This window comes from Squalius cephalus (genome assembly GCF_949319135.1).
Source record: "Squalius cephalus genome assembly, chromosome: 7".
NCBI lineage: Eukaryota > Metazoa > Chordata > Actinopteri > Cypriniformes > Leuciscidae > Squalius > Squalius cephalus.
In genome coordinates, this window is record NC_137128.1 from 22,233,533 (window position 1) to 22,361,628 (window position 128,096).

At 38.5% G+C, this 128,096-nt stretch overlaps 3 protein-coding genes across 10 annotated transcripts; 1 reads left to right on the forward strand and 2 right to left on the reverse strand.

The window, feature by feature from the left end:
• The first annotated feature begins 14,273 nt into the window (after positions 1 to 14,273).
• ptger4c (prostaglandin E receptor 4 (subtype EP4) c) lies at positions 14,274 to 20,209 on the forward strand. Its single transcript, XM_079877804.1, has 2 exons — positions 14,274 to 15,231; positions 19,576 to 20,209. Exons 1-2 carry the CDS (start codon positions 14,359 to 14,361, stop codon positions 20,167 to 20,169), a joined length of 1,467 nt encoding a protein of 488 aa, XP_079733930.1. The 5' UTR covers positions 14,274 to 14,358; the 3' UTR covers positions 20,170 to 20,209.
• A 3,670-nt stretch (positions 20,210 to 23,879) lies between these two features.
• artnb (artemin b) lies at positions 23,880 to 41,840 on the reverse strand. Of its 2 annotated transcripts, XM_079875612.1 has the most exons (4): positions 41,825 to 41,840; positions 26,712 to 26,804; positions 26,403 to 26,589; positions 23,880 to 26,300 (listed from the first exon to the last, which is right to left on the reverse strand). In XM_079875612.1, exons 2-4 carry the CDS (start codon positions 26,763 to 26,765, stop codon positions 25,828 to 25,830), a joined length of 714 nt encoding a protein of 237 aa, XP_079731738.1. In that variant the 5' UTR covers positions 26,766 to 26,804; positions 41,825 to 41,840; the 3' UTR covers positions 23,880 to 25,827. The 2 variants fall into 2 exon arrangements, with proteins under 2 accessions (XP_079731738.1, XP_079731737.1); XM_079875611.1 differs by lacking the exon at positions 41,825 to 41,840 and having other exon boundaries at positions 26,712 to 29,201.
• Positions 41,841 to 61,101: 19,261 nt separating this feature from the next.
• On the reverse strand, positions 61,102 to 118,778 carry st3gal3b (ST3 beta-galactoside alpha-2,3-sialyltransferase 3b). Of its 7 annotated transcripts, none has more exons than XM_079877081.1 (14): positions 118,517 to 118,644; positions 114,309 to 114,457; positions 109,883 to 109,957; positions 105,529 to 105,600; positions 105,123 to 105,170; positions 100,659 to 100,701; positions 97,310 to 97,402; positions 92,079 to 92,173; positions 85,835 to 85,898; positions 85,043 to 85,138; positions 84,751 to 84,937; positions 72,120 to 72,266; positions 68,148 to 68,294; positions 61,102 to 62,998 (listed from the first exon to the last, which is right to left on the reverse strand). In XM_079877081.1, the coding sequence occupies exons 2-14, from the start codon at positions 114,415 to 114,417 to the stop codon at positions 62,909 to 62,911; spliced, it is 1,266 nt and encodes a 421-aa protein (XP_079733207.1). In that variant the 5' UTR covers positions 114,418 to 114,457; positions 118,517 to 118,644; the 3' UTR covers positions 61,102 to 62,908. The 7 variants fall into 7 exon arrangements, with proteins under 7 accessions (XP_079733207.1, XP_079733209.1, XP_079733210.1 ...); XM_079877082.1 differs by having other exon boundaries at positions 61,117 to 62,998; positions 72,120 to 72,263; XM_079877083.1 differs by lacking the exon at positions 109,883 to 109,957 and having other exon boundaries at positions 118,517 to 118,716.
• Positions 118,779 to 128,096: the final 9,318 nt, after the last annotated feature.

Below are 128,096 nucleotides of genomic sequence, written 5' to 3' on the forward strand. Positions count from 1 at the left end.
CCAATGAATTATGGGCCGATTTGAGTTCTTATATTTTTAACCCACAGTTTTATACTTAAAGATTATCTTTTTATTACTAACCCCCAAATTGTCATCTCATTTTCTTAATTTTATGTGCAAAAATATTCACCCACAAGCAAAAGTTTTCCTCTTGTTGAATTTAACCCTTGTTTTATCCCTCAGGTTTATTGCAAACGAAAAATGTTTTCTTTATGTATTGTGATTAATTATTCATATATATTTAACCTTTTCAATGTGCTTTTCCCCCCTGTGTATATAATCTTACATTATGATGTAAACAAACCCACACAAACTGTTTTATTTTTAATTTTTATTATGATTGTTCATTGTTGAAAGATAGAATCATGGTATCTTTCCCTGACCTTTATGTAGGCTAACTTAAGTTCTGCAATAATAAAATAAGAGTGACAGGTGCACTAACATCAGTAACTCGACTGTGCGAAGATCTCGCCTTTGGAGAAAACTTGATTTTATTCTGGGAAAATTCAAGCATCACTCCTTAAATTAAGATTACCCCAAAATGAATTGCATTGCTAGCCCACCCCAACACTTACGCACACTTATAATGATAAATGCTGACCTATAGCCTACTTTATATAAAAAAAAGTTATACTGAAAATGATATATTTTAGTAAAAGCTAAATGTAATTTGTTTTGTCATATGACATGAATACACACTAGATAAATGCAGTGAACACATCTCAATTTTCAGTCAAGCAATGAATGAATTAATGCATTAATTAAATTATATTTTATTTACTGACATCAATAAGCATGAATAAATGAGTAAAACATTGAAAAAAAGTAACCATCACAATAAATGTGTATATATACACACACAAGTCAACAACACATGAAACAAAGCTTTATTCAAACTTGTTCGAACAATCACATATTTACAGACGGTGAAACCTACATCCAACTGCCATCTCAACACAGCGGTTCTCAATCTGCAGCTTTATTCTGATGAATCAGCTGACCACCAATCCCACCTTCACCGGTCTTTGCTGTCCATCATGTCCCTCATTGCTGCAGTCAGACTGGAATCTGATCATGGATGGGGAAAGGGACATGGTGGCTATCCTTGCCTGAGTGCACCGTCTGCCTCATCACCTCACACAGCGAGCCTGAACAGAACCCTGTGAGGCTCGTCTCAACAGCAAACACTCCTGTGAGCGAAGCATAGTAGAGCGAGCCTTTGGCATGCTGAAAACAAACTGGTGCTTTATTTTCTTTACAGCCAGAGGTGAACCGTGCCTTCGTGGCTGAGGTTGTTGCGTCCTGCGCTGTGCTTCACAATCTGAGGCAATAAGGACAGGTGGAGTGATGGAGGGTCTCATCCATGGCACCATTTCCAGGATTCAGCTCTGGGCTCCTCAACCTCAGTGCTCACACCAGTCTGCAGAGATTTCAGATCCGACAAACAATACAAAAGCAGTCATTTTAACAGCACAATGTCATTTGATTTCTGTATTAGAAGTAACAAAATTATTTTACTTTTTATTTGTATTTCAGGCCCCCCCCCCCTTTTCCACAAATACCGCTGTCATCGGGTCCTGCTCCACCACAAAAGATCTGCAGCAAATGCACAGATATCAAGAATCAGAAAAGTGCTGTAATAGCTCTGTTTGAAATTAAAATACAATAATTAAAATAAACTACAACTTAAGATTTAAATAGATTTTGTTATTCCTTTCTGTAGTATACTCGCTCAAAGCCTTTGATGGCAGCATTCCTTCATCAGCCACTCTCCACCGGATAAACACTGTCCCTGTGACATCCAGACAAGATTGTTACCTCTGTGATTTTATGTGCTCAATACTACATTTACATCTTGAGGTTGTTGCTGATGTGTTAACTCACTCTTTATCCAACATAAATGTTCCTCAATTTATCAACCGTACTAATGGACAAATAAATTACTAAACTTATGTTTAGTTACTTTATAGATTTGTTTATTTACCTTACAGTTCATTTATCTAATGTAAACCGTGTTGACAACAGTGAATTCTATATAATAGCACACATTAATAGGGAACACGTGAAAACCCCCGCGTCCCTGATCTCCGTGATGTTCGATTATGACGTGTGGCCTCCTGGGATATCCATCGATGGGTGCTTCAGAATCTGGGCAGAAGCAGTAGGTCATCCGGGAACTTCTTGCCTACTCTTAAAGGGTAACTCTTGCCAAAATTGAACCTAGGCTCTTTTTGTTAATCTACCAGAGTCAAACTTTCGTGTAAAAGCATAATTAGAATGGAAACACCACTTTTAAGATTGACCGTATTTTCGTTTTAGGTCAAAATGCCTTTTGAATGGGAGTGCATGGGCACTTATGATGGCGTCAAAATCGCTATTTTTAAAACACTAAGGAGGCTCGACACGACATAAAACTGTGCTCTAAGTATCGGGGCTCTACACATGAACTTGAGCATTGACTACATTGTTTGTGTGCACAGAGTTTACTAAAAAGATTTTGTATGACTCACTATATCAGTTAGTGTTCAGTCAATCAGTTAGTATATCAATTTTGTCAGTCAAAAGTAGTCGATCTCCGAATGCAACGTAATGAACTGACTCCATATGAGGAAATGTCATGAACTTGTAACTTCAATGAAAAGCATAACTTAGATAAATTATCTATGAATTTATATGGAAATAAGCTTTAGGAGCTTTCCATCTTTACTCTCCTCATGTTATGTTGCATTCGGAGATTGACTACTTTTGACTGACAAAATTCCAGGATGGAAAAAAATTAGGATTTGAATTTTTTTTCAAATCTTTTGCGTTCCCTCGAGAAACTTTGAATTCCCTCGCAAAGATATTTGCGTTCCCACGCAAAACCTGTTGTGAGCTCGGACAAACACTTCCTGTTTAATGTCCTGCTAGCAGTGTTTCAGAGCACCGTAATGGAGAGTTTCATAGTGTTTGAACTTGGACTAAAATATAAAGAAATGCAGTCAGTGCTTAACTCAAGGTGGAGTTATACACTCACCTAAAGGATTATTAGGAACACCTGTTCAATTTGTCATTAATGCAATTATCTAATCAACCAATCACATGGCAGTTGCTTCAATGCATCAGAATGGGAAAGAAAGGTGATTTAAGCAATTTTGAGCATGGCATGGTTGTTGGTGCCAGACGGGCCGGTCTGAGTATTTCACAATCTGCTCAGTTACTGGGATTTTCACGCACAACCATTTCTAGGGTTTACAAAGAATGGTGTGAAAAGGGAAAAACATCCAGTATGCGGCAGTCCTGTGGGCGAAAATGCCTTGTTGATGCTAGAGGTCAGAGGAGAATGGGCCGACTGATTCAAGCTGATAGAAGAGCAACTTTGACTGAAATAACCACTCGTTACAACCGAGGTATGCAGCAAAGCATTTGTGAAGCCACAACACGCACAATCTTGAGGCGGATGGGCTACAACAGCAGAAGACCCCACCAGGTACCACTCATCTCCACTACAAATAGGAAAAAGAGGCTACAATTTGCACGAGCTCACCAAAATTGGACAGTTGAAGACTGGAAAAATGTTGCCTGGTCTAATGAGTCTCGATTTCTGTTGAGACATTCAGATGGTAGAGTCAGAATTTGGCGTAAACAGAATGAGAACATGGATCCATCATGCCTTGTTACCACTGTGCAGGCTGGTGGTGGTGGTGTAATGGTGTGGGGGATGTTTTCTTGGCACACTTTAGGCGCCTTAGTGCCAATTGGGCATCGTTTAAATGCCACGGCCTACCTGAGCATTGTTTCTGACCATGTCCATCCCTTTATGACCACCATGTACCCATCCTCTGATGGCTACTTCCAGCAGGATAATGCACCATGTCACAAAGCTCGAATCATTTCAAATTGGTTTCTTGAACATGACAATGAGTTCACTGTACTAAAATGGCCCCCACAGTCACCAGATCTCAACCCAATAGAGCATCTTTGGGATGTGGTGGAACGGGAGCTTCGTGCCCTGGATGTGCATCCCACAAATCTCCATCAACTGCAAGATGCTATCCTATCAATATGGGCCAACATTTCTAAAGAACGCTTTCAGCACCTTGTTGAATCAATGCCACGTAGAATTAAGGCAATTCTGAAGGCGAAAGGGGGTCAAACACAGTATTAGTATGGTGTTCCTAATAATCCTTTAGGTGAGTGTATATACTAATGCTTAGATGATGAGTATGATAGAAAGATGCCTAAATTATGTTAGTGGAGGTGGAGAGATGACAAAACAGCTGATGCCAGAGCAAGGTGAGTGGCTGCTTATGCTCTGGTGCTTAATTGAAAGATTAGATGGGTTCACTCCTCCTGAAATTACGGTATGATCTTCACTAAATAGCATCAGATGTGCTATTGTCTATTTTGTCATTGACAATGTGAATTGAAATCATTTTGTCTCTGCACTGAGCATGTTGCACTTTTTTGGCCCCTGAATAAGAGCATTTTTGTGAGAAATCTTCTATGATTATGTGTGTGAACTTCTCCTCTAGTTGGACTCAGCTAAGTTTACAGACATTTCCTTATTTGACCCTAAAACACAACACAATGCAATCTGTAATTCAAAGTCCTGGTAAAACGCCATGTGAAAAATCAATACAGAAAATTATTTTATATTAGTACAATACATTGGATCCTTTTCTTTACTGACTGAGTGTTTATGATGTTCCTGGTTAGCATTTTATTGCCTGTCATCATCCCAGTGGTGTGTGATGTTCTTCTTGTAATGTTTGTATGAGCGAATGAGATGGGAGACAGAGAGGAAGTATCGTGTGACAGCAGAACAAGCTATCAGCCATTTCATGTCAGAGTTTGTCCTCTTTAACTGACGCAGAGTTCAAGGTGTCTGAATCAGACAAGAAATCTCATTTCATCTCTCTCTGCTGCATTATCTGGTAATTGCCCTGTTTGCTAATGTGTTGTTGTTGATTCCCAGTGAAAATGCAGGATCTCTAATTAGAAACAGACAGTGTAAATCTGAAGCACGTGTGCGTGTGTACTTAGCCTGTGGATACCAAAGAGCCACAGTGAAAGAAGAGGAAAATTGCTTAATGTGCTGAGAGGATATTAATTCAACCTGCATCCACATCCTACTGTCAATAGGAGACAAATAAAACACTGCAGTCTGATAAAAGCCCTGGTTTGTACCACCTGTCTTATTTTGAGAGCTGCGTGGTTTAATGTAGTTGGCCCGACCACACTCAATTAGCCAGCTCGTCGTTCTTTCATTCAGATGTTCACCCACTCACTCATTTAGTCTCCATCGTTTTTTTCCCCCCTTTCTTTAAGTGTCAGCTAGTAATGAATTTTATGGCATTATACCATCTTAACTCAATGAGGCACCTATTATTTGGATTACCTAGACAACAGTGATATGTGATACTTAAACTTCTATCTGCTCAAATTCTCTTAATTTAATTTATTACAATCTTATGTGTAAAGTAGTAGAGGTAATGTAATGTTCTCTAATAAAATCCCATTCACATGCATTAACACAGCTACTTCTAAAACCAGACAGAAAGCTATACGAGACAAAGAGCTTTGCCATTTAGAGTCTTTATTATTCAAAACAAGATGCATTTAGCATCTCTCGACCTATCTAGAAGAACAGATTTAGCAATGTGGCCTTAAGAATAAATGAAAATCACTCTGGGTATCTGTTATTAGTTCTGTCTTGCCAGCTGAAGAGTCACAAGATGAACAATTCCAATATCTCCCCTGACCAGATGCTAACATTACCACACACACATTCCTTAGAGAAGCAATAATGCTACAAGGAGGCTGTTAGTCACCCAAGCACCATAACATATTCATGTCTTATATGTGGCTTACAATTTTGAGAGAAGAGATTTGCTTAGTCCCTAAGAGACATGAAGCTATACAACATTAGAGATGAAGATATATGTTATGGAAAGCACCAATGCTATGTTATGAGACTATTGCAACCTAAGAAGTGCATCTGAGAAGCTCTTTCTTCCATCTGAGTAGGGATTTGCTTTTACAACGTCATGTATTAATTCCAAAACATTTATTTATTTTCTAACATAAAGATTTACCCATGAAAGTAAGTGATTAGTTTTACATCTGTTGCCTATAAGCTAATAAAGAGCAAATCATTATTAGTGAAATACAGCATGGAAAATAAATAAAAAACTGTGCAAACTCATTCATTCACTACAGGCTTGTTTGTCAGCATGTTTTAGCGGCATATCAGCATGTTTTCATGACATGTTCGCTCTGAAAGGAAAACTAGCTTCCTTTGTATTGAATGCAGTGTATTCTTTATACTACCTACTACTTTATTAAAACTTAAAGGAACACTCCACTGTTTTTTCATTTTAAACTATGTTATTCCCTTAAATAAGACGAGTTAATACATACCTCTCTCGTCTCAGTGCGTGCACTCAATCGCTCTGGCGCGCGGCGACACTTTGATAGCACTTAGCTTAGCCCAGTTCATTCATTAGGATCCAAACAGAGATGAAGTTAGAAGCGACCAAACACCTCCACGTTTTCCCTATTTAAATAGTTACACGAGTAGTTACACGACCAAGTATGGTGACACAAAATAAAACGTGGCGCTTTTCTAAGCGGGTAAAAAGGATAACTATAATGTATGGCGGAATAGCACTTGGGAGCACTTCGACTCGGCGCAGTAAAAAGTCACGCCTGAAAAATCCTCTCCCCCTCTCCCTCTCACTTCTGTCATTAGAACCAACGTGACTTTTTACTGCGCCGAGTCGAAGTGCTACCGAGTCCCAAGTGCTATTCCGCCATACATTATAGTTATCCTTTTTCAAGCATATTTCATGCAGGATGGTTGTGTAGGTGGCTTCAAAGTTTAGTTTCCCTATAGGAAAGAAGTACAGGAACTGTGTGGTTGAATGCAGGTGAGCCGAAAGCGATCAAGAGCATGAACACCTGTGACATTCTTTCCTTGCCGTTTTCAATTAAAATCTCTCCTGAGCTCCTGAAAAAAGCAAAGACTCGTGTTTCTCACCTTTGAAAGGGGCGAGACTAAGTCACAGCGGCTCCATCACACATATTTCACAACACTTGATTCAGAATCTGTGCTCTGCTGGGAAACATTAAGCATCTATCTTTCATTCTCTCGCACGCTCTCTTGTGCTCTAATGACATCTCAAAGACAAAGACAATTCACTTTAATTGTGCTTGTTGCGTCTGAACAAAGACTGGAAAATTTTGAAAGAATAAAGAGAGAAACAGCGCATGAGACTGCGTGTGAGGGTGAAAGACAGAGATGGGTGGAGGGAGATGACGGAGGAGAAAACCAAACGCTCTGATGGGTCATTAGATTACAGCATTTTTACGTGGAGGTATGATGTGATGAGCGAACGCTCCTCCTGCACGTCACACAGATAACGTCACTCTTGCTGACAGCACATCATCATTTAGATGTGAATGAAGATAGCTCTCAGTCTATCACTCCTAACACCTCTCCACATCCATTTGATTAAAAACAGGGGTTTTCAAACCGTGGTCTGGGGAATTCAGTAATTATTTTGAATTAAAAAGTTTGGAGTAATAAAGATTTTTAATGTTATTTATGCTCACCAAGGCTGTGTTTACTTGATATTTGATTTGATTTATTTCAAACAAAAAAACAGTAATATTGTGAAATATTATTACAATTAAAAATAACTGTTTTCTATTTGAATATTTGAAATTTCATTTATTCCTGTCATTTAAAGCTGAATTTTCAGCATCATTACTCCAGTCTTCAGTGTCACATGATCCTTTAGAAATCATTCAGATATGATGATTTGCCACTCAAGAAACTCTGTAATTATAAATTGTAATAATACTTCTCAATATTTTTGTTTTTACTGTATTTTATCAAATAAATACAGTCTTTCAAAAACATTTTTAAAAAATCATAACTTTTGACCAGAAGTATATATATATATATATATATAGACTGGAATTCTTTTCATACAAAACTGATTTTATACAGAATTTGGTGTCCTTCAGTCATTTTAAAATTGTCGTGTGATCTAAAGAATGAATCGATGTGTAAATGTTGTAAAGGCTGTATGTTTTATGTTTGTTTTATTACATGTTGTTTCTTGTTAAATATGTGTATTAGTAAATGGCAATTATTTATTTTATTTAAGAATTAATCTATAGCTGCATTTATATTTTAAGAAGGGATTCCTCATATTAGGGGGTCCTTGGCTTTAAAAAATGTAAAAACCCTGCTAAACTACCTCAGCAAGAACAAATGAACAGCAGAAGGTTTAATACTGCGGTCAAGGAGATGTGCGTACATAATTCAAAATTGACTTAGTTAACAGTTAATCACTAAACCAACACCTTTAAGGTACACAAAATCGAGCCATAATTTATTTAGACAAATTTAAGGCACTGACTGACCATTAGAAATTGATGCCGCAATTCATGAATGAATGGCTCGATTGGGACATTGAAGCTCTATCATGAGGGAAATACATCAACACCATTGACCACTGAGACATCAGTCAAATGTCCCCAGTGTTTGAAATGAACAAGTGTGGTACATTAGCACATCCAGTAACTGAGGTCTTCAATTAACTTTTCCAAATAAAAATGATCAAAGGGCATGAGAGACATGAGAGATAATGTGCAAAACAGGATCTCAATCCCATGTACACTATAGCATTCAATAGTTTGTGTCAGTACGTTGCTCACCGAGGCTGTATTTATTTGATCCAAAATATGGTTGAAATGGTCAAATTGTGAAATATTATTACAATTTCAAATACCTGTTTTCTATTTGAATGTATTTTAAAATGTAATTTATTCCTGTGATGGCAAAGCTGAATTTTCAGCATCATTACTCCAGTCTCTTCACTTCACAGTGCACGTATTGTGTATGTATTCACAGACACAATGCTCATATGTCACAGCTGTTATACGGCTGGAGGACTGTATTATCCAATCAGGAGCCATAAACCAGCATACTTCAAAACTAAAGTAAGTATGCACCTGTAATAAAACAATAAAATTTTACTTTGTAGATGTAGGTCTTAAATATTTACTTGCATGGGGTTCAGTCTGCATTGGAACATAGGTGTGCTATTTGCAGAAGAAAAAAATTTATATATATATGAATATATGAAATATTCAGGGTTTTATTTTATGTTATTTTCCTTTCCAGTAGAGGAAGGTAAATGCTAAACAGAAATATGTGTCATGACTCAATGTCAACATTAATTTCAACCATGCTCTGAGTGTCAAAACAACTGTAGACAGTACTGTTAACTTTAACAAAGGCATAATGCAACCAGGCTCAGCTGTGTGATATTTCTATAGCAACAGCTAATCTTGTAATTTGTTGAAACGTACTTCATTAATGTAATTGATTCTCTATTGACATTCCATTGATTGAGTGTGTAATCACCCTTTTTGTTTTTTCTCTCACGGGACATTCATCACAACAAGGGAACAACTGAAATGATTTGGAGCAATAATAATTCACTTGACATGGACGGTTTAAAGATTTAATTTAATTTTACACAAGTTACACAAAACCTGTCCTTGTATATAGTGTATAAGTCCTCTATGTGTGTGTGTGTGTGTGTACACACACACACACACACACACACACACACACACACACACACACACACACACACACACACACACACACACACACGCATATATATGTAGGCTATATTTGTACACATGTAAATGTATTATTACTCCAGTCTTCAGTGTCACATGATCCTTCAGAAAGCATTCTAATCCAGGCTAATGATTTGCTGAAACATTTATTATTATTATTATCAATGCTGAAAACAGTTGTGCTGCTTAATATTTTTGTGGAACCCAGGATAAAAAGAAAGTTTAAAAGAACAGCATTTATTTGAAATAGAAATCTTTTGTAACATTATAAATGCTGTCTGTATTGTCACTTTTGATCAATTTTGATCATTTCAGTCATTGCTGAATAATTTCTCAAAAAAATCTTACTGACCCCAAACTTTTGAACCCTAGTATATGCATATTAATATACGCATATTAGTATATCAATTTTAAAATCTTGTTAAAAAATATGTAATTTTAATCTTTTGACTGTGATGAGACTGTACTGAGATCCGGTAACAGATTACAAGTAGGCCTAAGGCAAGTTACATAAACAGAGTACCTTTTTCAAGTAGGTCTAACTAACACATTAGGCTACTTTTAAATTTACAACAAAAATCTAAGTTACTTTCTCAAATAAGTAACGCAAGTTATTTTGTTTTCCCATTTGTAGACTGACACCTCTCCTGTCCTCGTGTAGAGAGAAATTGGCAGTATAGGTGCCGAGCATCCACTATGCAAGTTCGGACACGGAAGCTCGTGAGCCCTTGCACACGTCACGAGCCCGTGTTGGCACCGGAAACACGGAGAGTCCATTGAAAACAATTGCTTTGGTGGACACACGGCCTAAATGTGAGCATGCATTCATCTAGCCTATCTGACATGCCCAAAAAACGGATTCAGTATTGCGCAAAATTAATAAAAATAGCCTAGTGAAATACTAACTAATGAAGTATTACGCAAACCTGCTTTTAAGCTTTATGTATTTAGGTTTGTTTGAGCTGCGCCCTATAATGTACACATGCATGAATTTGCTTTTCCTTCACCCTGAGGCTTTTGGTGTGAAAGAGCTATTTTATTTTATTTTGTTATTAAAATCAAACGAGCAAGCCCAGCACAGGTGAAAAAGAAGTAACACAAACATAACGTATTACTTTCCATAAAAAGTAACACAATTAGTTATACTTTTGTAAGGAGCAGCGCAATATTGTAACTCTCTACTTTTAAAACTAACTTTCCCCAACACTGCAGAAATCTAGCTATATTAAATAATGATTTTGTACTAAATGGGAAATGATCAAGGTGAAAGATTTATGCACCACTATTTGTGCTATAAATGATTCTCCACAGACATTTATAGTATGTTTGCTCATAAAATAGATATCTGTACTTACCACGCACACACCTCTACAAGAGCAGGGTATAAACGCCTCCTCTCTGTGTGTGATGTGGGCGTGTGAGTGTTGGCGTCTATGGCCAAAAGGTTATTGTATCAAGATATGAAAGGCTGAGTGAGATGTTTGCCCGGGGTGCTGGTCGCACACACACTGACTGCTGCTTGCATCAGGGCAGAATCTACTTATAAAGACAGAGACACAGCAGAGCCGTCACACGGTGGCATCCCTCTTTAACTCCCTCGTGATGATGAATTCTTTCATTACCTCTAATTAGACCTCAAGCCCTGGGTTCATGATTGCTATCCCTGTGGTAGAGGATGAGCTTTATCGAGATCCTGTGTTGAGAAAGGCTCTGCCACACTGGCTTTATATAGATTCCTGCAGATTCATAACCCTCCCCGTGCCTAAATACTCCCAAATGGATTAGGAGATGGATGCAAAGACTGTCCCAGTCCAAACACAGAGATCAATACCTCTCCCCTGCCTATATCAGCTCAGGATGTGCAGTGTGTGTGAGGGACTGTTTGCAATGAATTCGTAAAATGGCATCACATTCATTGATTATGTGAGAAGACTTTATTCAGTTGACTAACAAAACTTTTTGATATCAATGACATCTGCTTCACTATAGCATAAACCTTTAGTTTATTACAGGTGCAGTGATAAAGGATGCAATACTGGCCTTGTCAGAGACAGAGCTATACAATACATTCTTAATGACGTTTAAGACTTTCCAAGATGAGGCGAAACAAGAGAAACAGACAATAATTCTGTTTGACAAAAGGCCCCGGAGAAAACAAAAAAACAACAACATCCGTACACACACACACACACACACACACACACACACACACACACACACACACACACACACACACACACACACACACACACACACACACACACACACACACACACACACACACACACACACATATATTTATAGTAAGTTTGTCAATAACTTAGTGTGCATCATGTTGGCATGGCATGGCATCTAATGTTTTTGTTAGGTAACCTAAAATGCTTGGTAAAATCTAAATAGGTGTTGATGATGTTGTTCAAGTCCAATATTATTTATTATGATTAAATCAACCTGTCAATTTAGGAGTCTGATCAGGAACAAATGGATCATGAAAGGGATAGTTCTGCCAAAAAAAAAAAAAAGTGTAATCAGTACTCCCTCATTTCGTTCCAAACCTGTATGACAGATCACATAAGACAATATTTTATTAGACCTTAATTTTTTTAAAATAATATCTTCTTTTATGTTCTACAGCCTTGGCTTGCCTACAAGTTTGGAACAATAAAAGGGTTAGTTTCATTTTTGGATACTATTCCTGTGATTAAAGCTGAATTTTCAGCATCATTACTCCAGTCTTCAATGTCACTTGATCCTTCAGAAATTCTCAGATATGATGATTTGCCACTCAAGAAACTCTGTAATTATAAAATTATTATTATTATTATTTTCTTTTTACATTGGATCTGAACATTTCTTCTTTTCTTGATAGTCTTACCCCACAAAATATTTAGACATAGGTCATTGCCTAAGTCATTAAATGTAAAATGGTTAAATTTTCTATACATTTCTTTTTATATATATATTTATTGACAAGTAAATCTTGAATTTGATAATGATAATGTGAAGCGTTAGTTCAACCAAATGATCAACCATTACTGCATGCATCTCATGACCCTTCGGTTGGCAAGCATATAAGAACAACAAGAAAACGTACAGGGTCAACAGCCGGGAAGAAGAAAAGGACTATGCGGAAGGCATATAGGGAGGGAGGCAAAACAGAAGAAGAGGGAGAAGAGGTCAAGGACATAGGCACGTTTCCTGTGAAATAAAGGCTTCTTTTGTGGTCCATGTTCTCAATCATGGCCTATATGTAAATTAGTACTGTTGCAATTAGTGAATATATAACAGCAGTCTATGTGGGCTAAACTGTGGATCATTAATCATTGCTTTAGCTTAAAATGCATTCAATAACTACTTACAGATTACATCAATTATTTTCTAACTTCGACACAACCACCAGCAAAACTCTATACCTACAGGCCAATTTGCACATGTTTACATACTCTTTTTAAAACGGTTAAACTTAAGTTCAAATTAAACCTAACATAATGCAACACTGAATAAGGCAGCATTTTGCTACAGTTCTACAGTAATACCATATTGAAATATATTCTCTGAAAAATGAAATACTGTCAAAACAATTAGATGTAGCTGAACATCACACAGATGTTAGTCTTTCAATTTCATTACCATACAAAAGGGAACAACTCAGGAATCATTTTGTACTGCAATGTAAACATGGACCATGTAAAACATACTTTTTTTTTAAAGAAAATGTACAAAAGAAAATACTGTAAAATCAATGCAACCTGTTGTTAGTGTTTTTAGGTTGTTTAATGAGTGACAAAGAATGTTTGTTGAGTGCAAACCTTTTCCATAGTGTTCTGAAGATTGAGTTGATTTGAGACATGTATGAAGTGTTTTGATAGTTTTAGTGCATTTTGAAAGTGAAATGAACTGCTGTGCCAAGTTAAAAGTTGGTTAGTTAACTGTTTGAAAAGTAAAAAAAAAAAAAAAAACCTATAATATTTACCATACAAAAAATTTGATGCAGCCTTGTGCATCAAAACCATCAGGAAACATTGTCAGAGTCACTTTTACTATACTGACACTTACAATGACAATTGTTTACAGTGACACAAGGACTTGTCATTCTGATGGCACTGATATGTTCTGACATAAATACTTTTGAAATATGAACTAAGGATTTTGGACAAGTTACCGGCTTTTGCAGGTAATCTATTGTGTGGTGCTGTCTGTACGAATTGTTTCGAGACTGTTTAAGGATTATTCGAGAAAAGTACATGTGACTGAGAAAACTGTTAGAGGATAATTTGTCTTTTCAGTTGAACGCTCAGTTATTAAGCTATCATTCACACGAAACAAATACAGGTATGTAATCAAGTCAGCATAGTATTATTATTATTATTTTCCATTTAGAAACCACAAGCAACAGAAAAAGATATTGCTCCGCAAAGTAATGCAGTTAACATGCAAAACATCTGACACTATTCTTGCAATTCCTAACTGAATTGAGCTCGTTACAAGCTACACACCTGCGTTTACAATCAGCTATATCTGGCTGCATTGGATTGCATGTGACGCCACTCTCTATTGCTGACATCACATGGAGGGAAAGAGGAGCTGTGGGTTTCTATAAAAGCAGTGACACGTAAGGCACAGAGAGATACGAGTAAACTTAAGAGGTAAAGAGGTCTGTTCGTTATTTATTTGGTGAACTCTCGGGATGTGCAGTGGCTGCACACTGTACTTATGGAAAGTGTAGACTTTGAGTTTGTTGAGCCACTTGCACCTGTCAACATATCAGACATGAATGATTCACTGTTGAACCTGGCTTTGAATGTGTCAGAAGTTCTCGCGGCTTTCGCCAACAGCTCGTCTCCTGGTTTGCGCCTGGACTATCGCTCTCTCATCACTTCGGCCACTATGTTTGGCTTCGGAGTCCTCGGAAACCTCGTGGCGATCGTGGTGCTTTGCATCTCCAAGAAGGAACAGAAGGAGACCACCTTCTACACTCTGGTGTGCGGGATGGCCATCACGGACCTGCTGGGCACCTGTTTCACCAGTCCAGTGGTCATCGCCACATACATCGCGGGCAGGTGGCCGGGCGGAACGCTCCTGTGCCATTTCTTCTCCTTTTCCATGCTGTTCTTCGGCTCGGCTGGGATGTCTATTCTGTGCGCCATGTCAGTGGAGAGATATCTGGCCATAAACCACGCGTACTTCTACTCTCAGCATGTGGATCGGGCCATGGCTCGGTTCGCGCTGATGGCGACGTATCTGGCTAATATCGTGTTGTGCATCATGCCCAGTTTTGGTTTCGGAAAACACATGAGACACTTTCCCGGAACTTGGTGCTTCTTGGACTGGCGCGCCATGGACCCCGTCGGTGCCTCGTACACGTTTCTGTACGGAGGTTTCATGCTGCTGTTGATCGCCATCACCGTCCTGTGTAATTTCGCTGTGTGTCGTTCACTGGTCGGGATGAGTAAGATGAGTCGCATGGCGAGGGCAGATGTATCTGGCCAGCGCAGGTTCAAATTAACATCTGCGGCGGAGATCCAGATGTTCTGGCTGTTAATTTTAATGACCATCGTGTTCCTAATATGCTCCATCCCTTTAGTGGTGAGTTATTCAGTACTACTATATTATTTGTTCTTGTGTATTTCATATTATTTATGAATAAGCGCTATACCAGTGGAGCTTGTGTCTAATCCTGCCAATCATAACGCCAATCATAATCACACATAAGTGGCTCAGGCTACCTCACAACCATGACAAATCTTTCAGCATCCGTTCCAACCACAACCTCAGTCACACTTTTCTAGAAATTAACTACTGACTTAATTTGTCATCATTAGCTTATTATGGCTATTTATAGCTCAAGTGGAGTCTCAGACTCCAAGCAAGCCAAATTCAGACTTGATTTGATTATACGAGGATTAAATGAGTAGGTGAACTTGTGTTATTTGTCGCCTCTTGAAAGTGGGGGAATGACGTGAGCTATTAAATCGCTAACTTATTTTAAAAAAAAACATAATAAAAATGCAACTCTTAAAAAAAATGAATCAGGTTTAAATTAAAAATGTGTAGGTAAAAAAAAAAAAAAAACTCTTAAAAAAAAATGAACTTTAAAAATCTGTGAAGCAATTTTGTTTTAAAATATCATTGAAAAACATTTTGTTGTCATGTGACAAGGAAATTATTCAGACTCATTCATTATTGAATTAATTTCTCACCCTCATGTAATTCCAAAGACTTTCATTCATCTTTGGAACACAAATCAAGATCTTTTTGATGAAATCTGAGATTCCTGTCCCTCCATAGACAGCTTCGCAACTACACTTTGACACTTCAAAAAGTTCATAAAGAGATCGTAAAACTAATCCATATGAATTGAGCGGTTTCGTCCAAATTTTCTGAATAGACTTGATCGCTTTAGATGATGAACAGATTTATTTTAGGCTTTTATTCACGTATAAACATAATGATCAGCGAATATAAACAGAAGCTCAACCTGCTTGATGCGCGAGAACAAACCTCATTGGTTCTTGCGGAAGCTTGTGCTGCGTAACACACGATAATGAACTTCTTTGGGTCTTGCAGAATCTCAAACGTGCTGCGTAACACGAACCTCGTTAGTTCTTGCGGAAGCTCAAACGTGCTGTGTAACTCATGAGAATGAACCTCATTGGTTCTCGTACATCAAGCGAACATGCTTGAGCTTCAGTTTATCATAACTGATGTGTGCATTGATGAATGTTTATATGTGAATAAAAGCCTAAATTCACTCTCTGTATCATATAAAATGATTGTGTCTCTTCAGAAAATTTCGACTAAACCGTTCGATTCATATGGATCAGTTTTACGATCTCATGAACTTTTTGAAGCGTCAAAGTGTCAGTTACATAGCTGTCAGGGACAGAAAGCTCTCAGATTTCATTGAAATATCTTCATTTGTGTTCGAAGATGAACGAAAGTCTTACAGGTTTGGAACGACATGAGGGTGAGTAATTAATGACAGAATTTTCATTTTTGGGTGAACTAACCCTTTAAGACAGGTTTTAATGAGGTCAAATGGAATAACCTTAAGAAAAAGTCTTGGTTACTAACGTAACCTCGGTTCCCTGAGATGAGGGAACGAGTGTTGCGTAAGGCTAGCTTACGCTATGGGAAAACTCCTTTTCTCGAGAATATTGAAGCAAAATCTTTAAAACGCAGTGCAGATGCACAGCAGACACAGATAAGTGTCAACGCGGTCATTGGCTGTGCTGCGGCAACTGCACGAACCTATGGCGAGGCAGCTCAGACGCGTGAACCAATCAGGGCACTTCCCTCCCTGACACATCAGAGCCCGCCAAAATGGGTGCGGCTTTTGCCTATAAATAATGCATTTCTAGCCTAGGAACCCAGGTTTAATCGACTGAAGCGATCCCCAGATAACAACACAGTAGCACGGCGGGTTATGCAATACTCGTTCCCTCATCTCAGGGAACCGAGGTTACGTTAGTAACCGAGACATTCCCTTTCGAGAGGTCTCTCGTATTGCGTAAGGCTAGCTTATGCTATGGGAACCCCCTTCAAAACGCCATGCATGCTTAACTTCACTCCATACTATAGCCCAAAGCAGACGCTTGAGACTCATAGAAGAGTAAAGTATAAATCCTAATATAAGCCAGTCCTTTGACGAGCTTCATATAGGGAATGTATATATATGAACCTTAGTTCAGTTGGCCATAACCAGACATGTGTCTTGCCCTATGGCTTAGGGGAGATGTGTTTTACACTTTATACAGAAAGAACCCTTGCTTGCAAAGCGGGCACTTCCAAGTTATAAAATCTCATAAATGTGGACTGCGAGGCCCAGCCGGCTGCCTCACATATATCTTCAATATGTATTCCACTTGACCAAGTCCACGATGAGGCCATACCTCTTGTGGAATGAGCTCTGACGCCTAAGGGGCAATGAAGGCCCTTAGACTCATAAGCCAGCGCGATAGCGTCCACTATCCAGCGCGATAATCTCTGCTTTGTGACGGCGAGCCCTTTAGTGCGGCCGCCAAAGCATACAAAGAGCTGTTCCGACTGTCTAAATGAGGCAGAGCCCTGACAGGGCAGAGTAAATTTGCGTCTCTTTCGTCGTCTGGCGAGGAAAGAGCTGCCAGCGAAATAACCTGTGCTCTGAACGGAGTAGAAAGCACTTTAGGAACATAACCGTGCCTTGGCTTAAGGATGACTCTGGAGTCGTTTGGCCCAAACTCAAGGCAGGAAGAGCTTATTGATAGCGCTTGTAAATCGCCCACACGCTTAACTGAAGCCAGTGCTATTAAAAAAGCAGTTTTGAGCGAAAGCGGCTTCAGGTCCGTAGACTGAAGTGGCTCGAATGGGGGACCCTTCATGGCTTCCAGGACCGTGGAAAGGTCCCAGATAGGCACAGAGGGGGGTCGAGGAGGGTTTAATCTCCTTGCACCTTTAAGGAAGCGCACGATGAGGTCGTTTCTTAGTGGTTTATCGGCCACAAGAGCGTGAGATGCTGTTATGGCCACCACATACACTTTGAGCGTGAAGGGGGTGCGACCCGCGTCCAAGAGCTCTTGCAAGAAGGCAAGCATACTTGGTACTTCGCATGAGTAGGGGTCCAGGCTCTGTGCTGCGCACCAGCCAGAAATCACTACCCATTTCTGAGCGTAGAGGCACCTAGTTGAAGGTGCTCTTGCTTCAGTGATGTTTTTCAGTACCCTATCCAGGAGACACCCGGGTACCCGTTGAGGGGCCATATATGAAGGGCCCACAAGTCGGGACGGGGGTGCCAAATCATCCCGTTTGCCTGCGTGAGGAGATCTCTCCTCAACGTTATCGGCCATGGGGCTGTTTCCAGCAGTTGCGCCAACTCGGAGAACCATAACTGGGTCTTCCAGAGGGGGGCTACTAGTAGCACGGCACACTTACACTCCCTGATCCATTCGATGACCTGTGGTAGCATCGTGACCGGAGGAAATGCATACAGTGGGTGGCTCGGCCAGTCGTGGGCAAGCGCGTCCCTGCTCTTTGTAAAAAATATTTGGCAACGAGCGTTGTCTTCTGAGGCGAAGAGGTCGACCTCTGCCTCGCCGAAGATGCTCCATATCAGCTGAACCGTCTGTGGGTGAAGAGACCATTCCCCTGGGAGAACTTTGTCTCTGGAAATTTCTCTTTTAGATGAAAAGTGTGACGCAACGGAGAACATACTTGCATATAAAAGGATATGGCATGCCGGATGGCACAGCAGAACAGCGGGCTGAAGGCGGCGACAGGAAGCCGGCGTCCTCAGAACTGCGATGCAGCTGCTTGTTCCGCTGAAGGCTTTTCGACAGCGGCGAAGACTTCTATTCCGGAGATCAGCGTAGGTGAGTTCGCTGAAAGAGATAAAATCTGGGTTCCTAGGCTAGAAATGGGTTATTTATAGGCAAAAGCCGCACCCGTTTTGGCGGGCTCTGACGTGTCAGGGCGGAAAGTGCCCTGATTGGTTTACGCGTCTGAGCCGCCTCGCCATAGGTTCATGCAGTTGCCGCAGCACAGCCAATGACCGCGTTGACACTTATCTGTGTCTGCTGTGCATCTGCACTGCGTTTTAAAGATGTTGCTTCAATATTCTTGAGAAAAGGAGTTTTCCCATAGCATAAGCTAGCCTTACGCAATACGAGAGACCTCTCGAAAAGGATTTAGATATTCATGAATAAAAAAATCATGATGATTGTAAAAAGATTTTTTTTTAAATAGATATACATTTTATATGTATCATAAGTAATGATTAAGTTGTGTACAATAATGTGTATTCATGGTGCAACAAGGAAAATATTTTCGCACTTTTCACTTGTAGGATAGGCCATACTTGTATAATGTGTAAAATGGACACAATCGCCATTACTTTCAAAGAGTTTGTGATCTTTTCTCATTTTAATGGGATTGAATTTTTGTTCAATTTAACAGGTGCGCATTTTCGTCAACCAGCTGTACGATCCTGCTCACATATCATCAGGCAGAAGTCCAGACTATCGCAGTGATCTCCTGGCCATTAGATTCGCCTCCTTCAACCCTATCCTGGATCCATGGGTGTATATTCTGTGCAGGAAAAACTTATTAACCAAAGGTTGCACGCGACTCAAGCGTATTATCAGACTGAGGAAAGGGGATCATAGTCATGTTTCGGGTTGGATGGATGGTCAGCACTCCCCTCCGTCATTTGCGCAAAGCAATTGCACAAGTTACGCATCATTGCGCACAGCCATCTGTAGAAACGACGTGTGTAAACAGACCTGCACGAACACTAAATCTTATGTGGACTTAACCCTTCGCCAGGCATGGGACTTTGATACAGCCCTGGCTGACTTTCATCCTTTCAGCGTCGAGCAGAACGGTGTCATGGGTTTTGATGAAGACGAAGGAGCATCAAGCCCCAAACTCCTCACCAAGACTGTTGTGGCCCCACCAGCCGCTGAAAATTTAGAAAATAAAGCTGAAATAGTGTCCTGCACTTTCAGTACACCAAGTTCATGTGTATCGGGAAAGTGCATGAGACAATGACCTAGATGCAAATCTAGATTCAATTTGTAAAGCACTGTGAGACTTTTTCTCTTTTTTGTGTCATTTTACATTCACAAATAATTCTGTGAATTTGCTTATTTTGATTCTGAATGATCCTGATTTTAGGATTAAACCATAACACTTGTATATCTATTATAGATGACATGGATGTTAGATGACATGGATGTGTTTAATATGTGGTTATGGATATGCTGCTTCCTTCTACTGTGCTGTGCCACGTTGCATGCTGGGTTGTACTTGACTGTGACTTGTCAAACTGTGAATAATTTATTAAAGGTGCAATTTATTTTCATCACATGTAAGAGTACAACTGACCAACAAAGTCCAACAATTCAACAATCCTTAAAAGAAATGCTTCTATTGTAAAAAGCTTTCAGATAAAATTATACAAAGAATTTCATTCACAGATGATCTCAATGATACTTGAATTTTGGTGCTTAATAAATATTTTGTAACATCCAAATACTCTGATCCATCTGAATTCATGACTTAAATACAGCATTGATATTTTTGAAATGACTCATTTTAAATAATGTTGTATTTCCATAAAATGTTATAACAGAATATAATACTTGTTGTTTTAATGTTGTTTTTTTAAAAAAAAGAGGGTGTGATAATACAAGTGTACCTTTGAAGGGCTGTCAAAGAGAAATATACAGTTTGCAGCCAGATGGTGTAGTTACAGCATCCACCAGCAGGGGCGAACTAGCCCATGATGATTACACTGGTCTACAGCCAAAATGCTTCTTAAATAAATGTAGTCAAACTTTACTAATGCTGGGTCAATGAGAATGAAACCGATGCCTGAAATTATTGATTGAGTCTAGTTTTCAAGATATGCTATTGGGTAAGCATGGCCTTGGGAATGCCGGAGGATAAATGAGATCTCAATTTAAACCAGAAATCATTAAACTACATCTTTGACTGTATCTATGAGTAAATCTACGACTAGGTTAGGACAATAGGCCTACTTGCTTTTTAGGCAAAACAATGCATGAACTGAGGTTTGCACCCCTGTAATAGTGTCAAGCTCTCTCATTTGTCAGTGTTTGATTTTGCAAAGGGACACATTTCTGTTTAGCCAAAGTGAGCAGAGAGTCCTCGTACCTGTTTGAACAAAGCAGATAACTTCAAATGGAGCAAATGGAGCCCATCAATGCTTGCTGGAGAGTGACAACAGATGCTCCATTTAATGAATACAAGAGACAAGCCAATCAGTTTTAATTGTCATATTTGAATTCAGCACATCAAAATACATAATAAATAGCACATTTAATCTCTGAAGTAAATTACTTCTTAAAAGTTGTAGACCAGTGTAACCAGCCAAACCTTGACTTGTTCTCTGCATACTAATCTGGGAAAGGAGACAGTATCAAAAATGTAAACACTTCACTTGTCACCTTTTAAATTTGGGCTGCTTTGCAACGAGGTTGTGCTAACACATTTATAATAACATTTGACATTTTTGTCTGTGCCACTGTGCATTAATTGCATGTAATAGTGTGGCGTGTGAAATTACCGTGATGCCAGAGTCTCATCTACCGCAACGTTTTTGGAGGACAGTACCTCACATATTACACTGATGCTAGTCCTTCATTAACACACAAATGGAGGCCTTGGACTCAACATGTTTATTGTTTTCAGTGCTGCTGTGTGAGCAAACACATATCTTATGATCTGCCAGGATGTGAAAGACTTATTGAATGAGGCATGATGAATACTCACTGCAGAATGTCACAGCAGTCAATGGGGTAAATTTTCTATTGTGTTGTTGTCTGATAATATGAAGAGCATTGCAGTCAAACTAACAGAAAAATTTAAATAAAAATGTATTAAAATAAAAAGTTATTACAGTAATACTGATAGTTTATCAGGTAAATATGAATTGTCCACTGTGAATATTTTACTTACAAGAATAGGCATAGATGCAGACTGTATGCTACTGAAGATTGCCACCATAATGACACAAAACAACCTGCATTATCAAAACAGACATGTTTGAGAGTTGCCGTCACTGAATTATAAATGTGAGACTAAAATGCCTGGCAGATGAAAACATAGTATGTGCATAGAATCTGATCTTGTTTATATCTACCATTAAAAGCCTGTAGTGCGTGTTTGAACCGACATAACTCTGTTGAACAATTGAGCTTGGTCGTAGCTTATATTGACCAGCAGATGTCAATACCGCACAGCTTTTAAACCGCACGTTGACCAAACTAAGTTGATACAATTTTAATTGTCTGCTGAACTGACAGACAGACAGACAGACAGACAACGTAAGTTACTTACCTAAAGCTATTTATTGGCGCCTGCCACGATTTTTTAACAATATCCTGGCCACCATTTCCAAACAACGAAAGCTAATGGGCACCTTTCAAATTACAACAAATATCATCATAAAGAAGTCGTGCACCTTAATTCCGAGTCTGAGACCATTTGTGTGACAACAAAATATGAGCCTAATCCTGATTATCTTCATTCCACTGAACAGCGACCGGATCCTTGAGTCATTTAACCCGAGTCGATTCGTAAATTAATCATTCAGACAGGTTTTGTGAATGCCGAGATTTGCTGAGATTTTCAGTGGATGGCATGCTGATTTACAGTTCACACAGTTATAATATGGCATTAGAATATTTGAAATATTATGAACCACTTTAATGATGGTGTCATTGTGGACCATCAGTGGATTCATTTTCATATGGCGCACTTACAATTTCTCAATTTTGTGTCCCACGGAAGAAAGTCATAGGCCTACAGGTTTAGAACGACATGAAGGTGACTGAATGATGACAGAACTTTCATATTTTTTGGACGAACTATTCTTTTAATACAATGTAAGCTTGCCATTTGCTGATTTGTGCTTATGTGAATAATGACAATAATATTAGTTTGTTTCTCACACAAGAATCGGAATTTTATGTAGGCCTACATTTTTGAATTATGGCAGTATAGTTTATGACCCTCTTTTAGCTATACATGCTTATGTCAACATAAGCAGCTGAGACAGCAAAATATCTACAGTGCTCCAATTAAACAAGAACTATGGTTTTATAACGATTTAAAGGTAAAAAATAAATGCTTTATTCATTTTTTGCACAATCTGATCTTTCAACTACAGACCGTTGAAGAGTACTAATATATTGTGATCACAATGTTGCAAGCATCTGGTCCTAGTAGTGCAGTTATACCTTAAAAATGCAGAAGAGGCTCCAATCTCCAGTTAATTAAGTTCACCCATGGTGTGAGAGGTGCAGACTCACTGCACAGAGGCCCCTGAGCCACAGCCAGGCCGGTCTGTGAGGGCTGCGCTCATTAGCAGCCCGACAACAGATGGAAACGTTCTTTGCACTTTAGCAGATGAGAGGTTCACCTAGGGCCTAATGGTGCTGTAATGTACATACATGTCTCCAAGCAGTCTACCTGACTACCTGATGATTGCCATTAGCTGAACTGAGACAAGAGGTCAATGGAGGGAAAAGCTCTGTGGTGCGGATGAACTTTTTGACGATTTTAAGTTGTTTAATAATACACATAGAGTTAACATGGAAGCGTACAAATAAAATCGCACATGCTATATACCCAAACTTAATCTCTCTTGGAAGAGTTTGCAGAAAGATGTAAGACCCTTAAAGTGTTTGCTGCTGCTGCACCTAAATGAAAGGACAAGAATCTTAATTCACATTATGTATAAACAGCTTTATTCCTATACAGAAAATATGAAGTACAAAAATAAAGAGTAACTTTGCCAACAACAACAATAATAATTGATAAATAAAACATGTAAAATACTGAAGCAAAGCCATTTATTGTTATCAGCTTTTTAAAACAATATTTTTGGAGCAGCTTTTAATATTGAAACTGAATACAACATCAAGACTCCTAAGGTCAGCAGATTGGGCAGACAGATGGACTCGTCGGAACAACATACCTTCTCCCCCTTATATCCTTAGTGTTTTGGAAGAAAACTATTTTAATTTCCTTTTCATAAATTGAATCTGAGACTTCCCAGTAAGTGCTCTGAGAGTTTTATAACCCTTGGAGGACAAAAAAAGCACCCAATGAAATCACTCAACAGATCATGACAAAGTTATCTACAAGTTCTTCCTACTCCATGAAAACATTTGGGTTAAATAGCTCAGTTTTTCCGCAACCGTGATATTTTGCAGCTGACTTTTTTTTTCAAAGCCTTGTTGTTATCCATGCTGGTTCATCATGAGATGACAGGGATTGAAGAACACAGGCCAAGGTATAAACAATAAATATAAACATCCACAAGACACATGTGTAGACATAGTAATAAATAAATAACTTAAATGAAAAAATAAATATGATATCTGTTAGGTGTACAGTAAATGTTAAGGGATGCATGGCATCCATTTGGTAACAAAAAGATAAACAATGACAAATTCATTGTGGTCATCATCTGTGTTGATAAAAGAGAACGCTAATGAGCCTGCTAAAGCACAGTCTGGTTGACATCACACTCTGGTGCAATCAATGTCATTTTATTACTACATATAAACATATAAATGCTAAAAATGTCAGGTAAAATGTATCAAGAACTGACTTTTAGCTCAGTATGTAGCTGAATCCAACTATCCTTTCACATAGTTTGACAATTTAGACCTACGTAATGCTTCCCTAATGTATCTTATTAATAATATTTGTATATCATATGTACTTTGTATATTAAAATTTGATGTACCATCATAAATAAATCATTAAAATGATTTCATTGTACTACTGGACTAGACAGCCCCTATTGGTTAAGCATCAAATATTATTTTGTATTTTTAGATTTTATTCACTTAATATTTATCTTTCATCAACTTTCTATATAAAAACCTGGCCTTATGGAACACAAACCCTTTTAATACCTCTTACTTTATTTATGGTATTAAAAGGATTAAAAATGTAAGTTAGAAAAATAGTTCATATCAGTCCTGTAAAAATCCTGAGAAATGAAAATCCTACTGCAAATACAATCAACCTTCAGCGCTTCCAGCTGAAAGGGTAATACTAACTGGCCTGTGTGTTTTCTATGGGCTCAACTTTTAATAATACTCAACATGTGTTTGTGCAATTACATTGTAATTACACCATTAATGTGCTGTTAATGAACGATCCAAACGTTGCTAATCTGGCTGAAATATTACATGCCAGATCGAAGGCCAGGAAACTGGGCACTGACATCCAGGATCAACAAATGAGTCTGACAAATGAAACAGGGTTTCGTTCTGTATCCAAGTCTGATGAAACTCCTAGTAAGCAAATGCTCGTTGAGTTATAACATGTAGTTTTTGTTTATAGAGCCATTCAGATGGACGATCCAAAGTTGCAGTTCTTCCATCCGCAAACTCTCTCCACGTTGAGTCCAAAGAGTCTCTTGTCGACATGGTCGAATCATATTCTAACACCATTCAAGCTTTTCTGTCGAGGCTTGGGCTGTCGAGAACAGGCTGTTCTGAATCACTTACAGCCCAACCAAATTCCCTCAAAGTGTTTCACCACGGCCAACCCGCCCGACCTCGTTCTGTGGAAGCCAGGAGGCTTTCCGATTCCTCCTTTCCTCTCTTTGACCATTGCGCAATTTCTTCAGGTCACGCTCCCCCTCCCCTCATTCAGCTCTCCTCATCCCACGCACTCACAGTCCGCAGCGGAGAGGGACTTGATGGTTCGCCAGGTTGTCGCAGCATCCATGAAAGAGACCGGTTCATAGCTCGTGGGGCGGCAGCAAGGGTGTGCGCTAACCTTCCTGGCGGTGCGCTTGGGCAGACTACCGTTGGCCAGCAGAGTGCGCAGAGCCAAGTCGTAATTCCCACGAGACCTCTGGCAGGAGCCGACGCAGAACTTGAAGAGAACAATCTCGTCCGAGTCGAAGCCCATGCCCAGGTCCCGTACGCGCATCTCACGTTTCTCCACGCGACAGTCCCGACTGCTATGCCGTCCCCTGCTGCTCTTTTCTTTCTTTTTCTTTTCCTCCTTCTCTTTTTTCTTTTTTTTCTTGCGCACTCCTTTGGTCTGTATATCAGAGGTATCCGGTGAGCGGGGGGAGCGTTCCCATCGTGCTGGCTGCTGGTCGTCCTCGACGAGAACATATGGCTCTGCGGGAGAGACGGAAGTGGGCAAAAAGGAAGAGACGTTTATCACCCGGAATAATTCCTTATTGATTCATTGTAGAAATGATTCCCAGACATCTGACTCACCAAACAGGCCGTGCCACGGGGAGTCACTGCCCTCCTCAAGATCTTCCTCAACGTTTGGAAAAGGCTCTAAAGGCGGCTCCTCCACCCCAGCACCAGCAAATCCCACCGCAGCTTCGGATTCTGCTCGAAAACGCGACCTGCCTCCTGCCACTAGCGGCAGTAGAGACATCACAACCCATACAAGCACCTGAGCAAACAAAGCAAAGGTGGATGGCAAATGAAAGGACATTTTTTCACAGTAATTAGAGCATCTCCAGGTTACTTGAATCAATGGATGACCTAGCAAAGAATTCGCCCGTTTATACACACCTGCCAGCGTTTCCTGTGACATGGTGCGTTTGTGACTGATGGCATGGCTGGCATTGCTCTGATCCAACTCCTCGGCCACCACCAAACTCCCACCTGCTTGGAAAGAACAAAGAATGGCTTTATTATACAGTGACCTACAGTTATACAAGTACATACCAAGGCAGGTAATGTAAACTCCAGAGCGCAACATGCGGGCGACTCATACACATGCATACAAACGTGTAATCAAAGGTGTCCCATTCATCACGGTCATAATGCCTTTAGAAACATGCTCATTGTTGTTATAGAGAGAGACCAGTGCGATCTCTGAGCACGACCGGTGCTGACTTGCCTGCGGACAAAGCTACAGTGTTAAAAAGAGCCGTTGTCCATCAAATAAACTGCCTTGAAGCAAACTCTGTCAAAAGCATTCTTGATGTGGTTAGATTGCAGCGTGTAGAAGGAGCCTCATGCTCTCAGGGAGTCCTACAAGCCACAGAGATACAGAGAGGTTGATAAGAACTCTGAGCAATGCAGATGTTTATTGACTCATTGCAGTGTGTGACTGTGTAACCTGTGCTGGGGGCTTTGATTTATATCAGGGTCAGGAATGGGGCACAGTGTCTCAGTTAACACCATTCAAACAGCAGGACTCAGTCAAACACGGCAACCCGAAAATGATTGATGAGGACAGACCAATTATTTGCTAGGGATAAAGGGATGGCAGGCAGCAAAGCAGAGTATGCTGTGCTTATATTTTGGCATAGTTTTATAGCGTTGCAGTTGTGTAGAGATGACTGAGGCTGGATTCCTTTCTCTTGCTAACCTCTGAGAGATCCGCTCCAGAGGAAATGAACTGATGGCACACTTAAGCCCAATTTACAAGAATTAACTCACAATAAAGCAGTTAGCCACAAGAGGATGTGCCATAATTTTAGCATGGTTACAGGGTGTTGTTAGACACAACATGTTCATGTCTTCAGTGTTTATGAAGAGCCAATATATAATAACAGTAAGCTATTGAGCATATTGTGTTATAATTTCTTTTTTGAAACATAAAAGAAGTTTGTTGCAGAATATAGGGATGTGCCGAAGGGTGATATATTTATAAGACAATAGTATTTATCATATTTGTATTATTTCTACATACAGAAATGTATATTAAAATAAACAAATTGCAGATATAATTTTGTCTTAATCAATTAAAAAAAAAAGTTAAATCACCCATTTGAAACTCTACCAGTGAATTTAGGCATCATAACTTTATAATGTACAGTATGAACATTGCTAAACGGTACATTTAACTTATTAAATTGTGAGTAATTAAGTTTGAGTGTTAGATGACAGTAAGGGGAAAGTTGCATGCACAATTAAATATCCAATTTAAATCTCTAATATTGGCAAATAACCAATATGGTACTGATATAGTTCCTTCATAAAGCATAATTTCTAAGATGCTCTTTTCCATGCATTTAATGTGTATGGTAAAGACGATTGTCCTTGCTCCCAATCCACTTTCATTTGATCCTATTTGGTGTTCAAACGAAGAAAACAAGCCATACAAGTGGGGAAAGACATGAGGATAATTAAATGACGACAGATTTTTCATTTCTCGGTGAAACTATGCCTTCAAGCCTGCATTATGGAAGTATTTAGGAAATGTAAGGCATAATCTAATTTCGAATCACATTAATAGGGGATGGACACTCTACCTGTTCTGTTTTTTCTGCATCATTTGCGATGACTCTCATAATGTTAAAGAAATGTCATTGTAATGTTTTAAGGGTCAGAGGATCTTTTCTCATGCAGTAGGAAGCCATTCAAGTCCAATCATCCAGACTCCTGATCTACTCACAAGCTCACCTTTGGACAAAAGTACTTTAGAATGATATACAGAATAAATCTTTACTGCCAAAAAATAAAAATAAAAAGTAGTATCTCATGTGCTTCTCAGGAGCATTAAAGATGTCTAATGCTGTATCTTAAGATCTTCAGTCATCCTGGTTTATTGGCTGCTTAAGGCAAATGTAGAATTTATGTCTTCTAAATCCAGCCAAATAAATATGAACCCGGTTTCAACAGCTTCAGGACATATTTATGGCGTCTCTGGAGGCCGGCTTCAGCTGAGAAAGACCACATATGACCAGAGATGAATGTGGACATGCTGTCAAGAGGGTTTATGGGTATGGATTCCCATTGAAATGTGACTTTGACCATCCTTCTAACTCCTGCATGTGTTGCATTAAAATCGAAGTGTTGTTTATGCGCAAGGATTTATTGTATTCTGATGATTTTCTAATTAGAATTGTATACATATCTGAAACCTCCTTAAATATGCATCTAAACTGCCATAATTGCTTTGATCATAAGTGACATAAAAGCATACGCCCTGAGCTGCATATGTGATTGTTTGTTTATAAATGGTTTGCGTGCGTGTGTATGAGTGTTATGGCTGTGACTCTGTGAGCGTACACATCTGTTTTCCTGACCACAACAATCATTCTTACAGTCTGGCTGGCTTCCCTCCTTCACTCTTCAGCTTCTATCCAGCTGAATGTATAAACCCAATGCAGAATAACCAGGCTGACCGTAACAAGCAAATCAATATCAGACACCTACAGAGAAACAAGACCAGCTCCACCACAAGAATTCGGAAATGTATCCATTGTAGACTATGGAAGTGCAATCTGGCTAATAGGTTGGTCTGCACTCGGGGTCTGTGCGGCTCATTTCGTGCTGTCAGTTTCTAAATAAGCCCCTTGGCCTCTCGTTCCCTGACGACCCCCCACCTCACTGCTTCCTGTAAGCTGAGCTGGCGTGCTGGGGGCGCAGGCCAGAGGTTATGATAAGAGCACTACCTGCCTCTCAAACGCACAGCAGGCCTTTACAGCCAGATAAGCATTGAAAACGGTTTATGACACAACAAATTCACACTTGCTATGCAAATTATTAGGTAACGGCTCCCGATAAGGGAGGCATCACTATTATTATTGCTCACACTACGTCAGGTGTTTATTCTAAACTTCCAGTTCCAGCCCAAAGAATTCAGCTTCGGTGCATAACCTGTCCCGCACAGTTTATGCTACAGATATGAGAGATACTTCAAATCAAGCATATCAAAACTGTTCTAATCACTTGGCAGGCACAAAAATGGGCGACAATCCAATAAACATACATTGAATGAGGGATCGAGTCATATGTAGGATTCAGAATATCACAGAGGGTCTCAATCAGTTCCCGTGTATACAAATTCAGGCACTGGTAAGGACAGTAAGGACCCTGGCTCACTACACATTGGGACACTGATGACTCTATTTCCGGCGACATGTAGAACATCACTACTGGTATTTACGAACAACAGCAGAACTGATATCTTTCTGACATTATTTATAATTTTATTTAAAGTACATTATGATAAAACTTTGCTTGTTACATATATGTGCAACATTTCAGCTGTAAATAAATTATAGGGCTATATGTTAGCTAGATTGTTCATTTCCTGTCAAGCAATGTCTATGCTGAAATATAATTAAATAATGGTTTGTATTTTAAAAAACATTATTGCGTGTCATTATGTAGTGACTTATGTTTTGCACTTCAGAACTGCCGTTAAGGGAGCGTAGTGAGCATTGATGCTCCCTGGTTTTTACAGTGCATTGTGGGACTTTTTAGAGAACAAATGTTTTAGCGCACTGGAAGGATTTTGCGATTGAGGCAGCCCTTAAAATGGCCGACTCCCTGATCAGTGCCTTGACTACTGAAGGAGGAATCTTTTGACTTAAGCCAGTAAGCATCCAACTAGAAACTGCATAGCAATGCCCTGGCAACCACCTAGAAAACCAAATACCCTATCACTAGCTACGTATACAGGCAGCCAAATAATAGTAATCAGATTCATGGATCAGTCGGATTGAAAAAGCCTTCATGTAAACACCTCGATCAATCTGAGTGAGCTCGGATGAAATTTCAATTGGACTGGAAGGGCTGGCGTAGACCTGAAATAATACGATCAATAGCAAAAGTACCTCGGGCACACAGTGTTGTGATGCGTATATTTACATATGTTTTACGACTTATGAATGTGTTTATTACATGTTTATTTTCTTCTTTCACCTTTAAAAAATGGTCGGTGCAAATCAAAATGACAGTTAAATTCACGGTAGCTCCAGTGAAATTATTGCACTGGTTTTCTCTGGTTCTGAATGCAGCAACTGGGCACTACACATGCACTGAAGTTTTGTTCAGAATACATAAATGTACATTTAAATGAACATGTGAATCAGATTGTAAGAGTTTATATAAACAGAACTTTCAGAAAATGAAATCTGATCAGATCGGTTCTGATTGATGAAAATTAGTGCATGTAAACATACCTATTGTTGTCTTAATAATTCTAGTTTCTTAATGGTTCCATGAACGATTCTTTTAGTATTTAAAAAAAAAAAAAAAATTAAAATTCCATTGCCAAATGATGAGATAATTTCAATAACAAATACATTTAAATCACTTCTAGCAAAAGGTGTGTTTACATGACCTTTGAATGACTTCAATGTCTTTTTAGAGAATGCAATCCAATAGTTGGCCTTACATATTGATAGCCTCATAGCATAATTGCCTAAGTCATATTTCAATGTTTTTGGAAAACAAGAAAAAACACAATTTGACTTAGGCAATTATGCTATGAGGCTAACGATATTAAATAAGCAAAAAAAAAAAAAAAAAAGTTTTTCTTTTCATAAAATACTAACAACAAATCTCAGTGTTCATTTTTAAATACATATTGTCATGTGAACAACCAGTTAGGAAATTTAGGTCTCAAGAGTTAGTTGAAATCTGTATTAGATTCACTTAAAGTCCCCTTGTAGTCAATAATTTTATCCCTTAAAACTCATCTTTGATTACCAAAATTACATATTTAAAAGTTTTTTTAAAATGTTAAATTAATCATAACATTTCTTAATGTCTTAAAATATCTTGAATGTAACTCTACACCCTTGCCTTATTTAGTACACACAGTTCTATGAATATGCAAATTTTGCTATTCATAGAGCTAATGTTTTTTTTTAGCTCTATATGTATATTTGTTGATATGTATGTTGTTTGTTTGTTTTTTGGTTTGTATTTGTATATGACTACGGATGGAAATTAGCACTGTGCTAAATCTGGCGTATTTACGTTCAACTTTGATTGTACGTTCATGAATATGCACTGTCCCATCTAAATAAATAATTTAAAAAAATAAATAAATTAGCTCCACCTCCACTCACTCACACCAGCTCAGAGATCCACTTGTTGACGTGATTGGTTACAAGGTAGTTTGTGACGTCAGAAACACCAGCAATTACAATTACAAACTCTTAAAACATATTAAAAACACCACATATACATATAAACAACATTAAAAGCTTGATTTTCACCACAGGGGGACTTTAAGAGTCAATAGTTCAGGATTCAGATTACACTTTTTCTGCTGTATGTTTGCTTCACTTAACAAAATTGACTTATAAGAGTCATTCTTTTGGTTGCACTCCACCAGGGGTGTCAAACCCTGTTCCTGGAGAGCCACAGCCCAGCAGAGTTTAGCTTCAGCCCTAATTAAACGCACCTGATCCAGCTCATCAAATCTTTTAGACTAATTTGAAAACTACAGGAGTGTGTTTTGGAGCAGGATTGAACTCCAGGAGCTGAGTTTGACACCCCTGCATTACACTGTTCATGCTGTAGATTCAGCATTTTTAAATGAACAAAAATGCCCAAATCTAATGAACAAGCACATGTAAAAATCTCTTACTGACTTTTCTTTATCCTGTGTGAACTGACCATTTCTAAGATGTGTATTTTTGCAAACAATCTATTATACAAAGCTCTTCCATGAATGTCAAATCAGTGAATATAATTAGCAGCTCTTAAGCAGGAAAACTGATTTACTTAAAGGCAACTTATTTACATCTTTACAAATGAGACATAAGAACCCTCTAGATTTGGTTTCAGATTTGGTTAGGGAAGCCCACACGGTCCTCAAAGCACATAAACTCAAGAACGTGTGGTTGAAGTGCAAACCCACACTAACCCAAACCATCCAACCACCCAAATCTTCCTATGCAGTGAGAAGCATCTTCCACAGTCCCTCTCACCCACCTCTAGAGGTGCACCTGGTTGTGTTTAAGTGCCCTAAGCAGTGTCTTTGTTGGCCAGTCGCTCTGTGCCTCTTGTTAACATGTGAGCTGAGGGTGCCTGAGGGACGGGACCATGCGGCTGCACTCTTGAGGAACTGCAGAGCGGTTCTGACGGCCTCTGTGCTGGGACTCATTGATTAAAGGCATGCTTCAAACGCACAACAACCTGCCCTCGGGCACTTACATGCCACCGTTAAAGAATACGGGAGTATCACAGTGGCGTCATTGTGACTAATGTGGATACCAGACATCTCACCCTGCAGAGTCTCATTTACGGGAGATGGCACTACACCCCACCCCCCGTGAAATGAACAAATGACATTATAAACTATTATTATATTCATTTGTGTAAGCCGCATAACACAGGTTCGTTCATTCAATAGTATTAGTGTGCCGAAAGTGAAAGTGACCGAGGGTATCCCAACATAAGTGGTCACAGAAGACGCATTTTGATCAGCGGGATTCAGGGATATTGTATAAGTTATTATAAGATTTATAAGTTATTATAAGTAACCTTACGGGAGAGGTGGGATGTCTGGGATGCAAACTCCTCAGTCGTGACGACAGATGCAAATGATGGGCTGTCATTTTAGAGCTGTTACGAGGGTGTTGACTTTTGTGATGTGCGTTGGAAAATCTATATCATAAATATACATGATTAAGCAGATGATTTGTTAATTATGATGTTTAAAAGTAAAAGCTGACATGATCATTTTTTCCTGGAATTTGAGCCGTAATCTGTCTAGACTGGACTCAAGTTGGTGCATAAGCGAGTCTCAAGAGAGAACCCCTGCGTTTTTTCACTGTCCCCCTTCCATCTCGGACAGAACCATTAGAGGTGTTTGATGTGCCAGGTCTACCTGTCACCATTAATGATGAGGAGCAGTGGTGTGGGATAGGCCACACTAAATCAGCCAGCCAATAAAAGACACCTGGTGAAAGCAGAGATGCAAAGTACACTTCACCAGCCTGGCCTGCTTGATCATTGCCAGACACGCTTTTATCCGGGGGTGTGAACTTCAGCCGTGAGGTGCGTGTAATATATCTATCCGTGTTCCCTCCGGCTTGTTAAACTCCATCGGACTCAATCTCCAATCCAAAATTGGCACATGCAAAGAGCAGGCAACGTGCATGTCCTTTCAAGTTCATAGGTCTTTCCTTCTAACAGTACTTATTACATACACCCTGTATATAATGTATTGGACCTGTTACAACGGACTGCATTTTGGCTATTTGCAGATATCCGAGACACTGGTTTTATGACATTTTAATGTGCTTATGCTCCAGAACTCGAGTTCAATCGCAGCATGTCTGAGTGCGTGACATCCAAGCGTATAATTCAATAATCCTTCTCTGGCAAAAGGTAAGTTCTCATTACTGTCAGAGTCCAGCCACTGGAGAGGTGAAGAGAGAGCGTACGCTGCCAAGAAAACCAGCATTACCTGTTTGAAACCCTTTCCTCTTTTGTTCCAGGATCCAAGGGGGAAAAAAACACACTGATTATTGGATTGTGAACACATGTGGTTTTCAGACCACCATTCATGTCACTGAGTGAACATGATAGCAAAAACAACTTCCATTAATTGCTAAGATCCATCATTCAGGTCTCTGCTGCTTTCAGTTTCTCTCTCAGACAGACTCTTATTCTAGTACAGCATACTCATATCCATAGATTGTTGCGTGTAATGGAAGAACATGAACGGCAAACGCAAAAAATGCACACAGTACAGCAAAGCTAACACAAGGGTCCTCAAAATAAGAAGATTCTCAAAAATACAGGATCTTTATTGGTATCAATGGTTCCATGAAGAACCTTTGATATTCAATGGAACCTTTCCATTGCACAAAAGCTTCATTATAGTGGAAAAAGGTTCTTTAGCTTTTTAAAATATTCTTTACACTAAGAAAAAAATGGTTCTTCTTAAGAACAGATCGCTGAAAAGTTCTTTAAGCAACCAAAAATGGTTCTTCTATGGCATCGCTGTGAAAACCCCCTTCTGGAACCTTTATTTTTAAGAGTTTATTCAATTAATCAGATTCATCTGAAAAGACCTTTTAATGAGTTCAATTTGTCAACACAATAATGATGCAGTCAAATCAACATCAGTGATGTGCGCACGTCCTGGGTCGTTCCCTTTTGACTTCTTACGGCACTAAATTCCTGAATTCACGGTACATCAGCAATGAAATCAGCAGTGTTCGAGTTAGAGGCTGTGAGCCTTGACAAAAGAGGCAGGTTGGTTGGTAGGCTTTATTTTTGCTACGCAAATGCAGTGGCCACTGTTTGCATTCCACACCACGCGGCTGCATCACGAGCCTGACGGACGGAGCTCAAGAGCGCGTCCCTTCCCCTCCGGATCCTCAACTGAGGCACAGGCCTGGACCACACAAACAGCTCGCTCAGGCACCTACAAGCGTGCATGAATGCACATATATATCACAATACAAATGGCTCAGATTAGGATAATTATTTTATCATTGTTATTATCATTATTTATCATCTCATTTCAAAACAGTTTGAAAAGCTTTTTATTATTCCTGCCTCCCAACATGTTCCAATGTCTGTTAAAATGATTCAGTCTATAAAAACACTCTCATGCATCTTACCCACTCATTTCAAACCCCTCAAAATAGTTTCGTTCTAAAATTCTCTAAAATTATTTAAGTTTCTTTAAAGTAGAGATGGATGATATAGCATTCAACATATTGCCTATTCCCTGGTATTGATCACTCATTTGTGCTCATTTCCTCAGTTTTTACATTTAGATTAACTTTGCTGTCATCTATGGCTCACAGAAAAGTTCCTTTAAAAAAGAAAATTCTGTCATCATTTACTCATCCTCAAGTTGTTTCAAACCTGTATATTAATTTCTTTCTTCTGCTGAACACAAAAGAAGATATTTTAAAGAATGTCAGTAATCAGACAATTGATGTATCCCATTGACTTCCAAAGTATTGGTTTTCCTACTATGGATGTCAATGAGGTCCATTAACTATTTGTTTACCGACATTCTACAAAATATCTTCTTTTGTGTTCAGCAGAAGAAAGAAATTCATATACAGGTTTGAAACAACTTGAGGATGAGTAAATGATGACAGAATTTTCTTTTTTAAGTGAACTATTCGTTTAAAGATAATCTTTAAAAACCACTAATAAATTAATAACACTGTTAAATTTAGCAAACATAAATGGCATGTTTTCATACTGTACATTATAAAGTTGTGATGCCTTAAATCACTTGTAGCATTAAAAAAATATATATTTTAGTTTATTAACAAGAAGCCGTACAGAATTTGGTCCCACTTTAACTACTGTACTTAGGTAAAAAAAAAAAATTGTTTGATACAATGTACTTATTGTGTTTATGTGGTATTCCAAATCACTTTAGCTGCTAGCAAGGTGGGTTATGGGTAAGGTTGGGAACAGGTTTGGTAGTATTGTTAGGTTTAAGGGTGGGTTAAGGTGTAAGGGAAGGGTCAACAGCTATAGATGTAATTACAGGCAGGTATTTTTTAGAAAAATATAAGTACAACCTAAAACATATATGTAAATGATAAGTGTATTGTATCCACTGTATTAAATTATACTATATAGTAGTTAAAGATACTTAATATAAAGTAGACCCCAGAATTTTAATATTGGCCTGCCATGTATCATCATCCATAACATCAAAACAACTATCAGCTTTCGGTATTAGCCAACATTTTTAATATCAGTGCATTCACACTTTAAAGGGGACATATCATGCTAAATCCACTTTTTTAGCCCTTAAATGCATTTTGTTGTATATTTGGAGTGTTTAGAAGTACAGAAAAGTTGAAATTATTCTCTTCAGGTGCTTCGTTGATATCTTTATATTCAGTTTTGGCCTTATTTTTCAACCTGTTCAGATTTTTCTGTTATCTATGACGTTTTGTGAACTATTACGTCACAGTATTTGCAGCGGAACTGCCAAATAAGGACATTGACTTCCAGCCCAACACTTCGAGCAATCCGCCATTTTTATTTATCGCTGCAATTTTGTAGTCCAAGCTAAAAGATGCAGAAGTTACGAGAGGGTAAGTTAAAATGTTCGGTTGTTGGATGTAGTAACCCACACGCTTCATTACACCGTCTAATGTAGATGAACTGCTGCGCTTGTGACAGGGCGCATGTTTAACTGAAAGAACGAGCAGAGAGAGAGACCTGGTCGCGCGCACGCACTCTCTCTCTCTTCGGAGCCAGGCGAAAGTGTAAACAAGACTTCACCGTCTCCAAACTAGACGCTGTCTTGCTCTCTCTCCCTCGCACATATTAATCAAAATAAATAGACACGGTGGTAAAAGGTCGGAAGACCAAAGTTTCATGTGTAAATACAGTAACACACCATTGCGATACATCCATATGAAGACGTTGTTCTGCAGGTTCGTCGTCTTCATTTTCATCTCGCTCCGGCTCCGACTCTGGCTCGAACATGTAAGGCTGGCTGGACAAGTCTTCCGTTGTTGACATTTTGTTAATAACGTGTGAATAAAAAGTTTCTGTGCCGCTAGATAATCGTATCTCTGCTATCAAACTACAAAAATGGCCGAACGGGGTGGAGTTGAACCGTGTGTCACCTCTGCATCCTGGAGAGGGGGCGGGGTATGAAGTGTCTCAATTGTATTTAAAGAGACCGCACCAAAACGAGTTGCTCTCAGACGCACATCAGAAAAGGGGTAGAAAAGGGGCCTGTAGAGCTATAATAATGAGGAATTCAGACCCAAGCATTGCAGTTCCGCTTTATATAGACTACAAATGTATGATTTATATGTAAAAAGGAACGATTTAAAAGCATGATATGTCTCCTTTAAAGCTAATTTTGTTTAATCTAAAGAACAAAACAAATTTGATTGCTCAGCAGTAAAATCTGTCCTCCTTCATTTATGATCAGTAATAAATGCCTATCCCCATTCACTCATCAACTTCACACCCCTTACAAATTTGCAAAAATGTATACATTAGTCATGTTTCTCTAGATCTAAAGAAAATCAGCTATCATTCACCTGGCAAACCATTGTTAACAGGCTGATTTTATACAAAGGACCCGTATGAAGTGGGTCAGCATTGCAACTCTGAGAAGATGATCTGAGCTGACAGCCAGCAGTGGCACCAAGTCATGAATTTGAGCTGCAGGATTATTAGAGAACAAATTTTATAGTCCAGATTTGTAGAGTCTGTGCTAAGCAGTTCAGATGCAGTAGCTAATGTCGTTTCCTGTCTGAAACAACAGCTTTACCTTCTCTTCATTAAAGTGTCTTGCCTTTTGCTTTGATAACCAAATACAGCCAGATTAACTACATTTAAAAGGGACCGACAGAGCGAGAACACTTGGATGAACAAGTCCTTAAATGGGAATAAATTAGGGAAGAGAGGGTAATGGTGAAGATAGTATTTCCCTCCCGAGGCTTAGCCTGAGCAGTCACAGCGACCTCTAAAGAGAGAGAAAGAAAGAGAGGGATAGACTAAGCAACTAAATACTCTATAAAAGGAAGCCAGAACAGTTAGCCTTGAGATAAAAGCTTCATCACTGAATTTACGTATCATATACGCACTCAGTCAACTTCCTAAGCCATCGACCTGTGTAAAGGACCACCTAAACCTTGCTCTAGCAGACTCTTGGTTTCTAAATGAATCCACAGGTAATTATTTCAACCGAGGCAGCGCTCGGGCACAGAGGCCAGCCCATCCTCATAGGCCTTTATACTGTAGCTCACGTCTCATTTGTTCAAATTAAGCTCAGGGAGGGGGGAAAACTAGCTATTAGTGTGTCTGGATGAACTAACGACATCCAAAGCGTTTCCATGTCGCCCAGTTGAGCCCCAGACAGGCTTCGAGTAATGACCTGGCCCGCTCTTTCAAAGGCACCGACGCCACCATGATTAATGCATCTGACCTGGCAATTTCGGAAGAATACAGCTTATTGTATTAAAGACTGCTTCCAGCCACAAACATGGGTGTACAATAAGTCCACTTAACATTCTTCGCTATCAAAAGTTTGGTAAGAGATGTTCAGATAAAGAGAAAAAGGTAATATCCCTCATCAGTGTCATGAATGAAGTCTTGAGCGTACATGCATTTCATCTGGCAAAAACACCAACAATTAAGCGAAAACCAAGGGTCAGACCTGGTGAAACTTTTGTGCGCATTTATAAATTTGGTTTTATTGTATGAGCAATCGTCTGAGTGACTGAGTCTGAGGGTCAAGATATAAACAATCACAAAATCTGATTTTCGTCGTGCCACAATCAAGGCAAATGAACGAGCTCTGTCAAAAAACTATTTGCGTGTATAAAAAGACTGTGTGTTATAAATCTGCAGAGTATGAGGAATGCAACAATGGAGCTATGCATCAACATGAATAGCTTTTGCTAATCATTTTTGGTAACCACAAGAGGGAGGACGTTCAATCTGTTTTACAAGGGGGAGACTGTGTGGAATATCCAGATTGTGTAAGATAAGCATAATCATACCAATGGCAAAAAATAGGTCAAAATAAAAGGTTGGGGAGTCCTCATGTTTTTCCAAACCTGTATGAATTTCTTTCTTCTATGGAACACTTTTTTTGTCCACAAAATGAAAGCTGTTTTGGACCCCAAAGTACTTCAAAATATCTTCTTTTGAAATCATGTTCACCTAAGGAGGTAACTCGAAACAGTAAATCACTCGAGCACAGGACTGACACACCATCAGTAAGTCATTATTTATCACTTTATTATAGATTTTTAGTGTGTGTTGTTTAAGAAGTCTTTAGGTACAGTAGTTGACATTTAGCTAACTATCCTTGGGGTTCCAAAATGACAATGTGGCTCGCTTGTGATGAACTTCAACATATTGCGCCTTCCTGAACACTTCCTGAAATCCCTTTTCAAAAGCCAATCCCCCTTAAAAGCCATTGAATAATTTGCACACTGGTTGGCACCATGATGAATTTTCTAGAAACTGACACAGAGGCCCATTCAGATGGAACACAGACAGTTGCACTGACCCTTAGAGAGAATGAGCTCAGGTCAGCTAAGGCCAAGGGACGTGGACCCTGCGGTAGAGTTGCAGGACACTGTGAGATATCTCAACCTTCTCCTCAAAAGCACTAATATAATCTCTTCTTCACACACATGCCTGAACATTTCTGTCACATTCTGAACCCAGCTTATTCATTGTACATGCCAGTTATCTTCTTGATAGGTCTTGCTGCGCTAGAAGCCAGTAGCAATGTCCAGTGTATGAATGTGTCATCATTTAAACCTTCCTACCATGCTGCTGAGGTTCGGGAATGTGCACATGAAAACACAAGGAGGGAGGTGCCACATCTACGCCGGGGGTTTGAGAGATCATTATATGACATGAAGAAGTAAAACCTTCAGAGGTGAGAGCCAGGTCAACTAACACATGAGTGACCGAAGAATTGGAGGGAGAAAAAAAACCCTCATCCGTGATAATAAATAAAAGTATGTTGCTTTTTTTTGCCTTGCCATGTGATTGGTTCTCAGTCGTGGTTTCGGAGGACCTCAGCGCTGCACATTTTGGATGTGTCCTTTTTTGAAAACACCTGGTTATATCACCTGCTTATTAGCTGACCTGAATTGGGTGTGTCAGATTAGGGAGACATCCAATATGTTCAGTGTCGGGGTCCTCAAAGAAAACGAATGAAAACCACTGCTCTATAGTGAGGCAAAGTAAAATACAAAGCATGTAAGCTATGCAAAAACACACATGGACATGTCATTGAGGTAGGTGCGGTGCTAGTCCAGGGCTGATCTGAAAGCAAAGATTCCAGAATGACAGCCCTGAAAATGGAAATCAGTGCACAAAAAATGAAATCCAAGCCTTCAGTGGAATCTGATATTTTAAATAATTTGAATAAATCGAGTTCAGCTCACGTGGAACTCTTTTAGGCTTCTCTGAAATGTACACTATAAAATATTATGTGATCAATAAGTTATGACAACATATATTTTTACATTGCTTTAACTCATCAAAATAAGTATATGGGGTGGTGTGGCGCAATGGATAAGACACATGCCTTTGGTGTGAGAGACCCGGGTTCGAATCCACTGTGAGACACCAATGTGTCCCTGAGCAAGACACTTAACCCCTAGTTGCTCCAGAGGCGTGCGACCTCTGACATATATAGCAATTGTAAGTCGCTTTGGATAAAAGCGTCAGCTAAATGAATAAATGTAAATGTAAATGTAAATGTTAAGCAATTTTCAACTTTTTTTATAAGTTATAAAAGATTCAACAAATTTTTCAAGTCAGTTTAATGTCATTTAAGTTGAAATGACTTAAACATCCAAGTTGATTGCACTTGAAAATTTTAGGCACTTTTGTTAATCATAAAATAACATACATTTATTTTACAATAGGTAATAGTAAGTAGGCTATACGAAGTCTATCAAACAGCAACAAGAAAACAGATTTCTTTAAAAAGAAAAAAAAAATTTTTTTTGAGAAGTGTTTAATGTTAATTAATGTTAACGTTTAACCACAAGAAAAAGGCCCTTTTGATCAACTAAAACAGCTTTAAAGTGGAGACGACTTTCACTTTAACCAGAACGATATCTTTCACTATTTACGCTGTTGAAAACATCCCTTTCGCCTCCAATAAAACAATTTTGACAGTTTCCCTCTATCCATGGCAGCTCAATATCTACTGCTAATCACTCTAAATAAATAAAAAAACGACCAACCAAACCATGTTTGTTATCAAGAATAAGTTCAGCAGGCTGTGAGAACAGAATGACAGGTAGCTTACAATGCCTCTCAGACCACACCTGATGACACCCGGCTAGTAGAAGTTTCAATTACACACCAGCCGTCTAATGTTTATTGCCTGAGGGGACATATTACAGAGGTCTGATCCAAATCCTTTGACAATCTATAACTCTATCAATTCAAAGGCAGCCGATCTGTCAAGAAGTTGAAGTTTTGCGCGTTACCGTGCGTATGGAGTGCTTGAGCGCGAGCGTGCCAAATCCTTACAGCCTCGCGCTTCTCGTAGGCAGCTTGTCTTCGCGAGTAAAATCCACACGCGCCTCTGTAAAGCAACTGACTTTCTCACGGGTATGTCCTCTTCTAAAAGCGAGAGAACAAACTCTTCAAAGGAGAGGAGGACGGAGAGGCGCCTCCCTCCGTGGCCAAACCTCTCTCTCTCTTCATCTTGTGAGATGATCCTGAGAGGAATGAAAATCAAAGCCAATTTTCCATGACCGGCTTAGCAGCTACAGTAATGATTTAAATAATATTAGTAACAATAACAGCTAATATTTCGTCGTCATTTATATATATTTTAGTATTTGAGCATATATTGGTTTCGTTAAGCCATGGGCTATTTCTATCGATTCACATAGGATAGTTTTCCTATTAGGCTAATCTGTATTAAAAAAACATAATTTCCCATTTACTCACATAAAGAAAAGGGTGATAGTTTTAATATGAAATACTCTCCAAAAATCAAACTCCAACTTAACAAAAGTTCGAAACATGATTAACAACAGTGACCGATTTAAGAATTATAATAGGCTAATGGTAATAAAAGTCTCTCGAAACGCTGCTGTGATTTGAATCAATAGGCTTAATGTGATTTTAATCACTGTTGTTGTGATTCATGATCCCGTATACACAAGTCTGTGAAAGTGAATGTGAGAGAACATCCATCCTGCTTTCATTAACCTCCTCAGTCCTGAGATGTGAAATTTTTACAAACAATGCTTATTTATGAAAAGAATATGTTAATGTTAATCACTCTATTACTGGACATTTAGAAATAAAATCATGCACGGCACACTTTGTCTACAGCATGCTTTAGAGGGATGATGACATATTAATACAAATTACGAATTCAAAAACAAACAGTGTATTCTTAGCAATGTAGGCTATTTAATGTGTAATTTATCTAATCATTTCCTGGAGCAGTTTACACATTGTTATTGTTAGTAGTTTGTAAATATGAAATGTGTGCATGCTATATGGAATATTGTTCTGTAAAACGTCCAATAGCCTACCGCGCATCAAAATTAACTTATTTCCCCCACTTTTCATAACAAAAATGTTTTAACATGGAAATTATGACAAATTTGTCCGGTGAAACATGTTATTAAAAAATAACACGCATTTCATCCGGTGTGTGAGGATCGCTTGGACGCTTCTCTTCTTGCTCATGGTGCCACAATTTATCTGAATATCTTTCTTCTTTTTTTTAATACTATTTTTAGCCACTCATAGCTACTATTTTGAATGCGACACAGAAGATTATCATAAATTAATCGATTCATCAATCATAATAATAACCAAAATAAATCGCTAGAAACTCATTTAAAACGTTTCTTCATCTCGTGTGAGATTAGCTACAGCATAAGAATTCGCAACCCTTATTACGCGCAGGTAGCTTGGCTATTTTAATTAATACCGAGCACAAGTTGATTGTATGATGCACAAACGTACATAAAATAAAATGAATCACGATTAAGGAAGACATAGGTAGCCTACTGATAAATTACTTACAGGGACACCCAGAGAGAGAAATTCTGTCATCATTTACTCCCCTTCATGTTTCGTTACTTTCTTTTTTTCTGTGGACTGTGGATCACAAAAGGAGATGTTAGGCAGAATGGCCATTCACCTTCACCTTATGGAAAAAAATTAAACATAAGTGAATGGTGACTGAGACTGTCAGTCCCTCACATAATGCCTAATATCAAGGGTGAGTAAATGATGAGAGAATGCTAATTTTTGGCTCAGGGTCAGTACAGACAGTTTCATTCATCAGTTTAGGTTGTGTTCCTGTATAAATGTTCAATTTAAATGTCAGATATCAAGTATAATGATTTTCATCATCTTTCATGCAGTCACACTCAAGCTTATACTTATTTAAACAAAGACCATGCACTGCTGCTTTTGACAGTTGATATGTCTGCATATAGATGGCAGAGATGAAAAACTCTCTGGCCCTTGCTCTGCGAAACCTGCCCTCTGCTCCCCAAATGTCCATCAATGAAGTTCCCTCCGCCCACAGACAAGCGCTAACTTTGGCACTCCTTCCACTACAAACACCAAGCTCAAAGCACAAAGACTGGCCAAACAGGGCCTTGCTCGCTTTAGGCTTTCACAAAACATTAAAACAAATTCTGGGAGGCTCTCCTGAGCTCTATTTATAGACCAAACCAACAATACACACATCTGAGTAAGGAATGGAGGAGTGTGAATCACCACTGGTCCGACATATGATCCATTAACAGTGTAAAGTTCAAGTTCAAAAAGATTGATTGGGAAATCTCTCATTGCAACTATAGGGTTTCCCCTCAGGTAACCCTGCTTGAATCACAATGGATGGCATTTAAACAGATAACATTGATGATTATGTAGCCGTCATGATTTTCCGAAGTTCCTTTTCATGAGCACCACAGCATGTCCCACGCAGGGTTTCACCAGGTGCACTCTAGGTATTTTCCAAGCTAGAACATTCAGTTTGTCAAATGTCCTGAGGCGGTGCTCAACTGCTGTTTCATTTGTGCTCTTTATACAAATTTTTATTACTTACAATGTTTTTAAGAGCTGATTACTGGCTATTAAACAGCTGGAGGACACCAAATGTCAATATCTTGATGAAAGAAAACATAAAATACATCTACAGATGCCTTCAGCGCATCAAAATGAACAACTTGGCATGAAAACTAATTCACTAAAGTAATAGATAAAAATTCATAAGAGCCCATGAGCGCACACCTTCTTTGACATAATATGTGACTTGTCTGCTTGAGTGATGAATGTGAACGTGCACTATTGTGTAGGGCTGAAGAACACGTCCTTTGTGTACTCACGGCTAAGCCCATGAGCACATGAACAACAGATACAGGCACCCAGTAAACAAACCGCTCAAATACCATCAAGGGTGACTGAGCTATGACAAACACAACTAACACTTGTCATGCATCCCCTCCCAACAGCATCCATGCTCTTGGCATGTAAGCCATGCAGTCTGTTTACCCTCACAGCTCCAGTTTTTAGTTCCAGGTTCAGCATGATCATTACACCAGCATATTGGAAGGTTGTCCTACTGACAATCCTCAAAAACACTTGCAAACTATTATAAAAAATAAAGACACCAGGTCTGTTTCATGTGAAAGCCTGTATCGGAGTAAAAAAAAAAAAAAAACTTTGTTATAACAGTCACAACAGTCAAGACAAATTGTGAGATACAGTTACATTATTAGTTATAAAGTTGCAACTGCAAGATTTAAAGTCACATTAATAATTAAAGTATCAAATGTTAGATGTAGTGTCACATCATTAGCTGTAAAATCGCAATTTTGAGATTTAAATTGATATTACCAAAGTCTCAAATGCCAGATGTAGTCACATTATTAGTATTAAAGTTGCAGTTCGGGGGTGGTGGCGCTAGTGAGCACCGTATGGAGTAGACATGTTTTGCTGAGCTCCTCTCCATATAAAGTTGCAATTACAGGATTTAAAGTCACATTATGAGTGTAAAAAAAACACAAAAAAAACATTTAAAGTCACATTGTTAATTAAAGTCTCAAATGTGAGATGTAGCCTAGTGTCACATTACGGTGACAAAGAAGACTTGCAGCTAGGCAGGACCAGCGCTGATGAAGAAGACTTGGGGCTGGGCGGTGCCAGCGGCAAAGAAGAAGACTTGGAGCTGGGCAGTACCACTGGCGATGAAGAAAAAATGGAGACTGGGCTGGACCACTAGAGGATGAAGAGGTTAGTGGGTGGGGACAAGGGTGGGAAGTGGCTCTGCCGAATCCCAGTCTAGCCACTCTACATCATCCAGCTCTACTAAAACTCCCAAGGGCACAGATTTATAAACCGGCTCATACACCTGGTCAGACTGGACATCAGGCTTTGTTTCCAGGAAGGACAAGGCTTCAGGCTCTGGCTCCATTGTGGGCATTGGCTCAGGCACGTGCATCCATGGTGGGCATTTGCTGGGTCTCTCGATCAGCGGTGGGCTTAGGCTCTTTATCCGCAGTGGGCGTGGTTACCGGATCAGATGTGGCCATGATGGACAAAATCAACAAGTGGTTTGTACATTCCAGACATGGCAGAATAGCTTCTCTCCACGTTCCTCTACTCGAGCTCGACTCGAGTAAGTCGAGCAGGGTATTACCTACAGATGGTACTCAACCAGAATAATACTTTTATCGCCGCCGTTCCCGCGGCGGTAAATTGCGGGTGTGTATTTGCAACCTCTTACCGCTAAGAGGCGCTACAATCACAGACCTTGCAAAGTGTCAGTTTATTCTCTCTATTGCGTAATATGCCGCCGCGCCGCGGCTCATTGAGAGCGATTGAATGCTGGTAGCAGATCAATTCAAATGAAACATTTAACGAATTCATAATCACAATACTGAAATTTACTGAAATTGAATTGAATAAATTTAATAATGAAAACATTTTCAACATAAAACATTGCAATAGAAAAATATTAGGCTACATCAATGAGGCTTTGCAAGACCAAAATAATCCAAAATAGGTAATACTTCACTGGCAAGGGCAATACATTCTGCTGCAATATGCATATTTTTTAATGGTCTGGTGTTCTGTCACAGAAGGATGGTGAGGATGAAGATGAGACGTGAAGGATCTTAAAATGCATTGTGAATTGTATTAAACAAAAACAAAAGAGTCCAACATAACGATAATCCAACACAAGAGAAAGGCAATGTAACAGTGTGCAGAACACAAACAAAACCAGACAATGAGGAACTAAAACATAGGACAATATATACACATGAACTAATGAGGGAAAGGTGTGAGAAATCAATCAAACAATGAATAACCATGACAACCAAGGACAAGCGGGAACATAGGAACAAAGGAAACAAACAAAGTCCTTGAAAATTAAACCAAAACACTGACAAAAAGTGACAATACTGTGAGATATAAAGTCACATTATTAGTTATAAATTCTCAATTGTGAGATATCACTCCTAAAGGTTCTTTATTGGCATAAATGGTTCCATGAAGAACCTTTAACATCCATTGAACCTCTCCATTTCACAAAAGGTTCTTTAGAGTGGAACATTTTTATTTATTATGTACTTCACAATAAAAAAAAAATTTGTTCTTTTAAGAACTGTTCACTGAAAGGTTCTTTGGGGAAGGAAAATTGTTCTTCTATGGCATCGCTACAAAACCCCCCATTTTGGAACCTTTATTTTAAAGAGTGTATTAAGTCACTTAAATTAAAAATGTGACTTTTTTTTAGAAACACAGTTTTAACTAAAATACTTATAGCTTCACGAAAAAAAATATTACAAAAACATGTAGATTGCTAAATGTACTAAGTTTCAATGAAGGAGAACTCTACCAACGTGTTTTGTATGTCTTCTACAGTTACTGTCAGGATGGACTGCCCTGCCATTGTTTATGTACATTTGTGTTAAACCCTCAAAGCATTGTAAGAACATGCTGTACCCAGTTGGAGTTTGTAAATGTCATGAAGAGAGTAAGGGAAAAACATAGTTTGCAGCCACATCTAACAGAACAAGCTAACACAAAGCAAAACAAATGGAGTAGCACAGCAGTGTCGCACACATGGGCCTTTCTTCATTTAACATTTAATAAAACCCATCTATTTTCTTAACCACACATGATTATTATAATTATGTTGTAAAACAAGATCATTTTTCCTTCAAAAATTCACATAAAAAATTGGAGAAAACGTAAGCTCAGCTAATCCGCCAGTTAACAAAATGCTTATTATCACGTGCACACCTGGGTATCTTTAAGTTATTAAACCCTCCTTCCACATGAACCATCAGGCTTATGCCAAGATATCCCAAAAGTTATTTAGCCAATTCTCAAGAGCAGGGTACGAGGAACGTGGTTCCATATGTGTAGATCAGTTAAAAGTCTTTCACAAGCGGCACGCTCGCTCAGATAAACCTTCTCATTTTGTGACTCCACTACTAAGACAGACAGTCTGAGAATTTAACAGACACCAAGATTTAACAATTTTCAATAAAACAAGCCAATAAGATGAGAGGATTGTTAGAAGAAAAGGTTCTTTAGAGAACCTTATAGGGTTCTGTCAGGCGCTTCATATATATAACCTTTAAGGGGTTCCCATCATGGGATCATTTTATGATTTCATTTTAATAATTTTTTTTATTTCATGATTTTAACAGCTTATAAACATATTTTATCACTACAAAAAAGCTGAAATAACCTGTTAAACTTGAAAGTATTATGCAATCATTTAAGACATTCAATTAGAGTCAAGAATCTTGTTCTTTTGCACAATTTATTTCTAAGAGGAGCAGCAGCATATGGTAAATGTTTGGTGTCGAACAACTCTACGATGTAAAAAAAGACTTTTTGAAGTTGTAAATAAAGCAAAGATTATTAGAGTATATGTTTTACAAGAAAACAATATTTCAGGATTTGTAATATTTCATAGCGTTTTCTTTGTAATTGTTTGCAATTTTACAAGCAATTTTTTTTTTTTCCCAGTGTAGCTGACTAGCTTTGTCTATCAGGCGTAAGGAACTTTCTTTTGGAAGGTCTGGGCCTCATCCACCAAATGAAAGTGAATAAATGTGGTGGGGTTTAGCAAGAGGTCACCATAACTCCATCTAGCATTCACTTGACTCTGAACACGTTCAGGTTGAGAGCTTCCAGACTGACATGCAATATGCACCAATCTCATGTGTCACGTCAAGCGAACAAACCACAGGTCAACGTAATCGCCCAACAGTGGGCTGTTCTGTGGTTGATGGACAATTTATGGGCAGTTTCTCTCACCTTTCTGAATTTATGAGGTATCAGCCAAAGCATTATGGGTTGGATTGCTTATCTAGGAGGAAACGCAGCTGAATTTACGTCTATCAGTGTAAAAGCACCAAATGATGGGAGTGAGTTCTCGGCTCCATTAGTAATGTGTGAGAGCTTGTATTGTTTTCAAGATTTTTTGGGTGCAAAGGGACTGTTAAGTCATCTTAAAGGGAACTGCCAAAACACAGAGTGGAGTTTTTGTGCCAAAACGTTGAAGGTTATATTACTGGCCTGTATTTACAGTGAAACATACATTACCGCAGTCACTTTAAAGGGCCTGAGTGTCACCCTATCAGAATACAGTTATAACATCTAGCAGCTGTACAAGCCCAGCTGAGAGCACGTCCCACTGTTGGAGGTGTTCTTCTAGAGCCACACATATGAAATGAGATCCTAGTCAATGTTACACTTGAGCATTAAAAGAAATAGAGAAAAGGAGAGAATCAAATAAAGCAATGTTATCCTTTCACACAGTCTCTCTCTGCTAGGGTGAGGGAAGGTCCTTGCTTTTCTTCCCGATTGACACTTATGTTCCTGATGGATCTAAGTTGTAAATGAAACTGTATTTGCTTAAAAACCCCATCAAAGAACCTATTTGCATAAAGAACAAATGCAAATAATAATATTTAAAAGAAGAGCCAGGAAAAATAACTTCAATAAACAAAAAAACTTTAATGTAATAGACATTGTCAACATTTGGTTTGTTAAAGAGGTCATTTGATGCTTTTTAATGTTTTCCTTTTCCTTCGGTGTGTGTTGTGAATTCCCTGCTGTGAGGAGGTCACGTCACAGCAAGCTGCTTCATACAGAGTCTGAGGGACTGTTTGCGCATGCGCAGTGTGTTCGGGGAAATTTTCCTGTGTAGTCAATAGTTGGCCTTCCACCGACAGTCCGTGGTCTTCATTATTACTTTGTACAACAGTGTGCGTCGGTGATGATGTAAGTTACATGATGAGTAGATGTTGTTTATATATTGGAATGTGGCGCGATCTATTAATATTACCGGGGTAATATGTTTATTTGTTAACTTCCTATTTAGCATGTGTTGCTGAGCCCCGTGAAACAGACGGCCCGACATGTAGTTAATTACCTCACATTTTATTTCCTTATTCTACTGTTTATTTAGCTGTGTAGCTTTGTTTATTGAGGTCGTTATTATTTTGACGTTAATGTGTCAAATTACAGATCGGTAGTTGACAGGGTTTTTTTCAGTTTAGCTTGGTCACGTGACCTACCCGTGGCGCGAAGCTGTGGTGTTGTTTAATGATCCTACACTGACCCCTAGTGGCGATTTGCAGTATTACACACTGTTCATATCTGTTGTAATTCATGTTATTTTATCATTATTACCATTGATGCCACTGAACTTTAATTAGTATTAATATTATTTTACTGTTGTTATTTTCTGCAGGCATCACAAACCACACATACACATATTACAGTGCCCTGTAGAGTTGTAAAAGACCAATAAATTCATCTAAAGGAAAGAAGTTGCTGCGTCTTCTCTGACCGGAGGATTAGGCCAGTATACATACAGCCAGCATTTCATCACCGCAGCTGTTCCGTTACAAGTGGTCCTTCGAGCCGGAGTGTGTGTATAACTGCGCCATGGCAACTTCCAGCAACCAAACAGATGAACAACCTTCAGTTGTGTCCCGCCCAAGCCGGTCTCACCAACTCCCCAGGCACCTTCGCGACTTTGTCATTGATAACCCTGGCAATTTGCATAGACGTGATGCCACACATCAAATGATAGAAGCGCAAGAGGAAGAGCCTCCAGACCATATTCTGCGCACTGGGTCAGAAGATCTCATGCTGGAAGGGATGGAAGCCCGCATGAAAGACATAACTAGGCAGATGAAACAACTACAGTCAGCCATGGACAGTGTTAAATGTAAAGTTCACCCTCAACAGCATCCATCCAAATTATCATATCCTCTCCGGAGCTCGAGCCTTCCTCATATTCACCACAGTGAAGAGATATGGCCCAGAGTATCACCCCTCATGGATCATCGGATGATTTGGAAATCAGCTAATGAAGGTTATTGTCAGCTCTTAGACAACAGTGAACCTTACCCACTTACAGCACAGCCCATACAGCAGGGAGAACTCAGCTCAACAACTCAGGCTACCAGATCTCTGCAGCCATCCGTCCAGGTAGCAGCACAACCACTAGACCTCAGTGAGTCTACTCGCCATTCAGCTACCCTAACTGGACCAGTGCCAGAGTTTCCACAACTGCCTGCAGTTCAGTCTGCTCACCACACCCCGCTTACTCAGCGAACATATTCACCTTTTCTGCCCGTCCAGCATGCAGGTCAGCACGTCCAGTCAGGGCACCAACCAGCTCAACAGACACCCTCGACAGTGTATCTGCCAAACCAGCATGCAGCCCTGCGGACATACGCACCTACACAGTCTCAAGGTGTACCTCAGCCCTTACTCACAACTGTACAACAGCAGACTTATCCTCGATATGTCCAGCATCAGATCACTCCTCAACCTGGACCACAGCTTGGATTTCAACCTGCTTCACTCAAACAACCAGAGATAATAACACCATCCCGTTCTATCCCTCCTTATCAGCCACCTACTGATCTAGGAGCAGCCTATTCACTTCCACAGACCAGATATCTCCCTGAAGTTCAATCACAGTTATACCAGTCTGGACTTCATTCAGCTGCACACTACCCACAGCTTACTCAAAGGGCTGCCTCACCTACAGCACCAGGATACATTTCTCCCTACAACAATCCTGCAACACTCACCATGACAGAAATGGCTATTGCAGCCTCATATGGTATTCCAAAGCCCAAACTGCCTCTCTTCAGTTCTGGAAGGGAGAGTGATTTCATCATGCTGAAAAGGGGACTGGATAGTTTACTTGGTCCACACCGACATTTGACTGAAGATTATAAATACCAAGTATTACTTGATCATCTCAAACTGCCTAGCGCCTACCAAATGGCAAAGAGATACATACATGACCCCACACCATACTCCAGTGCAATGGACGCTCTGCAGCATCGATATGGGCAGCCAAGACAGTTGGTACAGGGAGAATTAAAGACCATATTGAGCTCTCCTCCCGTGAAACCTGGCGACGTAAAGGCTTTCGAAGATTTTTCTTCAGCTGTAAACACTCTGGTGGGGATGCTAAGTCGCATGGACGGTCCTGCTCAGTCTGAACTGCAGTGCGGCTCCCACGTAGACACCCTCCTTGGTAAGTTGCCTGGTAACTACAGGGATAGCTTTGCCGAATTCTGTATTAAAAGAGGCATCATCCGCAGTGGGAGCGATCAGACATACACCTTACCCGACCTCGCTGAATGGCTGGATATGAAGGTTCAGGTGCTCCAGGTGTCTCGACGTGCAGCAGAATCCAACACATCTGACCCCAGTCGTATCACACTGAGAGAGAATAAAGCAAGTAAATCACAGTGGGTCAAACCAGCCTCTGTTTACTTCAGCAGTGACTCTACAACAGTCAAACATCAGCAGACCTCTCCACAGCGACAAAGGACCAACCTCCAGTCGGGTTCAAAGAAAGATCAGCCCACAAACAAAGGGAGGGAGCGTTTTAAGCCCTATTGTCCATATTGTAGGACCACCCAGGATCATTACCTCAACGGCTGTGCAGAGTTTGAAAGAATTACTATTGAAGAGAAAGCCACCTGGATAAAGGACAAAGGAAAATGTTGGAGATGTGGGCGTGGACACTCTCCAGAGAGCTGCACCCTAAAGAAACTCTGCTCCATGTGCAACAAACAACACCTGCTGATACTTCATGAAGTTGTGGCCCAAGACCCGCAGCTAAACATCCTCACTGTCAGTACCCCAACAAATGCAGTGTATCTGGATCACGCCAGCCACTCAGGGCGTGTCATGTTAAAAGTGGTACCAGTGCTGCTCCGTCATGGCAAGAGAACACTAAAAACACATGCAGTGTTGGATGACGGCTCTGAGCGCACTGTGATTCTGGCTGCTGCGGTCAAACACCTTGGGTTGAGCGGGGAAGTGGAGTCACTCAAATTGAAGACCATCAGACAGGATGTATTGCAGCTCCAGGGAATGGCAGTGTCATTTGAGGTGTCCGCTGACACAAAACCACGTACTTATCACTCCATCAATCAAGCTTTCACTGCAACCGAACTCCAGCTGGCTGAGCAGTCATGTCCAGGTGACAAATTAGCAAGGAAATACAACCACCTGAAAGGAGTCCCCCTACACACATTCACTAAGGTGCAGCCAATGCTACTGATTGGATCTGACCATCCTCATTTAATAACTCCGATCCACTCAGTACGTGCAGGACCGATAGGAGCACCAGTAGCAGTCTGCACCCGACTCGGCTGGGCAGTGCAAGGACCCACTAACTTTCTTCAACATCCACCCGGTGAGAGTTCCTTCCTTCACCTGTCAGTTGACACACCTTGCTCCAACCTACACAAAGATGTTCAACGCTTGTGGCAGCTTGACATTTTGCCATATAAAAGCGAGAGGGAGGTGACGCGATCCAAGCAAGACCAGGCAGCTCTCACCATGCTTGATGAGAAGAGCACCACTGTAATAGTGGATGGTGTCTTAAGATACGCAACGCCCCTCCTTCGGAAGAGGAAAGTAGCTCTGCCCTGCGCATCACCTGTTGCTGTGATGCCCCTCCTTCGCTCTACAGAACGCCGTCTATCTACCAATCCTGAGTTTGCTAAAGTTTACAACCAGGAAATACACAAGCTAGTGGAGGCGGGATATGCTGAGCGGATCACCAGTGAGGAGGCCAGTCGCTCTGCCGAATCCTGGTACATTCCACACCACTTAGTACATCATAACGGAAAGGCAAGGGTGGTATTTAACTGCTCCTTTCGCTACCAGGAGAGTGCTCTGAATGATGACCTGCTACCAGGGCCTTCCCTTGGACCGTCACTATTAGGAGTTCTGCTCAGGTTTCGAGAACATGCCGTCGCTATCAGCGGAGACATACGGGCAATGTTCCATCAGATCAGACTCCTTCCTGAGGACTGCCCACTCCTCCGCTTCCTCTGGCGCGACATGGAGAGAGACAGGTCACCTGATATCTATGAGTGGCGTGTCCTGCCATTTGGCACGGTTTGCAGTCCGTGCTGCGCCATATACGCTGTGCAGCGTCACGTTCGTGATCACCAGAGCGGCAACGAAGACCTGCTGGAGACGGTAATTACCTCGTTCTATGTGGATAACTGCCTGAAATCGCTCCGCACGCCACAGCAGGCAAAGGATCTTCTCGACCGCTTGAGAGCCCTCCTAGCGAAGGGTGGATTTGAAATAAGGCAGTGGGCATCCAACAGGACAGAGGTAATCTCTCACCTCCCAACTGAGGCACGATCAACAACATCTGAGCTCTGGCTAACCGCTGAAGGAGATGACCCGAGGGAGTCCACTCTCGGCCTGGTTTGGCATTGCATGACAGACACACTGGGTTATAAATGTCAGCCTGTGACGCCTAAACAGCCCACCATGAGAAATGTATATAGGGTACTTGCCTCACAATACGACCCGCTCGGATACATAATCCCCTTCACTACCCGTGCTAAAGTCCTGGTTCAGGCTTTGTGGGCTACAGAAAGACAGTGGGACGAGCCTATTGCAGATGAGTTACTTCCAGTGTGGCAGGCCTGGGAAGGTGAGCTCTCTCAATTGCAGAACATAGTTCTTCCCCGTTGTTATGTTCCAGAAGCTGCTGACAATGATTCATCAGTGAGGCAGATTCACATTTTTTGTGATGCCTCGGAGAAGGCGTACGGATCAGTCGCCTACCTGCGAGTGGAGGATCCAGAGGAACGCATCACTGTGTCATTCATTATGGCCAGGTCGCGGGTTGCACCCAAACGACAACAGACGATGCCGCGACTGGAATTATGTGCTGCACTCACTGGAGCCCAGCTGGCCAAAGTGCTCCAGACCGAACTGACTTTGTCCATCCAATCCGTAGTGCTGTGGTCAGATTCAACAACCGTACTGAGCTGGATACAGTCAGAGTCCAACCAGTACAAAGTATTCGTTGGTACAAGAGTTACTGAGATACTTGATCTTACCAAGCCCGGGTCATGGAGATACATTAACACGGACTTGAACCCCGCTGATGATATCACTCGCGGGAAGACTCTCCTTGAATTGTCCCAGCCAAACTGTTGGAGTCAGGGGCCTTCATTCTTGTATCAGTCCTCAGATCACTGGCCAGTGAACCCCTCAGTGCACATAGAGGAACCAGATGAGTTGAGAGCTCAAACCTTCTGTGGCCACATGTCGACTATCAGCAGTGATGAGCCCGATCCTGCTAAATATGATACATGGACTGAACTACTGCAGGCTACATATCAGTTCCTTCATGGGGCGGCTGCTCCAGCTATGTCTGCCGTCGACCGTATTGAGATGGAGACTACTCTGCTAAGAAGGATACAATCCGATAGTTTCCCGGAAGAATTAAAGGCACTTAAACAGGGCAAACCAGTCCATTCAGGCAGCCGTTTAAGTGCTCTAAGCCCTGAATACGACCAAGCATTAGGCCTCATTCGGGTTGGTGGTCGACTACGCAAAGCAGAGAATCTGATTGAAGGCAGTCTTCACCCTGTAGTCATCAGCCCTGAGCATCCGATCACACAGCTGTTGGTAAAGGATTACGACAACCGTCTGCACCACGCTGGTACTGAGAGAACTTTTGCTGAGATCCGGAGAAATTACTGGATCTTACGTGGTCGACAGGTAATTAAGAAACACCAGAAACACTGTGCAGAATGCTGTTTGTGGCGGAGCAACCCAGTAACACCAATGATGGCCGATCTGCCTGCTGCGCGGCTCCGGATCAACAAACCCCCGTTCTGGTCCACCGGAGTCGACTGTTTTGGGCCTTATACAGTGAAAATCGGAAGAAGGCACGAGAAACGGTGGGGCATTATATTTAAATGTCTTACTTCAAGATGTGTCCACCTGGATCTGTTGCCACACATGGACACAGACTCGTTCTTACTGGCCTTGCGCCGATTCATCTCAAGACGAGGCAAGCCATACGAGATCTTATGTGACCGAGGTACCAACTTCCGGGGGGGAGACAGAGAGCTCAAAGAATCACTGGAAGATCTCGATCCCACATTGAAGCAACAGTTGGCCGACCAAAGCATAACATTCAAATTCAATCCTCCTCTTTCACCCCATTTCGGTGGCGCGTGGGAGAGGGAAGTAAGGTCAGTGAAAGCTTCCCTCCAAGTTGTGTTGCGGGATCAAGTCGTATCAGAGGAGGTGTTGGCGACTGTCCTCGTGGAAGTAGAGGGCATACTTAATTCAAAGCCTTTGGGATACTCCTCTTCCGACCTGGCTGACCCCGATCCTATAACGCCTAACTTGCTGCTGATGGGGCGGCACGACGCATCGCTTCCACAGGCTGCATATGGTTCCAGTGATCTTCTAGGCCACCGCCGTTGGAGACATAGCCAAATCCTGGCAGACCGGTTCTGGAGCCAATTCACCCACCAGTACCTTCCTGACCTTCAGCGCCGCCATAAGTGGAGGACCCCTACTGTTGCCCTCACTGCAGACCAAGTGGTTATGGTAGTAGATTCCCAGCTTCCTAGGGCACTTTGGCCCATAGGAAAGGTCATTAAACTTCATCCCAGTGGAGATGGGACAGTTCGTTCAGCGGATGTCAAAATCAAGGGGGCAGTTTACACTCGTCCGGTTACCAAGTTAGTACCTCTCCCCAAAATGCCAGAGGACCACGTGTGCAACAGGGACCTTTAACAACAGCAGGGACTTGTACTTCTTCTACACATTCATACATGAATGTGGGGGCGGCTGTTGTGAATTCCCTGCTGTGAGGAGGTCACGTCACAGCAAGCTGCTTCATACAGAGTCTGAGGGACTGTTTGCGCATGCGCAGTGTGTTCGGGGAAATTTTCCTGTGTAGTCAATAGTTGGCCTTCCACCGACAGTCCGTGGTCTTCATTATTACTTTGTACAACAGTGTGCGTCGGTGATGATGTAAGTTACATGATGAGTAGATGTTGTTTATATATTGGAATGTGGCGCGATCTATTAATATTACCGGGGTAATATGTTTATTTGTTAACTTCCTATTTAGCATGTGTTGCTGAGCCCCGTGAAACAGACGGCCCGACATGTAGTTAATTACCTCACATTTTATTTCCTTATTCTACTGTTTATTTAGCTGTGTAGCTTTGTTTATTGAGGTCGTTATTATTTTGACGTTAATGTGTCAAATTACAGATCGGTAGTTGACAGGGTTTTTTTCAGTTTAGCTTGGTCACGTGACCTACCCGTGGCGCGAAGCTGTGGTGTTGTTTAATGATCCTACACTGACCCCTAGTGGCGATTTGCAGTATTACACACTGTTCATATCTGTTGTAATTCATGTTATTTTATCATTATTACCATTGATGCCACTGAACTTTAATTAGTATTAATATTATTTTACTGTTGTTATTTTCTGCAGGCATCACAAACCACACATACACATATTACAGTGCCCTGTAGAGTTGTAAAAGACCAATAAATTCATCTAAAGGAAAGAAGTTGCTGCGTCTTCTCTGACCGGAGGATTAGGCCAGTATACATACAGCCAGCATTTCATCACCGCAGCTGTTCCGTTACAGTGTGTAATGCATCAGTTTGTGCATGTATAAGATCTGCAAAGTTACAAAGCTCACAGTCTCCCACAAAAAGGATTTCTAACAGAGAACACTGATCCAGACCTGCCTTAAGACGGGTGCACACTGTCCGATTTCTAATAGTCTTTTACCATCATTTCTTGTGAGACTGTACCAACTTGATCATCGCTGTAAGCAATGTCACACTGTAAGATGTGATGACAATGACACGTTCGGTGACAGTGGGCTGCATTACACGAGGGATTGAAATTCTGAAGAAAAGTCTAATGTTAATTTTGGTCAAAAATCTAGCTGTAATCCAAATCACCATACATATTTAAAATAAAATAAAAAAGCTTAAAAAAATGTCATGGTTGGATGGAAGGAGTGAATCTTTAATGACTTAGCTTGACACAAACAGCTGTTATAAACCACAATTTTTCAGGTCTCTTACATGACACAGATGGTAACATTGAACAAGGATTCTCTTCACCAGCTTCTTATTTTTGTTTTCAGTACTAAGCTTTGAAAACAAGCCTGTAGGTTAGACAGCTCTCTATATGTCCTGGTTGACCGGTGATTTGGCAGTGGTTTTGACAGCAGGTCATTCTAAGTGCAGTTACTGCAGGATGCTCTGTTGAGGCCTGGACGTCTACTTCCCTCCCTGGAAAATCCCAATTCATCATCATAGGAAGGTCTATATAATACAGTGATTAATCACTTCTGGATCACAGAAGTGATCAATCAGACTCTATTCACTGAACCTGATTGTGCTGATTCCATTACATATCAATATAATCACCATATTTTTTCCTCACAGTATTATTTATTTCCACATTTATATGTCTTAGAGTTCATTAGTAAAAAGTAAATAAAGTTCTGTGTTTTTCCAGAACAGACAGGGCTATTTCTATGAGGTACAATCAGTTTCTATGACCAGCAGATTCACTCATGGTCAGATTATGAATCTGTGACGTGCATATCATATAGGGATGTCGTTGTCAACATCCTTCCATGTTAAAGGGGTGATGAACTGAGAAATCAAATTTTCCTTGAGCTTTTGACATATAAGAGGTCATCATACTATAAAAATATCCTGTAAGTTTCAGAACTGAAAACTTCCTTGTTAGTCCAATAAAAGCTTTTATTGACACCAGGCACAGCGAACGACAGGTTTTTCAAAGTGGGGATCTATGACGTCAAAGGGTATCAAACCCCGCCTCCGCAGGAGAAGATCAACGCCTACTTCAACACTGCCTGTTTAGCCCCGCCCATCGATTCACGCATTACATGAAACTTATTATAATATGCAAAACTGTAATCCAATCATAGCAGTGGGCGTTTACTTCCAAGTCCTCAATGCAGCACGCCCATAAAAACCGAGCGTTTCAGGAGCTAGCCTCAAAACCAGGGTAGAAAATAGCCTATTACTTATTCATTTTGATGTTTTTGAATGTAAAAACCAAGCGAACGTCATAAGTTGACCTCAGACATCAATATAAAAAATATAAAAAAGCCATTTCAGGACCCCTTTAAAGGCATTAATAAAATACTGCTCAAGGCTGCATTTGATCAAAAATACAGTAAAAAAGTAATATTGTAAATTATTTCAAAGTAAAATAACTGTTGCTTTCTATTTTCTATTCTGTGATTTAAAGCTGAATTTTCAGCATCATTACTCCAGTCTTCAGTGTCACAGGATCCTTCAGAAGTCATTCTAATATGCTGATTTGCTCAAGAAATTCTTATTTTTCTTATTATCAATGCTAAAAACAGTTGTTCAGCTTAATACGGTTGTGGAATCCATGATATATATTATTTCTAGGATTCTTGGATGAATGAAAGTTCAAAACAACATTTATTTGAAATAGAAGTTTTTTGTAACATTATAAATGTCTTTACTGACACTTTTGTTTTAATTTAATGTAAATTGTTTTCTAAGAAAAACAACCTTTAACTGATCGTTTGAACTACCAACTATGTCTCATTTTTTTTAACCTGTTATAAAATTAATAAAAAAACAAATCAGTTTATCAGTTTCCCCCCCCTTGGCACAAATTAAAAAATGTGAACTGTGAATGTCATCCATCCATTTTCCAAACCGCTTGTATGATGTAGCGTCAAACTCCGCTCCTGGAGGGCCACTGTGACTGTCCTGCAGAGTGTAGCTCCAAAGTAATCCTGAAGACCTTGATTAGCTGGTTCAGGTGTGTTTAATTAGGGTTGGAACTAAATGTCGGAATTACGCATAGTCTCGAGATGACAACACGTGACGTTATATTTGGAGCTGTTCATGTCCTCAGACTGGGAATTGTGCATTTCTATGGCACCACCATCAACGGCTAAATTAATCTGCAGCAATCACGTGGTACAATTAGGAGCTCTCAGAAAACCCCTCTTACAAGCTCTAATTATGAACTCTATGAGGACATGAACGCTTTTTAAAGGGGAAATAACGTAATTGCGGTAACCACATGGCGTGAACGCACCTAAACTCTGCAGGACGGTGAATTTGACACCACTGATGTAGGGTCATGTGGATGCTGGAGCCTATCCCAGCGTCTAGTGTACCCTAGACGGATGGCCAGTTCATCACAGGAATAACATACTCTCACACTTCCACCATGGGCAATTTTAGTGTTGAATAATGTTGTGTTGTGATGATACTTGCTATATTGGATAAAGGTTAGACTTTGAAACAGGCTTTGAAAGAGAAATGCAATTAGTTGTTTTTGGTTTATGATAATGTTATGTATTTGTAAGGCACACTGAATCTGGGTGATACTCCTAGATTTGATTTGCGCAAGTTTGAAAATATCAACCTTTCCCTGATAATGAACCACGTACCTTCAATTTGTGATTCAAATATAATCTGCATTTGTGCACTGTCTTTGAAAATGTAGAGAAAGAGAAAGATGAGACACAAAGGGCCAAAATTCAATTTAGGGCCAAAACTGCCCAACACATTAATTTTATTACAACTTGAAGATATATTTATATTATATATATATATATATAAAAGAAACAATAACACTTTAGTATTTCCTTCTAACTCCAAATGATCATCATTATAACGCTGATTGGTGGCAGACTGCACAGTGTAAATGCACCAATCTACAAGGGCAAAGAACTCTTTAAAATGTCTTTCAGTCAGGAGGTTGACATGATGACTCCTTCCTGTTGTGGGATCTTGATGAATTGAGTACCAGGTGTAGTGAACATCTCTGCTGTGTAGTGTAACATGATGAACTCTGATGGCTAGTGCAATGCTATGTTTCCAGTACTTGCTCTGAAAGCTCACATCTCAAAATATAAAACTATAAAGCACTGAAACAGTACTCCTTAAAATGGCCCGTACCACCAAAAAAGTACAAAACAAACTCAAACTCTTTTGTATATATCTGTGACCTTTCTAATCTTGAAATGTACTTAAAGAAAATGGTTCTTCTTGGTGTATTGGTCTGAATTCAGGATGGCAGTGTACCATGACGTCAGGTGATTTTGAGGTCTGTCTGAACTAGGGATGCACCGATCTGGGGTGTGTTTCCCGTACAACGACGTAACTCGCTGCTTAACTACCATAGTACGATGCATCGTTGAAGAAATCAACTAGCTAGTCACGACTGTTTCCCGAAACCGTACTGTCGCAAATTGGTAGTTCAACCACGTTGGTTAATGATGTCACGCAGGTGGAGTAATAACTCATTTTAATGAATCTGTTTGAGATTGAATTAATGCTAGATGTTTTGCTATTAATTACGGACATGGCATCTGAGGACTATTTAGCTTTATTTCCACATTCAATCATAGGCTCGTTCTTGTGTACTAGCGCACATGCGCACACAAACTAAAAGACGTAAATGACATTTGTATGTATTCTAAATAAAATGTATAGATTGTACTGAATGTCAGCTTGCTTATTTGACTCAAAAGAATGATGTATTAAGTCCACATGTCTTGCAAACAATAAATTATGCTTCTAACCACAGGTTGAGAGCTGTTGTTCCAACCACACAAATTTGCGATGCTGTTTGCGAATGTTTGTTGGAACTATTGTTTTGGGAAACACCGACTTGAACTATGCTGATAACGACGGAACTTTCGACCATAGTTAGCTAACGATGCTTTTGGGAAACGCACCCCTGGATTGTATCTGCAAAGATACAGACATTTTTTGTCAGATAAGATATCGATCCAAATGCAATATTGTGCGCTACCCATGGTTGTTACTGTTTGGACAAAAACGTATTAATGCAAGTTTTCCGCCATAATATTCCAAGTCCTTTAAAGCCATTCAATAGCTTTATGTAAGTAACAGATGGATATTTAAGTCATTAAGTTTAAGTTCATGAAAACAGTCAGATGTCATTACCCATTATCCAACTCTGTCCGAGATGTCCTAATGTTCCCGTTTTCATGCATAATCTGTATATAGAGGTCTGTGTTTTTGTTTAAAAGGACAACATTTTGCTACTGGGTGTTTGTTAGATTAGAGCACTAACAGTTAGATGTTTGGAATCAGTAAGATTTAATGTTTTTAAAAGAAGTCTCTTATGCTCAACAAATCTGCATTGATTTGATCAAAAATACAGTAAAAACAGTATTGTGAAATACTACTTAAAAGAAACAGCATTTATTTGAAATAGAATTAACAATGTAGCTTAGTCTGCCTCTTTTGATCAATATCATGCATCCTTGCTGAATATGTTTTTTTTTTTCATACAGACCCCAAACTTTTGAACAGTAGCATAGAATATGTATGTTTCTGTTTTCTATTTAATTATATTGAAGTTGTGTTTTTATGAAGCTAGTGAGGTACAGGCCGATATGGAATTCCAATTCAGGTTCTGTAATTAAACTGGAAAAATATGGTATCCGTGCATCCCTAATAGGTACTCAGTCTCCCACCTCAAGTAAACTGTAGTGTGTATTTATAACAGAAGTCATTTAGTAAATGTAGCTTACAAAAAAAAAGAACAAAAAAAAACCCTTCATCTATTCACCAAAATAAATAACTTAGATATTGAGCTCCTTTCCTCAACAAAAGAAGCTGTAACATAATACGCTCACATTCAGGAGATAAAGAGCCTCCTGTGCTCAGAAGAAGGGCTGAATCAAAGACCTGCCTCTGCCCTTCCACACACTGTGGCAGGATACGCAGGAGTGCCCTGGACGGAGAATCACGTGTGAAGGCAGGGGCCATAGCATTGAAATAAACTGTAAAAAAATCTTTGATATTTACACCGTTAATACATTCAGGCAGGAGAGGAGGGGCGTCTCCTCCATTAGAGGTACATTTGGCACAATCAGTTAATGTTGCGACTCGCTCCTCAAGCACATTGTGTTGGTCCCCTCAAAGTCTCTGCTAGCTTCTATCTGTACTCCAACAAGGATTGACTTCTGAGATACTGAAGAACCCTTCAACGTTCCGCTCAGAGGAAGCCTGTCGGTAAGAAGGCACGTGTGCATCTTAACTGAGCAATCGCTCCCACCTATGAAATTACGCTCTTCAGTGTTGTCTAGTCCAGGGTTTCCCAGGACTCTGCGCTTTCAAGTCCTCCAAGAAAGGCACCCACCTTGGGAGGTTCAAATCCCATTGGTTAAGTCTGTGATGATGTTGGCCCTCACCAACTTGCGAAGAAACTCCTTTTCCTTTGAGATGTTGTGAGTCCATGACTGTGGGGGAAACAAACAGCAGAGTGTCATTTCTTACTAAATGTGACTCTTGATAGGACAGTCTGCCCTTTTATTCTCATTATACCATGCATGTTAGTCTTAGCATTAAATTTTGCGAATACAGCAACTTAAATTGGTCGCGAAGCATCCATTCAAATATGAAGGGGCATAACACATCATAAACAACCAATCACACTTCACTTCTCTTGTACATGACAGTTCAGGCATTATCACTTATGAATATCGTGTCTGTGACTGATTGGATAAATAACCGATGATGATGACGACATGAACCTGTTAGCCCCACCCCCTTCTTACTTCAGTAAAATGCGCCATTCCAATTTCATGAGAAAACAAGTGTTTTATTAACTTTTCATTTTAGAATGAATTTGTACAAAATGTTCAGATTTTCATTTAAAAAAAACATGCAAGCATGAAGGTTGACCCCTAAACCTTACCGTCAAAGGGGCGTAGGTGAAAAACGTATAAATTAGATTGTACAAGTTAACCACCAATTTGCCAAAATGTAAAAAAAGGCATTGATAGTGTGTTGAATGTGCTCCTAAAGTGGTATAATTGATTGGATATTATTCTTATATAGCCTGGTAGAAATTGTGACATCATAAAACATTGTTGCCATTTGTTTTTTTATTATTTATTATTATTATGCAGGAATGTATTTAAAATAGCAGAGACTGTGAATCAGGTGACAAGAGAAAGGCCTAATTTGAAAGTAATTGCAGCTGCTTACATTAGTGAACTGAACTGTTCCAAATGTTTTTACAACACATTCACTATAACACTGAACTAAATCCACAAAACAATAACCTGAAATCATTCGGAATTTACCTTGCTGAGGGTGACGCATAGTTTAAATAAATCTTGAGAAGTTCATGCGGTGGAATAAAGATAAAAAAAAATAAAAAATATGGCTTGTATCCTCTATGGCTTGGGGTATCTTGTGTCACTATTATTACTGGCCCCAAAACATTTTATTGTGTCTTTGGCCAATTGCTGTAAATTTGCATTTAAATCCAAACATGTAGATCCTCCATAGACTTGTATTAGAGACTTGTATTAAAGACTGTCACACTTTAGATTAGGATCCAATTCTCACTATTAACAAACTATTAACTACTGCCACAAACTACTAGTTACTAAGTAAAGGTGGGGTAAGCGATATTTGAAAAACATTGGAAAGTTGGTCGGACTGACACAACAACAAACGTGTAGCCATTCAGCATTAGGGGGCGTATGGCGGTGGAGGAGAGAGAACAAGCAAGAGGAAGATTTGAAGAAAGACTGTAGAAAAAGAGATGGCTGAGAGACATTACAAAAACTGGAAAATGAAGGGTTATGATCAGGAAAGAGCTTTAGGACCCGTGTTAATATCAGAAAAGCTTTCCAGCACTGGAGAGAGCGGAGCGGGAAGGCCTGAAAACAGGAGAGGCTGTTGCAACTAACAACAAATTCTTGTTTGCATTTACTCTTGAGGATGCATGTTCATTTTTTGTGCTTCCTTGTCGTTCGTTCATCATCTTCACTTTATTTTTCGTGACGCATTATTTTGTTGTGCTTCTGCTACGATAAATAGACATCCACTCTTGCATAACGGAGGCCAGCTAGTGAGAGTAGTGCAGGCTGATGACTGCTAGAGAATGCAGTGTTTACTGTTTAGCATCCTTGTTAGTGCATCCGCCTCGCATGCCAGCGATCGCAGAGTCGGAGCAGGGCAGTTAGGATTGGAGGGTGAGCTTTGGAGGCGGAGCAATAAAGAGAGGGGTGTGTTTGTTTGTGTTGATTTCAAATATCAACAATGTTAAGCAACGACTTTGAGAAATAAAATACTGCACCTTTAATAGGAATAAGGCATCAATATGTGCTTTATAAATACTAATAACATATCCTAGTAATATGTATGCTGATAAGCAATTAATTAATAGTGAGAATTGGACCCTAAACTACAGTGTTACTGAAAAGACATTTGCCAAGTGTTGATCAGTATTGTTTTTTTCACAGATTTGCAGGTTAGCGAAGGTCAGTATAAATCATGATAAAAAGTTAGATTAATTCTTAGTTCCACAGCACTTCACATCCACTACTATCTTTTATTACAACAATAACAGAGCTCTGAGTCACAGGAGAGGGACTGAGTGTGGTCTGGGATCAGAGAACTGGAGCTGTATTGACTCCTGTAAAAACCATCCTCTCTGGATTTCCTTTAATATCCTATCGTTATTTAATGTGATTTTCAGATGCAGAATGCCACAGCAGAGGATCCACTGGCCTGGCAATGCTGGATGAAACCAGAGCTTTGGGTTCCTGTGAGAGGCTCTTGGTCCGAACGGTTGCGACCCCTTTGCCCCTGACAGGAGGTTCTGGGCCTGCTGGGGCCGTTATATCAGGCCAAAAGCCTCTCGTCAGAGTCTCTGACTGCTCAGCCCTTGTGACGGATCACATTCACAAAAAACCCAGCAGATTCAGGAGTAAAGTTTCACTCTCCGAAAGAGAGAAAAGGGCACAGGCCAAAATGAATGCTGGGTTAAGAGTCTCCTCAGGCCGAAATGCCTTAGGGAGAGAGAATCTGAAACAATCTCTTCCTTATGCCTCAATACTTTAAGAAACAGCTCTCAGCATCTGGGGTCGATAGGATTTGTTTAAGTTTTTGAAATAAGTCTCTTAGGCTACGTTCACACTGTCAGTCCAAATCCAAAGATTATTTGTGTATCCGATTAGAATCTGATCTAAAATTATTGACTGTCCACATTTGTGTAACGCAACTGTTCAGATCTAGCCTGGGTTTCCCCATGCTGCCTTGCGCGCAGCGCGATTTTATTCACGCTGCTAGGCAGCCTGGACACCATGGACCAGATTTTCCCCTCAAAAAGGGAACCAATCACAGAACGGGGAGGGAGCAGCAAGACGATGATGACATCTATGCGACACACCGAAGGAGTTTGTTTATATCTATGGATCCAACATGGCATTAGACGCGAAGTTACCTTTCGATGCAGCCTTAGATAGTGTTCTAAGTAGTTTAGAACGCAAGTTTATTTCGTCTTCTTCCTCGTCGAATTTCTGTCGCTCTACATACGTCATCTGGTATAACTGAAACGATTGGCTATGAGCTACGTACAGGCACATTTGATAGACATTCGTAGCGCCTAATAAACGGCTCTGGGCATTCGTAAACCACGCCTCAAATACGAGAAAATGAACATGTGGTTCCCAGACCACGTCTCAATGACGTGACGAGGTCTGACGTTAGCCAGGTTAGTTCAGATCCGTTTCCTATGCCACTTTTTAGTTTTCTGGAAAATTTGCATTGGTTTCTATGGCAATGACGTTGCGTTGGTAGGCATACGCCAAAAAAAAAATCCCAAAAAAAATCAACAACAACCACCACCACAACATGGAGGAGTTAGCAATACAGATGTTGTCTTATTTATGACATGACAATGAGTAGCCATCGTGCTGGACTGCTGCATCTTATAAGGCAGCGGCAGAACCGTAGGAAGCTGGTATGCGCGGCTTTATTCCATGCTGTCAAAATGCATGTCTGTGTTATATTGTCAATTTTGCTCGTCCGGCACTTTGCAACAACACAACCTTGTTTCTGCAGCGACTTTCAGCATATTTTCTTTAAAAACGTCTGACGTTTCTGTTTTAAGTGCTGTGAGAAAGTCATATAAACCACGCAAAATCCGATCAAAGCGATCAGACTGAAACAGATTTCCAGAAATTTTAATAGGATTTCAAACCACATGAATGTACCTCAAAACAGATTTGTAACAATCGCATTTCATGTGATTTTTTGCCATTCACACTTGCTAAATATGCACAAAAATCGGATTTGGTCTGACAGTCTGAACGAGGCTTCATGTTCACCAATGATCCATTTATTTGATCAAAAATACAGTAAAAAAACAGAAATAGTGTGAAATATTTAAATTTAAAATAACTGATTTTCTATTTTAAATTGTAATATCTAATTTATTCCTGCAATCAAAGCTGAATTTTCAGCATCATTACTCCAGCCTCAGTGTCACATGATCCTTCAGAAATCAAATCATATGATGATTTGCTGCTCAAGAAACATTTATCATTATTATCAATGTTGTAAGCAGTTTTGAGCTTAATATTTTTGTGGAAACCATGATTTCTTGCAGGATTCTTTGATGAATATAAAGTTCAAAAGAACAGCATTTATTTGAAATAGAAATCTAATTATGACTTTACTGTCACTTTTGATCAATTTAATGTGTCCTTGCTGAATACAAGTATTCATAAAAAAATTAAAAATAAAACCTGACCCTAAACTTGTTTTTAATGGTAATGTATATAATGTTTCATGATATATACGTACAGATTAAACTACTCAGAGAGACATTATATAAGTCATTTCCTCATAGGTTTTTCAAGTGCATTAATGTAAATTTCACATTTTCCCCAACAAACTGGTGAAACCTTTTACTGTAATCCTGGCATTTACCACTGAAAGCCATAGTCATAGAGTACAGTAGTAATGAATCCCTTACATCACAGCAGGGATGAAGACTCCAGTCAAACCTACATAGACAAATACTCTACACTGTTACAGTATGTGTGAGCTACTAGCTATACAAGGCCAACAGCTTAAATCCCATTTGTTTCAGTTGACATTACATAGCACACAAGTCTTAAACCGACAGAATACAGGCAGCAGGAAGTGAGTGAGTTCTGCATGAATGGTACCTGACTGTGATTTGACAAGGATGGGTGCCAGAGCAGTCAGGAGCTAACTGTGCGTTAACAGCTCTGTTTTATGAGCGTGCTTTTACAGCCATGGCAAATATGGGCAGAAAGGAATTTACAAAACATAACAACAAAGTTATCTACATATGGACTGATATGAGAAAAAAAAAAAGAAAGAAAAGAGGACAGCAAATAGCCTAGGACATTCTGCTAATGACATCATTGTAATTTTCCATAAAGTGAACAGATAAACAGACATTGATCAAACAATGGTCTGAGAACTGAGCTCACAGTTCACTTTACAAAATGTTGTGTCTATGCATTAAAACACCTCCACAACAAATCCACAGTACTGTTAGAAATGTTTCAATTTGACTTTTTGTCAATTTAACAAACAAACAAATAAAACTGTTACCTCTTTTATAGCAGACATTTTGACTGTTTCATAGTAGTGCAAGGGTGCATGAGGGGTGTTCATGTCATAGCCAAATCCAGCCACAGCGACCTCATCGCAGTTATGAAGAGCCATCGTTATGGCGACGGTGCCCAACGTTGGAATGTTCTATGGAAAAGAACGCAAGTTTACCATCAAGTACTAAGCATGATACTAAGAAGATAATACGAATGTTCTTAACCACAATACAATAACTTGCGCCTGTTTTGTGAATAGAACACAGGCTCATCCGGGTTACTGAAGTCGGCGGACTGCACTTTATGCTTGCAAGGAAAGTTGCTAAAAAATGCTGATAAAAAATTAAAACTCAAATATTTTGTGTACAGTCATTTAATTATGTCATCCGGTATTGCAGACTCGCTCTCTCGTTTCATACAAACGCAGCTACTGCCATTTTGAGAAAAAATAAATAAATTGTACACTAATGGATAAGATAACAAACGGGTAAGATTTTAAAACGGTTCTCTTATCACCATAAATATTTATGTGGTGAAATACTGCGTAATAAGTGGTATGACTGCATACCGTATCCCTTAAATGTCCGTCTAGTTTCAACTTGCCGCTTGCTAGCAACTGCTCTATCCGAAGAAGCTTTGCGTTTAAAGAGCTATTTAAATGCGTTTAAAAATATTTCACCTCATATCAATATTTAATGTCTAATTATTTACTTATGTGACAAGTAGCTGTATAATGATCGGGATAATCTACATCCAGCCGGTTGTTATCTCAGAATAAACCCTTTCAGGGTAATGCAAGACCCCTTTCCGCTTCGTGTCGGGGTCCTGATCACTCTATCAGGGTTTATTCTGCGATAACAACCGGCTGGATGTACGTTATTTCGTACATAAAGCACTATTTTAACATTTCTGGCATCGCTATCAAATTTACAGTGTTACATAAAAACCACGAAAGCAGGTTATTTTAATGAATCAGTTAAAAAGACTCATGAACTCAGAAGGTATCAGTCTAACAAATCATTTGAATCCATCAGAATGGTTACTGCATTAAAATTAGAAAACTGACTGGACATTTATATGGTATATGTGTGTTGATAAGCAGAATAACTATGCTTGCTGTGCTGTATTTTAATCTATTTAACATCGCTGTCTATGGTCTGCTCTGGTCCAGTTCTTCCGCAAAGTCTAGATAGCATTGTGCCAGAAGGAGTTCTGGCTTAGTTCTGGTCTGCAGTTGTTAACTCATCTTGAGCTGCGTGTGATTAACAATTTGCTTAAACAGACCCCCACCCCTGACACAGCAATTTCAGGAGGCAGACCTTCACTTCCTCATCTCCCTGGGGGAGTCAACCATTCTAAATCATTAGCTTACAGTGGCCTGGGGTCTGGTTCTCTCACTCACACACACACACACACACACACACACACACACACACACAATTAAGATCGTGTCAGTGTATGCAGCCTTAAGCAGGTGGGTGTTTGGAGTGCTCAAGGGGGGAGGCTGTGTCAAAATGTATCCCACCTTGATCAGTACCGTATGGGACAGCTTCCCTTCTGCGCTGCCCCCCTACCTACATAAACCTTAGGGGCCTGGGCTCTTCTCCATGTGCACTGCACATGTTCCACCATTGAGAGCAGGTTTGAGTTTTCAGGAGGTGGCCAAGCTCACACACAGACCCTTGTCTGTACTCGTGCCATGATGGGATGGCTGAGAGCTTCATCAAGCTATGATGCTAGTGGCATTTATCTACTTTCTCAAGTTCAATTTCCTGGGACTGAAAGTAAAGTGTTTTGTTAATGAGCTCTTAGTAGGCAAGTATTCGTTGTTACAGCCCATGTTTGAGATCTGAGGCATGTCACATACACTTCTTTTTTTGACAGTGCTGATTCCCAGTCCTCCCCGTGGGCTACTGCACACCCAACACCCATGTCTCAATAAAATATGTTTGCTAATGGGGTGGGGTGTTCTAAGTGTGGTCACAGCATTCATGAAATATTTTTATAGTAGAATTTAGTATGCCAAATAATATACAGTTGTGGTCAGGATTATTGGCACCCCTGGTAAATATGATCAAAGATCCTTCAGATTTTTGTTTTTTATTTTCATCTGATCTCCTTCAGATCTTTCATTCAAAAAATTCACAGAAATCCAACCTTTCATTGAATTAAACGAATTGAAAGTGGGTGTAAATCACATTATGAAATAAATGCTTTTTTCCCAAAACACACTGGCCATAATTATTGGCACCTTTTCATTAAATACTTTTTGCAACCTCCTTTTGCCAAGATAGCTCTGAGTTTTCTCCTATAATGCCTGATGAGTTTGGAGAACACATGACAAAAGATCAGAGACCATTCCTCCATACAGAATCTCTCCAGATCCTTCAGATTCCCAGCTCCATGTTGGCACTTCTCTTCAGATCTTGATTTGCTAGAATCCATGATACCATGTATCTGAACAAGATGTCCAGGACCTCCAGCAAAAATAGGCCCAAAACATTAAAGATCCAGCAGAATATTTAACCGTGGGCATGGGTTACTTTTTCTGTTCGCACCAAACCACTCTAGTGTGTTTGCTACCAAAAAGCTCTTTTTTATTTTCATCTGATCTTAGAACCAGGTCCCTTTTGAAGTTCCAGTCATGTCTGAGAACTGAATATGCTGGGATTTGTTTTTGAATGAGCAAGGAGGATTTTTCTTGAAACCCTCACAAACAACATGTGATGTACTGTAGGTGCTGTTTTTTTTTTTTTTTTCCCCAAGGCTTTCTGACCCCAAGACTCAACTAATCTCTGAAATTATCCAGCTGCGATCCTTGGAGAGTCTTTGGCCACTCTAACTTTCCTCTTCACAGTGCACTAGGATGATATAGACACATGTCCTCTTCCAGGCAGATTTGTAACATCTTTAGTTGATTGGAACTTTCTAATTATTGCCCTGATGAAAATGGGAATTTTCAATGCTTTGCTATTTCTTATTTTTCTTACCACTTTCTATTTTGTGAAGCTCAACAATCTTTTGCTGCACACCAGAACTATATTCTTTAGTTTTACTCATCGTAATGGATGATTAAGGGAATATGGGCTTTGTGTTTCCTAATATTTATACTCCTGAGAAACAAGAAGTCCCATCTAGACAATTTCATGTTTCTAGTCTCCCTGGTGTGCTAAAATTTTTTTTTTTTTTTTTTTTTTTTTTTATATTAATGGAATATACTTCAGAGACATTTCACTCATAAAAATTTCTAATTGTGGCCAATGTCTTTTAGAGAGAAAAATGATTTCATAATGTGATTTCCCCCCCACTTTTGCTTCAGTGAAAGGTTGGATTTTTGTGAATTTTTTGTATGAAAGATCAAAAGGATAAACAATGCAGATTTATTTTTACAGCAATCTTTGATCATATTTACTAGGGGTGGCAATAATTCTGACCACAACTGTACAAGGTTCCCACCTCTTTGAATCATTGAATTTCAATGAAATTGAATTCCAGTTGTTTGTGATTATTGGATAAGGATAATCTGCAAATCTGCACTCAGTTTGCTACCTCAATTGTGATTCATACCTTTTTTTTTTTTCTTTTTTTTTTTAAATCTAACTCAACTTACGCCTGCTGTATTATTTTGAGATTTGAAATTCTCCTTCTTGAGATTTGCTTTGTCCAGGTTTGGGCTAAATAAATGGCATTAGCTCTCTCCACCCATTGGATTAGTTAAGCTGCCTTTGACCTATGGTGATCTTTATAATAATTACAGGCTAATTGAGGAAACACGTGTCTAAGGCTTCCTGTGACCCCTATTAACATAAGATTGACTAAAGGCATTGCCTGCCATTTTGGTTCAATAAACTGGAGCAGTCCAACAGTTCCTTTCGAAAGAGCTACTGGTTTTAGCAGTCAAATTCTCTTGCATTCAATGTGTTTAATGTAAACAATGTTATGAAGAGTACCGAAACTTAATGAGCATGTTGCTTACCCCTTTACCCATGAGGCCATTGTTCTGTGGAAGGCCAATAAACTGGAAGGAAGCCTCTTGTATGAAGAAGGGGTTGAGGATCCGTATCTCAGAGGGATCCCGGGGCACATAGTGCGCTACAGACTTCCAGAAGCCCTCTGTTCCCTGCTAAAGAAAAGAAGAAAAAAGAAAAAACAGAGTGAGAGAGAGAGAGTGAGAGAGTGAGAGTGAGAGTGAGAGAGAGAGAGAGAGAGAGAGAGAGAGAGAGAGAGAGAGAGAGAGAGAGAGAGATTATGATATGGTCAAATGAGACAGCACATCCAAGTTTGATCACCAAATGCATCATGAAAAATGTATGGAACATTTTTGTTTCATCTTACAGCAGAAGTGAAGAAATCATCTCTTCCATAATCATGAGTTCAGGCACAAAGCCTATAAGGTGCCATCACTGCATACTGATGGCTTACGCGTAGACGGTTTTCATTAAAAGTGAAGCAAGCCGCCCAGGTTGGGTGAGCCCACAGGAAGTGGACAAATGAAATCCTGACCTCCACGAGCGTTCGGTGAGCAAAGGCCCCCAGCTTCTCCCATAACAATTACTCAGGAGACCTGCAGAGTGCCATAGCTCAGCAATTATTCAATCTGCGACCTGGCACTGTGATCATCGGGTATTAGAGTTCTGACTAGACGAGCTCTGCGAAGCCACGGCAGCACTGCTGGCAAACAGCCAGCCAGGTCATCGGACTTAATGGGAGTCACCTGTTCAAATAAGCAGACTGCCTTTGATATAGCCCAACAATAGGAGCAGCTATTGAGCCGAACGAACGGCTTTGAAGCCGTTTTGGAGGCCCCCGCGCCCACAACAAGCCATGGCAAGAAAACATCATCTCTTCTGTCAACAGTACGGTTTTGCTGAACAGAAGCAGAAATTCTGGGGAATGATGAAACCACAAGCAGGTGTAAACAGGGGAAAAACTCGACAACAACAATACAATCATGAACTCAGAACCGGTGCATATCTACGTAACCACTGACATCCAGAGTAAAGTACAAACTGGACATATCTTGCCAAGCTGAAGTATGCCTCCATCCAGAATGTAACAGTATCCGAAACAGAGTATGAGCAAACATGTGGGAAATGTGCTGGCATCCGAAGCCAGTAGTGTTTGGTGTAAGAGTGATAGGATGTTTGAAGAAGAAATAAAACAGGAAGTCCCTGATTGATTCTTTTAAAATCACAAGTGAGGATGTCTCTTTAAGCTTTGACATTCCTTCCACTAGATCAGGCATCTCATAAATATGGTAAGATAGTTTCCTTCTCGAAAGAGTTACTCTCGTGACTTACATAACCTACATGCTATGGAAAAAATGAGAATACTCGTACAACGGTACATAACATTAAACCTAGGATCAATCTTTCATCAAAATTATTGAGTGTCTACAGAAGCTTAGGTACAGCTTACTATAAATCCTTTCAAACAACACTGAACACTGTATTGTTCTGCTTGTCTATTCATTCACTATTCATATATTCATTAAATATCAAGTACTAAAGGCTGTCAGCATTAATATTCTCAGCCAGGCGTGTTGAGGACTGTGACTTTTATAAGCAGTTTTTAAACATGCCAGGCAAACACTCTTGTGTTCAGTGGGACAATAAAACACTACATTTTTATTAGACATACAGTGGCTTGAAGAACAATGGTTAGCCAAATAAATGACTGCCATTGTCACAGCTAAATGTAAAAGACAAATCAAAACAAAAAACCCTCTAAATGGATTTCACAACATGTTATAATAGTTATAGCGATAATGAGTAAAAGTAGTGCTAAACAGAAAAAAATAAATAAGTAATGCTATTTATATTTCTGTGCTCGTTTCACAGCTGGAAACAGTACTGGGAAATATCAACTAAAAATACAAAGTGCACAGTAGGATTTCATCAAAGCATCTGAAAAAGCCTAACCCATGAGTTAGTCTAGAGCCAGACTAGTTAAACAGGTTAAATAAAAGATAGTAGTAATTAATGAAGTGGATGGTGTAAGCCTTTATATAAACCAGGAATAGGTTTCCTGTAGCTCAAACAGTAGAGCATGGGGATAACAATGCACAGATCATGGGAAATATATAAATATATGTAAACTACCATTCAAAAGTTAGGGGTCAGTAAGATTTTGTTTGAAAGAAATGAATACATATACATTTTAAAAGTACATTAAAATGAAAAGAGTAATTTTAAATGGTAATAATATTTCACAATATTACTGTTTTTACTGTGTATTTGATTAAATAAATGCAGCTTTGGAGTACAGACGAGACTTTCTTTTCTTTTCTCAAAAACATAAAAAAAAATCTTACAGACCCCAAACATTTGAACTGTAGAGTACCTTGAGTGCAAAGACATTTTGGATAAAAGTGTATAAATGTAAATGTGCCTCACGGATAAAAAAAAAAAAAAAGGATATTTTTCTTACACAAACTCATCGCTTCGCTTCAGAAGGCCTTTATCAATCCCCTGGAGCCGTGTGGAGCACTTTTATGATGGATGGATGCACTTTAATGGACTTCAAAACAGAAACAGCCATTCACTGCCATTATAAAGCTTAGAAGAGCCAGGACATTTTTATTATAACTCCGATTGTATTCGTCTGAAAGAAGAAAGTAATTTACACCTAGGATGACTTGAGGGTGAGTAAATCATGGGCTAATTTAAATTTTCGGGTGAACTATGCCTTTAAAGACTGTGTTTATACCTTATCTTCCTCATCGTGTGTCTTCTTGCAACACGGCGTGACACCATTATTGTGGAATGTATGAAATGTAAAATTTGAAAAATTTGCCGTGTCTCGATTTTCTTATTGCCAACTGTTTTCAAAGGACTGCACCAGCCTGATTCTGGTTTGCATTACAATCCCACCAAAGCTAGACAAGGTCATTCTAAACATAGCTCCATTGTTGACATCATCTACATTGGTTCCGCCTGGCTTTACTCCAGACCTCTCATCGGCATTCCAGGGAATCGCAGCCAGGAGTGCAGAGAAAGAAAAAGTGAGTGAGATACCCTGATTGATCACCTCTCCAAATCCTCAAAACCACAAGTGGTCTGCACTGCAGGAACTTTAACAACCGCCACACTCTCGTCAAACAGGACGGCCCCTGTAACTGATCTATTTAATAAAGCAGCAGGTGAGAGAGGCCTCTCAATTCCCGAACGCAGCTCCAGCACGCCCTTAACAAGCTTCCAGCATGGCCGCCGAGTGTTAAATCACTCCATAAAAATCACAGGCCACATCGCCGACCTCTCTCTCCGTCAGCCGCTGGAAACGAGAGGTCAGGGTGAACATTCAGCGGTGGCTGGGAAAACCTGTTCCTGACTGCAGATGTGCGGTGAGAAAAATCTTCCCAGGAACACTAGAGGAGGATTTTCTGTTAACAAATAAAATTATAATTTGCATTGACGAACCAGGAGTGGAGAGCCTGAAATTCAATTACAGCATTTAACATGTAAAATAAGCCTAATATCTAGATCAGGTTTTCCTATTGGTATTTTTATGACAAGCCGTGATGAAACAGACAAAGCTGGATATCTTTTCGTCCGTATTATGAATTTGCGACGTACATTCTAAAAAAAAAAAAAAAAAAAATTCTCACCAGAGAAAAGTCTGTCATTTCACCGATATGACATTTTCATTAATAATTTCAAGGTCAGAAGAAATAATAAGAATAAAAAGAAACCTATGCATGGAAGATATGTTCACAATAACGATCAATAACATCCATGTAGAAAACTGAATTTTCATTTCATACTGACTTGCCTAAAAAAGCTTGTCAAAATAATAAAAATGTAGATCTCATGATTGGTTTCTAAAGAGCCATGGAATTTATACAGTTCATGCACTCTTTTAAAGTTTGAGACATTTAAACATTTTTCCTGATTGAACAGAATCATGGAAATTACATTTAATGTTTGTCAAAACACAAAATGACGTTTAGTGCTGACAAATTTGCATTTAAGATCTTAAGTTTCAAGAAGGAGTGGTTGATGTTATTTGCATTGAAGTGTGAAATGCAGTGAGAAAGGTATTTGATATGTTCTCCTTTGACATCAGTGTAAACACTTCTGATTTCTTTAGTGTTATGCAAACGTAGATAGTGGGGAAAGGCAACAAATACAAACGCCAAACTTCATTATAAAGAAGCTGCAAGCCAAAAAGTTAATGCACAATGAGAAGAGAAATCTGGCGTTTTCAGAGCTCAGCTGGGTGGAATCAAATTTGGGGAGGCAGTGCTGGGGTGTAATGAAACACCCTTTTTCAACAGCACAGGTCAATTTACAATACAGTTTTTTAAAAAGTGAAATGTCAAAACCGCAATAAAATAGCCAGAAAAAAAATCATCAGTTTTCCCCTGATATTAAAAATATTGTGATTGTGATATTTCATGAAGTTCCTTTAAACACAGTAGATGTAGACTGAACATCAACCACTATGGAAACCACTATGCTTTTTATTTGTACTTTTATTTAGATTTACTTAATTTTTGTTATGAGGTTTTTTTTTTTTAACCTTATTTTTAAAGCTAATATTTAATTTTGGTCACACTTTATTTTTAGGTGACGTAATTACACATTACTATAGTGAGTGCATTATGCATAATTACAAGTAACTAACCCTAAACCAAAACACTAACTCTTAAAATAAAGTGTAGCTTTTATTTTTATTTAAGTTTTATTCAAATTAGTTTAGTACAACTTAAAAGTTCTCATCTAATATTTATATTTTATTTCAGATTTATTTCAATTAACAAAAACAACTTTTAATACTTTTAGTTAACAACACAGCATGGAAAGTGCTCTAGATCATGTTGTATAGAAGGTACACAACTTAGATTTTCACCAGCAAAATTGTCGCAAGGAGTTACCATGCAGAAAACTTCCTGCATTCCTAATGGATAAGAAACTGAATCCGTGTAATTTAATGCTTGCTTCTTTAAAAGGGGGGAAAACCTCAAGTATACCTTTGATCAGGTTTACACTTGACATGGTCAGATTCGATGAGAAAAGTCTGCACCAAGACTTCCTTTCAAAAATGATGCGCAAGGAAATCTAATCTGGTCACAGAGGGGCAAACAGGTTGTCAATGGCCCATTCCCACAGGTGCTCACGAGAATAAAAATAGTCAAGGGTTCCTTTGTAATATGAAAAATTTAGCTGTTCTCTTACAAATAATCACAATCCTTTCTCTCCGCATCTCAAGATACTGCACGCACACGGTTCAAGCAGAGGAAAACACACGCTATTTTGAAAAAGTTTCCTGTTTATCTTTAGGGTTATATTTAAAAGGTCAATAAACTTGGGAGGTACACCGTTAAAGTGAAATGATCTTTTTTATGGTGTGTGCTCTAGCCGACTGAGCTGCAATCAAAGCCTGTCTTCTAGAGGCTCAGGCACGCTGTCAGACAGATGTTGTTCCTGCTGCTCTAGTTGCCATGCTCTGAATGCCTATAAACATATCAGGCCGGATGACAAATTTGCAACTGCAGCTAGGCCGTGACATATCAACATGCAAATTTATACCACCACAGTCAGAGATGAAGCCTGATAAGAAGTGTAAACCTGCACTGGCAAAGAATTTCACCCTAGGCTCTGCATGATTCATATGAACTTCAGTTTGTATATAAAGCTCTGAAGGTTTACTCTGAGGGCCCCAGCAGAAATGTGCACATTTCGTGGAGCACTCATCCACAGCAGGTCAGGTTCGTGAAATCTAGATCCCGTTGCTCTTGACCGGGTCAGGAATCCAAACTCTACTGGATACTCAGATGACACTCCTTTTGTGAGCAAGAATCTTAGCTATTTGCTCTTTTTTTGTCGCCTTTGTCCTTGTTCTGACCTTTCTTTGCCTTGAGAGCCGTGACTTTCTGCTTTACAGACTCCCTTGGGTCATCCAGTGTATGCATCTTCAGTCTTCAAGGAAGCAAACAGGACAAATGGGTCAACTGACATCACTCAGGCTTTGGAAAAAGCGTGTTAGTAGAAGGAAAATCAAAAAAGTATAAGCAAAGCATAAGGTTGTATCCACATTACTGTCAGACCATCTAACTGATATGTAAACTGAACAATCAAAGTTTATTTCATCGTTATGTGCCATTTAAGAATGGGTCTTGCCTTAAATAAGACTCAAAATAGCCCCAGTTTGTGCTTGTCAAAAAGCATTAAGCACTGGTTGCATTTCAGAAAGAAAATCAAAACGTAGTTGTGTTTGTAGAGTTAAAGCTACAATATGTAATATTTTTCGTCGTTAACCTCTTACAATAACAAAGGTGTAGGTTGATGACGCATAAGAGTAATTATGGAACTTGTTGTCATGCTGATGAATCTAATAATGTTTATGGATGAGTGAAAACATTCACATTTTTAACTTGACTGTGGTATGAAGCATGGCGCGATTGCTAATAAGAGACAGATATCAGTGCCAGATGCGAGTCCCACGGATATAAAGGAATAAGGAAATGTAATTCTACCGAACTACCCGCAAGTGCAGAATTACTACTCACACAGGTCAGTTTATTTGACGAATTAAACTTGTGAGGTAACGCAGCGCAGTTTCACTTGGTCTACACTATCACACTAAACTGCATTTGAGTGTGTTGAAAGTTATAATGTTATTCTATGTGTTAGTTTGTTGGCTATATGAGACTAGCAGTAAGCTAGATCAGTGGTTCCCAAACCTGTCCTGAAGGACCCCCAGCACTGCACATTTTGTATGTTGCCCTTATCTGACACACCTACTTCAGGTCTTGCAGTCTCTACTAATGAGCTGATAAGTTGAATCAGGTGTGTTAGATGAGAGAGAGAGACATCCAAAATGTGCAGTGCTGGGGGTCCTTCAGGACAGGTTTGGGAACCACTGAGCTAGATCAACATTAGAATAACATACTGATCATATTCTAATATTTCATTATGTTGAGCTATAAAACATTGATTCGTTTTATGTACATTTGCTCACCTGTCTAATAAAGTTCATGCAAGATGCTTGACTCTGTCAAGTCGAAGTTAGTCACGGACGTAAAGCTCTCGAAAACGCCACACCGATATTGATCCTTGTTTTAGTTCTCCTTTTGTCCCAAAGTCTGCTTGCCATGGTCCATAATGTTTGAATGAAACAACAACAGCGTGAGCGTGCCGCTAGACGTAACGCAGTTGTCCATGTCTGTCGCCATGGTTATACTATGGCAGAACGAGCAGAAACCTGTGTATTTCATACATTCCAATAACATTTCACCCTCCAAATGGCTTGTTGTAAAGTCAACTTAGTTGCAGGTAGACTGCGAAAAGTCAGCCAATCAGATTAGAGACAGTAATTATTAAATGGTCAATTGCAATTTGCAATTCAACTGCAAATGGCCAGTGTTTGGTCCATTGGTAGAGACATAGCAAAGCATACCAAAGGACTGGTTAAAAGGTCTGGTACCATTTTTACTGCCTCAAAAGTAATAAAGAGACATACAAGTGACTGTTTGGCTGATGAAAGCCTGGTTGTTGGCATGTTCAGAAGCAAACAACCACGTCCCCTTGTTAACCCCTGGCTTGCTGCCCCATACAAGTGACTGGTCAATTAGGTCAAATGGAGAGACAACACCTGCATCAAACTCTAAAAATAGACACGTTTTCACAAAAACACCACTACAAAGGGCTTGAAAATGCTGACTTGCAATCAAGCTACAAAGAGATCAAACGTGCTGACTCTCAATGACCAAAAGTGACAAATAATGAAAGGTTTCATGAAGCCTGTTTCAAGCTTCAAAAAGAATGTACTATTATTCCCTGATCTTCCCTTCTAGGGGGCTGTTAAATCAATGAATGAATCATTTAGAGGAGTTTTGTGAATTGGATCAACGGATTAATTGAAAAGAATGCAAAGAATGACTCGTTCATGAATAAGTCATCGCTATTTCGCTCATGAACGCCAGGTAGGGCAGATTCCAACAATGTCAGTCCATTTCTCACAATGCTATTGACTTTGAAGACTTTGAATATAGTGAACAAGCCTTATCAGTACTCTTTATGAGTAGTACTTCTGTTGCTTTCTGCTTTTTTTTTGGTCTCTTTACATTAAAAAAGACTGTTCAGGATTGTTTTTAAATTCCCCAGGATGACTATATTATGACACATTTTTTTGGGTGAACTATCCCTTTAAAATTTCGCAAAAGTGCTGTGAGTCACCTTTCCTTAAGGATTCATGTGTAAACAAAGGCACACTCTCCACAGGCATCAACAGAGATAGTCATGCACACAACAGTGTGTACTCCAGGAGTTAAATACAAATAAAGCTACTACAAACTAAACCACAAGATACAATGGGGCAACTATTATACAACTTGCAATGCTATGCAACACGCCGACACACGGAAAGTACCTTCAATAAATGCCAAAAGCGCGAGCCTGAAGGAGTGTCTGATAAGTGACATACTTTTGCCTTGCTCTTACCATGTAAGGCTGAAATAATAAGGGATTAAGACATATGGAAGAAGGAAGTGATGGGTAAATATATTCAGAGAGAAGCCAGAGGATTACCTAGTCAATGGTATTCTGAATGAAAATAATTATAGTGGGAGCCACATGCTCCTCCGCGACCTGTAGGACTCGTTAATTAAGTACGCTCTTATCACACATGACGGCTAGCCCATTGCCCATTTTCAAATCAGGCTCCTTCGTATGTTTTTACATCAGTGACCTCTGAGGCGTTAATCCATTTTGAATGACTAAAATAGGTGAAATCAAGAGAACAATGTGATGCGTTTATGGAGTTTTAACAAATCTGAGTTGTGTCGAGTGTTAAGTGTGAAAGTAATGTTCCGAGTTCAAAACGAATTCAACTCCGTGACCACAGATTAAATGGGATTTAAGCTAAAAAAAAGAAAAGAAAAAGAAAAAACAGTTAAAAAATATATATATACGCATGGATAAACAGTTCACTATAGATTGCTGCAATGATGACATACTGCATTTTTGTAGGCCAACCTGAAAGTTAGCATCACCCTGGTTCCTTCATTGGAACCAGGCTTTTCCAATCCATTGGCTTTTGGATTATTGCAGAAAATAAGCTCTGTGATTAAAAAAAAGCTTATGATTCTTACACAACTATACTGAATTTTGAAGCCTAAATACAAATCGCCAGAAGTAAAAAGCTAAACGTGGGCTATAAACGAACTACACGGTGATTGCATGACTTCAATGTCCCCACCATTAAAATTCCAACAAATGTTTAAGTCCTTATTTAAAACAAGTAATAAAAACTCAGTGAGTGTTTTAGCGCAATTTTCTCACCTCATGGGATCACAACACTAAGAGATAGTAAATCTTTTCCTGGATTTTTTTTTGTGCGTTCCCGAGATTAGACCTTCCTTAACATAATGCCGAAAACCCGAAGTCTCTAGGTGGTCTGGTTGAGGAGTAGATAGAAGAGCAAGATTGGTGCGCACAGACGCACAGAACAGAAATCATGAGTTAACAAATCGCAATTTGTCCGGTGGAAAATTGCGCTAAAAAACAAAAAAAACAACATTTTCCCTGAAAGGTTGAGTTAGAAGAGTTTGCAAGAGCATGATTATAAATGCAGCGAGGCTGTAAGTGGACTAGTGAGTAGACCTGAGTTTACCTGTTCGGCGTGATGTATAATGTCCCTGACAACCTTTGTAGTCCCATTTAGCCACTTGTTAGCGCATTTACTTTCGTTTTGTTGTTTGTTTATTTTATGATTATAAGTTTGTTGGAATGTTCGCCGGTTCACATCCCCTTCTTCCCATAAAAACTAACCTTGTTACAATGGCTAATTTTGATTTTATGTCGGCTTTAATGCACATTCATGATATTACTGTTAAATATTCATCACATGCATGTTATTCCAAAAACATAATTGTTTGTCTTCATAATCTTTCATCAAAATGCAATAATTCGACTAACAGGTGGTTTGCATTTGTGAAGAGCGCTCATGCCTCATAGCTTAATATTCAGGTGAACTCCAGCAAGATTCTTCAATGCTGGGAAGACACCCGTCTACTGTTCTGTCAATACGAAGTTACGAACTGAAAAGGTTGGCATTCCTTCCACCCTTGAGCGTCCACAGCGTACAAAAGAGCAGCAGAGAGAAAAAAAAAACCTTCAAAGCTGCAAGCAGCCACTGTTCAAAGTTACATCAGTGTGACTGTTTGAGATGAAGAGAATGAGTCGTCAGTGCTAGTCAAGGATTACACTGAAGTCTAAAGCTACGTGCCTTTCTAAAGCCAACTGCCCACACAGTCGCACATGCCTTTATGTGTTCATCTTCAAATGAAAGACGTCGCCACACAATGGATCTCAATCGCTGTTGTCACCGATTGCATAAACAAAGCGCTTTCCATTTCACCACCAGGTTTCTGCCAATAAAGGGAAGCGTTTATATTTTGGCAAAGTAGCAGCAACATCACCACATGTCAATCAACAGGATTTTTCTTTGTAGCGAAGAAATTTTCAAAGATATGTCGTAAGATCTAAATAAGACTTGGAAGCGGCCTGCAGGGAATGTATTTGTTTTCAAACATGAGATGAACTGTATACTGTTGTTAGGGACACAGTGTTTGATAAGATTATGTGTGATTAAGCATGGTGATGAATAGCTGTTATTGTTTAGAGATTACTCAAATTACTCAAAGAAACATCTGCGGTACGTATAGAGTGCACAAACTAGATAAACGCCTAGTCAGATTTTCATCTGGCCCTAAAATACCACCCTTCGCCAGTTAAAAATAAACACAGCCAAAGTTAAACTGTTTGAGAAGGGAGCGAGGGAATGCGAGGGGCTCTCGGAGTCTGACGTTGATCAAGAGAGAAGAATAGAAGTCAGTCGTTTTTCATCTGTAAGAATTCACAATAGTGATAGGCTTCATTTGTCAAGTGACAATCGGTTAAAAACTCCACTTTAAACATGATACTCTTACAACTTAATACATGCACAGGAGGTCACGTAGACTAGCTGGATATAAACATCTTTTACAGCTGTGGCTGTCTGCCGAAGGAAGAAAAACAATCAGGAACTGCATTTTTACATTTTCGGAAGAAAATCTGAGTGCTGCTTGCCTGAACAAAAATCACTGCCAGGGGTTTTTATGCAGTTGCTAAGGTGTTCTTAGTGGTTTATGTCAATTGCTGTGGTTGCTAGGGTATTCTGGGTGGTCTCTGTGATATTCTGTTTCTAGATATGGCTTGGGTCCCTCCTTCATCGTAAGGCTAAGAGTTTATTTTGCCCATTTTACTATCCATCGGATAAAAATCCAACTGCATTACAGTGATTGCTTAGAAAAGTAAAAGCACATGTAAACGTTTGCATGTAACGTTGCAAAAAGCTGATTTTTGGTATGCATGTAAACATAATTCATTGAGGACGAGTTACATACCAAAGCTTAATATGACCAGCAATACGAGTCACGCTTGTCTTTTTTATTAGCAAACGTCAGGTATCTAGAATATTCTTATTTTTATTTCCATTTTTACAACCAAGAACCTCCCGGTTAGATTCCAGTATGGCTGGAACATCCAATGTTCCTTTTTCAGGTAAAAAAAAAAAAAGCTATTCTGTTAACTAATACTATGGTTTTCATCAGTCACCATCCTCTGAACGCTGTTTCTAACATTATGGCAGACACATTGGAGCTTTCTTGACCCCTCATTTGGTGAAGGAAATTCTTCCTTCCATGGGATCAAAGCCAATGTATCAGAAGCCAGAGGGCAGATCAATTATCTGAGCACTTTCCACTGTCCAGCTTGTTACGATCAGATGTTCAGACAAATCTGGCTCTTTCAGGGGCCAGAGGGGAGGGAGGGTGATCAAATAGCTCTCTATTTTTCTTCCTCTGCCAAGTCTATTGCACACTGACAAATGTCATCCTGTAAAAAAATCCAGAGCTGGTCCCCTGAAAGCCCAGCAGCTGTGTTGGCCCGGGAACTCCTGAGGCACGTTGCCGCCAGATTCCCACTTGACAACAGGGGAAAACAAGCAGGTGTGCAGCTGAGGAAGACAAGTATATCCGAAAAGGGAGATTATGGGGGAAACCACACACGCCTTGACCACAATTACATGGCAGAAGACTGGAAAAGAAAAAACACGTCCTTGAGTAGCCGAGTCAGCCGACTCCAGAGGAGAAAGGAGTGCTTATGCTTGCTCTTTATGTGATAAGAAATGGGATGGAGGCAGAGCCATTAAAACTGTGTGAGATAAGAGAGAGCTCATTCAGACGTGCCGACCCTCCTGATTAAGAGGCTAATTCACAAGATGTCAGTCAAACCTGGAAGGAGAATGTTTTACCACACGCTAAAAATGAGACGAAAGTCCTTGAACAATAGAAGCCTTTTCTTCTATAGCTATTCTTTATCAAAATCCTTTAACCACAAAAAATTCAATGCAGTATTTTTTTGTTGGATGGCAATATTAACATTACTCTGAATTCATAAATGATTTCAAGTTTAATATAAGTTAAAGAAAATATAGTGCAGAAAATGGGCCTGTAAAAACAACTGGAATCATTCTACCTCCCACTCAAATAAATAAGGAGACCTTAACAAGTAAACAAAAAAAACAAAAAAATACAGATTTTACTGAGGGAAACAAGGTCTTACCAGTTTCTCTCTGTTGACCATCTGTCTCAACCATTTAAAGTCGAGAGGTTTGAAAGCAGAGAAGACAAAGAGGGAATCTTTTTCATAGCGTTCAGGCTTCTGGATGGCCCCCTCAGGATAGGTTATCCTCATGGTGGTCTTAGTACCTACATCTCTGGTGTAACCATTCACTGGGGCCTCGTTGAGTCTAAAAAGTGCAAATCAGCTGCATTTGTGTCTACAATTCTTTTGTTTGTTCTGTTTATTGATTTGGACATTAAAAAAGCAGAACATGGTGACTGTGTGCACTCACCTTACTACAACATCGTATTCGTCGATGCGGGATCCTAAAGACTTGTTGCTAAGGATACCACCATTACCTACTATTACACACCTTTTACAACTCAAACTGCAAAGAGAACATATGAGAAAAAAGGTGCATTACTCCAAAACCTGCATACATCTTTACAACCATATTCAGCTATTAAAACTGACACAAGCCTAACCTGATATTGCCTATAACTGTAGTTTAAAAAATGTCAGGTCAAAGATGATACACTATATACATGCATTATGCAGACCATGACAATCAGAGTCAGTCAGAACATTTTATGCTTAATACACATTAAAACATACACACATAATTATTTTAAGAAATGAATTATTTTATTCAGCAAGGATGCATTAAACTGATCAAAAATTACTTTAAATAATTTTACATTATTAAAAAAAGATTTCCATTTCAATTAAATGCCTCCTGGAATCCGTAAAAAAAAAAAAGTATCACTGTTTCCACAAATATATTAAGTAGCTGTTTTCAACACTGACAATAATAATAAATGTTTCTTCAGCATCAAATCATATTAGAATGATTTCTGAAGGATCATGTGACAATGAATAGGCTACTGGATTAATGATGCTCAAAAATTCAGCTTTACCATCACAGGAAAAAATGAAATTTTTAAATATATAAAAATTGAAAACAGTTATTTTAAATTGTAATAATATTTCATATTATTAATATTTTATTGAAATAAATGCAGGCTTGGTGAGCATAAGCCTTATTTCAAAAACCTAAAAAAAAAAATAAAAAAAAAAGTCTTACCTATCCAAATCTGGACCCAGTCCATAATTCTTTGTGGAAGATAAAATAACATCTATGATTCTTTCTGTAGAGAGAGAGAGAGAGAGAGAGAGAGAGAGAGAGAGAGAGAGAGAGAGAGAGAGAGAGAGAGAGAGAGAGAGAGAGAGAGAGAGAGAAAGAGAGAGAGAAGAGAGAGAGAAAGAGAGAACAAAGAAGATGAAACAAAAACATCTCTAAATGGTTACGGCTCTAATCTGACTTGAATGATTTTCTCCATCATTAATCTACACTTCTGGTGGTCTGATGGAGAAGCATGATTGTATTATTTGCTTGGAGGCTCCTGGAAGTTGTATTAGCAACTGAAAATAGGTTACTGACACCTTGGAAAAACCAGTCTGTAAAAGTGGAACACCATTTGCAAACAAGTAAAATTCCTGTGCCAAAGACTTCAATTTAATGCTCTACAATGCCTTTAGTATGTCACCTCGTGATGTAAATTTACAGAGCTGTTTGGTCATAGCGATCATTCCTCCGATACCCTCGAATGCATTCGTGGAAGCCACAGATTATGCTGCCTGATATCAGCGAAGATACGGGATTTCCTAGTAAGGCTGCATTAGTGTGATCCATTGAGGTAACTAAAGCATCAGTATGCATACTATAAAAGGCCAAAGATGAGAAAACGGATTGAAAAAGTGCTAATTCAAGGAGTACGGACTTGCCCATTTTCTCAAAATACCTTTTTGACTTAACTTTATTCCAAATGAACAAGAATCAAGAAGGCAGGACATGGAGGGAAACACTTTGGGAGGTCTGCTAGGCACTTTGCAGTACGTGTGAGGCGCCAAATCTACATCTGTACATAATTCTTCCTTTTTTTCCTCGTCCGGTGGTTTGAAAGCATCTACCCTAATGACTACCATTACTGTTTCTGACAACAAAGAGCTCACATGTGAGATTATCTTTTTTATTGCCATAGACGCTATGTTATTGAGAGGCAAACATAATAGGATGTACCAATGTAGTCCTGTGGTTTGGTTTGGTTTGGTGTGAAGTGAATGGATGTGATTACAACAATACAGTATGTAAAAACCTTCTGTAAATTGATTCATCCTCCAGAAATGCAACAGTCGGTGTAGTGTGAAAGCTAACGTAAGAGCTGGAAATCTGCATTGACCCTAAACTGTGACCTGAATGATTAAAAAGCAGCAGGGAGTAGCCGTCATTGTTTGGACAAAGTGCTGACGGCTCACATCAAGCATCACCACACACTGCAAAAACAGCGTCGGGACCACACTGGAATACGAAACGAATATATATATATATATATATATATATATATATATATACACACACACTCACCTAAAGGATTATTAGGAACACCTGTTCAATTTCTCATTAATGCAATTATCTAATCAACCAATCACAAGGCAGTTGCTTCAATGCATTTAGGGGTGTGGTCTTGGTCAAGACAATCTCCTGAACTCCAAACTGAATGTCAGAATGGGAAAGAAAGGTGATTTAAGCAATTTTGAGCTTGGCATGGTTGTTGGTGCCAGACGGGCCGGTCTGAATATTTCACAATCTGCTCAGTTACTGGGATTTTCACGCACAACCATTTCTAGGGTTTACAAAGAATGGTGTGAAAAGGGAAAAACATCCAGTATGCGGCAGTCCTGTGGGCGAAATTGATGCTAGAGGTCAGAGGAGAATGGGCCGACTGATTCAAGCTGATAGAAGAGCAACTTTGACTGAAATAACCACTCGTTACAACCGAGGTATGCAGCAAAGCATTTGTGAAGCCACAACCTTGAGGCGGATGGGCTACAACAGCAGAAGACCCCACCGGGTACCACTCATCTCCACTACAAATAGGAAAAAGAGGCTACAATTTGCACGAGCTCACCAAAATTGGACAGTTGAAGACTGGAAAAATGTTGCCTGGTCTGATGAGTCTCGATTTCTGTTGAGACATTCAGATGGTAGAGTCAGAATTTGGCACAAACAGAATGAGAACATGGATCCATCATGCCTTGTTACCACTGTGCAGGCTGGTGGTGGTGGTGGTGTAATGGTGTGGGGGATGTTTTCTTGGCACACTTTAGGCCCCTTAGTGCCAATTGGGCATCGTTTAAATGCCACGGCCTACCTGAGCATTGTTTCTGACCATGTCCATCCCTTTATGACCACCATGTACCCATCCTCTGATGGCTACTTCCAGCAGGATAATGCACCATGTCACAAAGCTCGAATCATTTCAAATTGGTTTCTTGAACATGACAATGAGTTCACTGTACTAAAATGGCCCCCACAGTCACCAGATCTCAACCCAATAGAGCATCTTTGGGATGTGGTGGAACGGGACCTTCGTGCCCTGGATGTGCATCCCACAAATCTCCATCAACTGCAAGATGCTATCCAATCAATATGGGCCAACATTTCTAAAGAATGCTTTCAGCACCTTGTTGAATCAATGCCACGTAGAATTAAGGCAGTTCTGAAGGCGAAAGGGGGTCAAACACAGTATTAGTATATTAGTATGGTGTTCCTAATAATCCTTTAGGTGAGTGTATATATATATATATATATATATATATATATATATATATATATATATATATATATATATATATATATATATATATATCATGACTTCTGAGAACACGAGTCACATAATGACATTTCTTTCATGTAATGTTGGTCAAGAAGCTTTTTTTGTTTAAAAACCGATCAAACACGCTCAAACTATTTAAACAATTCATCGTGAGTTTTAGAGGAACTTCACCAAAGTAGCTAAGAGTGACACTTCATTCTGAGTCACCGGAGACATTTAAGAGGCTACTTAATACTGTAAGGCACTTAAAAGGCCAAACTTACAGTCAAAACAGCCCTAATGGTTTATTCTCCTTTGAGGTATTTGGTTCTCCCGTCTTTAAAGGATGTTGGGATTACCTTACGGTCGACAAAACCATCTGCAATGCTTTGACTGAATGTTTTCCACTGAGGGCGACGTAATCAAGAGCAGAAATCACAAAGTCGTAGGTGGCCGCAGGGATTGCTTATATCAGAATTGGTAGTGCAGATATAAGACATCTATTTTTATGCCTTTCTGGCCCACGACTCGAGAACCTTTGTCAAGCTCTATTCAAGAACCACACGTATCACCTATCCAAATGAATAAAGTTAAAAGCGAAGTCACGCTAGGTTCACGATCCGTGCAGCAAACAGAAACCAGGTGTAATGTAAACAAGGGACCTGCTCTTTTGAAAGTCTTCATGTGTGTGGACACGGCAGCCCTTAAACGAACACAAAGGTTACATTCAAGGTACCCTTATGTGCACGTTGCCCTCAAGTGCTGGAACATTTGACAATGTGCTGAAATCTAAGATGTAATCGTCTTTTCAGATGGAGGGGGGAAAAAACTGAGCAGACAACGGAGGATTACATTAACAACCAATTGGTTTCAAGAAACCGTTTTCTTATCTACAGGTCTTTCTCTGAATGTCTCATTCTCTTTGATACATTCACAAAGCTCAGTAGAATGAAGTTCTTGTTCTCTGCTGAATGGAATAAAACCCCCACATCACTGAAGTACATAAATGTCTGCCATACAGTGCATTACATCAGGCCACGTACACACAACAGAGGTTTACTCTCAGACACTCCTGCAATATCAGGGTCATCCCTGTCCTGAACCGGCAATGGTTGATCATAGTAAGAGTTTGGCATCCTACTGCTATATAGAAACATGAACGCTAACAGTTTAAAACATTTGGAGTTTATGACAGGAGTCATTTTTGTGACCAGAGACGTATTATTGTCCAGTAATACTTTTTATTTATGCCAGTTAAACTTCTGCTTTCTCTTGACTTTTCGAGAGTGAAGTTGCTTGTCAAATGCAATTGTATCAATAATAAGCTCTTTATAAGAATGATAGAATTCCAGATAGGATTCTGATTTAATTTAAAGGAGAACTCCGGTCAATTTTAACATTGAGCTCATTTTTTTGTACATTTGGAGTGCTGTCAATACAGAGAACAATGACAAAAATCGGTGTTGCCTACACCGTGTTATCCTCTTTTTAAAATTTGCACCCTGTTGACTTCAATGGGGCAAGTTTTAAACCTGCTTTTAGCCTCTTAACATCCTTGATGTGTCATTACAAGTGCACAGGTCATGTGAGTGATTCCTTCGGAGTTAACACGGGTGAATCTGACTGCAGTAGATGTGAAAGATATGAATAAAAATGATGTTTATTCAGCCAGCGCACATACCTGTATTTACATCCTGTTTTCGGTCGAAGTCCATAGTAATCGATTGTCGAGTTCACGCGCATGATCATAGGTACTAAACCAATGCGCGTGAACTCGACAATCGATTACTATGGACTTTGACCGAAAACAGGATGTAAATACAGGTTTGAGCGCTGGCTAAATAAATATAATTTTTATTCATATCTTGCACATCTACTGCAGTCAGATTGACCCGCGTTCACTCCGAAGGAATCACTCACATGACCTGTGCACTTGTAATGACACATCAAGGATGTTAAGAGGCTAAAAGCAGGTTTAAAACTTGCCCCATTGAAGTCAACAGGGTGCAAATTTTAAAAAGAGGAAAACACGGTGTAGGCAACACCGATTTTTGTCGTTGTTCTCTGTATTGACAGCACTCCAAATGTACAAAAAAATGAGCTCAATGTTAAAACTGACCGGAGTTCTCCTTTAATTAATTTATTTGGGTCTGTTTTGTCCATTTTGCTTTAATATTCTTGAAAGTCTGCTGCGGGAAAAGTTTTGAATTGCTGAGTGCATGTGCAGGAGGGAAGATATTAATGTGCACAGTATGAAAGAGAAGGAATGATAGCGAGACTGACTTGTATAAACCCAAAATATAAACTTTATAATTTTTTTTTTTTAAGATACAGAATGTTATTTGTTTATCAAGCCACAAAAACTAGTTTAGCGTTGTGTGTGTATGGGGGGGGGGGGGGTAGTAGGGCTGCACATTATTTCATTTTAGCATTGATATTGCAATGTGCGCATCAGCAATATGCCTGGTTCAGACTACACAATATTTTTGTCTGTTACGATAGTGACTGTGTCAGATTATGTGATCTTGACTCCTAAATTCTTGTCTTGAACAGAAAGAAACAGACAACACGTTGCTTCACGACCAATCATCGATTGGCATCTTTAACAACATGCGTGATGTCATTGAGAAGGCAGAACTAGCGACTGACTTCTGGAAACAAGAGCGTAAACAAACAATGGTTGTACTAGCCTAATGCTAATTCCAGTACTCACCGGGTTGCTGAAGCACCTCCGCTATCGTTCGCCAGCATTTATTTTTCACTCTGTCGTGGTAGTCGCTCGAGGAAACATCACAAAGGTAGGACTATTGTTGCCATAGCTGCATTAACCTTTTCTCCATTACATAATTTCATCTAGCAGCACCAATACAATTGTCTCTCTTTTGTCTCGCCATGTTTGAAAGCTGTGTACAGAAAGGCTTATGTGCTCCTATTGGTCAATGTCACAGATGTGACAGAACCCATCGTGGAGGAAAAAAAAAACATGCTTGTCTTTCTGTTGAGATGTCGAGAAGCGTTGCAGACGCAGCGTCAGTTGTCATCCACTATGGCACACTATACGAGATGCGTTCTTGCGCTCCGACACCCATTGTCATTTACGAATGACCATGGCACCCTACAATAACGGATATTTAGATATTTAGGAAACATGCTAATTTCACATACTCGTTTCTCTGAAAAACACTTCTACAGCCAGTTATTTTACTTATTATTTTACTTATTATTTTACAAGCTCTGTGTTGTCAGTCGGGTTTTGTTAGGTCTGTGTGATCTCGCCCACTGCCTGTTCACCCAATAGTATTTCGACACCCCGGGATGCCAGTTGGCAGGAGAAACAGCGCATCGCAGCCTTGGAAACGAGCAAACAATTCACACAACCTAAAAAGCCTCGATATCCATCTAAAAATCTCTATGAACGAGAGTATATTAGGGGCATAACAATGAACAGGACACAATAATAACAAAAATTTGTGGGAAAAGAATTTAGCGGGAGCGAGACTAAAAATCCATCCGGTGCAGACCTCCAAAGAAGTGCTTCATACCGATTCAAATAATTAACATGTCGTTTTAAACGGTTCATTAAAAGAACAAACAAGACAGCATTTGGAGAACATTGTTGTTAAAGGGCAAAGTCCACCTTAACAAATCTATTTTTAAAAAAAAGATACATACCTTGTGTTTTAAATCCAAATGGAGGTAAATAGTTGTTAACTTTAGCAAGCCGCTTAAAGTTTCGGTCCAGAAACATGCAAGCTGGCTTACTAAACCTGCAAAAGCATAAGAAACAAAACATAATGAATGCACATTCTATGGACAACTAACATTCAGATGTAGACAAATGCAAATTCAGCAAATCTAATAGAAGACTGCAAATTTTTGCACAATACCAAAAACATCTCCATATCAATTCCATATCAAAAGGGCTAATAAAATATAGCCAAACAACACATTCCCTTCCTGGACATCAGGAGCTCGGGGAGTCAAAAGGGGCTTTTGTATGTGAGAGGTCTCACTTCATCTCTGCTTTGACCTGTGATTAAAGTTTAAAACAGTGTGGCTGAACCAGCACCAATCAATCATGAACCCAGGCCTCCGTTCACCCCTTCTCAAGAGGAGTCAGGGGATACCCTACCCGGAGGCCATTTCCCAGCACACTCCCCTCTTAAAGCTTGATGTGCAAATGCAACGATAAATGCCTGTGCTTCTGACCCACAGATCCTCACTGTCATTTTTTATCTACTCCGCCTGCTACCAAAGGGCATTTCGACAACATTTAACGCAATACAAATGGGAAATATCCAGGAAGTGGAACACTGAGCTGCTCAAAGGTGCCGGTAATCAAAAAACATTTTTTCAATACAGATCCCTTTCAGGGGTCATTTTTATAAGTCTCAGACAGCAGAGCATCTTCCACAAACACATCGTGAACGCTGCCACTTTTCTGCTTCCGTAAGTGTGGCCACACGATGGATGTCTGTTTTTACGACCCTCCCAACTCAACAGGCTCATTATTCATTTACAAACATGAGGATATTGGATCATTTTTCAGGGTTCCCCCCCCCCCTCCTCCTCCTCCTCTTTCTGAGGTCTTTTATAATTAAGTTAGAAAATTGCAGTAGATTGGTCAGGGGGAAGACTAACAAGGAAAGCTTGTCGAGAGGTACAGGCGGTTTGAAAAAACTAGGTTCCCTTAAGAAAACTTAAAAGACTAATCATGGATCAGTAAAGAGAACACAAGGGTCATTTAAAAAAACAGCTCTTGCTTTTAGGAAGAAAAAATAGCAGAACCCCTTTCCCAAAATCCTTTCCAAAGTACAGAGCAGCAAGAGTTTAAGTTAAATCTTGAAAATTCACATTAAAGGAAGCAATTTAACAACCCTTTTTGGTAACAGAGGACTCCAGTTGCTTTTGAACCATCTAAATCTACAACAATGTCTGATATGTCGGGAAAATGAGGACAAAGAGGATGTCAATTGAAAAAAAAAAAAAAAAAAAAATCAGAGCAATGGCAGGAAATGAGATGAGGAAATGAATGGGCTCACTATTGGCAACTGTTTAACAGATTCTGATAAAAGTGTTTCTATTTCATGTACTAATCGCTGAAGGCTAGAGGATGTCCGACAACGTCAAGAAAAAAGAAAAAAAACGGTCGCATCGGATACTCTTCTGATATCACCTGATAAAAGCAGACAAAGCGAAGTCTTGCCAAAACAAACTGTGATTAATTAACTTGTGGCTTGTGGGGTGCGGACTAACTCGCATTATAAATAACTGGGTGAGAGAGCTTTAGGTCTAAAGACAGGCAGGGGTCTGCTTGTCATAAAGGGGTCCTGAACAGGAGGCCTGTGCACATTGTGCTCATTTCCTCATGGCTATCTCTCACTGGGGGCTGTATTTTTATAACCGGCCGCTCAAGTTCAACCAAGACATTTGATTTAAGAGTCCAATACAAACAATTTTGGGAAAGGGGTAGAGGTGTTGAAAATAAAGTTGATTCCATGGGTGAGCCAACGACTGAACTAACAGAGGGTGAGATCACATGGCTTCAGGTGGTTTTCTAGACATGCAGGGATCCCCTATTAAAATGAAACCGCTAAAGGGAGAGATAAGCAATTGCCCAAATGACCACATACATGTAATAGGGCTTTATCCCCAATAGGACCATCCCTACTTTATCCAACCACTGATTAGTGAGGCTGATAAGTTTTTCTAGATTGAAAAAATAAATTGTTTGAATTTCCCGAGTATAGCATTTTAAGAAAATTATTTCATTTTAAAAGCATGTAAAAATAATTTAAAATACATTTTAAAAATATGTAGTTTTGAGCATTTTCAAATCAGACTCTTCTATTTAATAAAGAGCTTTAATATAATAATTTAAACGGACAGTATGCAAGTTTTTCCATTAGAGGAATTTTATTCAAACCAATAACAAAGCTTGATGACGCCGTGAATGAGCGCGGAATAATGGGAGTTGTCGTCTTCACCTCCACAGCTGATGAAAACCAATCCAACGGGACTCGGGTAGAAATCATGTTCATGGATGAGCTAATGTATTAAAGTTTTATTAATGTTACTGTGGTTTGAAGCAGGGCGGGGCTGAGAGCTGTCAGAGCAGAACGAGGCCAGTGGAGCGAATGCTAATGAGAGAGACCTGCGCGACACACCGATCTCAAGTCCCGTGGAGGAGCTCCGGAGCTTTTATTATTATTAAATCTTGTTAGAAACATTTGGGATAAAGTCCACAAGTCAACAAAATATTTAACATTGTTCTAGTGTTTTTTTGATATTTTAATCCAGAAATCTTACGTATTGTGCCTTTAATTATACAAGGTGACTTTCTTGAAATTGAGTCTTAAGGTTCTTTATCCAAAATGTACACAGTTAGTCCTCTTAGATGCTTAAAAAATATCCAACTACAAAACTACTATGCTTTGATTAATTCAATGGAAACACTTAAGGTTAATTTTTTTTACATTAGCTAATGCATTAGGTATCATGGACATGCACTAACAATTTTCACAGCATGTATTAATCTAATGCTACTACATGTACTGTCTACATATAATACTTCGTTGTTTTTTTTTACTTTTAAAAAAATGCAAGCTTTTTATATTATTAATGAGCATGAATTAACAAGGAACAACAGTATATTTATCATTTATAATTAATTATTGTTGTACAGTTGTCAGTTTGTGAAACCTATTATCTGTTTATACGTTCAAAAAGTACATAAAATGTGTCTTTAGTTCACCGTGATTCTGGCAACATCTTAACTGAATCAATGTATCCTAAACATCATTATAAATAATTTATCATGCAATAAAAAAGCTCAAATATTTGTGTTGTAATGATGTGGCAGCAGTGCCTTTTGACCCCGAAAAATAAACAGAGACCCTGAGAACCTTGATCCATCACATGTTAATTAGAGGCACATTGTAGACACTGTTAACACATATGCCATTAATTGGGGGACCTGTTAAAAAGTTTTAGGCACCAATTCAATCATTGCTCTGCTTTATGGGTCTCTTGATGCTTGTACTGCCTCTAGACAAATAACAACAAAACAAAACGTCTTCTGCAACGTGAACTTGTCATTCTTGTTGTCAAGTGTTCTTTACACTCTCTCTTCTTTAAAAGGTTATTTCCTTAAATTAATATTTTTGTTTAGTCAGTTGTTTAAATCAATCCAGGGCAACCATCTGACTAAATATTGCTGTTGCTATTGTGTGATAGTTACTGTTTTGTGATAGCTGCTAAAATCCCTTCCAAAATAATCTTGCTTGATTGGTGGAAAAGCTATTTCTAAACAATCTTATGGCGATGAGAGAAATATCCATGAACAAACCAAACCGTGATGCTTAATGTTTATCATCGTTGGGCATGCTGTAGTGGAAAAATGACTTCTGCTAACAATAGCCAGCAGGAGAATTATTCTAAAGATGAGGGAACAATGGAATACGGATGCCAGCAAATACGAAAAGCTCCATCAAAGGGCCATGTCGTCACTGAGGGTCTCTGAGCGTTGTGTGACATCATTGAGAGTCGAGGAGAGCTCTGAGGATTTAGTCAAATGGAAGAAGTTGACTCATTCGGTTCTCCACAGTGGCTGCTTTACAGAGCATTTTCCTCTCAGCCACAAAGACAGAATCACTGTCCACTTCCAAAAGAGTTACAACAGGCGCATTGTGGAGCTGGCGAGCATGCGGAAGTGGTTGTTTGTTGTGGTAGGTCACAAATTAACAAGGACTTAATGGATCAGAGGAACAGCTTTCTGTTCAATCTGAGATATTATGAGACTGGCCTCAGGGGCTTCATGGCTGAGAAGTGACATAGTGTCTCTCAAAACCAGGGAGAGTTGAATACACAAGGAACTTGGTAAATCAGGACTACAGAAGTAAATCTTTAACAAAGCGGTCTTCCATTCATAGAGTTTGTACTTAATTCTGAAGACGACAGAGAGCTCAATATTGCAAAGCCTTCCAGATCAAAAGCAGGTTTCAAAAAAGCTGAACAGATAAAAAAAAGAATAAAAACACAGCATTCAGCCAAAGCTTCTTTGTGTTCTTCCAACCAAACATCCATCCCATCTGCCATCTTCATTTATCCTCCTTTTGAAATATGAAATACCTTTTCTCAAAACACAACCACATCTAGCAGTGTGCAAATTCAAGTGAAACTGCAATAGACCTCAATTCATACATATCAGCAATCAACAATAAGAATGTTTTTCTATCAGTCACCACTTTGATGAACAATTCATTTCATATTTAGACATTTGTTTTAGAGAATTTTGTTTTTTCATATAATTTCAACAATATCACCCATCTCAGACAGCTAACTCTAAAGGTGCACCAAATTATTTTTACTGAAACACCAACACTGAAATTATTACATATTAAGTATTGTAACAACCAACAGTCAAATAAAAACTGAGTTGTACAAACATTTAAACTGCATGCAAGGCAGTTTTTTAATAACCGAATTATGTTTCTACTCAAATTTGTAGAAACGTTTAAACGGTGGCTGTAATATATTTTGACAGGTTTATTCAAACATACATTAAAGTGCCCCTATTATGCTATTTTAAAGGTTCCTAATTTTCTTTTGTTTAGATGCAGTAAATACATCACTAACAGTGTAAGTAAAAATATAATGAATATGTTATACAGAGCATATTTACCTGTTATAGCTTATACATGTTGTGTGCACGAAAAAGACATCAGAAAAGCACTAATTTCATCCGAAACGTAAACTGTATTCAGTGGCCTAAATATCAGTGCATCACTCATTTAAAACAGCAGATTGTGCAACAACATGTACAATAAGTTACAGTAAAAGGCAATGGGTCATTCTTATTGTCGAACCCTGAGTATTATGTTAATTAAAAAATCGGTTCATACTTTGGATAGATAGCAGTCATTTTGGCAGCTGCATAGCCAGGTTTGCAGGATCCTTCACTGAGGTTTCCATACTTGTACACCAACTCCGGAGGCCTGTAGACAGTTAGAGAGGAGAAGAAAGAGGAGGCATTCATGTTAAACCTGACAGGAATATCAGACAGCATAACTATGCTACAGGGTAATGGTGAATCTGAGGTATATTGTTTTTATCTTGCCTGGCACATGATGGATGACATCTAGATCAGGATGTGATGGATTACTTTGTGAAACTCATTTATCGCTGATGTGTTAAATAAATGAAATAGTCAAACAATAGGAATGCAACACATTTTGCTGGCTGCACAAACAGCGAGCGTGTTTATTTCATACTTTTGCTCTGAAAGAATGTCCCAAGCGCAAAACAGCTAACGCTCTAAAGACAGCATTTGTGGTATGATGTTACCACAGAAAACAATTTTGACTTGCCCCTCAGTTTTATTTTTATAGGAAAAAGGCAAAAACTGGTTACACGCTCAGTAACCTAAACAGGGCCAGCGTTCCGGGTTGTTTAAAAGCTGAAATGTAAAGTACTTACACTAATTATTCCATAAAGCTGGTTTATTTTTCAAACAATAAAATGGTCTACTTTTCTAGATGAGTAAACATCTGGTTATGCGTGACAGAAGTTTGCACAATGCAAACAATGCTTTACAGACAGCAATGCCATATAACACATGTCTTGTTAAAATCTGTAATGTTTGGAATCGTGTGGTTATACTTTATTGCCTCCATTGTAGGTGCCTTACAGTATTTTCTTTTTTTATGTGATTTTTATTTGTTTTCATTTTAATCAGGGTAGAGTTCTACGGGAGTCAAAGATATTTGGTATGACACTGACACAAAAAAGTTAAAAACTTGAAAAGAACCAGGAACAATCAGGACTCTTTTTAAAAGACTTTCAGTATTCTATATGTTACAATTTCAGTTGAGACAGAGGCAGAGGCAGGATCTAAGTGCAGCAGTAATATTTAATAAACAGTCTCAAACTAAACAAAAACTCAGAACAAAAACCAGAACAACCCTTGCGACGTAAAATAACTGACCAAGAATAAGACAGAACACAGGCTATAAATAGACAGAACTAAAGAGACAAATTAACAAGACACACCTGAACTGAACTAACTCAATAAGTAACTATGGAAACAAACAGGCAGGGGCGGAGGAAGACTAAACTGAACTAATAGACAGAACACAGACAAAGACAGAAATCAAAACAGACTGACAATGTAAAACTATTATTTTTAGATATATTTACACCAACATTCAAAATTATGGGGTCGGTAAGATAAAAAAAAAATTAAAAAAAATTATTTTAATATATAGAAATTAATACTTTTATTCAGCAATAATGCATTAAATCTGACTTTTTACATTGTTACAAATAAAACTGTCAAATAAATGCTGTTATTTAACTCCTCAAAAAAAAAATTTTTTTTACCATCACAGGAATAAATAACATTTTTAACTATTTTAACAAAGAAAACAGTTATGTTTGTATTTTGACCAAAAAATGCAGCCTATGTGAGCACAAGATAATTCTTTCAAAAATATTTTAAAATAAAAATATCTTACAGACCCCAAACTTTTGGACATACATTATATATATTTATAATATATCAAGTGGTTGTATACAATAATAAAATATCGAGAAATCCTCTAAATGGATGGGGGCAGCAGACACGCTCCTACCACCTAAACTGAGCGGTATCATTAATAACCTGCAGCTCACAATGAAAGCAGTTCAAATAAACAGGTGAAGAGGACACAGGTCAGGTCTGAGAGGCCAATGGGTTTCTGTGCGTGTGTGTGTATGTGTGTGTGAAAGAGAGAGAGTAAAATCAGGACTATCAGAGACTGGAGGTGGTTGAGAATGGACACATGCTGGCTGGACCACCTTGTTAAATGGCATCTAAAGCATCAACTGTGTTAATCTCAATACTGGATTAAAAATCACTATTAAATAACTATGTCCATTTTTCTGAAGTGTCAGTAACACAATAAAAAAACAAAACCACGTTCTCCGAATTTGCATTGTTGATAAAATGCCGAAACTCCAGGTTTCAACACCAAATCAAATTGTCTGACACTAAGTGCCTTTTCAACAGTTAAAATAAAAGCCACAAGACACTTATTTGCTGAAGCCTTCATTTTGATTAAGTGGTTGGCCCCAATGGGGCAGTGTCATATTTTGTTGTCGTGACAGCTCTGAGTCTTTGAGCAGCAGAACGGGTGGTGGATTGAGGCCAGCTGAATGATGAAGTGCACCACACAGACAGTTTTTGCTCACAGCGTCAATGAAATCTAAACCTGTCGAAGGCTTTGCTTATTGTACGTGCGCATGGTGTGGACAGACATGCCTTCTCTGATGCTCAACACTGAGAAATTAGGGCGAGGTGAGAGTCTGAGAGTATGGCTGCTTCAAAGATGAAATGTAAACATATACCTACCACACACAGACCTATCATACATCACAACACGTCACACACGAGGCCGCTGGAATAGATTGCTCAAAGACACTGATGGCACTGAATGGGGGCAAAAGCCTTTATTGCTTTAAAGACTTTTTAGCACCCTAGATTTTGTATTTATTTATATTTCTCTATATAATATGTATAGCTACAACCACTTGATATATTAAACGCTACTATTCAAAAGTTTGGGGTTAATTTATTTAAGAAATTCAGCAAAGATGCATTCAGTTGATTAAAAGTGACTAAAGCCATTTATAAAGATTTATATATCCCCCCAAAAAAGCTGTTGAACCTTCCATTCAAAGAATCCAATAAAAAATAAATGTTTCTAGAGCTGTAAAGCAGCATATTAGAATGATTTCTGAAGGATCATGTGACACTGATGACTGGAGGATTGTCTTTGCCATCACAGGAATAAATTATGTTCAAAAACTGTTATTTTGAAATGTATTATTTCACAAGTTTACAGGTTTTACTTTATTTTTTTATTGAAAAAATACAGCATTGGTGAGCATAAGCAATATATTTTGGAACAATAACATTTGTATTTTTAAAATTGAATTTCTTACACTTCAGGACGACTGAACTGAACAAGTGAAAGTAGAAAGGTAATGTGGTGAAAAAGAAACGGTGACCAGTGACAGCATCTAATACCTATAATACAAATTCTTATGTAATCTAAAAATCATGATAGTAAAAATAAAAAAATAATAATTATTAAGATAAACTAAAAGGCTGTTTGCTCTTGATCGTTGTATTAACATTTAGATTATTTTATGTAAATTTTTCTCTATTGGTGAAATGTATAAGGAAGGGATGGTATCATACAGAATACTTACAGCTTTGTGTCCAAATTCAGCATGAACCCTTGCTTATCAAACACTGTGAAGAGAAAGATGAAAATGAACATTAACTCAGAACATTATAAGGCAAACACAAAAAGAAATGTAAATCCTCACTTGTTATGCCATCATCATGTCAAAATGCATCACTGGTGCATTTTTTGTACCACTAAACATGTAAATAATAATTAACATTCAAATAGTTAGGTCATCATCTAAAGGATTTTAGTGTACGCAGAAGCAGCAGCAATATAAGATTAGACCAGCCAAAACATTCCACATTTCAACTGGGAAATTGTTAAAAAGCAGCTCTCCACCTATGAGGGCTTCATTAGACCATAGGTGTCAATGAGGTGTCAATGATGCTAAGCCTTCAAAAAAGAAGAGAAAAAACAGAAGTGTGAGCAGGGGGAAATGAAAAAGCAGTAAACCAAAACTGCTGTGCATACTTAAGTATGCCTACTTCATTCCATCTGGTCAATAAAAACAGTAACATGTTCAACTTTAAGCATGCTTATTGCGATAGATAGAGCAGTGCCGCTAGAAAAAAAATAAATAAAACATTTAACAAAAGACCAAATATTTACCAAGCAGACTGAAATAATGGGCTCAGTAAAAAGGACTGATGAACAGGTAAATGTGGAACAAAACATTAATTCAGCTGCTACATTCTCATTAGCAACACTTGTAGCATTCACAGCGTGAATAAGGCATCAGCGAGGACAGCATTGCTAATCATATGGGAAGGAGAGTTTGAGAACGCCTCTGATGCTCTCCAGACAGATGCTGCAGATTGGAGAGGAGGAACTGGTTAGAAAGTGACCACTTCTGAAAAGGAATTATTCACAGTTGGCGATTCAGAGACAGACCCTCCGAGGGTGTTTTTAACTGTGGAACCACAGCAAGCAAACTCTTAGATACCCGCCGGGGTCAGACATGAACCCCTTTCAGATGGAGGCCCAAGTTTTTGATTACAATTTCACAGGGATGTAAAGCGGGTTGCAGAAATAAATAACACCAAAAACTGACAATCTAAGTGTCTCTGGTATAGGTTTAGGCTGGTTTAGCAGCCTGCAAATCACTGTGATTTATAATGCAAGTCTTTGCAAAATGAAGAGTGAAAACCCATTCATATTATAACTTAACACATTCTGCTATAGTCATAAAGACATCATTCTAAGGTATGAAGGCTAAGAGGTGGTTTTCATTCATAGTGTATTGTATGTTGGTGGCATGTGTGTGCTGTTCTGTATGTATCCCAATGACAATATAATTATTGATGTAATAAACAACATACATTGGTTGGTTATATTATTTTATAGATTTAACTTGGTTTCATGTGTAATGCAAAAGAACTCTTAAAATAAAAAAGGAAATATCCCTATTAATCATTTACTTAATCAAAATATTATGTAGTTTTTCAACAATGCTTTTCTAAAATGTCATGCAATCACAATTCCCACTTAAAAATAATACAATGAAAATAATCTGTGATGTCATTTTTAAAAAATATATGGTAATTTTTTTTATATATTTTCTTAAATATTTTTATTCCGTTTGTCTTAATCAGCACTTCGATGTTTACACTTAACACCCATCGCATTAAGTTCAAGTTCAGCTCTGTTATGGAAAAAAAGATTGCACAAAGCACAATACTGACTATAAATAAATGAGATTCACTTTCTGGTGGTTACGGCCCTTGTGGTCGGAGAAACATGATTTCTTAAAAGTTAAGGGGGGGGGGCTTCCTGATAATGACCCATGTACACTATCTTAAGACTCTTTCACACCAAGTGTGACATACAAAATTTTGAATAGAAAGATTATTATGCAGCTATTCACAGCAGGGATGAACTTTCTCTGACATTGTTTTTAATATCTGTTGAATATTTTTTATTTCGCCTGGGGATAAAAACCATAGACTGTAAAAAAAACAAAAACACACCAACCAAAAAGATCTGAGAACGACTGACTGCATATACAGTACACTACCATTTAAAAGTTTGGGGTCAATAAGACATTTCTCAAATGTTTTTTAAAGAAGTCGTCAGTCACCAAGGCTGCATTTATTTGATAAAAATACAGTATCAACACTAATATTGTAAAATGTTAATAAAAAACAAAAAAAGAGTTTTCTATTTGAATTTATTTTAAAATGTAATTTATTCCTGTGATGCCAGCTGAATTTTCGATTCATTTTTCAGCATTATTAATCCAAGTTCAGAAATAATTTTATAATAAATTTCTAAAACTCTTGTGCTGCTTAATACACCTTTTCAGGATTCTTTGATGAAACGGCATTTATTTGAAAAATATATTTTTTTGTAACAATGTAAAAAAATCTTTCCAGTCACTTTTGATCAATTGAATGCATCATTGCGTAACAAAAGTGTGCATTTCTTTACAAAAAAAAAAGTAAATTATTACTGATCTCAAACTTGAGCAGTGTATCAAAATTGTAAAACACGCAAAGACTACAGTTATTGAGCCTGATACTATTAGTGCCCTATTTTAACGAACAAAGCTCATGGTCTAAAGCACACGGTGCAAGCGTACTTGGGGCATGTCCGAATCCACTTTTGCTAGTTTAACGACGGGAAAAAGGGTTGTCCCTATTCTTTTAATGAAGAATGGATCTTTGGTGTTTTGGCCGTAACATGCAATAAACCAACCAGAGTCACATCTCTCATTCCCTTTGAAGGCCAGTTGCTCTCGTGCCATGGCGGATTCGCTATTTACATGGTGAAATTTGCAAGCGGAAAGACTGAACGCTCCAGAGCGCAAACGGATCTGCTTGTGCGTGAGGTTAAAGCATGCAAGCAGACCATCTACAGGACAAGCCGGATTCCACCATATCTTATCTACACAATACTAATCTTTTACATTGTAATCCTTTTATTTGTAATATTTGGCATCTTTGTGTGCTGCTGCCAATATTTGGCATCCCTGTGTGTGTAATAACTAGGCGCATATTACTAATGCGCCCTTTAAATAATAAAAAAATACTGCACCATTGACTTTAGACCAGGTTTCAGTTGGTCAATGGCGCAGTCTTTCAGTTGAATCAAAATAGCAACACGCCAACAATGCGCCCGAACACACCTCATTTTCAGACCAGCACACCCATGGGCGCACAAATGCATTTGCTATTTAAACAAGGTGCAGGACGTGAAAATGATAACTGCGTCGGGCTGAAACTAGCAAAAAACACTTGCGTCGCATTCCAACCCCTTCCATCTTCGGCACACAACAGACATTGACAGTTACACAACTACCACTTTGACACTTCAAAAAGTTCATAAAGGGATTGTGGCGAGTAGGACGAGGCCGAGGGCCGTGGGAGAACGGCGCGAGGCCGGTGGCGTGATTGATAATGAGCGACACCTGCGCAACGCACCGGTCTCGTATCTCTCACGGAGGAGCGGAAGCATAAAGGAGGAGCGGCGACAGCGGAGATCAAGAGAGGACAGGCCTGAACTTGTGTTGTGTTTTGTTTTATTATATGTGACAGCAGTCGTACATGAGGGGCTGCTGTCTTTTACTTTTGTTTTGTATTTGTTTTATTTTTGATATTAAAGTTTCTTGAATGTTCGCCAGTTCCCGCCTCCTTCTTCCCACAACATTGAACCTCGTTACAGGGATCATAAAACTCATAAAACTAAATGAATTTAGCGATTTAGTCTAAATTTTCTGAAGAGACACGATTGCTTTATATAATGAACAGATTGAATTTAGGCCTTTCTTCTGTCATGTCAAACTAGTATAACAATTAAGCTTGCTTATAGGCTTGTTATACCAGTTATGAGGCATGAAATTTTATATTGGATTAAAGGAGAAACATTATAAATGAAACTTATACTTGACACTCAGTTGCTAAATAAAAATCCTAACGAAGAGAATACACTTAATGTATAGTTGTCGGTACACGTAAAGCTTTTCTTGCGATTTTGGCATGTGTACAGATCCTTCACATACACAATAAGCGCGTTCAGACCCGGACACACAAGTGGTAACGAACAACAATACCTTAGTTTTTATTTCAGAAAAAATATTTCTAATAGGTGTTATGCCACACATTTGAGCTTCCGCAAGAACCAATGAGGTTCATTCTCGTGTTACGCAGCACGTTTGAGCTTCTGCAACAACCAATGAAGTTCATTCTAATTTTTGGGTGAACTACCCCTTTAAGGTACACAGGTCAGGCACAAAGCGGGACACCTTTCAGGTATCTGTCCTGGCTGGTGTGAGCTTTACTGTCATTCAGCACCACCTGTTGTACTGGTGCAAATTCATTTCATTATTTGTTGGTTTGTTTTTTGTTTTCTCATATCGCATTTGGTGTGAAAGTGTCTTTCGTGAGTAATGTAGTGGAGGACATTATCTCTGGACTACCAGGCCTCCCATAATAACTGCTAGGGTTCTCATGTTGACCAGAGTGCACTCTTTGCAGTAAGGCTGTACCTGAGCCTACTGTTCGTCCCACGGAGACAGGACCCTCGACCACCGGCTCTGAAACACAAGACCATCAATTAGGCCTCGTGGGTTCTGTCCTTGACACAATCTTCTGGAAACTTTGAGGTCACGCTGAATGACCCTCAGGCCAAACCCACAATCGCCAACCTATTTCAAACAGTACGAACTAGAAAGTTGCATTAGTTCCAGGAATTACATGAGGTTGAAAATTTCAGGATCCCCATCACCATAGTTTCCAGCTGATACCATTAGTAAAATTGATTATTTAAAAAAAGCTTTAAAAAAAAAAGAAGCCCAGATGGATAAGGATGTTAGTGCCCAACGGAGAGCCCATTGATTATTTCACCAGTCCCCAATAATCGCCACAACAGAAGGAGCGGTAGAGAGTTTCTACCTTTGGTCACAGGTGATTTGACAGTATTTTTAGTGACTTTATGGACTTTTACTGTGGCTGGCACATCTTTATCTGTGAAACAAAAGAATTAAAAATTAGCAGACCTGCTAAATATGTGCAAAGTCAAACAACATATGATAATGAGGGTAAACATTATGAACATGCAGAAACCAAAAACACACATTAGCATAAAGTGCCTTTAGAAAGTTTTCAGGTTTGATGCCACAGATCTTTTCAAAATGGACAAAACCAGCTTTGAAAACCATTACACTGAGTCTTGAACATTTAACACTATATCTCCACTGCGTCAAAGCAGCATGTCATCTCACAATTAGGGGTGGGCGATATGACCATCTATCACGATAGGAGTAATTTTATTTCAAGAAAACGATATATCATGATGTAGGTATTTGTTTTAAATACGGTTTTTACATCACAATTTTTTATACCATTGAAATTTCATAAATCTCATCAGCAATTTCAATATCATAAAAAAACTAATACTAAGTAAAAAAAAACTCAAGCTTACTGAAGACAAAAGTCAACAGTCAGTGATAAAATAAGACAAAAGAAATAAATGACAAGCAATAGGATAAAAAAAAAATACAATAGAACAAAGACACAAATGAAATAGACCTGAAAAAATTACAGCACTAAATAAGAAATACTACATAAATTGTAATAAAATAATAAAAAGTAATTAAATGTACAAAAAACACTGCATAGTCTTCACTGTGCAAATTAAATATAAATGTATTATTTTTAAAGTTAGAAAAGTGATTTAGCCAGGAGCAGTGAGGGATTATTTATTTGTCTTTTGTTGTTTAAGATTAAGATTAATGGCACAGACAGCAACAGGAATATTAGGCTGCTGCCACTTTAAGACCAAATGCACAGATCCAATATACTGTGACGCATACGCTTTCTCAACTGTTTACGCTCACTTAAGAAATAAATGACTGTGTTTACGAGAATACTCGCAAAAACTGACATTTTGACACATAATTGTGTGTATTCGACTGTTCAAACCCAATTAGGTGGCAAAAAGACCTCAGTTCAGTACTCATGCACTCTATAAGCAATGGTTTCATGTGTGCGTCTCTCAGAAAGAGCTCAGAAACCATCTCTCAGACACATATACCGAAATGAGTTCTTACATCTCTTTCACTGCTTTTTGCGCTTAAATTATTTAAAAACATTTGTTTTTAAATTGCAATGTTTAAAATTGCATGCAAGCTTTTGTGGCAGCGCAGCACATCAATGTCACGTGAGTGCGTAACCGCAATGGAGACGATAGTCCAAAATCTCTCCCGGTTGACAAATTTCTACCGGTTAATCGTGTCTACCAGTATATCGCCCACCCCAACTAACAATATTTACTAACATGGACCAATCAGCTGTAAGTTTGATGCTAGACTTTAGCAACATTTAAATGAAACCAATCCTACATTTTTGTGAGCCTATAAAGGCTATTTTAGATTCTATTTTAGAATAGTAAATATTGCACCATTGCTACTACTGCATAAAACAGTAGCTCAAAAAAACAAAGCTGATTTAAATTAGGAGGCCAGAAATCACATGCTAAGTTTGACATAATGGTAAGAACAAAATATTTAATAGCTTTTATTTTATTTAAGGATAAACATCATAGCAAAAATTAATAGTTGTAATTAAAACAATTTTATTTCAGACGAACAAGAAATATAAAGTGAATCTCTACAGCTCGTCACTTTCAATGCAGACAACTCCATTGATTATTATGGGATCTTTTTAGTTTGGATGCATCATGAGGCTTGTGTCCCGTGTAGAGTAGAGACAGTGTAATAGCTCTGCTATGAACCTGGATCTAGGCGAGTTCAGACTCTCTAAAGCTCAATAACATTCGATTTAAAAAAAAAACTACTACAAAAAAAATGTTTTTACCCTCTCTTTGTCATTTATCATCAAAATAGGGTTGCGTTTCCTTCCCTTGTACCATTTTCAGAGCCATTTATTGTGATTTGTCTTTACAATGTGTCCTGAAGTGCCTTTCATAACAGGGGTGAGGTTAAAAAAAAAACATCCCAGGTTCACAAAATTTTCCAAAATAAACTGGGCGCAGCTGTCGAAATGTGCCGTTTATAATTAGTCTAACTTTTTCCACAGAGGTTCAAGATACCAAAGTAAGAGAAGGCAAACATGAATTGAACAAACTGAGAACAACTTGCTTGCTGAACACTAAATAATCTCAGAGACTGTACATGAGGAGAGGAATAAATGAAGAAACCTGCCAAATCCATTTCCTCAGCTGCGTTTCTGAGAGCCAATATGAAACCATTAATCAATAAAACTTCAAAATAACTGCAGCAACCAAATAGTTATTTGCCTCATCATCGGTCTATAGCACAGCTCTTTTCCATATGAAATGAAAACACTTTATTCTGTCTTATCAAGTAGAACATCAATCATATTTACACACTATTTACACATTTCAGGCCGTTTTGTAGATCAGGAACACGGGGACCGTTCTGACTTGTCTGCACCAGGACCGAGCCGTATTCCAACAGCATGCTAAAGTACTTCAGTGTTAGTGCTGCACATGATAAACATCATGCTCCTGTGGTGAGTGTGTGTGTGTGTGTGTGTGTGTGTGTGTGTGTGTGTGTGTGGACTGAAGCCGCCTTTCCACCATCTCCAAAATTCAACATTTGATTGTCGCATTTTTCCCCCTAGTGGCAGTAGCAGAACTTACAAATCATTTGTGAACCAGCCGTTACCCTCGGCTTATTCAAATTGAATGAATAATAAATATATTAATATATCCACACAAAACAAATGACCAAAAATAAAAAAAAAGGTTTTCTAGAGCTATATAATGCAAATAATTACTTCAAATATAAATGTTCATTGCAGCCATTTTTGCAGAAATGAAAAAAAAAAAAGAGGGAAATTCTCACTTTGTTTTTTTTTACTAATCTTATGCCTGGTTTCACAGAAAGGGCTTAGATTAAGCCAGGATTAGTCCTTAGTTCAATTAGTACATTTGAGTAGCTTTTATAAATGTTCTTTGTTTGTTTGTTTATTAAATTTTTAATGCCATGTTAGCATAGTACAAACACAAGGCCAATATCATAAAACATTTCAACTTGACATAAGATAGAAAATCTAAAAAAAAATCTAGTTTTCTAGTAGTATCATAAAAATTACAGTCCAACAGAATATGTTCAATAGTCAAAGGAACGTGACACGAGAGACATAAAGGAGGACAAAAACTCCGCCTATCAATCGAAACCCATGTGTGAGTCTTGAGTGACCCAGTCAGCACTTGATTTAAAGTTATGGAAATTTAGACAATTATGGGGTGACAAGACCTTGAGTCAGAGGCAATTAAAAAGTTCTTGACCCTTTTCAATATTTTCCAAAACCAGGAGTAATGTTCAAGACTCAGCTGTGAAGACAAAGCCTTGGTCCGGAATTCAAATGCCATATTGTTGATCTCCTATCACTGCTGCTGCTGATACGCATGATACGTCTGAAACGTGCTGATACGTCTATAAATGTTCTTTAGAAGAAAAGAAAAAAACATATTGAGACAAAACAATGGCACAGACATAAGTTGTTTTCAGTTAAAACAACCCAAACATTCTTTTAAGTCTGGGACTAGGCTTAAGCCTTGTCTGTGAAACCAGGGGTTATTATTTTAACATGCAGTCTGGTGGATCCATGTGTTCTAGTAGCAAATACACGTACGGTTGGCATAATAAACCATCATCACCCAGCAGCGGCCTCTGTGAATCTGACCCGAACTGTGGTGCTCTCCCTCCCTCTAGTGGCCAAGGAAAGATTGCAAATAGAAGTACCTTATTTGGGATTCATCCGATGAAAAATGCAAGAACATCAAGAACCTGCCTCATAACATTAATATCTCTGTAACCTTTCATTGGGCAAGCACAAAGTCTGTATCTTAATTCCATGTCAACCATGTCACAATATCAAGGTTATTTGAATGTTGCCAGTAAACATAAGAGTAAGTGCTTGCATTAGGGATGTGCACAACGAATAATTTCATTAATGTTTAAACGGAAATGTTGCAACCAACTAGTTGACTAGATATTGTAAAGCGCCCGTGACAAGAGCTGTTGGCTCGGGACCCAGTTTCAAGTCCTACATGTCCTGACCTGGGGCTGGTTGTATAAACTGCGAAGATAGACTTATAAGTTCGTCATCACAATTCTTCCTTTAAGATGGTTCAGAACTGTTTTAAGTCAGTTACATAAAAAAACGTAGATTGGTCTAATTTGATACTAAAAAATTAGGCCTGATTCACCCTTGACTAACCGGTAGTTGGTCATACTAGTACTTAAGACAGTCTTACCATAATGACTATGTTTATGCAACTGGTCCCAGATCTCATTCACCTTACTGTCTCTCAACTTTCCTGATTCTGGACCTATAAATAAAAGGTTGAAATAATTCCATTAAAAAATTAAAAAATAAATAAATAAACACTTCTGAAACATTTGCTTGGTGGGCTCTTTAATATTGTATTAACAGTCCTGGATTTAAGGAAATATCTACATTTACACTATGTACTCTCTCGATGTATAAAAAGTAAATGGAACTGATCACCACTCAGTGTTATTTCCAAAATAATACAAACATTTTGGGATTTTTGAACATATGTTTGCACAGTTTTTGCGAAAAACGTGCCTACAAAAAGTATAAAGGTACAGAGGTAATGGAGGATTTCAATTTCATAACTTCAAATCAATAACAGTTTGCACTACAAACTTTATAACATTTCATTATTTTTTTCTGACACACAGCATGTCCTCTTCTGCGGATCTGATAAGCCTAAACAAACAAGGAGCCTCTAGATAACAGAACTGAATTCACTCATTTCATAAGGAATATTGGTTTCATGCAAAATTTCATCTTTTCCAATCAGGGCCGCTTAAACGACGCCCTTTTCAGCTAAAAACAGAAAACTTTTTTTTTTAATGTGTTTTTTTTATTTAAATGACAGTACGGCAGAATTTTTTTCTTGTTAGCTATCTAAATTGGCCCTATTGTTCCGTCACTACAAATAAATGGTGTGTGTTTTGAGATGCTTGACAAAATGCATCTTTGTTTAATTTATGAAATTAAACTGATTGTGATTAGCAACAATGTCAAGGTGTTACCATCACCACTAATACCATCAGCTTTTATGGGAGAAACTGAACTCAATGCAAACTTAAATTTCAGAAAGTCATTATTTGAGAATGATAGACTTATAAAATAGATTTCCTTCAGACTCTAATGAAGGACACTCAAATGAAAATGCAGAAATAGACCTTTTCACCAGCCAACAAATAAGTCATCCATTATAATAACGAATCAATCAGGGCCGGCCCTGACCAATTTGCTGCCCTAGATTTAACCTGGTGGCTCTTGCATAACAGCCCATTCCATACCATCATTGTGTTCATGATATTTTTTTAAAGGCTTATGATAATTAAACTATAGAAAAATAGCACCTAAGCCACATTATAGCCACTGATCTATATAGAATGACCAGTGATTATAGCCTAAACACAAAAAGCAAGAGTAATTAGGCTACATCTAGCATTAATGCACAAACTATCCATTGAGCACTAGAAAGTGTTTGTTTTCCATTAGATGGCAGAAATCTTTCACTTAACTATGGCACGTTTCATGTTTTCACCATGAACAAACTGTTTTCACACTGCCTGGGGCCTCTGGAGAACACAGAGCTGTTTACATAAAGTTTAGGCTAAAAATAACTGCAATTAATTAGCGAACATTACTAGTATCTTACTACTATGCACTTAGATAAACTGTTAATTCACATCACTCTACCTCAGTCTTTATCCCCTTTTTTCCTCTTCACTTAATAGTATTAGGGGAAATCAAATAAATAATTTTGGCACCCCAATGGATGAGTGTTGCCCTAGGACCTAGCATTTGCCTATTCTGTGGGCCGGCCCTGCCCAATCTAAAACAAAAAGAAGATTATCCCTAAATAACATAATATACACAACCTGCAGACTAAAAAAACAACAACACAAGGCAACATAAAAAGTAAAAGAAAGCGGGAAAACCACGGACTTGGCAACGCTGATTAAACCGGAACATTCAGATCTTGAAAGCAGGCGTCTATTATCAGATCAGTCTATCAGCAGATATATTAGGGACTCGCTGATAAGACGCCTGCTTTCAAACACTCCCGTATACATCTGTGTAAGCGCTAGGTGAAGACAACAACATGTTTGTGAAGCGTTGATCCCAAAGTCACACTACTTCACACAGTCTTTTCGACCACACAGTACCATTATTTCCGTGCTATAAATATTCAGTTATCACAGAAGTACTGGGATAAAAGTTGATAGTCTATGGTAGCGATCAAAATAGAGCAAATCACCTTTTAAAAGTAACTCGACGCTTCCAGTAAGGATTGTAACGATTACATCGTTATGCCACTAGGTGTCAACAAGCGACTGTTGAAAAAAGGAATTTGTCATTGAATCATTCATTCAAGAGATTCATTCAAAAATGTGGATTCATCCACTAATAAAACAAGTTAAATATTTATGAGTGAGTCATTGAATCATTCATTCAAACCGATAAATATTTTGGTAAAAAATATACTAATGTCATAGAACCCTAGCAAAATTATTTTAAATAGATAAAGAAAGCCACCGCTACTGGTCACATCTATGGTTAGATTGATTTGTTTAGATCCAGTGAAATTGCTACATTGGCTACACCACGTCATGTTTTAGGTCTTGTTCTGAGAGAATATATTAAATATATTTTTTGTGTTCCCATTTGCTCAAATAGCAAAAGAAAAACTCCTCTATAGTGTTTTCACAACTTTCAAAAAGAGGAAAAAAAATAGCAAGAGTGTGACCTTCTCAGCACCACATTTCCCTTTTCATCGTTTAGACTCACACACACACGCCCCTTTCACACATACTCCGTGTGCGGAGTATCTCGTCTCGATTAAGATTATTTGTATAGCAGCAACGTATGCGGCACAAAAAATACGGAGTACACAGCAAACGGAGTATGTGAAATGGGCGTAAGTCGTTTGTCATGGTTGTAAAAAAAACAATGGCTATCTGAACATCTTTTCCAAGCGCAAACCAGTACAGAAGTAATCAACAAATTATCGGGGAGGGTCATGCCTTTTTTCATAATCATTTTGGAGGGTCATAGAAAAATGTATTGCTGGCGAAGGGAGGGTCAAGTCTATTTTGACTATAGATCTCAAATGTCCTCCGGTAGCCTCTTAAAAAAAAACGAACAGTCCCTAAGACTAAGAAAAAAACTGATATTTATTTGTTTTTATTTCTATTTTCAATTTGTGGAAAGGGGTTCAATTAGGTGGTCACACAGCCTCAATCAGAAGTTCTGGAAGCTCATAATTCATGTATAGTAAAGTCTGAAGAGACTCAGCCAGTCAGCTGAGTTTGTGGCAAAACCATACAGTGCATTAGATCATTCATACTCATAAAGTAGAACTGAAATGAGATTCATTATAAGATTATTAGTCAAAACATTTCAAAATGCACCTGCAGAATATTTTTCCAGTCATGAATTTTGTCATTGAGGATTTCCATAAAATATTGTGCAAAAATCTCGTTTCGTCTCATTCTCGTGAACCCAATCTCGTGTCTCATCTCGTGAGAGAAGTGTCTCGTCACACCCTTAATAGTAATAACAGTAAATTATGCATAATTACATGCAATTAACCCTCAACCAAAACCTAATCCTACCCTAACCCTTTAGTAACTACATGCTGTAAATTATTATTACTCAGTACTTCCATATATAATCACACTGTAACAATGACACCTTAAAATAAAGTGTAACCAAAATAATCAAATTAATTAAACACTTTTAAATAGACTGCAGCAATTAACATTTTGTCAGAACCACTAAATTAAATTTTATTTTGTTTGGTTGTCTGTTCAAAATTGTGGGAGAATCGGGATCTCTATTTTAAATTTCTCAATTTATCCAGAATGGTGCAGCTAAATTCTCACGACAGCGCAGAATTCAGTGAGCTTGCGGTTTAGAGATTGACAGCTGTAGTAATTATAAAGGGAGGACTCAAATATTTAGCCAAGCAAATCCATACCACACCTGTTAACCATATAACTGAAAAGGAGGATATTTGAGAATCTTGCAATTTTCCAAATGCTTGCCCTACGGTCAAATGAAGCCCGGGTTATCACTGACTAATACTAAAAATATTAAAACATCTTTGTGTTAACTAAAAAATAATGCTGACTAATCCAAATAAAATAAAATATAAATCATACTGAAAAAATACTAAAACTACACAAAAGTTAGAAATATTGCCTTGAATTTGAAGCACTAAAATTATTAACTGAAAATAAATATAAACTAAAAATAAATGAAAGAATATATTTTTAAAAACATAAAATGACAAAAGTACATAATGAAATTACTAAAAATGAAAGCCAATTTAAATGATAAATAAATAAATAAATAAACACCGCTTTGAGCAAACTATTACAAAACAGTACCGCAAACTCTGTGAACCGACACAAGTATAATCACTTTGAGACGTGATCTGACCTAAACAACCAGTTATGTGGCAAGCACACAAGCAGACTGTTAAGCTTAATAATTCAACGGCCAGAGGGTCTAACAAACAAACTGTGGCAAACATACATATTGACTGAGCAAAAGGCGCCCACGTACAGAGAGGTCACAACCTGACTCACATTAACAGATAGATGGCAATACGAGGCCTGAGAACTACTCACGTGGCTTCTGGCCCCACACGTACAAATGGAGCTTCCCAGAAGAGTAGTAGATAAACCCCAAGACCAGCATGGGACACAGGACGAACAGTAGTTTGTGTGCAGGCTTCATGTTCCTCAACCATTCACATGGTACCGTGTTTTTACATCACCTAGAAGCAGGATAGAAAAGTCAGGAAAGCTGAATCACATGTTCACAGCATGCAGTCAAGCAAACAGACTCTCATTATTAAAAGTACACAAGTCAGTATGTCAGCTGAGGAACAAAAAAATGTACACACACGCATACACGTTTTTTTCCTCAAGAAATTGATACTCATGTTCAACAATTATGCATTAAATTGATTAAAGGTGACAGTAAAGATATTTACATTGTTCCAAATCAATCTTTTTTAAACTTACATAGTAAAATAAAATAAAAAGAATTCTTTAAAATTAGTAATATTTCACAATTTTTCACTTGTGCTATTCCAAAAAAAAAAAAAAATTATGAGCGATATTTGACTCTTTAAAATAACTTATTAAATGTGTCATCTTTTATGTCAAATTCATACATTTATATTTATAAATTGAGTTAGAATAATAAGTGTAATCAAATCAGTATTAACTAAATTCATCTTTGCACTTCATAGAAGAACAAAAAGGTGTATTAGGTATATATTATGTACAGATTGTTTAAGTGGCATGATTGCATTTAAATTCATGATAAAAATGTTATGCGATTAAGGTTTTAAATAAAAGGTTTTGGATATAGAAATATTAAATGATTTAAATAACTGAAATTATACTTTAAAAATGAAACTAAAACTGCCAGTAGAGGGAGGCGAGTCACTCCCTGTGTCTCAATGTCCATACTATCCATCCTAAACGGTGTGTGAGATAAGTGTGGCCCAAAGCATATATGTTGAAAAGAATATGTCAGAAGTCCCCGGATGGTCTACTATTTCCGGTGGATTTTCGAAGTGTGGAAAAGAGTAGCCTACATACTTTTAGGGCGTAGAATAAGTAGGAAAATTGAGACGCAGGGACTGTCTTTGTCACCGAATCATTCAGTCAATCAATTCGTTCAAACGGCTGAATCATTGAATGAATCACGGCATGAATCATTCAGGAAAAAAGCAAGTGGCTGTCTTTATGAATGGGTCACTAGATTCATTTGAAAACGCAGATTCATTCATAAACGAAACACCCGTGTTTGCTCGGAGATGCGAACCGGGTCAGCTGTGATTTTGTTTGGAACTATTTTCGCTGAAGAAATAGATAAAAATCTGACAATACTGTTCTTGAAATGCAAGTAACTTAATATCAACTTCATGTTTATCGAATTGTTGTATAAAATCAGCATTTTGCTGCAACTTACCCCACCACAAGGCACTAAAGTTAAGTTACATTTCTGAAGTATAAACTGGTATAATTTCAATGTAATATTACGCAACTGGTTTAGTTTATCTCTTATTTTTCCAAGTTTATTTTATAGGAACAGTGTATAGTACTTTCCTACTACTAAATTCTGAAGAAACAGAGACAGAAAAACAGACAAAAAACCTCCGCAAGTAGTAACCTAGAATACTGTCTAACACTTGACGGCGGCTCTGTCAAGTCTTCGTTATCAGTTAGGAACCTGGGTGTGCTCTTTGATACCAATCTTTCATTGGAAAGCCACTTTTCTAGCATCTGTAAAACCGCATTCTATCATCTTAAAAACATAGCTAAAATTCGAAATAATGACATATGCTTTCACTGAAAAATGTGGAACAGTTATTTAATGTGTTTGTGACCCAAGGCTAAATTACTGTAATGCTCTACTGGTTGGTTGCCCTTCAACCAGATCATGGAACTAGATAAATATTCATAATGTTCTGATCCAATCTGACTTCTGATCTGTAATGCTGCCTCAAATCATAAATATAAATAAAGGTGACTTGGCTTGACTACAAGTACACCAAATTATTATTTGATACGAACCAGAAGATGCTTACTCATATATCTTTCCACCTGCAGTCCCTAATGGCCTAACATGTTCAACATTGCAGAAAAACTACCATGCCAAGAACCTTTTGACTAAAATGTTTATTACTTTCAGTGACATTTATTCACTCATTCTAATTTAGTTTTTATTAAATTTTACTCTGTTTAGTCTGTTTCGGGGAAAGTTACAACTTTGGTTTTCAAAATATTGTTTCAGAAATGCAAACAATTAAAGATATAGAAATTTCAACTTCATTTGGTTGGTTTTATGTTGGTGGTTTAAGTTAGCTTTAAGAAAATTATTATTTGTAAAAGGAAATTTGATTATTAAATTAGTTTTTAAAAGGTGTAAATTACCTTTACAATTTCACATGGGGTTGATTCAGATTCAGTTAGATGGTTTACACCCAGATGGTGCAACTTACCCACTGACTCGGATCAACTTACCCCTAACCTGGAGTAAATTGAGCCACAAGAACGCTTTCTTTTATAAAAAGACATTTTTTTTAGAACCCTTTGTCATATATATATATATATATATATATATATTCTGATCATTTAAAATGATAGGAAATATCCTGAAATTACTTAAGATACTTTCAATTTTACTTCTACCTAAAGTAAAAAAATTGGCTCATCTTACCCCACACTCCCCTCAGTCAGTTGCAAACTTTATGTTTAAACGTTAATGAAATTAGTTGTTGTACACATCTCAATGATAGCTTTGTGTGAGAAACAGCTATTATTGTGTGGCTGCAGTTAGCTCTTTCGACGGCTGCCTCACAAGCTCAGCTTGTACGTTTTCTCTATTATAAATATAATTTACATTTGTGTGCACATCCAAATGGGAGGAATATTTTCAGTAAATAACTTTTATTTCTGTATGTTCTTCACACAAATATATCATAAGACTTAAGAAGACTTCATTTTTGGAGCTTGACTGCGCCTGTTCACCATCCACTTAGATTGTATATGGAAAAGATAAGCATGACCATCCTGCCAACTGTCATGATGACTATCCCCTTAACCACTCATGGTATAGCATGTCAAGGGAACAGTTTATGGGAATTAAATAAAAACAATTTTGTGTGTGGGAAAAATTACAGAAGCTCAAGGTGGATCAAAGTCTGTCATGGTAATTGGTAAAATCCACTCAAATTTGTTTTCATATGAGCAGCACAACAATAATTTTAAACTTAATTAAGTGCTATAGAGATTATGTTCCCCTGTATGATACCTCAATGCCACAGAAAAACATACAAATACAGAAAATATAATCAAGAAGATCATAGTTAATACAGGTGTTCCAGCACAGTAACCGCAGGGAAATTCATCACATTAACTATTTCTGTTACACTAACATTTGATGACCAGAAAGTGTCACAACACGTTATCTTCATTTAGAAGAGTAAATAGATTGTTTAATCACTTAGAAACCTATTTTAATGCTGCTCTAAATAAATAAATACCACTTGTGTTGATAACAATTAGGCCTACATCTAAACATGTTGAAATGTTACTTGTTTGTCACACTGTATAATTCACCCTACTAGTCTAATGTAACGTGGCATTTAAAACAAGTGAATATCCATATTATGGTAGTCACTCCTCGATTTTATCTAGCTATTTTCAGTTCGTCAAAACACAACTGACTCGCATCAACAGCACCCGAGCGCACAGCGTGATAATGTTAGGCTATCTTAAAGTATGAAGACTTCTGAGTGATAATGGCACTATTATGTCCCGATAGTGCATGTTTGCATTTCTCAGACTGAGAGCGCAGGCAGGCTAACGGTTTACCCTCCCCTTTACTTCACACACAAACCAATGGTCAGCTCTCAAGGTAAACACAACATAACCGATACATTTCGACACGTCAAACAACATAAACGCGGGTCTAGAAGGAGAACAGGGTTAGAATACGTTACATATTGTAGAAAATATGAAGGAAACGCGATGGATTATACGTGCTCAGCGGCCTAAAGCAAAGCAGCCTATTTGCGCTCATTCAGCTAGCCAGCCACACACAAACACAGTCCAGACGGGCTAAAACTCATTCTCAAGCATACAGCATTTGGTACTCTTTTAAAAGCATCATACATTTGATGTTTGCCAAACCGGCGCCGAGTTACCGGTAGTTAGTCGCGCAGATTGAACGGTAGCTCTGTGGTAAAACAACCGTTCGTCTAACGCATATTGAGGTCCATGAAAATTACCCCTTCCACGGGATACTTTCACATTACCTGTCCCCACCAGTCGTCAAAACCCTCGGGTTAAAACGTTATCGACCACATTTTCCTTTTCCTCCGCCGTTACTGTCCATCTCTCTTCAGTAAAAAAATGCGAGGATACTTTATCACCTCCTCAAAGCAACCAAAGTGAAGCTGCGTGTTGGTTTATTAGGATATCACCCTCCCCTCTCTCTTTCTCTCTACTCCGCACCGTTTAAGTGGGAGGTCTACAGACATGGTCCTAGCACGGTCGTGTCTCAAATGGTAGTGAGTCGACTACATAGACTGCATTTAAGACAATTTACGCATTACAAAATATGTGCATTTTGGACATCGTCCACGTGTTCAAATTCTAATGTTCGACTGTTTACAGTTCCCAAAAATGCAATAATCTAGGTCATTAATAAATCAATTGATATAGTTTACAAAAACTATCAGATTCAATTTTAAATGGGATTTAAATCAAATTCCAACTTTCCGACTCAACTCTTTCCAGAATGCCGAGAGCCGATAGCAGGGGCAGCTGATTTGTAGTAACAATTTTACTTCAGCTAAGGGCGCAAGTAGGCAAGTTACTTTTTTACATTTATCGTCATATAGCCTATATAACAATAATGTTTCAAATAAAATTATTTTCAGATGTAAATAAATGTATAGTCCATGGTTTAATGTCAATGCAAATCATAGGCCTAATTTGTTTCTAAATGAATTTGTTTAAATGAACCCAATCTGCAATAGCTAGCCCTTACATGAAATTCAGTAAACGCATGAATTAATAAAACTAAATCAGAAGCTGTAATGTGTCTACTTGTTGGAACATTTTAGACTAGAGCATGTAATAGGCCCTATGTCACACCGGCATGTGAGTATAGGCCTACGTCATGTATAGACTAAGACTAATAATCGCTGAATATTTTTTCTGAAATTATTCTTTTAAACATACTGCTGTAAAGAACCGATCACCTAACTGAAATAGTCTACATAATCTTGTTGTGCCTTCCTTCAACAGTCAACTGTGCTTTGAATATTTATAGTGTTATGTGGCAAATTCATGGCAATGAATGCATCTTTTCATATAGGCGCTGTCTTTCTGTTCTTCACATGGCAGTCTCTCCTCGTCAGCTATTGCATTATATCTTTGCAGTTGTGAGCACATGATGGGCCCAGTTTGTCCTTTGTGCCATTGGGCAGCATTTTAGTTCCACCATTGTTTAGAGCAGCTCTACACATGTTTTAGGCCTTTTTGCTGGAAAGGGCTATTATTAGGGGTCTAAACACTGAAGGTGCTGGAATCCTATTGTTACAATTGATTTTCTTCTTCCTTATTTTTCTGCCCTAAAAGTGTATGGGCATCAGAGATGGTAAATCACAGAGACACCAAACTCAGCAGGATGGTCCCAATCATGCACCGCACAGACACAATTTGCGGCAATTTGCATTTGCAGGGATACAAACAAGTTTTTCCCCTGAATCCTTGAGTCCATTTCCACGAACATTTTTTTTCCCATTTTGGATTTTCTTAAAAACCTACTTTTTCAAACTCCTCCTAGGCTGTTGGTCTTATCTTCACCAAAAATAGGCACACGGAAGATAGGGCAGTGCTGGTCAAACGTTTTTATAAACGATATAAGTTAATAAATTGCCGAGGCAACAGATATTTCTACGAGTTGACCTATAGCTGCTGAACGCAAAATCCAAGCTTAACGAAACTTGACACACATAGACAACAGGACATTCTGAGGGTGCACACCAAGTTTTGTACAAGTCCACCAATTGGGGATGCTACATATAAAAAAACATTTTAACTCTCGCTTTTCTATTGCAGCACACTAGCAAACATACATATGTCCATCACGAGTAAAAAAAAACAAGAAGCTCCTCTTCTTGGTGGACCACTGTAGTGTGGCGTGGGCGGTGGTCTGGCTTATGCCGTGGCCAAGGAGGGATCAGAGGCAGCCTTTTAATACCATATTAGTAATAGCCTTACTAATGTTAGTGTTATTGTTACTATTATTATTATCATTTTTCCTCTTCCTTATCATCCAGCCTCCCCTTCATTCCTGATGAAAAGTCTAGTTGCTGTTATTATTGCTACTACTATTAGTATTATTGAATTTTTATATAAGACTATATTATCATTTCTTCAAGTTATTATTTTTACTAATATTATCTTCATCATTATTATTGTCATAAATATGTTTTTTGTGTGTTTATTAATTTTTATTACGTTTGTTGTACATCTGTAAAGTTACTTCCACTCACACACCCACACTTGCACACACGCACACACACACTCACACACATGTTGGTTGGTATGTTTTGTTTTTGTTGCATATTTAAAAAAAAGAAAAAAAAAAGAAAAGAAACTCATCCAACCAGAAAAAGAGATTTTTTTTTAATAATTCTACTGATTATGAGAATTTCTGTGAATACATGGAAGCCATATTTTACTCCTAATTATTAAAATCATAAAAATGCAAAAAAACAACAACAAAAAAAAAAAAACTGTGAAGCACTTTGGGCAACAACGTTACTATTAAATGTGCTATATAAATAAATAAAAGTTGAAGTTAATTGTTCACCACAAGACTAGTAATGTGCACTAACAAAGTAAATAGGGTCAATTTTGATTTCATGACGACTTAAGTAATCGTAATCATATGCTAATAATATGCTCATAAAATATAATCATATGCTAATAAAAATCATATGCTAATAATATGTAAAAGTAATAAAAACAAAAGAAGCAGTGAAATGGAGTACATCATATATCCTTGTATATTCTGAGGTAAAATTATATAATTATAGGGAATTATACTCTGATCTCTATGCTTAATTGATAGATTACCCAATGTCTATAGTGAAAAAGGTAATGTGTAATATTTTATTTAAAGTTGTTGAATGTGCCAGGTTCGGACGAACATTCCGCCATTTTGAAATTTGTAATAAATTTCATATCAACACAAAATTTGGTATAGGGTTCATTGACAGTATGTCCTAAAGGTACCTGAGAAGTTTGAACACATCGCCACCTAGTTTTCCAGAGATAACCAAAAATGCTTACAATTTTTAAAATATTGTTAAAAATGAGTTTTCTCTGTCGCGTTATCTCGACGCTATCTCATTCGTCATTTTCCATCATGTTTGTCCGCCATATTGAAGTAAATGTAAAACCATTTTTTTCCCTGCTACATCTCCTACAAATTTGGTCAGATTTTGTCCCAAATCTAATCTGATGATCTAAAAACAGATTTTTGATATTTGCTACCTTTCTCAAGAAATAACTTTCTGAAGTCGACTGTCACTGAGTTTCTTGTTTTATGCTAAATAGCTTAGCATACCAATCAAATATGCTAATCAGAGGCCATTGTATCTTATGGATTTTGACTATGAGGTTAAACAATTTACAGCCTAGTGAATCTGCGGCAACTGAGTGGCATAACTTGCTAAGGCACAAGCCTGACCCTTTCAGGTCGTGGTTTCGAATCCTGTGTGGCACATGCCCAGACCGCAAGGGGTACTGTGGCCAGAAATGGTGCAATTAGAATTATCTAATTTGAACTTTTTAAATATAACATGCAGTGCAATTATCTACAAAAATCATAGTAATGTTTTGTGGTTTTGAGTTTCACATTGTAGAGCCTTTGACTATTCAGTGTGATGGGCTTTGATGTGCTTGCAGTACATGCTGTATTCATTGAGCTTGCTGTGCCTTCGGGGCTTCATTACTGCTTGTAGCTATATTTATATTTATAATTGAGCAAAGTCATCCAAGGAAAAGACTTTAGACTTTATCTCGAGTGATACTGGCTTTGTCTGGAAAGTATAAGAGACTTACTTTGTTTATGAAGAATATAAACTAATACAGAATATTTCAGTACTTTTTACTGTACTCACTATTTATTAAGAGTTAAATAAATTCCTGTCCAGCCAGATAAAGTGGCCCTTCTCAGAACTTTGGTTCATCAACAATGTCCCAGAATATCCATTACTTTTTTAATTCATTTATATTGGGAAAATACAAGAGGTATTGTATTTACAGAGGTAAATACAATGTCTTTTTTTTATGACAGGACTTTCAGCTCTGATTTAAGACCTCTTTAAGGCCTTAATTTGTTTAAAGGCGAATTAAGACTTTTAAAGGCCTTTTTAAAACCCACAAAAGCCCTGTCAATTCGAATGCTAACGTATCATAAAACATGTTGTAACTTTTTGAAATCATAACATTTGCATGTTCTTCTTCAGTGAATGAGAAGTTTATCAGAATGTTTTTTCTACAATGAATGGGAATGATGACCAGGTGCTGTCAAATACACTAGAAAAGTAGTCCATACGACTCATGTTACATTTGTCATCTGGGGCCAGTTGCATAAACATTATGTTAAGACAGTGACTAGTATGACCCACTAGCAGTTAGTTAAGGGATGGTTAGTCTTACTTTTTGGTATCAAATTAGGCTAATATGCGTTATGTAACTGACTTTAAAAAGTTATGAACAGTCTTTCAGCAAAAAATTCGACGACCAACTTGTATGACTATAGTCTAAGCGGTTTATTCAACCGGGAAGTCACAATCCTTTTTCGTGAGAGACAACTCTGAAATTTCATTCATTCAGTTACATTCAAACGTGACAACAGGGGGGATATTTTCAGTAAACAACTTTTTTTTCTGTCTGTTATTCAAACAAATCTATCGTAAGACTTGGAAAATAGTGCAAGAGTAGTATGCACTTTGACTTTTATGGTTCATTTTTGGTCACCATCCACTTACAATGGGAAAGAGTAGCATGAACATCCTGCCAATCATCTGTTTGATTGAGATTATTGGAAATCATACAGGTTTGCATGAATGATGATTATCCCCTTAACCGCTATAAATTTACCTCATGGCAGCCTATGAAGGGAATGGGAAAATTAGTTGGTTTTATTCCCAGGATACATTGGACTATCACCATTGTGCCCTTGACAAAGACACAGAACACCGGATTGGCTCCAGGGGAATTGTCCCTGTAATGTAGGCCTATATTGTGTTTGTTCCTCTGAAGTGTCTGCTAAATGATTGCTTACAAAAATAAACAAACAAATGTAATGTGATATTTTGTGTTCTATATAGTTCAACAAACCTGGTCCAATTATATTGTATTATGCACGCAACACACAACCCCTGTGCTTTATCCATGCTGAAGATTCTGCAGATTCAATAATGCAGATTAGCTTGGCTCTAAAGTATTTAAAAACAGACCTTATTCAGGACACCATATTCAATTTGATGCAAAAAAAAAAAAAAAGAAAAAAAGAAAAAAGATTGGGATTGATGAACAGCCCAAACAATAGGTTTAAGGTTTAAGATCACATCTAAATTTGACTGATGGGATATGATATACATGATGTGATGTGATAAGTGATATGATATACAGTATGATATGTGATATATGTGGTGTAATATGATATAGTATGATTGATATGATATATGATATATAATATTATATTATATAATATTAAATTATATGAATCATTTATATGATATAATAAGATATATTATAGCCTAATATAATATAAATATAGCCTATAATATAATATAATATAATATAATATAATATAATATAATATAATATAATATAATATAATAAAGGAAGTTAGTCAGATGCCACATGTGGACTTGACCACATCCTCAAAAATTTTGGCAGATATGAAAAATACGACCCAGACTACATTAAATATGGGTTCATTACAGTGAGTATAAAAATAGTTTGAAACGACAACACGTGTTTTGTGATGATTTGTTGTAAGCCAATACATTTTTAAATCAGGCAGGTATTGCTTATGATTAATGACTTTCATGTGAAAACTACTGTCCACTTGTTGATCCAATTAACAAACTTTTCACCACATTTTTGTAAGAACGGTAAATAAATATGCAATTAATTATGCAATACATCTTTTTCAGTTCTCAATTGGTGGGTCCAAAAACGGGTCAGGAGTTTGTTCTGATCAGGTCACTGTTCTGATCAGGTCACTGACATTAGGGGGGGGAAAAAACAACACTGAATGCAAACAATAAAAATGCATTTCATTTGTAAGAAAGGAGAAAACGCATCAAGTTTGATGTCAAAGGAAGAAAACTTTGGAAGGCCTCGAGAAATATATGACCTATTAAATACAGGCTCAGCTAGTTGAAACCTGAGACGTGCCAACTGTTCACTGCCTAGAGCACGAAACTTCTAAACTGTTAATCATTTTGCACATTAGTTCATGGTACTGGGTTTAAGGACATTTTTGTTTTCTTTTGAATGCTAAACTGTTTTAATATTGGATTGTAAAGTACCGTGAAAGTTGTTTGAAGATTCTGAACTGTTTGTCTTTGGTTTAACTGATTTAGCAAGATTCCTCTGATGGAACAGAGTCTCTTTATGAACACCAATTAGATTTGTTAATCATGGACCAGGGTCTTCGTTGCATCTATTGCTCCATTTGCAATATAACTTATAGAAGGAATCCATTAATATTTAGTACATTAAGTTATCCAATATTTATTGATAAAATGTCAGGGTAGTTAAAAGTAAAGGGTGCAATTTCTGTGCCACTAATGTTGCACTTTTAAAGGGGGGGGGGGGGGGTGAAATGCTCATTTTCACTCAATCTCCTGTTAATCTTGAGTACCTATAGAGTAATATTGCATCCTTCATATCTCCAAAAAGTCTTTTGTTTTATTAAATTTTTAACAGAAAGATAGGCTGTACCGAGTCTTTCCGGAAAAAAACGAGCGGCTGGGGGCGGGCCGTGTGGGCGAAGCTAAAGCTGTGCTAACGCGCCGAGCTAGTGACAACACACAGAGACATTTGTTCAACAAACAGTTTTACTCACCGTCCGGTTCCAACGCACGACCGCGAACCTTTATCATTGTGACTGCTCGATCCTTAAGCATTAGACGATCTGCAAATCCGTAGATCTGGGCTTTGTTTATAAAACAATCATCGTCGAAATGCAGGGAACAACAGTCTTTACACAACTCCGTTTATGCTCAGGAAAACAAACTCCATCCACGGGTTCCTTAACGCTGGGTTCTTTGGGAATCTGTGCAGGGTTGTCTTGCCCTGGCAACCAAAAACACACTTCTTTGGTGACACTGACTTCCCAAAAGCCGGGCAGGGCGCTTTGATGGCGAACTGCTTTCGCTCTCTTGCTCTAGTCTACGAGTGCGCGCGCGCGCGATCTTACCGGAGAAGTGCCCTTAGGACCCATATAAGGAAATTCCGCCCTATCTTACGTAAGACAGAGCCATACTCGAAAAAAACTTTCCGAAACTTGTGACAAACCGGAAGGAGTATTTTTGGAACAAAAATACTCCTTCAAACGTACAACTTAGTTTTTGAAACTCTGTCCATGTTTAGCATGGGAATCCAACTCTTTACCAGTGTAAAAAACTCAGTATGCATGAAATAGCATTTCACCCCCCCTTTAAACAAACATCCTGAAGAGCATAGGTAACTGTTTCACATTCAATATGGTGTTATTCTAAGTGTGTGTTGCTCTCGATATGGTTGATTCATGGAGATGTTAGAGATAGTTTTGTATAAACAGTGCACATGGAGGATTATAAATGTTTATAGGGTATAAAAAAATAAGGGTTTCCACCACTTATATAAATATATTATGTGGCTTTATACGTGCTTGACAGCACGCGCACATGAAGGTGGATTTCCCAAGAGACAAGGGGGATTGCCAAAAGACCTTATGACTTATATTGAGGCTATTCAATCTGTTACCATTTTGTTTAAACTAAAGTATGAATAACAATGACATTTGATATATGTTATCCATGTATTTTGTTATTTGTGAAAATTACAATAAGTACATTCATGTTGGTGGTAAACCTAAATATGTCAACCTGTAAATGTAGTACTGTAACCTTCTACAGCAAAACAGCAATGATCTCTACATTACAAAATTGCCCTGATTATTTAATTGATGTTGTTGTTTGCTAAATAATTCAGGTCATGCAGTTAAGTCCATGCTCAACATTTAAATCTATTTGGTTGTACATTTTGGGTGTATTGTTTGTACCGTTAATTTACAGCTCTCCTTTTTTTACAGTATGTTACTGTGATAATACAACACTGTAAAAAATTTCTAAGTGTAAAGTAAGTAAAATTCTGTAAGTTTCAATTGGCCCAAATGAAAATCTGTAAATTTAATTTTATAATTTACAGAATTTCACTTGGGCCAATTGAAAAATTTAGATGTTATCGGTCACTTGAGGGTTAGAATTTTTTTACAGTGAATGGAAGTTAATTTAGGAAACCAATTGCTTCAAACCATTCAAGTTTAAAAACTAATATTTATACAGTGTTAGTAATGTGAACTGATTTCATTCCACTAATGGAATATTTCTAAATGCAATATTCAACTGCAAACACAATTTGTGATGGTGAAATATTTAAAAACACACAAACAATAGCACACATGTGCTAAAGTTAGCAAAGAGATTATCACTGCATCAGCAATTACACGTTTACTGCCTTTACATAAAGCAACATGCAGCATAACATCAGTGTTTCACTGCTCACCCTCGACTGAAGCACAGGCTCTACTCTTCAGCACAATGGCAACCCACATAACACAACACTTGATTTCAACATTTACTCTTCTGATCACTTGACTTTTTTTCTATTAACTTTTCACAGTTTCTATTAAATTATATTATTTAGTAAATTTGACTGTTAGCTTTCACAGAATATTGCAGTTTTTTCCTTGATATTACAATAACTTTTTATGATATACTGGCAGCAGGGTTGGCAATAAATTACAGTTTTTTTTTTTTTTTTTTTTTTTTTTTTGTGTTTTTACAGTTTGTTGCTGTAAATTAATTGACACTCTAAAAAATGCTGGGTTGTTTCAACCCGTTAAAAATAAAAAAAATAAAATGTAAATCAGTTGGGTTTGTCCATATTTGACCCAAACATGGGTTGAAACAACCCAGCATTTTTTAGAGTGCAGTTTATTAATGTTAAAATACGTTTTTAATGTGATTTTCCATCTTGCACCTTTAGCCCTTTCAACCCCACAGCAAAATCCTCAGTTTTAAATAAACATGTATATGTGTCCACACTCCAGAGTGTTAAAGTAACACTGAAGCAGTGTTGAAGTTAATAATTAAGGGATTTATAAAATGATTGAGCATTAATGATGAACACCTACTGTTAACAAGTAAACAACAAAGAGAAGAGGTGAGCAAAAACACTAGTACAACTGATTTCCAGCCACAGCCAGAGATGAAATCAACTGAAGATAAAATGCATTAAATCACTCAAGATCTCAGCAGAGGAGGATTAAACAACTCCACAAACAGCATTACCAGCTTAATTTATAACTAACCAGTGTGACTTTATTTCTGTCATACATCTACAGAAGTTCTTATTGAGAATTAACAGAGGTTTAGATGTTGAAGTTTCGTTTGAAGTCACCATTGTGGTAATCAGTGTTTGCTTTAGTTGGGCTCTTGACTTTTTTGTACAAGTTTTTCTTTGGCTGCTGTAACTGAGTGTTTACATGTGTTATGGCAAAAAAAAAAAAAATTGGCTATTGGCCTAATT

Coding starts and splice junctions, on each gene's coding strand:
- artnb (XM_079875611.1), bottom strand. CDS start 26,924: ATGCATGTGTATGAGTCGCCCGCATGTTGCGCTCTGGAGTTTACATTA. Junction 26,590..26,711: donor GTCACAGGAAACGCTGGCAG/GTGTGTATAAAC, acceptor TTGTTTGCTCAG/GTGCTTGTATGGGTTGTGAT. Junction 26,301..26,402: donor CCCGTGGCACGGCCTGTTTG/GTGAGTCAGATG, acceptor TCTCTCCCGCAG/AGCCATATGTTCTCGTCGAG.
- st3gal3b (XM_079877081.1), bottom strand. CDS start 114,417: ATGAAGCCTGCACACAAACTACTGTTCGTCCTGTGTCCCATGCTGGTC. Junction 92,174..97,309: donor ATGACTGCTATCTATCCAAA/GTATGAACCGAT, acceptor ATGCTTTTGCAG/GTTTAGTAAGCCAGCTTGCA. Junction 68,295..72,119: donor ATGGCCTCATGGGTAAAGGG/GTAAGCAACATG, acceptor TCTTTTCCATAG/AACATTCCAACGTTGGGCAC.
- ptger4c (XM_079877804.1), top strand. CDS start 14,359: ATGGAAAGTGTAGACTTTGAGTTTGTTGAGCCACTTGCACCTGTCAAC. Junction 15,232..19,575: donor TATGCTCCATCCCTTTAGTG/GTGAGTTATTCA, acceptor TCAATTTAACAG/GTGCGCATTTTCGTCAACCA.